The sequence below is a fragment of the Lactuca virosa genome, chromosome 3 (genome assembly GCF_052849685.1).
Source record: "Lactuca virosa cultivar CGN04683 chromosome 3, Lactuca_virosa_CGN04683_v6, whole genome shotgun sequence".
Taxonomy (NCBI): Eukaryota; Viridiplantae; Streptophyta; class Magnoliopsida; order Asterales; family Asteraceae; genus Lactuca; species Lactuca virosa.
The window spans coordinates 104,386,680-104,530,858 of NC_136428.1; positions in this window are offsets into that span (position 1 = coordinate 104,386,680).

Below are 144,179 nucleotides of genomic sequence, written 5' to 3' on the forward strand. Positions count from 1 at the left end.
TTTATCCTAAGAGGGTAAGAGCGATATCTTGGGCCCCTCGATGATTTTGTGTTGACTTATGTGTCGGGCCCGGTCAAGACTGAATTGATGTGTTCAATTAAGTTCTATGTCAAACAAATCGGAAGTCGTGAAACAAACTACTGGACATATAGAATGATTATGTTACATGTCTTTGTCCACACAATATCTTGCAGAACAGAGGATTATATGATCCCTTATCTAAAGGATGCGTCATTGACTATGTCAGAGTTCGACAACAGCTTTTGAGAGCTACGATTGCTAATCGGATCTTGAAATCATACTTGAAGTTATAGTTATTAGACTTATCCAAGTGGGATACTGTTGGATTAGGTGTCTAAGCCAATAACTATAATTGGTATATACTTGACCCGATAGTAGCATGGTCCTTTTGGGTTGCCTTCACTATAACAAATTGACAGGATGAATTATGAGAAAGAGGTTAAAAAATGATTTATTAATATCTTATAAGAATAATATATTAATTGAGAAATCATATTATTTAATTAGTATTGATCAGAAATTAATTTGGTGATCAAAAGAGACTGATTAAAAGAACGGGGACTGATTATGTAAATCAGTAAAAGTTGTAGTTTAGGCTAATGGATCCTATTGGTATAGGATGGACGAAAATCTATGGGAATCCCATAGAGTTTTCGTCCAAGGCTTTCCATAAGGAAGTCCATATGTTGCTTAGGGCCTAAGCAAGGGAATTAGGGTTTCTAGTAGAAACCATAGTAGCAGCTCAACTATATAAGGACCCCTTGGCTACCAGTTTTCGGCCTATGCTTTCATAGAAGAACCTTATCCGAAATTGATAGCCTCCATCCTCTCTCTCTTGTTCATCTATTTCTTGTGGTGTTTGTGACTCCATTAGAGGTGCAACAATTAAGACACTAAGCTCTTGAAGGTCAAGATCAAGCTATCACCAAGAAAGGTATTCTTCTAACCCTAGTTTATTTGTTAAATCCGAAAATTGTATGCTAGATTAGGGTTCTTGCTTTGGATAATTGAATTGCATGTATAACTTGAGAAAACATAGATCCAAAGCAATTAGGGTTGCATGTGCACCATAGGAATGTTGTAATGCTCAAAACCCAACAATAAACACATTCAAGAATCACTAAGATAAATAGCATACAATACACCCATCAGGCCTCGGCTGGAAGCGGACCCCGCCCGGTATACATATCACATACTACACATCGAAGAGTCTCACAAACAACTTGCATCCTAATCATAATAAATCATTAGCCAACATTGTTGCCTTCGGCCCATCAAGCATAGTGGGGAGACTCACCTCAAACTGCTGAGACAACCTGGTAAATGCTCGGACTGCTGATCCGGGAAATCTCCACACTAAATATTATTAAATAATATTGTAATTAACAATCAGGTCATAAACCTTATCTGGGACCCACTCATTGACACCCATAAGCCTAATATAGCCCAAATTCCTAAATAATTCCCAAAGCCCAATATGAACCCAAACCCAAGAAGTCCGAAGGCCTAACAATGGCCCAAATTCAGAAAGACTAGTGGCCCAACAAGGCCCAAAACCCTAATAGTCCAAAAATGGCCCAAAAATCAAAAGTCAACAAAAGTCAACGACCACTAAGTACGCCCGACGTACTCAGACTTACGCCCAGCGTATGCCATCTTTGGCCAGTACGCACGACGTACGAGCTTGGTACGCCCAACGTACTCTACAGCCAACCCATATCACCATTAACTGCTTGATCAGTTAATCTACTATGTCTAATTCTCAGATCTGATCCTAAATGATGTCTTAACATGTAAAGTTGGCAACTTTACTCCTTTACATGTCTTAATAGGACCAACTACTCAATAAAATCCATAATAAGAACCCTAACTCATGCATGGTCCACTATAAGTCAACAAGATTGCATTTTTATGAACAAGGGACCTCAAAAATGCTAAGATCTATTATCCTTCTGGAGTTGCTCATACTCTGATGCATAACTTAAAGGACCATAAAAACACAAAAACAAGCCCTTGATAGATCTAACAAAATAAACCATCAAGTTAAGAGCTTTATACCTCAAAAGCTTTCCTAGTTGATGTTGATTCTGGATCCACAAGCTCTAGCCACACCAATGAAAATTCAAAGAGTTCCTCTTCCTTCAAAATCACCAAAAACACCATCAAAGTTTACTTCTAAGCTCAAAACACTCAAAGAGCAATCAGGGTTTCGTTCATAGCGTTTGGAGAGGTGGAGGCCGGTCATAAGAGAGTCTAAGAGCAACTTAAGGTGTTTAAATAGGAAACAAACCCTAAAAATTAGGATTTTCCCCAGCCGACCGTACTGTCACGATCAAGATTCTAGACTCTTCCGGAGTACTCGAAAAAATGGGAGAACTTACAAGTATAGCACATTAGACCCTAGAACGTCCTAGATTTCTCTAGGACATCGAAAAATGATTTAGAACATTTCATGAAGACTTATAAATATATGTAACTTGGTAGAATAGTATAGATTAGTCAAGAATATAGGACTAATGTAGTAATATCTAGAAACTTCCCTAGGGGGGGGGGGGGAAGGACAAGTATAAATAGGGAGGAGTTCATTTGCTCCAAACCATCGGAAAGCTTCCTTGTATTCTCTCGAGCTCTTATAATAGAAGTTCTCTTTCGTTTGTAGAAACTTGAAAGCCTTATTCTCTTGCTTACAGAATCGTTTATACCTCTCTATGAAGTGTTGTAGCATGACTTAGTCCAAGTTACACTAAGTGGCACACGGTGAGCGACTCATCCCGTGACACGTGGTATCAGACCGTAAAGTTCGTGCAAGCAAGAGACCGTAGTCATGGAAGGAGGAGGTAGTGAAGTAGCAAATCTACCCCCTGTCGTCGAGGAGAGAGGAAGAAAGTCCAAGAAGAGGGACCAATCGATAGATGCCTTGGCAAGCTTAGAGAACAAGCTTACAAGGACGGAAATTAACGCCAGTGAGATCCTTGAATGGAAGGATACCGTCGATCAGTTCATTGCAGAGATAAGTGAAACGAGCGTTGGATTGAAGGAGACCATCGGTGTCATCAAGTAAGAAGTCCTTGGACTTGTCAACAGCTTGTGCAATGAGTTCCGTGAGAAGATAAGCGCTCGAGAAGATGAGTTGAAGCTATGTAAAGTAGCAATAGTCGGAGGATCTATTACGAAGATGACGCCACACACAGAAGCACCTAAGCCCTTGAAATATGGAGTTAAGCGTGATCCTAAACCACTCGAGGAATTTTTCTGGTCCCTAGAGTGTTATTTCAATGATATCAGAGTAAAGGAGGACAAGTACAAAATAGACACGACCGTTTTGTACTTGAGTGAAAACGCGGCACTATGGTGGAGGCGGAAGCATGGTGACATTGAGAAAGGCTTATATGTCATAAACACTTGGGACGAGTTTAAGAGACAACTCAAGAAAAAAATTTCCCCCATAATGTCGAAGACGTTGCCATGAAGAAACTCCGAGGGTTGAAACATGTCGGGTCTATTAAAGATTACGTGGCATAATTTACCGCCTTGATGCTGGAGTTGCTCGATTTACAAGAGAAAGACAAGTTATTTTACTTCCAAGACGGACTACAATCTTGGGCTTATAACGAGCTCAAGAGGAGGAACGTCCAAGATGTTGACGAAGCTATAGTAGTAGCAGAAGACCTTATGGACTTCCGAAGAGATACCCCGATTAGGAAACCTAGTGGGGGAGACAGACCAACAACAAGGCCGCAACAGAAGGACGAAAAACCCGCTGCAAGACCATCAACTTTCAAGGGGGAGGCGATTGAAGGGGGACCTCGAAGGGAAGTCAGGTGATACTTATGTGATGGCCCTCATCTAATCAAAGATTGTCCCAAGAATAAAAGTTTCAATGCGATGGTCTTCGAAGAAGAAAAAGAAGAGAGAGATGAGGCACAACTAGGCTCTATGCGACGCCTCAATTCGGTGGCAAAAGAAGAGGCCCACACGAAGAAAGAAAAAGGACTCATGTTTGTGAAAGTTAGTATAAACAACAAAGTCACTAAAGCCTTAGTAGACATAGGTGTTGGGTTATGAGCATTCTAAAACTCCTAAGTGTACATGCAACCCTAAATACCTTGGATCTATGTTTTCTCTATTATACATACAATTATGAACATCCAAGGTATTATCCTAATCTAGCATACAAAATAATAAATATAACAAGATAGAATACATACCTCTTTGCTGTAGAATGTCTTCATGAAGCTTGAGTGCCTAGTGCCCCAAGTGTGACACCTCAAATGGTTCACACAACACCAATTACACTTGGAATAACTTGAGAGAAACTTGAACACTCCTTGAAATCGTCTAGCCCTCACACTCACACATTAGTCCACGATTTCTTGAGCCATGGGATTCTTTTATATGGTGGCTATTAGGGTTACACCATGTAACTCATAACTTTACCCATTCCTTATGCTCCATGGATTTTAACCTCCATGGAGTATCCATGGGTCACCCCATGGACTTAGTCCAACATAAGGAATCTTGGATCACAAGCCCACATATATAAGAATGAATGATTTACACAATCAACCCATATATTTAATTAGTCTCCTTTTGATCACTTAATTAATTCCAAATTAATTATTGATCAATACTAATTAAATAACCTTATTAATATATTAGAACTTATAATATATTAACCAACCTTAAGTGTTATTTCTCTCATTATAGTCTATCCAAATGCATGATGCCATGCAACCCAAATGGACCATGCCAGGTCGGGTCAAGTCTTACCAATTATAGTTATGGACTTAGACATTAATCCAACAATAGGTGCGTCCCATAATTTCCTTTCTAAAAATGAAGCTGAAAAGATGAACATTCAATACACTAAAGAAATAGGTTGGTTGAAAGTTTTCAACTCTCCTTCCGAGCCTATTCTTGGAGTCGCTTATGAAGTAATTGTCGAGATCGGAGGATGGAAGGGTACTATCGATCTAACCGTAGTACCCATGGATGATTATTGCATGGTCTTGGGGATGGAGTTCTTCGACCAGGTACGCCCTTTCTCGTTCGAAGATCAAACCATGCGTTTCACCAAGGATTCAACGATACACATCGTACCCTTGGAAAGAAGCAAAACAGGGTCTCGGATCTTATCGGCCATGCAACTCAACAAGGGACTAAATAAGGGAGAAATGTCATACTTAGCAACGTTAAAAGAAGAAACCACCCTGCCCAACGAAGAAATGCCAAATACAGTGAAAAAAATACTAGAAGAATTCAAGGACGTGATGCCACCAGAGTTGCCAAAGAAGTTACCACCGAGAAGGGAAGTCGATAACGAGATAGAACTCGAGCTCGGAGCTAAGCCACCATCAATGTGTCCTTATAGAATGGCTCCACCTGAGTTGGAAGAGCTAAGAAGACAATTGAAACAACTACTAGATTCCGGATTTATCCGCCCCTCAAAGGCCCCATTTGGTGCCCCTGTCTTGTTCCAGAAGAAGCATGATGGAAGTCTAAGAATGTGCATAGACTACCGGGCACTGAACAAAGTAACGATAAAGAACAAGTACCCGATCCCACTGGTAGCTGATCTATTCCACCGACTCGGGAGTGCACGATGGTTCACAAAGCTGGACTTAAGGTCGGGTTATTGGCAAGTACGCATAGCAGTGGGGAAGAACCGAAGACGACGTGTGTGACAAGGTATGGCTCTTACGAATTCTTAGTCATGCCTTTTGGATTGACGAATGCCCTTGCCACATTCTTCACTTTAATGAATAAGATATTCCACCATTCTTGGACAAATTCGTGGTGGTGTACTTAGACAACATAGTAGTTTACTCAGAGTCGTAAGAAGAGCACGTTGAACACTTGCGATTAGTCTTCCAAGTACTCAGGGAAAACCAACTATACATAAAGATAGAAAAGTGCTCCTTTGCCTAACCAGAAGTAACGTTCCTAGGTCATAAGATCGTTGATGGGAAGATCCATATGGATAGCAACAAGATACGAGCAATCCAAGAATGGGAGCCACCAAAGAACGTTTCTGAACTACGATCGTTCTTAGGCCTTATAAACTACTATCAAAGATTTATATCCGGATACTCAGCTAAAGCCACTCCCCTCACCGACCTTCTAAGAAAGAAATTTTGTGGGAATGGACTGAGAAGTGTCAAATGACATTCGATCTTCTAAAGAAAGCTGTCACGGAGGAACCAATCTTGAAGCCACCAAACTACACGAAACCATTCCAGGTGCAAACGGATGCGTCAGACTTAGCGATTGGAGGAGTGTTATTACAAGATGACCATCCAGTGGCCTACGAAAGCCGGAAACTAAATGATATGGAACGGAGATACCCGGTACACGACAAGGAAATGACAGCAATCATACATTGCCTTCGAGTATGGAGACACTATTTGCTTGGGAGTTGGTTCGTTATCCAAACCGACAATGTGGCGACTAGTTACTTCCAAAATCAGAAGAAACTAAGCCCTAAGCAAGCTCGTTGGCAAGATTTCTTAGCAGAATTCGATTATGTCATGAAGTATAAGCCGGGAAAAACCAATGTAATTGTCGACGCTCTGAGTCGAAAGGACGAACTAGCAACCCTCACTCGAGTAACATGCGATCTTGCTGACCGAATCAAGGAAGGGCTAAACCACGATCCATTAACGAAGAACTTGATGGAAATGGCGAGAGAAGGCAAGACAAGAAAATTTTGGGCCGAAGACGAATTATTATTCACAGTCGGCAATCGAATGTATGTCCCAAGATGGAACAACTTGAGAAGATAAGTCTTAAAGGAATGTCATGATTCCAAATGGACTGGACATCCAGGTACTCATTGTACGAAAGCAATCATAGAACGATCCTATTATTGGCCCAATATGCAAAGTGACATAGACGCCTATGTGAGGACTTGCCTTATTTGTCAACAAGACAAGGTCGAACAGGCCAAACCGACAGGATTGTTGGAACCACTACCGATCTTCGAAAGACCATGGGAGAGCATATCGATGGATTTTATTTCAGCATTACCCACGTCCGAAGGGTGCGGATCTATAATGGTGATTGTAGATCGATTCTCCAAATATGGAACGTTTATTCCAACCCCTCGGGATTGCACAACTGAAGAAGTAGGACGAATATTCTTCAAGCATGTCATGAAATATTGGGGACTTCCCCGAAGCATTATAAGTCATAGAGATCCCTGCTTTACAGGGAAGTTTTGGAGGGAGCTATTTAAGCTAATGGGATCAGAACTCCACTTCTCGACTAGTTTCCACCCTCAAACCGATGGCCAAACTGAGAGGGTGAATCACTTGCTCAAGATTTATTTGAGGCACTTTGTCAGTGCAAACCAACGGGATTGGGACAAGCTAATTGATGTGGCCTAATTTCCATATAACTTACAATATAGTGAGGCTACAGGGAAGAGTCCTTTCGAGATTGTAACGGGCCAACAACCATTGACGCCCCAAGAGCTAACAAACGACTACAAAGGATCAAGCCCACCTGCGTACAAGTTTGTCAAAGGATGGAAATAAAGAACTCGACATAGCAAAGTCTTACTTGCACAAGGCAACCAAGCGAATGAAGAAATGGGCGGACGAGAAGAGGCAGCCAAGAGAGTTCATAGTAGGGGATGAGGTGATGGTAAAGCTCCCATAAAGGATGTTCAAATCTACCAGAAAGGTACGCGAAGGCTTAACACGAAGATACGAGGGGCCATACAAAGTTCTCGAAAAGGTTGTGACCCGATCATACAAGCTAGAATTACCATCCTACTTAAAAATTCATCCAGTATTCCATGTAAGTCTCCTTAAAGCTTACAACCGCGATGAAGAAGATCCATCGAGGAGCAAATCAAATCGAGCCCTAGTAGCAAACCTAGTCTCGTATGACAAGGAGGTGGACAAAATCTTAGCAGATAGTACAGTTCGTAAACGAGGCTTACCCAATTGGACGGAATATGATGTTGATGGAAGGAACTACCCGATAGTGAGTCTAGTTGGGAACGACAACAAGATCTGCGGCAGTTCCGAAGCAAGATCTAGGAGTACATATCTAATACTTGACGAGGTCGTCAAGAACTCAGGTGGGGGAGGGTGTCACGATCGAGATTCTAGACTCTTCCGGAGTACTCGAAAAAATGGGAGAACTTACAAGTATAGCACATTAGACCCTGGAATGTCCTAGATTTCTCTAGGACATCGAAGAATGATTTAGAACATTTCATGAAGACTTGTAAATATATGTAACTTGGTAGAATAGTCTAGATTAGTCAAGAATATAGGACTAATGTAGTAATATCTAGAAACTTCCCTAGGGAGGGAAGGACAAGTATAAATAGGAGGAGCTTATTTGCTCCAAACCATCGTAAAGCTTCCTTGTATTCTCTCGATCTCTTATAATAGAAGTTCTCCTTCGTTTGTAGAAACTTGAAAGCCTTATTCTCTTGCTTACTTAATCGCTTATACCTCTCTAGGAACTGTTGTAGCCTGACTTAGTCAAAGTTACACTAAGTGGCACATGGTGAGTTAGTCATCCCATGACAGTACACCCCACATACATGGGCACTTCAGCGACCCAACCAACGAGCCAGTACGCCCAACGTACTCGGTTAGGGACCAACCCCCTCCCAATCATCTGAAGGCCATAACTACTTCGTTCTAAGTCCAATTTCGACGTTATTTATATCCATGGAAAGGTAGTGAGAAGCTCTATAATTATATCAATTCTCATTTGCCTGAAAACTTCTTGAGCTTAAATCCAAAATTCATAAAAGGCCCGAACTATCACTTTATGGTTATACCCTTGGGCTCTAAAACAGAAACTGAACACGCGGATCACCTAATCTACGTTATCCACATCCAATGGGTCTAAATTTCTCCTTTCCCATCGCCCTTATCCTTATGATAACTGATCTTCAGGTCATGTCCCCAAATTAAGAAACAATTCGAAACAGGGCGTTACACATGTAGGTAAAATGAGAAAAATTGATTTTTAGGGCAACAGATCTCACCAATTTTTGAACAGTTTCCTGTTTGATGATGATTGTCAACTTTTTGAGCATTTTGAGGTATCCCGAAGGCACTTATGAGTAACATGATCTCATTTGTACTTAAAATCACGAAGGTTCTATGTCGTAGGTCCTACTACAATGTGGTTCGCGGTAAATTGATTGTCTACAGACTTAGAACTAAATTTTAGGATGCCACATTGGAGTTCTAGGAGCACAACGAAAAGAGGTGTCCAGGCTAGAGTTCTGCTCACGTATCCCAATTTTGACAAAAAATATCAATAAGTTAAACTACACTTATTTTATTTCGACTGTAACTTATATATATATATATATATATATATATATATATATATATATATATATATATATATATATATATATATATATAGTCATTAGTGTGAATTTATAAATAATATTTATCAGTGATTCCAACTCATATTACTGATTGATCAACTTACAGGGGTGATGTCTAGGCAAAATTCAGTGAGGTGTTTAAAGTGCGATTTCTAAACAGTATACTCTGTATACTAAACGGACCCTACCTCCGATATGATCTTACCTGGTTGCTCTTTACTTGATAGATCTAGATGTAGAAATTAGCATTGTTGAGGAACCTAGAATATCACTAGTCACAAGGAATATTATACTAAGACTTAGTGATAATTAAACATATGTCATATCAAGGGAAAAGTCAGGGTTCTAGGCGAAGCGCTGCCAATTTTCTGATTCATCCACTTTTAACAAATGAGTGCATAATTCCTTTTAACTTACACATAAATACAAGTTTTATAATTGCTTAAATGTTATGTGTGTTGTTGAGCTGTGTTTAATATATCTATGCAACAAGATATATATATATATATATATATATATATATATATATATATATATATATATAAGATTTGGTAGTGAAGGGTTGTGTGAGATAAATAAATAAGAGACTATGATAGGGTAGTGAAGGGTTGTGTGAGACAAATAAATAAGAGGTTTTGATAGGGTAGTGAAGGGTTGTGTAACACAAATAAATAAGAGGTTGTGATAGGGTAGTGAAGGGTTGTGTGAGAAAACTAAATAAGAAGTTGTGATAGGTTAGTGAAGGGTTATGTGAAATAATAAATGAGAGACTATGATAGGTTCGTGAAAGGTTGTGCGAACTAATAAGTTGTGACCTGTTGTGCTTTGACCAAAGTACTATTTTATTGTTGTGCTTATCCAAAGTACTTTTATACTGCTGAGCTCATTCGAAGTACTATCGTACTGATGTGCTCACCCAAAGTACTATTGTACTACTGTTCCTAGTAATGTAGTAAAGTACTAGTTAGAAAAAGGTTGTGTGAAATGATAAGTTGTGACCTGTTGTGGTTTGGCCAAAGTACTATCGTAATGTTGTCCTCAACCAAAGTATTATTGTATTGATGTGCCTAGTTATTTAAGGAATTAAGGATGATGACCACTGTTGATAAAGATCCTTCTGGAGAGATCCCTCGAGATCATCATCTTAGGATTTGGAAGTGAGGACAATGGGAATGGGGAACTAGGTTAATTGTTTGTTGTAAAATATATAATTACATATTATAATATTGTGGGTTGACAGGTATCGATACAAAGTTACATGGATAGTGATCTAATGAGAGATTCAAGGAGATAAAGGCCATTAGTAGAATAAGATATTATAAGGCCTGTAATGACCATGTTTATGCTTATGTTTATTGTATCAATTATGACATCCCAAGTTTTTAATAATCAATGAAAAACATTTCTCTGGAAATACTTTTATGGGACAAATTACACATTTACAAAGAATACTCTGTATTCAAATAAGCATAAAGAAAAGGTATTTTCGGGCCATAAAAATAGGTATGTCACATTCTATCTGGTGGTTCGTTTGTTGTCATGTAGCAATAATTGGGCTCAACATCTTCATCTTCTTCTTCTGAACCAGATGATGAGTACCTTTTATCACATTCAACAGTTTTCCTTTCCATGAGACACATATTTTTTCCAGTGTTACTTTCCCTATCATCTCCAGATGACCAGTAACCATCCATACTCCGAGAAACAATTGAAACAAAATCCTTCTCACTTTCTGCTAACTCTTGTGCATGACACGCATAGTAAGTAGAATCCTTCACTTTTAGTTTCTGAGGTTCTTCATCCTGACAGTCTCTTGCATAGTGGTTTCCGAGACCATAGTTATGACAGGTGATTCTGGTTTAACCGAAGAGGAATTGACTTGTGGTTCCAAAGTTGCATTTGGAAGGTTTGGTCAGTAAGATGGTGGGTTTTCAGTTGGTTTAGGATAATGTTGATGGTTTTTTGGTGAGAAGCTTGGTGTGAAGTTTGAAATGTGTGTTGAGGTGGTTTTTGATTGTTGTTCCACGGTCTCCTGTATTTCATAGACATCAAGGAGAACTCTTGTTGGAAACGAGGTATGGCATATGTAGCTTCAGGATCAAAGTTTTCTTCAAACAAAGAAGATGGAACAGGTGGAGTATTTGGAACAACTCTGAAAGGGTCCGAAATAACATGGTTCGTAGGAGGTGGGTACACTAAACTGACAAGAGAAAGAGGACTACTAGAGAGTTCTCATAAGGTTTGAGCAACATTGGACTCATGACTTTGTAGTTCATCAAAGAGTTGATAAAGCTTTAATTTCTTCAAAGATCCATTACTCTGAAGACAATACTTGATGTTAGACCATCCCTTTCCAAGGCTATTGATGAACTTTAACTTGTACTCAATAGGAGTTCAGACAACACCACGTGCGTTCATGTTGTTCACCATGATTATGTACTGATTTGAAGCTAAGGCTACAGATTCTCCAGGAGTTGTCGTGAATGTACTAAAATCATTCACCACTGAACCTAGATGCTTATCCTTCCTGTTTTATGAACCTTTAAATAGATCTTGAAGAGTTCCCCATATATCCTTAGCTGATTTGCACAACTTGATGTGCTTAAAGAGAGATGGTGGAACACCAAACACCATTTTATAAAATGCGATTGGATAAGCATGGAGCTTCTCGATGCCGTTGGTTGTCAGAGGCGTCAGTCGTAGCTCTTCTTGACCCATAAGTGTAGCTGCAACGTCTCTAACCATCTGCCTAACCGGGAAATTGGGGCCTTCAGTCACAGATATCCATATTTCCTAATCCTTTTCTTTTCCAACCAAGAATCTCTCCATTCTAACTTTCTAATGATCATACACATTCATAACTAGCAATGGGGCTCTAGAGGGGCAACCAACGATATTTGTGATTTTCATTGAATACATTTGTTGTTGACATTAATTACGAGCAGCCATTGTCGTTTAATATTTTGAGTAAAAGTGGTATATAGAAGAGCTTTTATCCCAAAACATAAATGATTGAGATACCAAGGTAACCTCAACTAACTATAATCTAATCATGTAAACTTGAAGGACAATCACTTTGGATCAGATACCAATTATGAGAACAAAGGATATCAAAAGATATCCAGGACAAGTTTTGAGAACTCAAACCTCGAGATAAACACAACAATGGAGGTAAATAATCTATTCCAGTCAATTCTGGGTAAACCAGTCAAGCCTTGAAGATATAAAGCAACAAAGTATTCAAGATAATATTAAAGAGTATTAAAAGTATGAACAGAAGTAAGAACAAAGAGAATGAGAAAAATGATTGACTGAATGATTCTTGATTGATACTTCAAAAGTGTGAAAAGGGGTAAGGAATTACATGGCGTGATGGTCATATTTATACTAACATTGGACCAATCACAAAAGGAGACACTTGTACTAAAATTTAACTGCAGATCAACCACCTGACATATCAGTGTGATTGACCTTGTCTCCTACATGCGCTAAAGTAAATAAGACAATGAAAAAACAAAAAAACAATACTCGACTTTAAATCATCCAGTCAGTTCTATCTTAGAAATCTTCACTCCCTCGGAAACTTCATACTTCGCACATGCATACTTCTCGGAATTCAGATTGCCTCAGATTGTCTAAGGATCACTTTTCATGTCCTATCATTTATGTTCTCTGTGGGAGAAAGTGTATAGCGATGAGGTGTGAGTTTCCTTTGGATCGTGCGGTTGAGGGATCCAGGTAATTTGTGGCTATATTTTGTGGAGGTAGTCAAGGAGTTTTGAAGGTAGACCATCGAATGGTGAAACTGAAAGAATCTCCTTGGACAAGAATTATTTATTTTGACAGTCGAGGTAAGTTAAGAGTTGAGTGTCTTGCTGATAGACAAGTTGTGAGTCGACTAACCGATCCACGAGATGAGAGAGTTGATAGTTATCTTGTTTAGAGAGCAACCAAGCAACGAGGGATAAAACCAGTCAAGATCATTAGGTTCCGATGAGAGGGAGGGTACAGTCAGAAGTAACCTAGGTGGTTGAAGAATACATGAAGGTTCGTCACCCAAAGTTTTCCATATCGGTATCTACTTTCGAGGACGGAAACATTTTAAGGGGGGGAGAATTGTAACGACCTAAAAATCCTTCCATAAACGACGTTAGCTTTCTATTGCTCGAGAATTAATTCTTCTAAAGCTATTTTGATTTTAAGTGTATTAAAATGGAAAATATTAAATAAAAAAGGTGTTATTTAATATCTAAATAAATTAATTGATATTTAAATGGTGTATAATTTAATTATGTCGTTTTGTGGAAAAATTAGGTTAAATTTAAGGAATTAAAAGGTGTACATATAAAGGAGAAGCTAGAATGTCACTGAAGAAACTTGTAATGTCAAGATATCTACGGTTAGGGTTGAAAGAGTCTAAGATTGAGAGTAAAGGGACTAAAGGGGTAAAAATCACATTAAATTACAAGTGAGTTACGTCAGTCAGGATCACCCAATTTTGAAGAGGATTCTGACGTTTTTATTTGGCTTATACATACGATCGAAGGCAGCCTTGTTCCAATGGATTTGAGTGCTGCGTCGATTGATAGGAGAGAAACAAAAACAATCTTTGTGTTGAAAGTGTGTGTAAGTTTGTGTGTGGTGCGGCCGAGGAGAAGAAATGAAGAGGGAGGGAGGATGATCGATCGAAAAAAAGGGGTTCAAGGAGAAGGATTTCATGGAATTTTGTGGAGGCTACGAAGGTGTGTGATTTTCTTCTCCGAGGTATGCTCAAATCCTTTTCTTCTTCTTTCTTTGGTCCGATTTCACCCTATAAACACCACCACCAAGGTGGTGGTTGCCGCTGCTGACCACCACTGCCACGATGGCAGTAGCTGGTGATGGTGTTATGATCAAAACCTTGTCTTTTGTCTTGGTTGGGTGTTGATTATTTGCAAGCTTAGACCCTAACTTAGTGACATTACCATTAAAGCATTGTACTTTAAAATTCTCCTTTAGACATCATACCTTGAGTGGTGGTTTGCAATTCAAATGTCATTTTTGACTCATCACTTCTTAGTCTCTGTTATGAAACTATTTTCCAGCTTTTGGGGGTCATTTTATGATGACTTAATGGGTTAAGAAGCCAAATTAACCCAAAAAGACAAAGCCATGAATTTATGTATTTCACCTTTTTATATCCTGTTTTGTAAAAAAGATAGGAAAATCATCAGGAGTAGGAGTTAGGATCCATAAACTCTCATAGTTTCAATTTTGAGTTTAGTTTGTCTGTTATTTTTCCCAGTACATGATGTTGTCTCTAACCAAGGTGAAAATCATCAATTTCACTGACTGGTCATAAATTAGTTGCATTGATAACCATTTTGTAAAATCCATAGAAAGTTGTAGAAAAATCGTATGGACTTGTGCAAGTAGTCCTTGAAAAGATAAAAATCAAAAATACTGGTATATGGAAAATATTTTATCTTGTGTGGGACTTGGTGGTGATAAAATGGCCTTGAACAGGTTGTTGTTTTGGGTCAAAATCTTGAATTTTGGTCTACAAGTTTTTGTATGTGTTTAGGGCATCCTACTTTCAACATTGTTATGTTACCTCTTTGTATATTTCCACTAATCACTCAATTATGTCTTATTACCTTAATTCTAGAATAAATTTGTACAATACTTATTGGATTTAAGTCATTCTCTTAAGTCTTGAACTATAAGGGGATTTTTGGCTAAAATTGCAAATCTGGACAGATTCGTTGACCTATCTTGTAAGGGATGTAGAGACCATTATGGTCCGAATTAGACAAAATGACCACAATAAAAACGTTGTAGGAAATCGAGTCTAGATTTCAAAAAATCTTGTATAAGTTCATCTGGGGTTGTACATTATGTTTTATGATAAAAACACTGAACATGGGTCGGGTTGGGAAATTGTAAAAAAATATATAAAAGTTAGTATAAAATTGTATTTATGGAAACGTGTAGTTTATTTTTGAATTGATTTTTATGTGTAGTTTTTAGGTGAGGCCTTGAGAGCTTCAACTAAGTTCAGGACTTGGAGTAGAAGGAGAGTTTCATCAAGGCTAAAGGTGAGTTTGTAGCTTTGCTCATTAAGGTGCAAAATTGAAACATGTAATCCGTAAATGGTGATTTGACTCACATCAGGATGACCTTGTCATTGATTGTTCTTAATTATTATATGATGTTTGTGATGCTACTATATGCTTTTCTCTATTTCCATCTTATGAGTTAATTTTTATGTTGCTTATACTTTGATGAACTTGATGTATATGACATGCTAACTTAAGTTGCTTGAAAGAATGATGTATGAATGTGCTTCGATGTGTTGGTTATGAATATAATGCATGTTTTAATACATATTTAGATGGTTTGAATTGCATGCTTTACTTAATGTATAAATGACATATGCAGGGTTATGTGTAGAGGGTTTAGGTAGTTGCTGATCTTTGCCTAAAACTTATCCAGATCATTGAGGATGCCTAGTAGGTTGAAAGAGTAACTATAGGAAGAGCTATAGCCATAGAGTTTGTTAGTTTCGAATCTTTCTAGATGGTCATGTGATACATGGTTTGTAGGCACTTTGTTGTTCGTAGGTTGGGGTGATGTTGTTCCCTTCTTCATGGCAAGTATAGGCATCATGTGGGAGTCGGGATGTGTTGTGATAGAATTGGCACCGCTTGTACCGATTCCTGAACGACGCCGCAAAGTACTTGTACTTTGAAAAGTCAGAGTATCACATGTGGAGTCTCAGGGTTGGTGTTTCGGGTGGAAGTCATGATCCACTTAGAGGATTCGAATGGTCATGCACACAAGTAGTGAGCAAGGTGTTTCTCTTGGGTTAGGTAGCACTAAGGGACACTTGTCTATCAATCGGTTGGATATATATAATAAAAGGTTGAATAAATAACAAAATGTTGGTTGTATATTAAAAGGTTGAATATATAATAAAAGGTTGATTATTAATAAAAGGTTGAATAAAGAAAGGTTGCTTATATATGAAATACCACGATTTATATGCCATGTAGTTGTCTATATGGTATTCAGTTGATCATATATGTATGTGGTACAATTTAGGTTGAACATATAATGAATGTATGGAGTTGAACGTGTGATTGAATATTAATGATATGCGGTTGTTTGCTAAGTGGTTTGTATATTTTATGTGTAAACTTTATAAACTCACTCAACAGGCGCTCACACTTGTTTCTTTTATTTTGTTCCATATGAATGGTGCAGGAAGCTTACGGGTTTGGGCTTGGTGAAAGGGGTTACTTATGGTGTAGTTAGGCTAACCAGATGATACTATTTTTGAAGTAATGTGGTGATTTGGAAATTTTTTGAAATAAATAACGAAGTCTTCCACTAATGTATTCTATTAAAAGGTGTTTAAAATTTTAAAAAAATTATGGTAAAAATCATGATATTACAGTGGGTCCCTAAGAGCATAACTTTGTATGTAACCTTTCTAGATCTAGGCTTTTAAGCACTTTTCTCCATGTTTAAGGCACTTTGAGTGGTAGGATTCTATAAAGTTGGACACTTTATGGATCCTTGAGGTCCCTTTGTGGTTATATGTTCCATATTTAATGTTCTATGGGGTCCTTGGTCTCATGCATGAGTTTTCAGCACATTTATTTCATTTTTGACCTAGCTTGGAAAAGACATGCATTGGACATGCATGTACATAAAGAAAAGATTTTTATGATGCATTTGGGTGTAAGAAAGCCTCCTGGAAAGTATGGATAAGTGGCTTAAGGTATTAAGAGATTAATCCATTTAGTTGGCCAGAACTGAAGCCATGTTGTGGTGGTTTGATCACCACGACGTGGTTATAGGCATTCTTGCAACTGTTTTGTCGTGAGGCTACCACGACGTGGTATATTCTTGGCCACGATGTGGTCGTTTTTGGGGTTGAGTTTGACCATTGACTTTTTGACCAAGTTGACTTTTGGTCAACCTAAGGGTTTTTAGGTTATAGATTGAGGATATGCCTCTGATTGTTGTATAGGTGGCTCGTAGCACCAGTCTTTGATTCATGTGAGTTATGTAGATTGTCTGCTAGCCTACGAGGTGAGTTTTCTCACTATACTTTGTATTGTAGTATGTATCCTTGTGTGTAGGATGTTGATATCCTGTAGTGATTTGTTAAATTGGTAGATCGGTTATGATTACATGTGTTGCTGGTTATTGTTTGTTTGTTTGCATATGTCGACATATTGTGGTTGGGATGAGGCGGTGCTACTATTTGTTGTAGGGCGGGATACTCAGGTGGTCCAGTTGTTACTATTGACCCAAAGAGAGCGGTGTAGCTATATGTTGTAGGCTCAGGAGAGCGATCCAGTTGATACCGTAAGCTCAAGTGAACGGTCCGACCATTGGTTGTAGGCTCATGTGGCGGTCCAGCCTTGTGTTGTAGGCCTTGTGCGCATGCAATATTTGTGTATTCTTGTGTGGGGGTGTTTGTGGGAACTCACAAAGCATTGGCTTATAGTTGTGGATTTAAATGTTTTAGTTACTTCGGAGGATCGGGGCAAGGCAAATGCTTGACTGTACACCTCATCCAGTGATTGATACGTTTTTTAGAGATACTAGGTTTTGATACCCCGACTTTATGATATGGTTGTGAAACAATATTTTGATGAATTCTGTTTTATGGAAAAAATAGTTTATTCCCTTTATAAAAAACAAAAAAATTACTATGTTTTTGGGACATGTCATCTAGAGTTTTTGTTTCAAGCTCCACCTTCCGGTCAACAACACAACTATTTCCCCTCAAAACTATAACTATCATATATCTGGTCATACAGACCACGTTCATTAAATGTAACATTTATGCTAATATTTGATTTTGGAGTTTTTTCTTCTTATGTACACCATATTTAATAACGTTTAACTCAAGGAGAACATCTTACAAAAATGCATTTCATAGCCATTGACTCTAGTTTACCATCATTAACATGAGCATAAGCAAGGAAAACAAGTATATGAAGACCAAATTATTTGATGTTTTATCAGACCAAACCTCTTGAGGAATCTTGAAATCAGTTGAAGTTGATTGAGATCTATTCACCAGATAGAAAACATAATTGACTATTTCGCCTAGACGTTTAATGGTGATACATTGACAGTTAATGGTTGACATATGCATCTTCTTTGTCCTATGTTCATGCTTTGCCCCTAATCTTTATACATTACTAGTACCCAAGGAACATTACAATAATTATCTATTAAACATTTATGTAAAGGTCATTTTTGTAAATTTAAAATTAAATAGTTATCGATTTTGTAATTTTTATTCCATGCTTTTACATAGGGGCATTTACATAATTTTAGTTTTATAAATGGTCCATTAATGTAATTCTATAAATTATAAAATAAACACTTTTTTAATGGTGCCCCTTATGAGCAATAGTTTTGTCGTAACTCCATGTACTTGGTCCAATCTTTATTGATACTCAACAACTTATTATTGACTTACTATTCCACTACAAACACCCTTTCAATATAGATTCTCACAAGGTTTTCAACGTGGCAATTGTCTACCTTTTAGTCATATAAAATTATTTTTTTCATAATCAAAAGCTTATTATTGACACATAATTTTGTTTTACCATGATTGAAGTTTACCATTAATCATAAATAATAATTTAAACCATCCTCATAGACTAATTATAGACACGCTTGTCTTCAATGTGACTAATTATTATCTTGTTGACATATGTAATCAATTAAATTATGGATATATAGCTACTTTAAATATTTCATGAGGTGCATATACTTTAACTTTTACACAATTATGTATCAATGAAAATAAATAACGTACGGTCACATTTTTTTTTCTTTTACCAAACGATTATTTTCTTTTAGTCACACATAACAATCTAAAATGTGACCATAAAATACATATATTCCCAACTTTTAATTTCTTTTATGATGAATATTCTTCAATTTTAGACACATATAAGAACTTAAATTATTATCATAAACTACTAATAGTTATATTTTTTGTTTAAGTATGGCCATTGTTTACTTTTAGACACATATAAGAACTTAAATTATTATCATAAACTACTAACTACTTCAAGTATTATCACAAATACCTAAATTGAAAAATCCCAAAAATACGGTCCAAAAATTTCGCTTTTTAATTATTAATAAAACCATAATTATCCAAAATACATGTCATAATATCTCAAACATCATATCAATGTATATCAAAATATCAGAGTATAAACATCCCAAGCTGAACAAAAGGTGTGTGCACTGCAATCATCCCGAGCTCTTCCCTTTGCTACCGGAAGTACCTGAAACCAAAATTGAAAATTGTAAGCACAAAGCTTAGTGAGTCTCCCCAAGCTACCACATACCATTCACCTAACATGCAACTAGGAGATACGGGCCCCAACCACACTCTGCTGTCTAGGAGATTCGGAACCCGCCTACACTCCACTGTTTAGGAGATTCGGGCCCCGTCCACACTCAGCTATCTAACATGCATACAAGTGTCACCCAGTGTCACACCCCCAAACCGGAACGGCGGAAACGTTTGGGGGCGGAGGACGTCATGTACAGTATCACACCAAATTTATAATAGTAATCAAAGAAAACACAACAATTACATTGATAAAATATAGTATTTACATATGTTCATAACATAGTTTGTATGACATCAAAAGGGTATAACGAAAGTATAAAACACGCGACTCTAAAAGCTCCGTCTTCTCAAAATCCTACGGGTGTACCTGTCTTATCGGTTCCATGAGAATACAAGTGATTTTGAAAGTGTATCAACATTTAAGTTGGTGAGTTCATAAGCATGTTTGTAATTGAAAACCATCAATTTGTTTCTTGAAAATGTAAGTGTGTTTTCCCAGAAAATCCTATATTTTCTGTCGTATATTGTTGAACTTGAAATGAGTAAGTGACATAATGCTCTTTAATAGTAAAAAGGTAGTTTTTAATTCACATAAAAACTATGAATATATGTTTTATCTGTGCTGGAATTGTCTTCTGTATTCGTACCTTGTTAAAAACCCTCTGGATTCACCAGTGGTACTCATAAAATAATGTTTTATAGTCTTATTATTTAAATAAAACAATGTGAAGTGATTACTTATTCATACACTAATCGTGTTGTTCGATACCAAATTGTGAGTTCTCATAACCATATATAATACGACGGATGGCCTGACTCAACGTTCTTCAGGCGTCGAAATATCTCTCATGTCATTTGTCACCCCAGAACTTCCGTTCCAACTGTAGCTAACAGTCGGGGTGTGGGGTTGTCAATCCCGTATAGATCTATAGAGAAATTCACGCTCTCCCTCCAGGAAACTCTGGTTATTAAGGTCAGGACTTTTGTTGGCACTTAAATAAATACTTGAAGACGTTATCTCACAAAGCTATATCGACGGTTAAGTGTAGAATATCTGAAAATCCTTTTAAATGAATAACTGTTAAATGTTCCATAAACTATACCAAATATAGTTCATATGTTCATTACGCTGATAAAACCTGTATTTAGTAAGATAGTACTAATGTTCCATAAACTATACCAATTATAGTTTATATGTTCGTTTGTTTTGTATCTCGGTATTTTGTAAATAGGTTATCGGGTTCCATAAACTATACCAATTATAATTTATAAATATGTTCCATTTGAGAAGTGGTTAAGTCATTTGAAATTGTTTTGTAATCCTTTGAAGTCGTTAAAATCGTTTGAATGTTTACACAAATTTAATTGCGTTGTACTTGTATTCTCCCCCTAAAAACATGGAAAAATATTGAAAACATAGGGGTATGAACTCAACTCGAATGGGCGTTAACTTGAATTAGCGAGTTGTAGAGACGATCCCCGGGTAAGAGTACGTATGATTGACGTTACCCTAAAATAATTATATCCGACGTCATATTTAAATTAATAGGATATTAATTTAAATAATAGGCTAAATAATAATTTAATTTTATAAGAAGTACTTACAATTAAATTGGAATTAATTGGAAATGTTGAAAATGAGTTTTCGGTTTGAAAATGGGGTTTACTGTTGAACAAAGGAGTTCACGGTTGGATCTTGAGGGCTTATGAAGATTTGAAGATGTTATGAATGTTCTTGGGGAAATGGTTGAAGATTTGAAGATTCTGGATGTAAACTCTTAAAGATTGAGAGAAAATGGGGTTGTTCACGGATGAATGTTGAGAGGATTTTGGAGTGGTTTACGGTTGAGAAATGGGGAAATGAATTGATTCAGGGCGAGAACACATATATAAGGGTTGTTTACGGCCTTAGAGCTTCTAGAAGGGGTTGTTTACGGATTTGAGTCAAAAAGGTGAAGGATTTTCGGAATTTGGTCAAAGGGAAAAGTGTTTTCGGATTAAAAGCAAGCGAAAACACCAAATTGGAACAATTTTAAACCGTAAACCCTCCATGCATTTATTACATTGGGCGTAGACTCCATTTCCTTTAATTACTATGGGTGAAAACTCATTTAATGGTTATATTTATGTTTTAAACCCTTAGTCTTTCAATCTATGTTCATTTATACTACTCTAAATTAGCTTAGGTTTCAATTCATACTTCAACGTGATTTTCCACATAAACTTGTATATAAGTTAAATTAATCATTCACTCAGGGCATTTAAAGTTCTTATACCCACAAGTTAGGTTGTGAATTTACCTATACAAGGTTGTAGTTTAGACTTTTAATGACTTGAAATAACGGGTTGTCACATCATCCCTCCGTTATAGGGAATTTCATCCCAAAATTATTGCTATAATGAATACATGATGGATTAGGGAAAAAGGTGTGGGTACTTTTGTTGGATCTGGTCTTCCCGCTCCCAAGTGAATTCAGGTCCCCGCTTGCCGTTCCAGCGAACCTTCACTATTGGTATGCGACTTTGTTGCGTTCGTTTGACTTTCCTATCCATGATTTCTACTGGTTCTTCCATGAAGTTAAGACTCTCATTTATGTCGATTTCATCGAGTGGAATCACAAGAGTCTCGTCAGATAGACACTTCTTTAGATTTGACACGTGGAAGACTAGGTGTACATTGTTAAGTTCTTGTGGTAAACGGAGTTTGTAAGCTACGGGGCCGATTCTAGCGAGGATCTCGAATGGCCCAATGTACCTTGGGTTTAGCTTCCCACGTTTTCTGAAGCGTATCATGCCCTTCCAGGGTGAGACCTTCAACAGAACGCTGTCACCAACCTGGAACTCCAAAGGGTTTTCGTCTCTTGTCTGCGTAGCTCTTTTGTCTATCTCTTGAGGCTCTCAACCGTTCTCGGATTTGTACGATCTTTTCCGTGGTTTCTCGGATGATCTACGGGCCAGTGAGAGTGCTATCAGGAACTTTCCCTTTAGCTAGCTGCGTGTCACCAACCTCAGCCCAGCACAGAGGGGACCTGCACTTACGGCCGTAGAGGGATTCGAATGGAGCAGCCTTGATGCTAGTGTGATAGCAGTTGTTATATGAAAACTCGACCAGTGGCAAATGGGTGTCCCATGTTTTACCAAGGTCAAATACACATTCTCTCAGCATGTCCTCTAGGGTTTGAATGGTTCTCTCACTCTGCCTATCAATTTGAGGATGGTAAGTTGTGATCATGTCCAACTTAGTTCCAAGAGCCTTCTGAAGTGACTGCCAAAATCTCAAGGTGAATCTACTATCTCTATTCGAGATAATAGATATGGGCACACTGTGCAGTCGTACTATCTCTCGGATGTAAGTTCTGGTCAGCTTCTCCATCTTGTTTGTTTCCTTGATTGGCAGGAAGTGGGCAGATTTGGTTAATCTATTGACGATTACCCAAATGGTGTCATGACCACCCGTATTCTTGGGTAGCTTGGTTATGAAGTCCATTGTAATCCGCTCTTACTTCCACTCAAGTATTTCTGGCTGTTGAAGTAAACCTAAGGGCTTTTGGTATTCTACCTTAACCTTGGCACAAGTTAGGCACTTGCCCACGTAGGTTGCAATCTCTGCTTTCATGTTTGGCCACCAATAGAGTTTCTTGAGATCCAGATACATCTTATCTAAGCCTGGATGGATGGAATATCGAGTCTTATGGGCTTCATTCATAACAACGTCTCTATATCCACCAAACTTCGGTGTCCTGATCCGATTCATGAAGTAACGAACTCCGTCACCCTTGATTTCTATGTTTTTCTCCATCCCTCTTAAGGCTTTATCTGCCACATTATCCAGCTTCAAGGCTTCTAGCTAACCCTCCTTGATTTGTGTGGACAGGTGTGAATGGATAGTCATGGTTAGTGCCTTCACCCTACGACCTGAGTACTCCTTTCGACTAAGGGCATCAGATACTACATTGGCTTTACTGGGATGGTAGCGAATTTTGCATTCATAATCATTGAGTAACTCTACCCATCATCGATGTCTCATGTTAAGTTCTTTTTGATCAAAGATGTGTTGAAGGCTTTTGTGGTCGGTGAAGATAGTCCAGTTGGTACCATAAAGGTAATGTCTCCAGATTTTCAATGCAAAGACCACTACTCCCAACTCAAGATCATGAGTAGTGTAGTTGACTTCGTGTGTCTTTAGCTGTCTAGAGGCATAGGCAATAACCTTTCATCGCTGCATAAGTACATAGCCTAACCCCTGATTAGATGCATCACAGTAAACTACGAAGTCTTCTGTCCCCTATGGAATACACAAGATAGGTGCGCTGCACAGGGCTTGCTTCAGAGTCTGGAACGCAATGTCTTGTTTTTCTCCCCAACTAAAAATTACACCCTTCTGAGTTAGGGTAGTAAGCGGCTTAGCAATTCTAGAGAAGTTTTGTATGAATCTGCGGTAATAGTCAGCAAGTCCTAAAAATTGATGAATCTCTGTTGGCGTACTGGGTGCTGACCAGTTCTCGATTGGCTTTATTTTGGAAGGGTCCACGTGTATTCCTTCTTCGCTGACTACGTGACCCAGGAAGTTTACCTTCCTAATCCAAAACTCGCACTTTGAGAATTTAGCGTATAGCTTCTCTGTCCGTAAAGTTTCTAGAACTTGTCTCAAGTGCTGATTATGGTCTTCCTCGCTTCGTGAATAGATGAGTATATCATCTATGAATACTATCACTAATTTGTGTATGAAGGGTCGGCACACCCGATTCATTAGATCCATGAATACCACGTGTGCATTGGTTAGACCAAAGGGCATTACTACAAACTCGTAGTGACCATAACGAGTTCGGAATGCTATTTTTGGAACATCATTCTCATGGACTCGTAACTGGTGATACCCTGATCTCAGGTCTATCTTTGAGAAGTAGCTGGCTCCTTGAAGTTGATCGAAGAGGTCATCTATTTGCGGGAGAGGGTATCGGTTTTTAATAGTAAGCTTGTTCAGTTCGCGATAGTCTATGCACATTCGGAAAGATCCATCCTTCTTCTTAACAAACAGGATCGGTGCTCCACAGGGTGAGAAGCTTGGTCGAATGAATCCCTTACTAAGCAGTTTGTTTAGCTGGCTGGATAATTCTTGCATCTCTGTTGGAGCTAGACGATACTGGCATTTGGCTACAGGGGTAGCTCCAGGGATTAAGTCGATTCGGAACTCGACTTGGCGTTCAGGAGGAACTCCTGGAAGATCTTCAGGGAAGATATCAGGAAAGTTGTAGACTTCGTGGATGCTCTCGAGGTCTTTAACTTCTTGTTTTTCATTGACAACATGGGCTAAGAATGCGTGACACTATTTTCGCAGGTATTTTTGGGCTTTTGTACAAGATATGATGCGAAGGTTTGAACTGAGTTTGTCGCCATAAATAACGAGGGCTTCACCATTTGGCAGATTGAGGCGAATGGCTTTTTCGTAACAAAGGATATCAGCACGATTCGGGCTCAACCAATCGATGCCGACGATGACATCGAAGCTTTTTATGGAGACCGGCATAAGGTCGATAGGAAAGGAATAGTCGTTTAGAGTTAGGGTAGATCCTATGAATACGTTGTTAGTACTATCTTTCTTCCCGTTAGCCATCTCAACAGTGAATGTTTCGGTTAGTGGTTGGGATTCGTGTTTGAGTAAGTGTTTGAATTTGTGGCTAACAAAACTCCTCTCTGCACCACTACAAAGAGAATGCATGCATAAGAGTTTTCGAGGAGGAACGTACCCGTGACTACGGTAGGATCTGCGACTGCCTCCTCCTGGCCCATGGCTAGCACTCTCCCTGTGTTTCCAGCATTTGTTGCCTTAGGGTAGTCCCTTTTGTAGTGCCCTGTTTCGCCACATCCATAGCAAGCTTGGCTTACTCCTCCACTAGTGGCCTGGTTGGTCGGTTGCACAGGCGTCCTACAGAAACGGGCGGTGTGCCCCTTTTTGTTGCAGTTCTTGCAAAGCATTTCTCTGCAAGCTCCCGTATGGTGGTAGTTACATTTGTTACATAACGGGAGGTTTCCAGCTTATCCTCTGGGAGGTGTTGGAGTAGTGGGAACAGCAGCAGGAAGGGTAGCAGGATGGACTGCCACCGTTTATTGTTTCTTTGGGGGCTCCTGCAAAGATTGGCCCTTTCGCTTGTTCCAGAATTTATTTTTGTTGCCGCTCTCCTTGAGCTGTTCTGGAATCACTGTCACAGTGCCTTGGCTATTTCCATGATCTATCAGTGTCTGCGCCAGATGCTTGGCGCTGTCGAAGGTAAGTGGTTTGCCAGGTAGGACATTTCCTTGAGTTGGGGGTTTCAAGCCCCAGATGTATCTCTCTACCTTCTTACTCTCCGAGGTGACCATCCCGGGACAGAGTAGAGCCAAGTCACTGAACCTTGCAGTGTAAGAAGCGATGTTGGAACCCTTCATCTTCAGGTTCCAAAGCTGCTGCTCTAGTTTTTGCATTTCGCCCCGCGGGCAGTACTAAGCCAGCATCAGTTCTTTCAATTCATCCCAACTCACAGCATTAGCTATCGGGAGAGTTAGGGATTTAACTTGTCTGTTCCACCAAGTTAGTGCTCTATCAGTGAAAGTGCATGCTGCAACTTTTACTTTGCTCGTCTCCGGGCGCGCACGGATCTCAAAAATTGATTCGGTCTTCTCGAACCAACGAGTTAGGGAAATGCCACCTCCAGTGCCATCGAAGTACTTGGGTTTTGCATTCGTGAAATCCTTGTAGGAACACTCTCTCGGGTGTCCCTAGCTACCACCGAGGTTAAGAGGATTGGTACCACTACCGTATCCGCTAGTATCGCTGTTATTGATCTGCGATATGGCTGCAGCCACAGCGGCGGTTACTGCTGCTTGGAAGACAGCAGGGTCAAATTGGGGTGGTGGTGGCGGTGATGGATTTGTTGAAGTGCTGTTTTTATTCCTATTGGACTTCTTTGGAGGCATATTTCTCTAAAATGATTAAAGAGAAAGTAACGATAAGTCCACTATAGTGGTCAGGAGTCAGGTGATAATGAACGTGATATATCTTATCCTGACAGTTATAGTGTTCTATTAAGCGATTTACAAAGGAAGTCTACTAATACAAGTAAACAATCGCCATGAAATTAATAGCAACACTTGGAATGAATTTGTATAATGTGATTCGTGCCTGATCCCCCTATAATCACATAGTGTACACAAATTATATATAACTAAAATCAAATAGACCTTCGACTAAGTGATCCTACTCTAAGTCCACAACCAAACAAGGAACAGGAAGTAAGGTCAAATCACCGATTCTGAGTCTATAAAATCTTACTTATATATAACTCATGAGTATACACTTAGCAATTATAGATCTATTAGTAAGAGTTCTTTGTCTTCATGTATTTGGCTCTAGTGTTATAGTGCTACAAAATACTCCTATAGTATTTTAACTGTATGTTTTGTTCTATTGTTTCCTTTGTATAGAGTTTGGTAAGTTTTAGACTTGTTGCAACACCACTATCACTCCCAAACACATGTTGGTCGTATCTCAAATAAATATAGCTGATCAGACTATATTTATCCCATATATGATTACATAACTACTCAAGTTTAACCGTAGTGTCCAACATCTAAATACTTTTGTTTTGTTCATCTTGTGATATTGTTTCTGGTATGTATGTATACTTGTATACTTTTTATAAAATACTTAGATTTTAAAAGTATACTTTTAGTTTAGAGCGCTTCGGCCCCATAGTGTTTATATTTGTATATCTTGTAAGGTTTGATATACTTAGTTCACTATAAACAATGCTCTGATACCAATCTGTCACACCCCCAAACCGGAATGGCGGAAACGTTCGGGGGCGGAGGACATCATGTACAATATCACAACAAATGTATAATAGTAATCAAAGCAAACACAACCATTACATTGATAAAATATAGTATTTACATCTGTTCATAACATAGTTTGTATGACATCAAAAGGGTATAACGAAAGTATAAAAGACGCGACTCTAAAAGCTTTGTCTTCTCAAAATCCTGCGGGTGTACCTGTCTTATTGGATCCCTGAGAATACAAGTGATTTTGAAAGTGTATCAACATTTAAGTTGGTGAGTTCATAAGCATGTTTGTAATTGAAAACCATCAATTTGTTTCTTGAAAATGTAAGTGTGTTTTCCCAGAAAATCCTATATTTTCTACCGTATATTGTTGAACTCGAAATATGTAAGTGATATAATGCTCTGTAATAGTAAAAAGGTAGTTTTTAATTCACATAAAAACTATGATATATGTTTTATCTGTGCTGGAATAGTCTTCTGTATTCGTACTTTGTTAAAAACCCTCTAGATTCACCAGTGATACTCGTAAAATAATGTTTTATAGTCTTATTATTTAAATAAAACTATGTGAAGTGGTTACTTATTCATACACTAATCTTGTTGTTCGATACCAAATTGTGAGTTCTCATAACCATACATAATACGACGGATGGCCTGACTCGACGTTCTTCAGGTGTCGAAAAATCGCTCATGACATTTGTCACCACAGAACTTCCGTTCCAACTGTAGCTAACAGTCGGGGTGTCGGGTTATCAATCTCGTATAGATATATACACAAATTCACGCTCTCCCTCCAGGAGACTCTGGTTATTAAGGTCAGGACTTTTGTTGGCACTTAAATAAGTACTTGAAGAGGTTATCTCACAAAGCTATATCGACGGTTAAGTGTAGAATATCTGAAAATCCTTTGAAATGAATAACTGTTTATATGTTCCATAAACTATACCTAATATAGTTCATATGTTCGTTACGGTGATAAAACCTGTATTTAGTAAGATAGTACTTATGTTGCATAAACTATACCAATTATAGTTTATATGTTCGTTTGTTTTGTATCTCGGTATTTTGTAAATAGGTTATCGGGTTCCATAAACTATACCAATTATAATTTATAAATATGTTCCATTTGAGAAGTTGTTATTCTGAAAAATGTTCCTTTGCTCAGCATGTTACAAAGGATTTAAGAATTGTACTCGTGTTTATATTTAACATATATATATATATATATATATATATATATATATATATATATATATATATATATATATATATATATATATAATGTGTTACCGTAAGAACAATGGTTGCAACTGATTAAGACAGTTTAAAGTCATTTGAAATTGTTTTGTAATCGTTTGAAGTCGTTAAAATCGTTTGAAATCGTTTGACTGTTTACACAAATTTAATTGCGTTGTACTTGTATTCTCCCCCTAAAAACATGGAAAAATATTGAAAACGTAGGGGTATTGAACTACCTCGAATGGGCGTTAACTTGAATTAGCGAGTTGTAGAGACGATCCCCGGGTAAGACTACACGCGATTGACATTAACCTAAAATAATTATATTCGACGTCGTATTTAAATTAATAGGATATGAATTTAAATAATAGGCTAAATAATAATTTAATTGTATAAGGACTTACAATTAAATTGGAATTAATTGGAAATGTTGAAAATGAGTTTTCGGGTGGAAAATGGGGTTTACGGTTGAACAAAGGAGTTCACGGTTGGATCTTATGGGCTTATGAAGATTTGAAGATGTTATAAATGTTCTTGGGGAAATGGTTGAAGATTTGAAGATTCTAGACGTAAACTCTTGAAGATTGAGAGAAAATGGAGTTGTTCACGGATGAATATTGAGAGGATTTTGGTGTGGTTCACGGTTGAGAAATGGGGAAATGAATTGATTCAGGGCGAGAACACATATGTAGGGGGTGTTTACGGCCTTAGAGCTTCTAGAAGGGGGTGTTTACGGATTTGAGTAAAAAAGGTGAAGGGTTTTCGGAATTTGGTCAAAGGGAAAAGTGTTTTCGGATTAAAAGCTAGCGAAAACACCAAATTGGAACAATTCTAAACCGTAAACCCTCCATGCATTTATTACATTGGGCGTAAACTCCATTTCCTTTAATTACTTTGGGTGAAAACTCATTTAATGGTTATATTTATGTTTTAAACCCTTAGTATTTCAATCTATGTTCATTTATACTACTCTAAATTAGCTTAGGTTTCAATTCATAGTTCAACATGATTTTCCACATAAACTTGTATATAAGTTAAATCAATCATGAACTCAAGGCATTTAAATTTCTTATAACCACAAGTTAGGTTGTGAATTTACCTGTACAAGGTTGTAGTTTAGACTTTCATTGACTTGAAATAACGGGTTGTCACACACAGACAACAAGTATATCTATTCCTATCAAGCAGTCACATATCTATACTCAAATAAGACTACGAGATTCTGGCCCGGCCCACACTCGGCTACTATGAGACTTGGTCCTCGCCCATATTCAGCTACTAACGTATCACACATACGGGCCGGCCTTGGTGCCGTAGACCTGTTCCTACTGAAGGAAACTCACATCGTATGCTAGCTGAGAAATCTCATGTGAAGAATCTCTGACTGCTGCTCCGACGACTCCCCGGCTATCAATTTCATAATAACACTTAATCAAAATCTGATAATCCTTCTTAGGGTGAAATGACCATTTTACCCCTGGTCAAAGACAAAGTCAAGGTCAACTCCCAGCCACCTCAACTCGTCCAGTTACCTCCTAACTCGACGAGTTCCTATACTATTCAGACTCGTGGTCAACCGAGTCAAATCATCGAGTCCCTTCATAGACACGTTGAGTTCCATCTGGCATAGAATCGGGACAACCCAACCTCAACTCGTCGAGTCCCTTTCTGGACTCGCCGAGTTCCCCTGTCTGTTTGGGATATCTTAATGGATTAAGCCCCTACACTCCAGATCCAAGCTTCATACTTCACATAAACCCTAAAAATGTCCATTTAAGGGTAAAGTTTCTGACTTTACCCATTAATACCTCTTCTTAAAGGGTTTAGCTCAAACCCTAATTCCTTGGGACCTAGAACTTGGTCCTTAAGCCATCCATACACCAAACTAAAGCTTACAACCTCAGATCTAAACCCCTAACACTACTTGGACACGTAAAGTTCCCACCTTTCCCCACATGCATGGCCTTTTGGGGCTAAAAAGGCCAATATGACACTCTATGGCTTGCATGGGGGCTCCAATGGCATAAATTTTGCACCTTTATGTCATAACAGCCCCTCTAGGTCCTAGATCTGGAAGAATACCTACTTGGGTCGATCATTCTCCAAAAGCTATCATTCTTGGACCCAAAAACCCATATAAAGAGGACATAAAGAGATCTAATGAACTACTAGTCACGATGGAAACTTGATTACCAGAAAATGTAGCAAATGGAGTGTAGTTTCTGGATCTACTCTTTCCCTCTTGAGCCCTCTATCTTCTTCTTCTTCCACAAGCTTCAAAAGCGCACAAAGATCACTCAAGATGGCTCACAGTCTCAAAGAAAGTTCTAGGGTTTCGTGGATTAGGGTTTGGGGCATGGAGGTTGGAAATGAATCCAAGGGGTGGGGGTTAAGGAGCTTAAATAGGGTACAAAACTCCGAAATTAGGGTTTCATTCTGGCCAATCTACTCGCCGAGTCGAGGGCTCTTGACTCGTCGAGTAGATAGCTCAAACCTCGCGCATAATCCGCCCTCTACTCGACGAGTTAGGGCCACCAACTCGTCGAGTTACCCTTCCAAAATAAATAAATAAATAAGTTAAATGCATACGAGGAACCAGGCGGTGCTGCTATTGTACCTTCACTAACTGAACAACCTTGTTCCTCAAGGTTTTCGTCTTGCGATCCAGAATTGCCTCCGGCCTCTCAATGTAGTTCAGGCTATCATCAACCTGAATATCCTCCAGGAGCACAATCGCTGAATCATCCACTAAGCACATCTGCAACTGGGAAACATGGAAAGTGATGTGGATCTGACTGAGCTCTACTGGTAGATCCAACCGATATGCCACCTTGCCCACCCGGGCTATAACCCTAAAAGGACCAATGTACATGGGGCCCAGCTCGCCCCGCTTCGGAAACCGGATAACACCTTTCCAAGGTGACACCTTTAGGAGCACCATATCGTCCACCTGAAACTCCAAGTCTGAACGCCGCTTGTCAACATAGCTTTCCTGCCGACTCTGAGCAGTCTGGAGCCTGCTCTGGACCTGCTTGATCCGCTCTGTACTCTTGAGTACTACCTCAGTACTCCCCATGACTCTCTGATCGACCTCGCCCCAACATATTAGGTTCCTACACTTCCTCCCGTAGAGAATCTCAAAGGGAGGTCGGTCTATGCTGGCGTGGTAACTGTTGTTATACGAAAATTCCGCTAACGGAAGATATGTATCCCAACTGCCACCAAAATCCAAAACACATGCACATAGCATGTCCTCGAGAGTCTGTATCGTCCTCTCGCTCTGTCCGTCCGTCTGAGGGTGGAAAGCGGTGCTGTAATGGAGACGAGTACCCATCTCCTCGTGAAACCGCTTCCAAAATCTGGAAGTGAAACGGACATCTCTGTCTGACACCACCGAGACAGGCACCCCATGTCGTGCCACTATCTCACGCACATATATCTCGGCCGATATGCTCTCCTAGATCGGGATAAAATGAGCACTCTTGGTCAACCGATCCATGATGACCCATATCGAATCTACTCCGCGTGTGGTCCTGGGAAGCTTGGTGATGAATTCCATGGTGATATCTTCCAATTTCCACATGGGAATGTCCAACGGCTGCATCTTGCCATGGGGTTGCTGATGCTCAGCCTTGACCTTCATGCAGGTCAAGCACCTCCCTACATACCATGCTACGTCCCACTTCATGCAAGGCCAGGGCGAAGATCACGATATATATTCATCGCCCCAGGATGGATAGAGAACCTCGACTTATGGGCCTCATCCATCAGAACTTGTCGTACTCCGCCACAGTACGGAACCCAGACCCTCCCATGCAGGGTCAACAACCCCCGACTGTCATAATCAAATGAGGCCACTCGGCCTACGATCCGCTCGCACTTCTGACGCTCCTCTTTCAGGCCCTCTATCTGCGCCACCCAGATCTGCTCCGGAAATGGCGTAATCATTGTCATCCTCAGACAGATGTCTCGAATCGGGGCGCTACTGCCTTGCGGCTCAGGGCATCGGCCACCACATTGGCCTTCCTCGGGTGGTAAAGGATCTCACAGTCGTAGTCCTTCACCACATCTAACCACCGATGCTACCTCATTTTCAGATTCGGCTAATCTATGAGGTACCTCAAACTCTTGTGGTCCGTGTAAATGGTACAACGGACTCCATAGAGGTAATGCCGCCAAATCTTGAGGTCGAAAACCACAGCCCCCAGCTCTAAATCATGTGTCGGGTAGTTAGCCTCGTGGGCTTCAGCTGCCTCGAAGCATAAGCTATCACATGACCCCGCTACATCAAAATTGCACTTATGCCTGTAATCGACGCATCACAGTAAACCACAAAGTCATCAACTCCCTCGGGCAGACTCAAAATCGGTGCCTCGCATAACCGTTGTCTAAGAGTCTCGAAGGCTGCCTGCTGCTCAGGCCCCCAGCGGAATGTCACCGACTTCTTGGTCAATTGGGTCAAAGGAACAACAATCTTGGAGAAATCCTGGATAAATCTCCGGTAATAACCCGCTAGACCACGGAAACTTCGAATCTCAGTTGAAGACCTCGGAATCTCCCACTGCATCACGACCTCTATCTTGACGGATTGACCAGAATACCCTTCTGGTTGACAAGGTGCCCAAGAAACTGCACCTCGCGCAACCAGAACTCATACTTGGAGAACTTTGCAAAAAGTATCTCCCTCCTCAGTGTCTCCAGCACCTCCCTCAGGTGCTCCTCATGCTGCTCCTGAGTCTGGGAATAGACCAAGATATCATCAATGAAAACGATCACAGACCGATTTAGCATCGGTCTGCATACTCGGTTCATGATATCCATGAACGCGGCTGGAGCATTGGTGAGCCCAAACGGCATCACCACAAACTTATAGTGTCAATAGCGAGTCCTAAAAGTTTTCTTCTGGACGTCCTCATCTCTGACTCGCATCTGGTGATAACCTGATCGCAGATCAATCTTCGAGAACCAAGATGCACCCTGTAGCTGGTTAAACAAATCATCAATCCTCGGGAGGGGATAACGGTTCTTCACCGTTACCTTATTCAGCTCCCGGTAGTCTATGCACATCCGATGCGACCCATCCACCTTCTTCACAAACAGGATCGGGGCTCCTCATGACGAACTACTCGACCTGATAAATCCCTTATCTAGCAGCTCTTGCTGCTGCATTGACAACTCCTGCATCTCGCGAGGAGCCAACCGATATGGTGACTAGAACAATCCTGAACTCAACCTACCTCTCCGGAGGTATCCCAGGTAAATCCTCAAGGAATACGTTCGGGTACTCTTGCACTACTGGTACATCATCGACCGTCTCCTTACCCTTATCTCGGGTATCCACGACATAGACGACATAACCTGTGAAGGGTTTTGATCATTCTAACACTCCTATGGTATACATGCAACCCTAGATGCTTTGGATCTATGTTTTCTCAAATATACATGAAAACTTTCAATATTCCAAAGCATCATCCTAACTAGCATACAATGGAGTATCTATACTACAAGATTCTAGTTAGATGACATAGCTCTTGTTGTAGCTTGCTATCCTTGATGTATTTGGCCTTTAAGAACTTAGCACCAATAGTGTGAATGCCTCAAATGGAATCACAACACACCTAGGACAAAGAATAACTTGAGAGAAAATGGATTGCTCTAGAAATCGGCTCTATGACTCTTCCAAAGATCACTAGTGCCCATTTCACCAACCAAGGGGCTTCCTATATAGTGTGGCACAACTAGGGTTACACCATGAAAACCCTAATGTGCATGACTTTCCACATTCCTTAGGCTCCATGGGTTTTAACCTCCATGGAGTATCCATGGGTCACCACATGGGTTTAGCCCAACATGAAGAACTATGGATCATAAGCCCACTTTATAAGAATGAATGATTTACACAATCAATCCCCATATATTTAATTAGTCTCTTTTGATCACTAAATTCATTCCAAATTAATTCTTGATCAATACTAATTAAATAATATGATTTCATATTAATATATTAGAACTTATAATATATTAATAAATCATAAATAACCTCTTCTCAAAAGTCCATCCTATCAAATTCCCATGGTGATATGCAACCCAAATGGACCATACTACTCCCGGGTCACGTACATACCAATTATAGTTATGGGCTTAGACATTAATCCAACAATCTCCCACTTGGATAAGTCTAATAACTGTTATTGCAAGTATGACTCCACAACCCGACTAGCAATCGTAGCTATTAAAATCTGCTGTCGAACTCTGACCTAGTCATTGACGCGTCCATTAGATAAGGGATCATATATTCCTCCATTCTAGATAACATATGGACTGAGACGTGGATTGTAATCATTCTCTTTGTCCATCTGTTGTTTCCCGATTTCCGATTTATGACGACCGTCTAATTGAACAAATCAAATCAGTCCAGACTCGGCCGAGTGCTTAGGAGTGTCATCACTAAATCATCAGGGGCCCACAGATATCGCTTTTATCCCTCTAAGGGTAAAAGGAATGGATAAACTTCGACTCAAATGCTTGCTTGTATTTACTTATCAAATCACACACAACAATATGTTTTATAACACCAAGTTACTGGTGCGTTTACATATGTCAATGTGCAACCGACTTGTAAATTACAACTCACATGTCTTGGTTTCAAGAATATAAGATATTATTGTCTCACTAATCACTCGTGATAAAATCCATGAAGTGATTCAAATGAGCGTGGGTTGAATCCAATACTCGAATCTTATTCCAGGAGTACTCATGAACACTGCAACCACCTTGTCCTAGACAAACTACAGACCCATTCATGACAGTCTTGCCTCAATACCTACTTCCAAAGTATGATCGACTGTGGATGGTTTGAATAACCTAGTTATTCGGGAAGTCAAAACATGCAAAGTGAAACACAATAATAATACGAATCCTATATGGCCCAAAAACTTTTGAGTCATATTGATTACTCATTATTCATTGTATCATGTTTCCAATAATCAACTTAATACTTGAATTAAAACAATAGCTATGCCATGCTCCAAGCATGCACACTATGTTTGTCTATGGTCCTTACTTTGTGAAATAGATCAATTTAACACGTCTTCAATAAAACTTATTTCACAATTCCAAATCTTTATTACCAGTGTAAGAATTCCAAATTCTTGTCACTGCCAGAATGTGTTATATTCTAAACTATCATGTAATAATTCCTTTGTAATGTCTAGGTACCAAAAGTCACGGAGACTTGACAACTGACATTTACAAAGTATTCCAATGGAGAGCAATTCCATGGAAACGAAGTCTCAAATTCAAAGTACATTCCTTTGAACATCCTTCTTGCATTAAGTTTTCTAATGTTACACAAATTTACAAAAATAACTTCCACTTATGGAAACATTTCCATATTCCCATTTTGATCATCACTTCTGAACAAGAGTTACCTCTTCTCAGAGTATGTCAATATGGTCCTTTCCAAAATTTAAAATATACTTCCAACTGTCCATGAGCAACCAATCTTTGGTAAACCTCAGATTGTCCTCAACAATTGCTTAACCATTTTAGTCATATCCGGTTCTAGACCTTTTTCCCTCTTAATGCCCTAGGCATTTGGAAAATTAGAATGGATGAATATTATAGCACATGTAATCGATCCTATACCGAAGCATATAGGACACGATTCATGATGTCTTACATAAAGACATGATACTTGACCAGTCTTTTGCTATAATATTTCTATTTGCCATGTTCTCATCATTCGAATTATGAAACGGGATGTCGTAATCATAATCGAATTTTGAGAACGCAATTAACACATCCATATATAGAATTTCCGTATGTTGAAACATTCCAACATAACATTCATATATATATATATATATATATATATATATATATATATATATATATATATATATATATATATATATATATATATATATATATATATATATATATGACTAAATCTGATTAAAATCTCAATCTAAGCTTTTAGATTTGAAATGAAGTATGAATTCCTCTCCATTAATTATAGTAAAACAACTTTTCAAACCCTGCAACTTGCGAATTGAAACTTTTGTTTTCTATAATTAACATTGCTAACTTGCAACATTCATCATAATTGATTATGCTCCCACTAGCATAATAATCATTACTTTTACTAGCATAACATTTATGCTCCCACTAGCTTTGACATGTACCCAGAAATCAGCTGGACTTCTAGAAATCAATACTTATTGACTTTGATTATCAAAGTTCAGATTTCTGATATGAGATGCTTTGATAATACTTTATCTAGGCTTCTCAAACTCATGCACCTTTCCTTAGATAGCTCACATGTGTGTCTAAACAATTTAAGAACTTACAACAATAAGTCTAAACTATTTATACTTTTTGCCATTCCTCACAATTCGAATTATGAAAAGGTATGCCGTAATCATAATCAAATTTGAGAATGCAAGTATCATAACTACTATCTCCGTAAAATCTACTTAGTGAAAGCGTTTCCTCACCATCATTTCCATGAATTGGAGAGAAACTTTATGACACTTATATTTTATGGTGTATGTGTTCCTATCCATGTGAATTTGTCACAACCATATTCACAAGACATGGTTAGTGACAAATCCAAACCCATATGGACTGAACTTGTTCATCTTAATTTCTTGCCACTTGGCAGCACAAGGGCCTACCATCGCTTCCAAGTTGTTATGCAAACAGCTAAGAACACATAAAACTCACATGCATAGTCAACTTTAACTGGAATGGGCACATAAACAATAATATTTCAACACGATAGGTTACAAACCTCAAGTCGTGTGTTGGTGTCTAACAATAGGTTTACTCTTGATTAGTTCTTGAAACTTTCAAGATCTTTAAGACTCCCACTGAACTCTTAAAATATAAGATTCTCTGTCAAGAACCATTCCTTGACAAAACAAATATTCAAGAGTTAGTGCGGATTCTTATCAAGATAAATACTGCACGCAATTGGTCTTAGTTGGTCTTTTTCTTACCAAGACATCACAACTTACCAATTTCAAATGTACAAGAGTAAAAACATTTAACTCTACATTTGATGAGTGTTATAAACCTTTCCTAAGATTATGTCACTCAAGGCACAATCTAGGAGTATGACTCTAAGACTTGTTTTGGAACGAAGTATGACTCATCTTCTTGATTTAACCATTTCAACAATTCGCGATTCCTCTTCTTAGCCATACCAATGCACTAAGATATCCTTAGAGGATCAATTGTGACATGGTTTTCATAATTATTAAGATGATCATAAAACACGATACTCAAGTACTCTCCCATCTTTTCAGATTGGAGAAACTTTTATCTTTCTGCCCAATTTGATTCTTCTCATTCGTTCTGCCATACATTGAACCTTTTCCAATGTTTCAGAATTATACTTGAACTTGTAAGAATAACCATATTTACTAAACTTTAGTAAATCATGACGAATAGTTTTATCGTTCTCTGTGGTGGAACTGACCAACACACACCCAGTGTACCTGATCCCTTAGTCCTTCACTTGACTCACATATACATGTGAACAAAGAATTAGTCTTAATTTCCCAAAGATAAAGGTTCTCATTCATCACACAATAGAAGTTGCATGATTCCAAGTTTCTATCCAACTGAAACGTGGGTGATGAGAATCTTTCCTTATTTGGTAAATTCTCGACACTACCACAAACGAAAGAATCAAATCCATTTTCCTAATATTGCTATCAATGGAATTATATAAACAACAAATTTTCACAAAATCCATTGTAAGGAAATTTTTAAAAAATAAGATAAATTTCAAAATTTTCTTTATTTATAAAAATTGCGGAAAACTTATCCTTACAACGCAAATACAAGTGAAAATATGTTGTTATCTATTCCTAAGCAATCTATCATAACTCTTAAGCAACAGCTCACAAATCTGATCATCGAACCATGCGATCGAAATCCATCTCTTCGCGATCAGACTCAACATACTATTCCTTTAAGCTTCCTTTCATTTCTTTGATTCTTGAAAACATCAAAATGTAATTACATTACATCATGTATTCAGAATCTCCAAATAGGAACTTAATAGAGTTAGACAATGGATTTACCTGAAGCAGAGTCATACACTCTGACTTTACCATCCTTGTGGTCCTTCAGGTAGATACGGCAGCTTCGCAACCAATGCCCCTTCTCTTTCCAATAGAAACATATGGACTGTTGGAATGGTACACGTGACTATCTCAGACTTAGCCTTTCTCTTTGCCATTTGGTCAAATGACTTGACCATGGCTGATCCCTTTCCATTGGGAAGAGAAAGCTTTTTTGGACTTCCAATGTTACCATTGTCAATTTCCATGGAAGTTTTGGGGAGTAGACCTTCCAATCAAATTTGCTTTACCAGTGCACCAAATCATTGTTGATTCAGCAGCAACAAGCAAATAGGTAAGATCGATAAGGTTCATGTCATGGTTTGTCACATAGTAGTCCTTTAAAGAACCCGCTATATGACTTAGGAAGTGATTGAAGAACCCAGTCAACAGCCAACTTCCTTGAGACTTCGACACCCAACTATCCCATCTTGTCAATATGTAACTTCATCTCCACGACATGAGCACATACAGACTTTCCTTCCTGCCAATAGCGCTTTGAGTGACCTATAACTTGTGGGTTAGGTAGAATAATTGGAGGTGGTGAAGGAAGTGAAGTTCCACTAAAGCACAAAGAAGGGATTAATCTTTCAGGTTGATTGCCTTGTGGAAAATCATCTTTATAAAGAAAGTTTTTCTTCAAAAAATTCAGGAAGACCATAGTTGTCTGAACTTAGACATTTATGAGGGAGAAATTCAAGTTTATTTGATTTTAGTCCTTAATATAACACCCAAATGAAATATTAAGGTTGGGACCCAACACAATATTTTACAATTCGGAAGAGGGATGTCGTAATCCTATTGCAAAATATTTGAAGGTAGGTAAATCACGATTTACCAATTTCCACCATGAAAAACGAAATCTATCATTAGATTTTAAATGGATTGAAATTCCTAGATCCTTTGAGATTCATTGAACAATTCAATGGCATGTTTAAATCTCGATTGTGCCCTTCAAGTTTGTGACTGGGATGTCGAGGATCACAAACAAGGTGTGAATAACCATGCAAATTAGCTTGGTACACTCAATGTTACAACCACCTAATCAATGTGTCGGTTAACCACACACGCTCCATTGATTCATGATTAACATCAAGCTATCCTTTGCCACACACTGTCAGTCCCAGGTTAGTGTGTCGGTTAACCACACACGCTCCACTAACGACTTAACAAGGTGCAAAGTGCAATTTCATGTTGGATTAATGTCTAAGTCCATAACTATATTTGGTATGTACTTGACCCGACCCGGCATGGTCCATTTGGGTTGCACTTCACCGGCACAATTTATATGGATAGTCTTTTGAGAATAGTATATTTATGATTTATATTAATATATTATAAGTTCTAATATATTAATATGGAATCATATTATTTAATTAGTATTGATCAAGAATTAATTTAGAATTAATTAAGTGATCAAAAAGAACTAATTAAATATGGACTCTTATATATATGGAATGGGCCAAGTTCATTTAGGTTGGGCTAAGCTTTCATGGATGGTCCATGGAGCTTTTAACCCATGGATCCTATATAAATGAAAGGTCATGGGTATTAGGGTTTACATGGATGTAACCCTAATCCTCCATAATATATAAAGGGTTCCTTGGCTCACAAAATTGGCACAAGTGTGTGAAAATAAGAGTGGGCCGATTTTAGTGTGCATACATATTCTCTCAAGTTCTTCCAAGGTGTTTTGGTGATTTGTGATTCCATTTGAGGCTTCCACACTATTGGGGCTAAGCTCTTAAAGCTTGAAGACATCAAGCTACATCAAAAGGTATGTCATCTAACTAGAACTTTGTAGTATAGGTGCTTCATAATATGCTAGTTAGGATGAAACCTTGGAATAGTTAATATTTGCATGTATAATAGAGAAAACATAGATCCAAGGTTTATAGGGTTGCATGTACACCATAGGAGTGTTAGAATGCTCAAAACCCAACAGTGGTATCAGAGCCATGGGTTGTTTTCTGTTATATTGATGCAAATGTTTTATTTTCAAGTTGAAAAAAAAGGAAAAAAAAACATGACGTTTGTCAAATTTTAAGATAATAACTTGTTTTGTGAAAAACGAATTATTTGTAAAATTTGAATCATTTGTTATATGAGTTGAATTAGGTCAAATTTAGTAAAAGATAAAATGATATGATTATTTTATTAGTTTTAAAAGTTTGATCTAAATGTTTTAAGGAGTTATATATTTTGTCATAAAATTTTGGAGCTCAAAAGTTTTTTTTTTAAAGTTGTGATCTTAAGGGTTTTTGAAACTTCCATAAGTTATGGATATGAAAGTTTTTTTTTTTTAAAAAAATTGATTCAAAGTTTTTATGGAGTTACAAAATTTTGTGTTAATGTTTTAATGAATTCCATAACTTGTTCTTAAGTTATGGAACATGGAAAGTTTCATCATAAAACACCATTAATTCCATAAGTTATGGAATCCAAAGGTTTTCAAGAATTACAAAACTTGCCCTCAAGTTTTGGAATTTGAGAAAAGTTTTTTATGGAAAAAAGAATTGAATTCTAAAACTCTTGGGTTCATAACTTAAACAATTAATTAAATGGTTTTAATTTTGAGTTTAATAATTGGAATTATGATGTTTTGTTGAATAGTTCAAATTAACTCTTATGGTCTTTATTAATAGTTAATTAAAGCGTTTAATTAAAAGAGTATTATTAATCCATAAATATATGGTTTGAGTTTAATTAAATTAAAAGTCTAGTTTAATTAATAGATTAAACCACCAAGTATTTTAAATGTCTAAAATACACCCTTATACTATTATAATATTAAAAGTTTAATATATTATATGTATAAGAGCAAGTCGTCTTACCATTAGTAGGCCTCATTCACGAAGCCGGTCTATAAGGGGGGTATAAGGTTACTGTCTATAAAATGGCAGTTTAATGGGTGTCCACTCTCACTCACCGCTTCCTTGACCGGTGGAGGGTCGTTAGCCGAACAGGTAGGACAAGGACTATAATTCTCCCTTCATTATAAGTATAATGATAAATACTAAGTAACTAAACACTTATAAATTCCCAATCTTAGCTATTTAGGAAAATGTGAATAAGGTGCTAATCCATGAAATTACACTTTGCACTTTCTTTAAGCTGTTAGTGGAGCGTGTGTGGTTAACCGGCACACTAACCTGGACTTAACAAGGTAGGCAAAGGGTAACTTAATGTTTATCATAGTATCGTTGGAGCGTGTGTGGTTAACCGGCACATCGATTGAGGGGTAAATATTAAGGGTACCAAGTATATTTACATGGTTACTTCACACCTTGTTTTGTGATCCTCGGCATCCCAGTCACAAAACCTGAAGGGCACACTCGAGATTTAAACATGCCATTGAAAAGTTCAATGAATCTCAAAAGAATCTAGGAGTTTCAAAACCAATTAAAACCTAATAATACATTTCGTTTATCTTGGTGGAAATTGGTGAATCATCATTCACCTACCTTCAAATATTTTATAGCTTGGATTACGGCATCCCTCTTCCAAGTTATAAAATAGTTTGTTGGGTCCTAGCCTTAATATATCATATTGGGTGTTATATTAAGGACTTAAATCAACTTTACGTGAATTTCTCTCATTGTTGATGTCTGGTTTAGACAACAATGATCTTCCCAAACCAAGCTTTCCTAATGAATATGACTTCCTGAGTTTGGCTCATGGAAGTCATACTTCTCTTCCTCCACCTCCTCCAATTATTCTCCCTAACCCACAAGTTCAAGGTCACTCAAGCCCTAATGGCAAGCAAGGTCTATGTGTGATCACATCTTAGAGATGAAGTCACATATTGACAAGCCGGCAGAGTTGTGTGTCAAAGTCTTGAGAAAGTTGGATGTTCAATCACTTTCTAAGTCACATAGTGAGTTCCTTTGGGACTACTATGAAACAGACTATGACATGAACCTTAATGATCATATCTATTTGCTTGGTGCTGCTGAATCAGCAATGATTTGGAACGATAGTAAAGCAAATTTGATTAGAAGATCAACTTCCCAAAAACTTTATGGACAGTGACAATGGTGACACTGGAAATCCAGAAAAAGCATTCTCTTCCCAATGGAAAGGGATTGGCCATAGTCAACCCGGTTGACCAAATGGTAAAGAGAAAGGCTAAGTCTGAGATAGTCCCATTACCAAAAGGGTCCATATGTTTATTTTGCCAAAGGAAGGGGCGTTGATTGCAAAGCTGCCAAATTTACCTAAGGATGTTAAAGTCAATAACTTTGACTCTACATCAGGTAGAGCCCATTATCTAACTCTGTTAAGTTCTATTCTGAGATCCTCATTACATGATGTGACTGGGTCATATGTTGATGTTTTAAGAATCAAAGAATAGAGAGAAATCTTAAAGGAAGTATATGATGATTCTGATCGCGAAGGTGGATTTCCATCGCATCAGAATTTTGAGCAGTTGCTTAATAACTTATGATATATTGCTAAGGAATAGATAACAACAATTTTTCATGTGGATTGTAAGGATAAGTTTTCCCGCAAAGTTTTAAAATAAAAGAAAATTGTTTAATTTTATTTATTTGAAGTATCCTTACAATGACATTTGTGGAAAAATTGTTGCTTATATGCTTCCACTGACAGCAATATTGGAAAATGGATTTGATTCTTTCATTTGTGGTAGTGTCTAAATTTACCAAATCAGGAAAGTTCCTCATCACCCAAGTTTCAATTGGACCGAAACTTGGAATCATGCAAGTTGAATAGTATGATGAATGAGAACTTTCAAGCATTGGAAAATCAAGACTAATTACTTGTTCACATGGATGTGTGAGTCAAGTGAAGGACTAAAGGGATCGAGTACACATTCTTGTGCACTGGTCATGTCCACCACAAAGCTCGTTAAGACTATTTGATTTACTAAAGTTTAGTAAATATGGTTATACTTACAAGTTTAAGTATAATTCTGAAACATTGGAAAAGTCTCAATGTATGACAGAACGAATGGGAAGAATCAAATTAGGCAGAAAGATAAACGTTTCTCAAATCTGAAAAGATGGGATATTACTTTAGTATCATGTTTGTGATCATCTTATTGATTTAGAAATCATATCACAATTAGTCCTCTAAAGGTCATCTTAGTGCATTCTTATGACTAAGAAGAGGATTCATGAATTGTTGAAATGGTTAGATCAGGAAGATGAGTCATACTTCGTTCCAAAACAATTCTTAGAGTCATACTCCAAGATTGTAACTTGAGTGACATATCTTAAAGAAAGGTTTAAAACACTTGTCAAATGTAAGAGTAAAAGTGTCCTACTCTTGTACATTTGAAATTGGTAAGTTGTGATGTTTTGGATAAAACAAAGACCAACTAAGGCCAATTGTGTGAAGTGTTTGTCGTGATAAAGAATCCGCACTATCTCTTGAATATTTGGCAAGATAGTCTTATATGTCAAGAGGATAGTGGGAGTCTTAAAGATCCTAAAAAGAATTTCAAGAACTAATCAAGAATAAAACCTGCGGTTCTTCACTAGCACACGACTTGAGGTTTATAACCTATTGTGTTGACATATATTATGTGCCCATTCCAGTTAAAGTTGGCTTTGCATAGGAGTTCTGAAAGTTCTCAATTGGTTGCATAACAACTTGGAAGCAATGGCAGACCCTGTACTGCCAGGTGGCAAGAAGTTAAGATTGCATAAGTTCAGTCCATATGAGTTTGGATTTGTCATTATCCTTGTCTTGTGACTATGGTTTTGACGATTCACATGGATAAGAACACATACACCATAAAATCTAAGGGTCATAAGGTTTCTCTCCGATTGATGAAAATGATGGTGAGGAAACACTTCCACCAAGTAGATTTGAAGCAGATGGCAAAAGGTCTAAACAATTGAGACTATGATTACTGTTGAGAGAAAAACTTGGAGACACACTTGAACAAAAGTTAGAACAAGTATAATGCGGAATAGTTAATCTCAAATGATCTAAAAGCTCAACAATAATATAGTTAGATAGTTAGAGAGTTAGTTGCGGAAAGGTAAAGGAATAGAAATAACAGCAATTGTTATATCAAGAAGACACTTAAGCTGATTCATAACAAGGAATGCATTCACTCCAAGTTGATAAGGAAGATCAAGCTTAGTGATTAAGTCTTACAGACTTGCTCCGAGGAGGGATTATGATCAGCAGAGTTATGATATGATTTAAGTAAGAAGAGATGAGTGAAGAAAGATAGAGATATAACTTCAGAATGTGTATTCAGATAGAATGCATAAGTTATCGGTGTTTGGTACAAAGAGAGTAAGTCTCTATTTATAGAGACTTAGAAACTACACTAGATTACAACTCTATAAGCAACCGTGCAAGGCATACTGGATAATAGAGTGTATTACATAAAAGACAAATAAAGTAATCTAGCTAAGTTGACTGCGGTAGCTGACTCCGGTTGCTGATGCGGCTGCTGATGAACAAGATTGACTCTGGGTGCTGAACCGTTGCGGTAGAGAGATGGTTGCGGTAGCTGAGTTCAAGAGGGTCACTTTTATGATTCAATAATTTCCCCCTAAGTGACCTCTTTAACTCCGGTTCAGCTATCAAGTTTGAGGAACTTGATCAAAATCCACCAGAACTTCCTGACGTTTTCCAACCATGTGATTCTTCTTGTGATCTCGAACTTGACTTCTGCGGTAGTATGCTTCGATCTTTCAATTGCGGTCCGGCAGATGTCAAGTTGTTTCTTGGTCAGGCGGTGCATGGCAGTCATAGGAATGAAATATTTGACGTTGTGAGTCTTCCTTTTGAATATGACTCCAAGTTCAGGGTAGTTTGTTGCGCCTAGAGATCTTTCTTGGAAGCCTTCGGTAGGCATTGGCACAGGTTCAAGCGGTGGGAGATCAAACTTCTTGAGGATGGTGGGGTAGATATCCGCATCTATTTTGGCAGAGTCACAGACCGTATCCCTCAGAAAAGAGTTGGCTTTTTCAAGCGCTATCTGCATTTTAGGGTGCTTTTCTGACTTGTTTTGGAACACCCTGGCAATAAGGAAGATTTCTTCCAGATTCATACAAGGAAAGTCTGCCTGGGTGCGGATGTAGTCGTGCTCCCTTCTGGTGAGGGTATACTGGATGTAGTCAGCCTTCATGAACTTCCGGACTTTGTAGTTCTTGACTGCGGATGGTCTATCGTTAGACCATATGTTTTCGATGGAGGAGGCATGTTTAGCGTGAAAAAGACTAAGTCTCTCAAACTCCATTGGCAGTCTCTTGTGATCTGGAAGGCTTTCGTCAAACTGCTCAAATACAGTGAAGTACTTGGCATTTGGAGAAATTGGTATATCCCAGTATCCATCAGCAGGGGGTTCAACATAAGTGAGGTGCGGTCTGTAATCTTCGTCTAGGAGCCTGCGGTGTGGATTGATCCAAGAATTGATCAAGGACTCATCCATCATGGTGTCAAACCCGCATTCTCTCCAAATTAATTCTGCCAGCTTGGCTGCTGTCCAATCATGCTTCCTTTGAGCGGTGGCAGGGGAGTCTGTGGTGCTTGGAGAAGACATGTTTTCAGCCAAGTTCTTGAAGTGTGGAGGAGTCTCTGGCTTTTTGGGAGTATCCTTTGGAGGTGAAGTGTGAGGAGATGGAGTATGTTGAGATGGTTGCGGTGAAGGCTGCGGGGTGGGAATTTTTTCAGTGATGATGGGGGGACTCTGATGGATGGAAGTATCAGAGTGACGGACTTCTTCTTCTTCTTCACTTCCCCCTCTTGAGGGATGCAACCCCGGTGCTTCCTCAAGCCATCGCTTAACTCCATCCACCTTGTTGAAGACTTCTTGGAACTGAGCTTTGAGAGCTTCTGCTAATTGTTGGTTGTTTGGAGTGGAGAAGCTGAAAAGCAACTTGTGGATTTCTTTGGTGAGCTGGAGGATCTCAGGGCCATGGAAGTTGGAGGAAAGGGATTTCTGCAGTCTGTTGATGGTTGCTTGAAGAACAGAGATAGTGGACTCATAAGCAGTATAAGTCTCATCTATCAATTTCTGAGAGTGAGAGGCTTGATCCGCGATGGCCGCTTGAAGATCCGTTTTGATTGCGGTCACTTCAGTAATGAGGCGTTCCGCTGCAGCCATGAAGTTCTTGTGGTCAGCCTTGCGGTTATTGTCAAGGGACCGGATCCCCATCTCTACTTTGAGAGAGATTCGTTCAGCAGCCATGCGTTCCCTTGTTTCCAGACGCTCTATTCTTTCAATCAGTGACTGCGGTCCTGGAGTGTCTTCAGGTTGCGGTTGAGTAGGCTTGACCGCAGCCAAGATCTGATCGATTTTGGCTTGAAGGCTCATGAACTCCTTCCGGGTGACAACATTCTTCTTCTTTTTCTTCTTCTCTTTAGGCTTGGAAGTCTAATGTTGAGAACCGATGGACTCCTCTTCTTCTTCAAACATCATGAGGTCATCATCAGAAGGGCTTGGCTTGTTTACCTCTTGGATGTCTTCATCATCAAGACCGAAGGTGGGAGCTAAACTGAGTTCGATTGCAGGTTCTTCGTCTTGTGATGGATTGACATTAGGAGTGGGAGATGGAATGGGAGTTGGAGTAGGAGGAACTTTGGAGGTACCTACGGCTGCACCTGAAGCTTGAGCTTTTAAAATTGTTTCAGCCATCTGATCCATCCAGTTCTGAACTTTTTGAATGGTGGCTACGGTACTGGCATTGCTGATGGCATTTGCCCAATACCTAGCCACGGACTGGATCTCCTGTTCTTTCTGTTGTTGCTGCTTGATTTGTTGTTCCTTGTGGGCTTGGAAAGCCCTTTTGAACGCAACATACTTCTTCTTGTCTGACTCAGTTACCGGATTGTACTGTAACCAAGAGTCATTGGATGCATCACCGTCAAATCCTTCAAAGCGCACCGAAGTGTCCTTCGGGTCCACGGATCCTTGCACATTTGTGCTCACCGTGCCTAAACCACCTGTAAAAGATGAAAGCAGAGTAGGATTTCCTGAGCTTCCTCGGTCTCCTTGACCCGTGGTCAAGTGTGGCCTCGGATCAGTTCTGGCATGGGCGAAAGAAGTGCCCTGCGGGTGGGAAGGTGTTTGTAGTGTTTGGGTGACAGAAAGAAGGATGGAGCGCAACTCCCCTGGAGACCTTAGGGCGTGAACCAGTGTCATCCTCTTGGGAGTGTACTGGGGGGGAGTCTCCACGTAGTTGAGAATCAGACTCACTTTCTGAGTCTGACTGGAAAATGATGGTGGTGTTGAATGGGTGTGCGGGCACCCCAAGGACTACTGGAGCCTGTTGAGAGGCTTCAGCATCGGTTCGGTCACGCATATGGATAGTGGTCTGGGAATTCAACATTTTCAAAGCCTGGAGGTTGTTGAAGATAAACCTCTTCTTGTAGTTCCCCATTGAGAAAGGCACTCTTAACGTCCATTTGGTGTACCTTGACGTTTTTGTGGGCTGCGTATGCTAGAAAGATCCGGATAGCTTCCATGCGTGCTACCGGAGCATACGTTTCATCGTAGTCAATGCCTTCAAGTTGACTATAGCCCTTTGCAACTAGTCTTGCTTTGTTTCTGACTACCGCACCAGATTCATCCAACTTATTTTTGAACACCCATCTAGTGCCAACAAAGGAGTGACCACGTGGCTTCGGAACGAGCTGCCAAACTTTGTTTCTTTGAAATTCTTCAAGCTCTTCTTGCATTGCAGCTATCCAGTCAGGTTCAAGCAATGCTTCTTTGATCGTTCTGGGTTCTACCGAGGACATAAATGCTGCATAGTGGCAGTGATCAGGTAGGTCCTTGGAAGATTGAGTCTGGATGCCTGCGGATGGGTTGCCGATGATTTGACCTGGTGGGTGGTCTTTCGTCCATACATGAAGACGTGGGAGCAGATGATCAACAGCTACGGTAGAGGGAATATCTTTAATGTCCGAGGAATCTGCGGTTGGAGATGGCAGTTCCCCCTGGACTTGAGAACATCCCGCTGAGTCATCTTGATCTAATGGAACGGAATTTTCTTGAGCAGTTGGGAGAGGTTCCCCCTGGGTTGCAGATGGGAGTTCCTCTGGATCCTGAGAAGGTTCCCCCTGGACTGCGGATGGGAGAGTGACAATCCTTGGATCAGTTCTAGTGTCGATGTTTTCTATGAGTTCATCATCCGAATCCGAAGATACGTTTGATGGTAATGCTTCTCTGCGGGCAGGAATTTAAACAACATCAAGTACTGGAACCTCGACGGTTGCGGCTAGATCCGGAGTAGAGCTTTCCCCCTCAACCGGAGAGGTGGAAGTATTGAGAGATGCTACTTTAGATAGAGATGGTCCAGAAACATCAGAATGTTGTTGTTGAGCTGCGGGTGACACAAGAACTTCGGATAGTTTCGCCGTTTCAACAGGGTCGAAAAGATCGTCATAATTGACTTCAACTGGATTTAAAAGACCTGAAGATGCAGGAATATCACTTTCCATGATTGCGGTGGTTTCAGTGGATGGAGGGGCGTCGCGGATGTGAGAATCATCAAATTTCACATCAAAGCTTTCAATGATTAGCCTTGTACGCCTGATGAGCACTCGATAAGCAACCTTGTTAGTGGAATAACCAAGGAATATGCCTTCGTCAGACTTCGGTGCAAATTTGTTAAGCTGGTCGCGGTTGTTGATCACAAAACATCTACACCCAAAGATATGAAAGAAGCGAACATTGGGCTTGCGGTTGTTAAGACCTTCATATGGAGTTTTGTTGAGACGTTTGCACACAATGCTTCGATTTTGTACAAAGCATGCGGTTGCTACAGCTTTAGCCCAAAAGTAGAGAGGAAGGTGGGCGAAGTTAAGCATGGATCTTGCTGCTTCTACGAGTGTGCGGTTCCTTCTTTCTACTACACCATTTTGTTGCGGTGTGTAGGGTGCTGAGAAGTTGTGAGAGATGCCTTTGGACACCAAGAAATTGTTGAGAAGATGATTAGTGAATTCGGTGCCATTATCACTGCGGATGCGTCTTACTGGAAGCTTGATCTGAAGTTCGATTTCTTTGATGAAGTTGATGAAAATCTGCGGTGTCTCTGATTTCAGTCTGAGGAAGAAGACCCATGTGAGGCGTGTATAGTCATCAACAATAACCAGTATATCCTTCTTGTGGTGGAGACTAGCTACGGTTGATGGACCGCAGAGATCAATGTGCAATAGCTCCAGTGGTTCAGAAATAGAAGAGTCCATTATCAGAGGGTGACTTGCTTTGGATTGTTTACCACATTCACAAGCCGGACAAAGAGTATCGTTGCTGAATTTGAGAATAGGGAGACCGCGGACTAGTTCTCCAGTGACTAAGTTGTTGATGTACCGGAAGTTGAGATGAGCTAGCTTGCGGTGCCATAGCCAGCTGACTTCAGATACGGCTTTCGATAGGAAGCACAACTGCGGTCTACCAATGATCAGAGAGACATCCAAAGGATACATCGTACCTTCGGATCGAGATTTGATCAGACAGGTGTTTCTGTCACTAGTCATTACATAACAGCACTGATCATCAAATTCAACCCTATGTCCTGCCTTACATAGTTGGCCAACACTGATGAGATTGTGTTTGAGGCTTTCTACATAAGCAACCTTCTGAATGGAGAAGTTCCCCGTAGTGAGAACACCATAACCGCGGATGACACCATTTGCATTATTGCCAAACGTGACAGTTCCACCATTGCATATAGGCCTGAAATCCCAAAGGTACTCTAACCTTCCGGTCATGTGCAAGGAGCAGGCACTGTCAATTAACCACTCTTCTTCTTGTTCCTCCTTGCACAAAGCCTGAGAATTACACGGGTAGTTTAGGCATCCAAAAAAGTTTGGAGCCAGGGACAATTGATGTGTTTCTGAATGATGCATGGTCCGAGGTTGCAGGGACAGGTCTCTTGTCAACTTTTAGGCCTGGTCCTGGGTGTTTGAGCAGATTTGGATTGTTGTGTTTTTTTGAAAAAATACGAGGTTTCATGTTGTGTTTTTGAGAAAAGATACGAGGTTTCTGACTTTGACTCGATTTGATGTAAGATGAGTCCTTCTGACAATTCCACTGACATTCACAGAAAGAAATTTTGTCTTTTGATCTGACACTGTGATTGGTCAGCGGTTTGAAGGATGTTTTGGATCTGACATGAGTGTTTTTGGGTTTTGAAAAAGTCTGTTTTTGAAAGGTTTTAGCACGTGCAGATCTTTGAGTTCTTTTTGATGGATTTGGTAAGATACCCTTCCATTTGAAATTTTGACGTGACTTTAAAAGTGTTGGAGTGGGTAAAATACCTTTCCATTTAGGATCATTTGAGGAATAGACCTGAAAAACATAGTTTCGAAAAGACTGAACACCCTTTTGGGTTGTGTCAGAAGAAGTAGGAATGACTTTTGAAACTGGAGTTTCCTTTTTGTTTGTTTTCTTGAAAGAAGAGTTTTTTGAAATGTAGTGTGAGAAAACAAATTTTCAGGACTTTTGGATTTAGGAAATCTGACTTGCTTCTTGTTTTTTGAAAAGGTTTGTCTATTAGTACCACGAGATCTGATTTCTTCTTTAAAAGCCTTTTTTGCCAAAGATTTTGGTGAACCGCAGTCATTGTTGTTCAACTGCGGTTTCCTGGAATTCTTAGAATGATTTTGAAAACGCGGACTTGAGTCATCAGAACTTGAAGATTCAGGAATTTGGGAACATTGACCTACTTCAAAATTTTCTATAGGTAGTTCATGAAATATTGGCTGAAGAGTTACAGTTCCTTGAACTGATGACTGCGGTAGGGATGACTTGACTACCGCTGAGTAAGTCTTAGATGGGACTTCGGTGGGACATTTGTGGGACATTTGACTACAGTGAGAGACATTGTGGTCTGAGGACATAGATGGAAAGTCTTTTGAGACTTCGGGGCCCTCAACAACAATCTCTTCATCAACTACGGATGAAGTTTAAGAATTTGGATAGACGGTGCCACAGATAGGAATTTGATCACATGTGTGACCCGAAACCTCCGGCACAATTTCCTCAATGACACAATTATTGCTTAAATTGTGCAGTCTACCGAAGTGAGTTTTAATATCTTCGGGAAAAGTCTTGTCATTGACAGGGAAATGAAATTCTCGGTCTGGAGGGACATACAGTCTGTCTTTGTTGAACCAGGGTGAGGAATCCATTGCGGTAGGATATCCATTTGACCAACCCCCAATTGTATGTATTGTCCACGGTTCCATTGTTTACCAAATTTTCAATAGCTTCACTTTCATTAAACAATTTTTCAATTAAGAGATTTAAGCGTACAATTTCTCTCTGAGCTAAATCTCTCTGGTTCAAAGCTATATCTAATTGGGTTTCACTTAACATTCTTGCATCCTTTTCTAACTCTAGGTCCTTCTCTAACATAGCCATCTTAAGTCTTTTGTTATCCAGTCGTCCTCTCACGTGAAACATCTCTTGGGACGCAATGTTCTTCTCATCTAAGGCTTTATTATAGTCTGTAAGGACGGCAACACAAGTGTCATTAAGATCATCTATGTAAGGCTGACAGTCATGCATGTTATAGTTTAGAGTTTGGATCATGAGTTTTACCTATTCGAAGATGCTTAGTGTTCCATCCTTTGCCATGTAGCAGTAGTTCTTGTTCAACATTGTAGACCCATCATCATCCGCAGTGGCCAACATGCAGATTTTCCCTTTTCCTTTGACACTGCTGATGGCCTCATCTTCGTCTCCGGATGACCAGACTTGATGGTCTCTTTTGACATGGGTCACGTATGCCCTTGCCTTTTCAGCTTTTTCTTTGTCTTCCAGTTCTTGAGCCATTCTAAGGTAGAATGCTTTGTCTTTCACTACATTGGCCTTACAATCTCATGCAAAGTGATTCTCTTTGTTGTATTTGTGACAAATTACAACATCAGTCTTGTCTTCTGAAGGAGTACCGGAGTCAGTGATTTGAGGAGACTACGGTACCTCCTTTGGTTGAATATTCTGAGATTGCGGTGGAGGATGAGAACTTTTGGGATATCGAGAGTGGTTATTACGGTTGAATGGAGGTTTGTTGAACTGTTGATTCTTGCGGAAGGAAGGAGGTGGTAGGCGGTTGAACTGTTGGCTAACCAGAGAAATAGCCTTCTGAAAATCTTCTTCATCATCATACTCAAAATCCGCTTTGTATGACTGCGGTGGAGTGTCATACGATGAAGAGTAAGGTGACTGCGGTGGAGTTTGTGCTATGAGAGCAAGTGGTCCTCCAAAGTCAGCACAATCCTTGAGTACGGTGGATTCTTGTGCTTGCAGCTCTCCATAGAGCTTGTAGAGTGACAAAGAGTGAATCTTTCTATCGCCTTGGACTATCATCTTAGCCGTAGTCCAATGTCTTCCCAAACCATTAAGAAACTGAAGATTGGTTTCATGGTTACTGCGGATGGTGCCCGCATTGGATAACTTGGTGACTATCAGGTTGAACCTTTTGAAGGAATCTTCCAAACTTTCGCCAATATGGGCTTTGAAGTTGTTGAACTCGTTGAGTGTGGTAGTAAGCTTCTTGTCTTGTGCTTGTTCTGAGCCTTCGTACAAGTTCTTGAGAACATCCCAGATCTCTTTTGCTGATTTGCAATTTATGATAATATCGAAGTTGTCATGAGCAACTCCACAGGAGATTTCATAAAAGGCAACAGCATCGTTTTCCATTTTATCGAGATCATCCTTGGTGGGACGGCTCATGGCTGGTTGAACTCCTCCTAGCCTGGTTGCAGCGTCGTCAGTTTGGACTGGTGTAAGGACTGGAACATGTGGTCCTTCTTCTACGGATCGTCATACATCTCTACCCAGTCTTCTCAAGTACCTTTCCATTCTTTGTAACCAGTGATGATATTCATTTGCAACTAGTATTGGGGCTCGGTTAGAACCACCAACACTGTTGGAAACATTCAGAGATAATGATTGTGCCATTTGAAATTGTTTTTTTTTGTGTTTGAAGAAATGAGCTTTAGTGGTATAGAAGGCTCTTTGAAAAATCAGAGTTCCGTTTTCAAAAAGCAACCACTTTGGCTCTGATACCAATTGTTGAGAGAAAAACTTAGAGACACACTTGAACAAAAGTTAGAACAAGTATAATGCGGAATAGTTAATCTCAAAGGATCTAAAAGCTCAACAATAATATAGTTAGATAGTTAGAGAGTTAGTTGCGGAAATGTAAAGGAATTGAAATGACAGCAATTGTTATATCAAGAAGACACTTAAGCTGATTCATAACAAGGAATGCATTCACTCCAAGTTAATAAGGAAGATCAAGCTTAGTGATTAAGTCTTACAGACTTGCTCCGAGGAGGGATTATGATCAGCAGAGTTATGATATGATTTAAGTAAGAAGAGATGAGTGAAGAAAGATAGAGAGATAACTTCAGAATGTGTATTCAGATAGAATGCATAAGTTATCGGTGTTTGATACAAAGAGAGTAAGTCACTATTTATAGAGACTTAGAAACTACACTAGATTACAACTCTATAAGCAGCCGTGCAAGGCATACTGGATAATAGAGTGTATTACATAAAAGACAAATAAATTAATCTAGCTAAGTTGACTGCGGTAGCTGACTCCGGTTGCTGATGCGGTTGCTGATGAACAAGATTGACTCCGGGTGCTGAACCGTTGCGGTAGAGAGATGGTTGCGGTAGCTGATTTCAAGAGGGTCACTTTTATGATTCAACAATTACGGCATCCCTTTTCATAGTTCTGAAATTGTTTAGACACACATGCATGCTATCTAAGGAAAGGTGTATGATTTTGATAAAGTTTTATCAAAGCATCTCGTATCAGAAATCTGAACTTTGGTAAGAAAGTCAATAAAGTATTGATTTCTAGAAGTCCAGCTGATTTCTGAGTACATGTCAAAGCTAGTGGGAGCATAAGTGTTATGCTAATAATCATCATGTTAGTGGGAGCATGATAATTATTGTTAGTGTTGCAAGTTAGCAATGTTAATTATATAAAACAAAAGTTTCAATTCATGAGGCTGCAGGGATTGAAAAAGATGTTTTGCTATAATTAAGGGAGAGGATATACTTCATTTTAATTCTAAAGGCTTAGATTGAGACCTTAATCATCTTTAGTCAAGAATATATATATGAATTTCATGTTGGATTGGTTCAACTTAAGGAAATTCTATATATTGCGTTCTCAAAATTCGATTATGATTACGACATCCCTCTTCATAGTCAAATTTTGAAAACATGGCAAATAAAAATATTATAGCAAAAGACTGGTCTAGAATCATGTCTTTATGTGAGACATCATGAATCGTGTACCATTTGCTTTGGGTACAGGATCGATTGCATGTGCTATACATTTGTCATTTCTAAATTTTTCCAAATTCCCAGAGGCATTAAGAAGGGAAAAGGTCTAGAATTGGATATGACTAAAATGATTAAGCAATTGTCGAGGACAATCTGAGGTTTACCAAAGATTGGTTGCTCAGGGACAGTTGGAAGTATAGTGCTAATTTTGGAAGGACCATATTGACATATTTTGAAAAGAGGCATCTCTTATTCAGAAGTGATAGTCAAAATGAGAATATGGAGTTGTCTCCATAGGTGGAAGTTATCTGTGTAAGATTAGCAAAACTTAATGCAAGAAGCATGTCCAAAGCAATGTAATTTGAATATGAGACTTAGTTTCCATGGAGTTGATCTCCATTGGAATACCTTATAATGACTGTTGACAAGTCTTTGTGACTTTGTACATATTCATTACAGGAGGGTCAGTGCATATAAGTTTAAAATCTAAACAGATTTCGATAAATGATAGGAATTTGAAATTCTCACATTTTTTATAAGGATTTGGGAGTGTGAAATTAGAATCATTGAAATTATGTTCAATTGGTTTATTTCACAAAGTAAGGATCATAGACAAACATAGAGTGCATACTTGGTGTATGGCAAAGCTATTGTTTAAGAAAAACATAGTGTACATGCTTGGAGCATGGGACAACTAGTGTTTTTAATTCAAGTATAAAGTTGATAAAACCGAAACAATGAATAATGAGTAATCAGTATGGTGATAAATAAAAGTGTTTATTTATATTCATAGGGTTTGATACCATATTTGATTCATTTATTCTTGTGTTTCACTTTGCATGTTTTGACTTCCAGAATAACTAAGTCGCTCTTCCTGAATGATTAAGTTATTCAAACCATCCACAGTCGGTCATATGTTGGAAGTAGATATGAATCAAGACTATCATGGGTTGGTTTGTAGAGGTCCAAGTTGGTGGACAAAGTGGTGCTACAACACTCATGAGTGCTCATAAGTTCTGAGTATTGGATTCAACCCGCGCTCATTTGAATCACTTCATGGATTTTATCACGAGTGATCATGAGACGATAATATCTTATATTCTTCAAACCTAGAGATATGAGTTGTTACTATGAGTTGGTTATACATTGATTGCACGAAAACGCATTTGGTAACTCGATGTTATAAAACGTGCCTTTGTGTATGATTCAACAAGTAGTAGAACAAGCCATATGAGTCGAAGTTTATCCATTCCTTTTACCTTCGGGATAAAAGCGATATATGTGGCCCCCTCGATGATTTAGCGATGACACATGTGAGTGCTTTGCCAAGCCAGGACTGATTTGATTTGTTCAATCAGTCAGTCATCATAAATCGAAAATCGGGAAACAACAAATGGACAGAGGGAATGATTATTATCCATGTCTCAGTCCATATGATATCTAGAATGGAGGAATATATGATCCCTTATCTAATGGACAAGTCATTGACAAGGTCAGAGTTCGACAGCGGCTTTAAGAGCTACGATTGCGGTTTTGAAGTCATACTCAATAATAGTTTTAGACTTATCCAAGTGGGAGACTGTTGAATTAATGTCTAAGTCCATAACTATATTTGGTATGTACTTGACCCGACCCGGCATGGTCCATTTGGGTTGCACTTCACCGGCACAATTTATATGGATAGTCTTTTGAGAATAGTATATTTATGATTTATATTAATATATTATAAGTTCTAATATATTAATATGGAATCATATTATTTAATTAGTATTGATCAAGAATTAATTTAGAATTAATTAAGTGATCAAAAAGAACTAATTAAATATGGACTCTTATATATATGGAATGGGCCAAGTTCATTTAGGTTGGGCTAAGCTTTCATGGTTGGTCCATGGAGCTTTTAACCCATGGATCCTATGTAAATGAAAGGTCATGGGTATTAGGGTTTACATGGATGTAACCCTAATCCTCCATAATATATAAAGGGGTCCTTGGCTCACAAAATTGGCACAAGTGTGTGAAAATAAGAGTGGGCCGATTTTAGTGTGCATACATATTCTCTCAAGTTCTTTCAAGGTGTTTTGGTGATTTGTGATTCCATTTGAGGCTTCCACACTATTGGGGCTAAACTCTTAAAGCTTGAAGACATCAAGCTACATCAAAAGGTATGTCATCTAACTAGAACTTTGTAGTATAGGTGCTTCATAATATGCTAGTTAGGATGAAACCTTGGAATAGTTAATATTTGCATGTATAATAGATAAAACATAGATCCAAGGTTTATAGGGTTGCATGTACACCATAGGAGTGTTAGAATGCTTAAAACCCAACATTTCATGGGTTAGCACCATATTCACATTTTTCCTAAGTAACTAAGATTGGGAATTCATAAGTGTTTAGTTACTTAGTATTTCATTATACTTTTAATGAGGATTTAAATGTCCTGTCAAACCCGTTCGGCTAACGACCCTCTACCAGTCAAGGAAGCGGTGGGTGAGAGTGGACACCCATTAAACTGCCATTTTATAGGCATTAACCTTATACCCCCTTATTGACCGGCTTCGTGAATGAGGCCTACTAACAGTAAGACTGACTTTTACTCTTATACCAATATATATAAATATTAAACCTATAATATTATAATAGTGTAAGGGTAGAATTTTAAACTATAAAATTCTAGGGTTTGGAATTAAATGTTTCAAAAGTAAAACTTTTATATTTACAAACTCCAAAACATGAGGGAAAGTTTTGAACTATTCAAAAACTTTTGGAATCCGTAACTTATGAGTTTAATATAGGTTTTAATGAAAGACTCTTGAAAATCCATAACTTGTGGACAAGTTATGGAGTTCATAAAAACATTTATGGAAAAAGACTCTTCAAGTTCATAACCTATGATTTTAATGATCTCTTTAAAAGAAAAACTTTTCATTTTCCATAACTTGAGGACAAGTTATGGAATTCATCAAAACATTTAGATCAACTATTGTAACTTACAAAAAACAAACAATTTTGTCTATGATCTAAATTAAACTCATAAGAACAAGACAATTCATATCAAACAAATTTCATGTAATTAGCCTAACCATATAAACTAATACAAAACATGAAACTTTGACAATTATCTTATAAATTGGATAAGCATGATCATTACCACATCAAAAACAGGTTTGTAGGTTCAAAAACAGTTTAGGGTAATGATCCTAGTCCAATTCCAGCTTAAAAACTTCGAAAATCTGCATTCTGGAGCACCAACTCGTCGAGTTCATGAACTGACTCGGCGAGTTAGTTACATTTGTGAGGTGACTCGGCGAGTCCCCCAGTGGACTCGGCGAGTCCACTGTCCAGACAGCAAAAAGTCGATTTTTAAAGCATTTTAAAACAAATAGCATCAAGTATATTGGAAAAAAAAACCCTAGGCTCTGATACCACTGTTGGGTTGTGAGCATTGTAACACTCCTATGGTGTACATGCAACCCTAGATACTTTGGATCTATGTTTTCTCTAATATACATGCAAACTTTCAATATTCCAAAGCATCATCCTAACTAGCATACAATTGAGTATCTATACTACAAGATTCTAGTTAGATGACATACCTCTTGTTGTAGCTTGATATCCTTGATGTATTTGGCCTTTAAGAACTTAGCACCAATAGTGTGAATGCCTCAAATGGAATCACAACACACCTAGGACAAAGGATAACTTGAGAGAAAATGGCTTGCTCTAGAAATCGGCTCTATGACTCTTCCAAAGATCAGTAGTGCCCATTTCCCCAACCAAGGGGATTCTTATATAATGTGGCACAACTAGGGTTACACCATGCAAACTCTAATGTGCATGACTTTCCACATTCCTTAGGTTCCATGGGTTTTAACCTCCATTGAGTATCCATGGGTCACCACATAGGTTTATCCCAACATGAAGAACTATGGATCATAAGCCCACTTTATAAGAATGAATGATTTACACAATCAATCCCCATATATTTAATTAGTCTCTTTTGATCACTAAATTCATTCCAAATTAATTCTTGATCAATACTAATTAAATAATATGATTTCATATTCATATATTAGAACTTATAATATATTAATAAATCATGAATAACCTCTTCTCAAAAGTCCATCCTATCAAATTGCCCTGGTGATATGTAACCCAAATGGACCATGCTACTCTCGGGTCAAGTACATACCAATTATAGTTATGGGCTTAGACACTAATCCAACAACCTGCCCAACCCTGATGAAGGTAGCGCCTTGCTCTCGCTGCTGAGCATAGAGTCAATCCACCCTACGTCCTCTCGCCCAGAATCAATATCCCTCCCCCACTAGTAGTCTGAATCCTCACTAGCTGCTGCTCGCAGTCAATCACTGGCCCATTGGGGCTCAACCAATCCATACCCACCATTACCTTGTTGCCTCGCAGGGGAGTAGGAACCAGATCTACTGAAAACTGCTCATCGAATATTTGTAGTGTACAACCTCTGTGAACCCTCGCAAGCCTAACGGTCTTGTCATATGCTATCTCCACATCAAGTGGGCAATCCAGCTCCCCCGGAGCTCCTACGAATCACTTGCTGAGCGCGAGCGACACAAAAGATCGGGTGGCACCCGAATCAAACACTACCAAGGCTGATATACCATTCACTAAGAACGAACCTATAATAACCACATAAACATAAGCAGTAATCAATACAAATAAAGAGATAAGGAGAAGATACATACCCGTAATGACATCAGGGGTTGTACGTGCCTCCTCTGCTGTCAACTGGAAGGCTATGCTCTTCGCCAGTGGCTCCTCTGCCCGGCCCTGACGGTCGTCTGTAATCCTCAATGTAGCAGGGGCGGGTGCCGCCACCTTCCCTGCTGCTGCTAACCTCGGACACTGGGACCTCTTGTCGCCCCTCAGATTGCACTGAAAGCAAATCAGATCAGATGATGTGATGGTGGTGGTACCGGTACAATCCTTAATGACATGCCCAGTTCGGCCGCACTTGAAGCAGCCCGAACTACCTGCCCTACACGGCCCATCGTTCCCCCTGCCACACTTGCCGCAGCGGCCTCGGCCCTACTGGCCTTTCCCTCGGGAATCTACCTTGGGGTTTTTGCCCGATCCCTCTCCGCCAGACACCGACTCTAGCTTCCTCTTCCTCTCCATCTCTAAATCAATCTCTCTCCCTCTCTCTCTCCCTCTCTCTCTCTCATGAGCCCTAGCAATCATATCCTCCAGCGTCTTGCAGCTAGAGCGGCTGACAAACTGGCGGATATCACTCTGCAACATCTCACGATATCGGGCTTTCTTCATCTCCTCGTCCGCCACATACTGTGGAACGAGAAGGGCCCTCTCCCTAAACTTGTCGGTGATCTCCGCCACAGTCTCTGTCGTTTACTCAAGATCCTGGAACTCCCTAGCTAGCTGTTGCACCTCAATCACAGGTGCAACCACGGCCCTGAACCTGGTCGAAAAATCACTCCAGGTCATCGCATCCAAAACTGCATCATCTCCAATGGCTCTCCCAACCTCCTCCCACCAGTCACGTGCCCTGTCCTTCAGAAGATAGGACGCAAGTCTAAACTTGTCCCCCACGGGACATCTGCTGGTGCAGAAATCGTTGGCGACATCCTCCAACCATCTGGTACTCGCAATGGGGTCCCGAGCCCCATGGTAGTCGGGAGCTCCATAAGCCTTGAACTCCCTGAATGTCAGTGAGCGTGCCCCTAGCACGACCTCCATCTCTGTGCGAAATGCACCCAACCTCTCATCAAGTATCTCTAGGATGCCCTCCTTGACTGATCCAAAGATCACAGGAGTCTGGTCTAGAATGTTGCATGTGATCTCAGACGAGATGAACTCCCTCGTCTGCTCATCCAGATGCCCGACTCCAGAGCCCGAGCCTGATCCCTCACTAGTGCCTGAGGGGCCAACCGGTCTAGTGTGTAGCGTCACCATACTGAAAATACACCATAACAAACATCAGTATACTCATCATAACCAGAAGGGTCTCACATTCAAGAAGTTTCATGGGTTCATCTCAGCCTTCCCTGATTCGAGTACGAATCCTCTGCTTTTAGTAGTACGGGCCCATACTACCTTCCACATCTATCCATACTTTCATCAAGAACTTCCTCGACTCCCCCAATTCCCTTCTACTACTACTGTTGATCTCATGCTAAGCTCATCCTAGGCTTGCCCTAGAGTAATCACCAACCCACTCTCCGCTATTAGCTGCATAAGAAGTCCCTGCTATCTCCCCCTAACTAGCTCGTGAATATTATTACATATTACTAAGACTAGATAAGTCTTCGAATGAGAAATCCTACCCTACAACGGTTGGACTCAAACAAGAGTTGCGCAATAGAGCTAGACCTAACCTTCTGAAATTATTTAGTCCTCGCAATATGTAACTTAACATATTCATTTACTAGTTAGTAAAAGATAACTAGAACTCCTAAAAGCACAAAGCAAGCAGCATTCGTGCATCGAGTAAACATAATCAAACATATCTCATTCAGGCCATCACTGACTAATATGTACTAGCATGCGGTTCATAAAGCTGAGATACATATAACAGGCACATAAGGCATCCTTCATAGATCCTTAGTCCTAATCTACCATGCAATTCTCATAAAGTTGATACACATATAATAGGCACATAAGGCATCCTTCCTATATCCTTATTCCTAATCTAGCATGCAGTTCTCATAAACATATAATAACATAAACTTGTATGGGTAATTTGGGAGTACTTACTTGAGCTCGGTTGATTGCATGTACCACACCCTTTTTCTCTTTTCAAAGTTCTTTTCTCTTTTCAAAATTGTTTTTGTAAAAACGATTTTCTTTTGAGAATTTTCATACCAAGTCCTTAGTTTGAGTTCAAACACACCCGAGAGTGTGCCCGAATCCCTCAAACCAAGGCTCTGATACCAACTTGAAACATCCAAAAATACGGTCCAAAAATTTCGTTTTTAATTATGAATAAAACATAGTTATCCAAAATACATGTCATAATATCTCAAACATCATATCAATGTATATCAAAATATCAGAGTATAAACATCCCAGGCTGAACAAACGGTGTGTGCACTGCAATCATCCCGAGCTATTCCCTTTGCTACCAGAAGTACCTGTCACCAAAACTGAAAACTGTAAGCACAAAGCTTAGTGAGTCTCCCCAAGCTACCACATACCATTCACATAACATGCAACTAGGAGATACGGGCCCCACCCACTCTCATGGAGATTCGGGCCCCACCCACACTCCGCTATCTAGGAGATTCGGGCCCCACCCACACTTTGCTGTCTAGGAGATTCGGGCCCCGCCAACACTCCACTTTCTAGGAGATTCAGGCCCCGCCTACACTTTATTGTCTAGGAGATTAGGGCCCCGCCCACACTCCGCTGTCTAACATGCATACAAGTATCACACAGACAACGATACTATCTATTCCTATCAAGCAGTCACATATCTATACTCAAATAATACTACGAGACTCAGGTCCCGTCCACACTTGGCTACTATGAGATTTAGGCCCTGCCCACATTCAGCTACTAACGTATCACACATACGGGCCGGCCTTGGTGCCATAGACCCGTTCCTACTGAAGGAAACTCACATCGTATGCTAGCTGAGAAATCTCATGTGAGGAATCTCTGACTGCTGCTCCGATGACTCCCCGGCTATCAATTTCATAATAACACTTAATCAAAATCTGATAATCCTTCTTAGGGTGAAATGACCAATTTACCCCTAGTCAAAGTCAAAGTCAAGGTCAACTCCCAGCCGCCTCAGCTCGTCGAGTTACCTCCTAACTCGACGAGTTCCTATACTATTCAGACTCGTGGTCAACCGAGTCAACTCGTCGAGTCCCTCCACAGACTCGTCTAGTTCCATCTGGTATAGAATCGGGACAACTCGACCTCAACTCGTCGAGTCCCTTTCTGGACTCGCCATTTCCCCAGTCTGTTTGGGCTATCTTAATGGATTAAGCCCCTACACTTCAGATCCAAGTTTCATACTTCACATAAACCCTAATAAAATGTCCATTTAAGGGTAAAGTTTCTGACTGTACCCATTAATACCTCTTCTTAAAGGGTTTAGCTCACACCCTAATTCCTTGGGACCTAGAACTTGATCCTTAAGCCATCCATACACCAAACTAAAGCTTACAACCTCATATCTAAACCCCTAACATTACTTGGACACGTAAAGTTCCCACCTTTCCCCGCATGCATGGCCTTTTGGGGCTAAAAAGGCCAATATGACACTCTATGGCTTGCATAGGGGCTCCAATGGCATAAAGTTTGCACCTTTATGTCATAACAGCCCCTCTAGGTCCTAGATCTGGAAGAATACCCACTTGGGTCGATCATTCTCCAAAAGCTATCATTCTTGGACCAAAAAACCCACATAAATAGGACATAAAGAGAACTAATGAACTGCTAGTCAAGATGGAAACTTGATTACCAGAAAATGTAGCAAACGGAGTGTAGTTTCTGGATCTACTCTTTCCCTCTTGAGCCCTCTATCTTCTTCTTCTTCCACAAGCTTCAAAAGCGCACAAAGATCACTCAATATGGCTCACAGTCTCAAAGAAAGCTCTAGGGTTTCGTGGATTAGGGTTTGGGGCATGGAGACTGGAAATGAGGCCAAGGGGTGGGGGTTAAGGAGCTTAAATAGGGTGCAAAACCCCGAAATTAGGGTTTCATTCTGGCCGATCTACTCGCCGAGTCGAGGGCTCTTGACTTGTCGAGTAGATAGCTCAAACCCCGCGCATAATCTGCCCTCTACTCGACGAGTTAGGGCCACCAACTCGTCGAGTTACCCTTCCAAAATAAATAAATAAATGATTTAAATGCATATCAGGAACCAGGCGTTACATAAATGCTCATATATTGTTTTATTAAATGTTAGGGTTGGGGAAGAGAGGAATGTTTCTGAAATCGATGAACAACTTGTATTTTCTTGAAGGATCGTGTGATCACTTTTCGAATATGATAAGTCGACCATATGTATGGGTTAGACGAAATCCAGATTATGGGGATAGTCCTTCAAGGAACAATCTCAAATCAAGACACTAGAATGAGACTACAAAGTAGGGTTTTTATATAACTCGAATTATTCTAATTACTAAAGATAAGCACCAATCAACATTAAATGTAGACTTTAGGCCATAAATAAGAGATGACGGTTTCAAGACAATTATTAGGAAATATTATTCGAAAATAATATTTTCTATACTTCCCTTTAACAAAATAAGATTTTTGGTGAACCTGCTGACCGGGCGTTGCCCCTAGAACCCCTCAAGGGGGCGTAGCCCCCTTAGACCCTACCATTTTTTTGAACCAAGATCAAACTCGTTTTTGTACAAGCGTGCACTTTGCACCACTTAACTTGTTTGAAATCAAGGATTGAACTCAATTGGTAATATGTAAATTCAATTATATTAAAGTGACTTGGTGACACTAAAATGACCAACATAAAACCATGATCATGAATTACTTATAGTCACATTTTGTTTTTCAATTTATCATTAGTAGTGTTTTTTTTTTGACGCAAATAACCGGTTAAAGTGTGACCATCAACTACTAACGTCATATGTTTTTTTTTGTTTTACAATGACCATTTTTTACATTCAGACACAATCAAAACTTAAACCGTCACCATAAAATACTTACAGTCCAACGTTTTTTTCTTTTAAACCATGACCATAAAATACTTTTAGACAAACACATTTTTTTAATCTTAAACTGTGACATAAATTACTCATTGTCACATGTTTTTCTTTTTATCATTAATTTTGTTTATTTTTTGCACACAAACAATTAAGTTGTGACCATAAGCTACTGATAGCCATATGGTTTTTGTTTTAAAATAATCATTGTTTACTTTTAGACACATACAAACTTAATTTGTGCGCATAAAATACTTATAGTTAATAGATTTTTTTTACTAAGTGACTAATAAACATTACCCTTTGGACACATTAAATAATTTATGTAACCATATGTATTAGATTTTAGTCACAATAGATTCATATAACTAATTCAACTCTATGATTTAGACATATAAACATATACTTCAAGTGACATTATATGTATCGATGGTCTCATATAAAAACACTCACAATATTTTGAAAATCAAACAAATCTCATGACAGTTGTTCACATTTGACCATATTTTTCGACCGTGACTAGTAAATGTCATATTCTTTTATCTTAAAACATAACTAAAGGTTTCAGAATACTATACAATGGCCAGTGAATCAATATAAAGTATAGTTAAATCAAGTTAAATTTTGTTAATAACCTTTAGCCACTGAAATAATGGAAATCTCCAATAAAGTTTTCATATTTTGGGTCAGTTTACGATTTAATCCAAATTTTTATTTTTTGAACAGAAAATCTTGATTATTTATATTTTGTCCAAATTAATGAAACAGTCTTTATTGTTTTTTCATCAAAAAAATGACAAATTATCATATAAAATTAGATAATCAAAACTTTTATTTTCAAAAAATAAATTGGTGGGATTTTATAGGAGAATTCCCCTAAAATAACAAAAAAAAAATGTAAAGAGCTACTTTGGAAAATGATGACTATGAGTCATTTTTATACCAGGGAATAAAAAAAACCTACTTGAAAGAGAGACATAAAGTGTTTTGAAATTACTTATTGATTTTATATATAAGTGCTTCTAATTTGTTAATAACTATCGTAATAAATTAATAATAAATTCATAAGTTATTTTAGAAATATATTCAATGATTAACGTACAAGCTAAAGAATCTTAGATAGTGTTTTACTGTCCCAATGTAAATGAGTACCAGAAATCAATATGAGGCTGTAACACAAAACTAGAAACTTGATGTCTATCCGTGCCTTTTGTGAATTTGACCTTTTTCCTTTTGTAACTTTCTTCACTTGTGGAACATGTGAAATACATAATAATTGTTTTCACATATTTCAGATATTTGAATTAGAGAAGTAAACTATATATATATTTTTACACTATATATGTTTATTTTATTAAAGGTAATCGTTCATGTTGTTTAATTAATAGCTTGACAAAAACAATGTAACAAATATTTTTGCAATTTAAACATTCTATAGTTTGTATCAATACTGGAAATAAAACAAGTGATCTTATATGAATTCCATAAACGATGTAAAATACGGAGAATTCATTCGAAGGTACATAGGTTGCTTATATAAATAACTTCTGGTATGAAGAAAGTCTACCAACAACGGTGAGAAAAGATGGCCAGATGGGGATAAAAAAATGTCGGAGGTATAGAAAATGAGTTTATACTAGCCATTAAGGTGCCAGTAAAAAAAACAAATAAGTGGATAAATTATGGAATTAGAAGCTCGAACAAATAAACTAATTACCTACGAGATATATAACTTCACCACTTCAATTATAAATCTATATATCTTTCTATACGATATCATGTTCTTAAAAAAAGAGTCAACTCGTTCATGTTTCACTTCATGCTATCTTCGCACTTTTATCATGAGAATTGAGATGCCCTTTCCGACTACCACATCAACTGTGAAAATCACCACCCAAGGTACCGTGATAGTCTCATTTCTCTTACTTTTCCGTTGATCGATATCACTCTCAATATATTTATGATTGCAATGTTCGATATCATATTAGTATTCTACCACATGTCCATCACAATATATTCATGTATGCAACTTTCCATCATCTAATTGTGTGTTTTTATCCATCAACATGTTGATCCATACATAGTAGTCTTTTCTAATTGTCATCTTGTAAAAAAAAAAAATTTCTTAGTTTTAACGAGACTTAATTTGTTGTGGTACATAATTGTTGTGGTTTTCATCTAATTTTTAACCAGCCCGTCTTTATGTGATGAGTAACATCATCTTCAACATCTTCTTTCTTATTGATATACACCCAAAGTAGTGAAACCCTCCATTGAGTGTAGTATTTGTCCCCATTAAATATTTGCTCACACCTCGTTACTTTTCCTGGTGAGAATGCACCAATGATATTTCGTCCTAGTATCGTGTCATCGGCAAAAATCATACACGATAACCACCCTTTCTAAATGTCACTAGACCCCTCGTCCAAAAGTATTGCAAAAATATATAGCCTAAGTGTCTTAATGTTGGAAATAAATGAATCAATTAAATATATTAAATGACCAGGATAATCTTATAAAGTTTATAAATATTTTGTAATCTTAGAAAATTCTTCAAATTCTAATTTAATTTTAATTTTAAAAAATATATAGTAATATTTAAATGCCAAACTCGATCAAGATATGACCAACAACCATCACTCATCTACAACTCAAGTATTTTTAAAGCAATGGAAACCGATATTATAAAACATGGTTGTTGATGTTTGGTTATGATTGTCATGGTGTCTTGTTGATAGGGTTTGACATTTAAATATGGGAACTTGAGTAATCTAACTCAAATAAATTAGTTATCTGAAAACAATAACCAACTTTTTATAAAAATTATAAAATGACCACTTTCTTTGAAATAGGGTATTCCAGACCAATTATGTTCATTCCGAAGTTGGTGGTGATTGGTGGGTATCAGGTCCGAAATCTGACACGCGTACGTTCCGGACTGAAAAGCGTATTCTGGACTGTAGACCAGAATGTATGGCCATTCAAATTGGTAACATTAGGGTATTTTTGTGTTCTTTGTTCTTCAACAAGCACCATATATCTTTGTCTTTGTTCCTCCATTGCAGAAACCCCAATTTGATAGTTTTCAGATACTAAAAAACTGAGTTTGTATAAGGATTTTTTTTTCTAGAGTGCAAGTTTCTAGTGTAGGGAAATGGCAGCGTATCGAGAAATCTATGCAGTATATTGCTCCAAACTACACAAACTTTGGTGTAGGTATAAGCAAGGATATCAACTTCATTGGGTTATCAGGTTGGTTGCTTCCAAGTTCAGGTTACACACTAATTAAATACGTTTATCATTCCAATGGCCTGGATCAAATATAGTTATGCAAATTCTTGACGATAGCGATGTCAGATATTTCTTAGTTTTGTTAGTAGTATGCCTCCTAAAAAGTATAATTTTTTTGTTGTTAATAATCTTATGGAAAGTGGTATTCATCTATTTTCCGAGGAAAATCGCCTGGGTGGCAATGGGTTGTGACAATCCGAAATTTCTAACTTATGTAAACATTCAAATTTATCAGAGTTAGACTCATTTTGCTTCCAGTTATCACTGTTTGGAACTTGTTTTGGGTATTCTAACACTAGTGAATCAAAGGAATTAGTACTTGGAAGTGTCAGTTTAAGTTCTAAACTACCTAGCAACCGTAAACCTCCTCAAAAAGGAGTTTACGGTCGAGACCTTGAGTTTACGGTCAGGGTAACCGTAAACTCGTGTAGACCGTAAACCTGTTTACGGTCAGGTGAACCCCCCCTTTGACCGAGAACTCTACCCTATATATAGGGTATTTAGCCTTCATTTCACACCTTAAACACTCCAAAGACTTTCTCTCTCTACTCTCTCTCTACAATTTCGAGTTTCCTGAAGGAGATCCTCAAGAACACGGTTGTATTTTGGACCGAAAACACCTTCTTTGCCTTCAAAAACCGTAAGTATCATCTTCCCCTTCATGAATCGAGTTAAAATCCTTCATTTTGGACTTAAGATCATCACTCTTTGCTTGAACAAAAGAGTTTACGGTCCTATGAATCTTCATAGACCGTGAACCCTTATAAAAGGGTGTTCTTATAGCCTTTACCCTTCCTAAGGCTAAGCATGGTCCCTAGAATCCGATGCCTTTGAATGAAGCCCTTGAAAACCATCATTTGTGCAAGATTGATGAGTTTACGGTTGAATCTCCTTAGACCGTACACCCTTCAATGAACGTAAACTCATGGACCGTACACCCTTCAATGACCGTAAACCCATGGACCGTAAGGTCATTAGACCGTGAACCCATACAACCGTAAACCCATGACCGTAAGGTCATTGGACCGTAAACACTAAGACCGTAAACATCTAAGACCATGAACACTTGGACCGTAAACTCTGATGGTCATACCTCTTTGACTGTAAACTCTATAGGGTGGCCATATACCCTAGTTATGCAATCATATGTGATTGTATCCCATAAATCTTAGAGTTTCCTAGTCAATAAGGGTGTTACCCTTCTTATTTAGTCGTCTATACACTAAATTCATACACATACATGTCTATATGTGTCTATTAAGATCATTGTGTTCTCAAGGTTACACCTGACACTCTGCGCTCCTCTTCCAACCACACGTCAGAACCACTCACTACAGGTGAGTTCATACCCTACGCTTTTTCTGAGTTTTCCATATTTTTAGGGGGGGAATACAAGCAAAAGTACAAGTAAACTTGTGCTCAAAGTATAGTATTTTATGTTCAAAATGCTTTTAATACAGAAAACAGTTTTACCAAACGATTAAGAAATCAACTCGTAGAAACAATTTTCAAAACTAAAGCAACGAATTCGTGAATCATATCGTAAAATGTGTTATTTTATAAAGGATTCATACAAATCGTAAACAGGGTTTTCAGTATTATTACATACAAATTGTTAGTCTAAAGTTGGAGACACGTCCTTGGTAACACCCCCACAGAAACTGGGTGTAGGACTAGCACTTGTAACCAGAATCTCTTGTAGGGAGAACGTGACTATTGTGTATAGATCTATACGGGACTGACTATCCCGCACCTGAACTGCAAGCTACAGTTAGGCAGTCATGCATGGGGTGACAAAGTCATAAAAGGATACTGGCCCCGTTACGTGCCATATCAAGTCTAAGTACGGTTATGACACTTGTAACCTAGATAACAGTAACTTACATTTGTAATAATGAAACAGGTGAACTAACCTCAAAGTAACAATCGATTCGACTACTAGAGGGTATTAATAACACCCTTAGGATTTAGTTCACCACTTTTTATTAGTTTTATTTATGTAATAAGGCTAATATACATCACAGGGAGCAAACATGGTTTTTCAAGAAAACTACGTCTAACGATACAAGTATGGTAGATACTTGTACACCTCAGACAAGAACAGATAACCAACTATCAACATTTAAGGAAAATATAGGATTTTCCCGGGATAACTCAACCTTTCATAAACAGACTGTTTAACAAATAACTGATGGATAATCAATCATTTTTCATAAGAAAATATAGGATTTTCTTGGGAAACACTTTTCAAAGGATCAAAGAAACATTTTTCACCAGAACCAGATACTTATGAACTCACCAGCTTTATGCTGATATTTTAAAACTGCTTGTATTCTCAGGAAATCAGTAGACAGGTACTTGCTGGATTTTGAGAAGCTGGAGCAATAAGAGTCTTATGTTTATATTTTACAAACTATTTGATGTAATTCAAACAAGTTTCCAACTGATGTAAACATTTTCATATATGTATTCACTGTGATGGTCGTGTTGCTATGATTGCTATTATACATTGGTTGTGATGCTATACATGACGTCCTCCACCCCAGAACGTTTCTGCCATTCTGGTTTTGGGGTGTGACAGATTGGTATCAGAGCCCTTGTTTATAACGAACTAGTATACCGAACCTTACGTGGTATACAACTATAAACACTAAGGGGCCTAAGTGCTCTACACTAAAAGTATACTTTCAAAAATATAATTATTTTTATAAAAAGTATACGAGCATGCATACATAACAGAATTCGTGTCATTAGTAGAACAAAACAAAAAGTATTTGGATGTTAGGGCACTGCGGTTAAACCTGGGCAGTTATGTAATCATGTCTAGGGTCAATATAGCTTGATCAACTATATTCATTCGAGACATGACCAACATGTGCTTGGGAGTGACTGTGGTGTTACAGCAGGCCTAAAACTTACCAAAATCATCCCACATAAAATATTATAGGAGTATTTTAGCTAGAGCCAAATTCGGTATACAGATTCATTCCAAGTGTTGCTACCTCTTCTTTCTTAAGCGATAACTTACTTGCATGAGTAACCTTTCTGTGCTTATCGCTTGGTAGAACACTTTTGTTATCAGGATGAGATATATATTGTTTCATATATCTTGAGGACTTACCATCCTCTCCTTCCTGATTGTTTCTAGAGAAAGATGCCTCCCCGACCAAGACCCACCAGAAGGAGCAACACTCCGCCACCACCACCACCTCCTCAATTCGACCCCGTCATGTTTCAGGCAGCAGTTACAGCCGCCGTGACTCCAGCAATGGAACAAGTGAATGCTGGTGGGGCTGGAGGTGGAACCGACCCACAAAGACAAAACGGAAGTCAGGGACATTAAAAGGAGTGTTCCTACAAGGACTTCATTACTGCAAAACCCAAGTCCTTCGACGGAAATGGGGGTGTCATCGCTCTGACTCGATGGTTCGAGAAGATCGAATCCATCTTCGAAATTTGCGTCTGTTCCGAAGCAAACAAGGTGAAGTTCGCCGCCTGCACTTTCACCGACAGATCTTTGACCTGGTGGAATGGTCGAGTCAAAACCCTAACCCTGCCAGTGGCTAATGCCATGGGTTGGGAAAGATTGAAGGAACTTATGCTTGCGGAATACTGCCCGAGGGGCGAAGTGTAAAAGTTGGAGCACGAACTATGGAATTTGAAGATGAAGGGTTTTGACATCGCTGCCTACACCGCTAGATTCTGTGATCTGGCTCTCCTCTGTCCGGGAATGGTCACCCTGGAAAGCAAGAAAATCGAGAGGTACATTTGGGGACTGACCCAACCAACCAAAGTAAATGTCTTGGCTGCGAGGCCGACTACATTTGAAAGCGCCAAGGATCTGACACAAACTATGATCGATCATGGAATCGATCTGGATGAGGTGGCAGCTGTCTCCGAGCCAAAAAAGGAAAGTGGTGGGAAGAAGAATAAATCATGGAACAAGCGGAAGGGCCAGTCTTCGCAGGAGCCCTCCAAGAAACAACAAACTGTGGTAGTCCACGCTGCTACTACTCCTGCTACAGACCCCATTACTCCAACAAACCCCAGTCGCTATGCTGGGAAACTACCTCTGTGCAACAAGTGCAACTACCACCATCAGGGACAGTGCCGGGAAATGTCATGCACTAGCTGTGGCAAAAAGGGGCACACAGCTCGAGTTTGCAAGGCACCAGTCCAATCAACCAATCAGGTATCTGGAGCAGGCGTCGGTCAAGCTTGCTATGGATATGGAGAGGTTGGACACTTCAGGAGAAACTGCCCCAAGGCGACGACTGGTGGCAATACAGGAAGAGTTCTGGCGATGGGTCAGGAGGAAGTGGTCGCTGATCCTACCGTTGTTACGGTTACGTTCCTCCTTGACAACTCTTATGCATGCATTCTTTTCGATTCTGGTGCGGAGAGAAATTTTGTCAGTCATGCATTCAAACATCTAATCAAGTGTAAACCCCAACCGCTAACCGAAACATTTACCGTCGAGATGGCCAACGGCGAGAAAGAGAGCACTAACGACATATTCGTAGGATGTACCCTTACCCTAAACGATCATTCTTTTCCGATCGATCTTATGCCAGTTTCCATAAAAAGCTTCGATGTCATCATTGGCATGGATTGGGTGAGCCCCAATCGTGCTGATATCCTTTGTTTCGAAAAAGCCATTCGCCTCAGTCTTCCCTCTGGCGAAGCCCTCATGATCGATGGTGATAAACTCAGTTCAAACCTCCGCATCATTTCGTGCATCAAAGCCCAGAAATTTCTGCGAAAGGAGTGTCATGCATTCCTAGCCCACGTCATAAATGAGAAGCAGGAAGTTAAAAACCTCGAGAGAATCCCCGAAGTCTGCAACTTTCCTGATGTCTTTCCCGAAGAGCTTCCGGGAATTCCTCCAGAACGCCAAGTCGAGTTTCGCATCGATCTAATCCCTGGAGCTACCCCCGTAGCTAAATCCCCATATCGCCTAGCGCCAGCAGAAATGCAGGAGTTATCCAGTCAGCTCAATGAACTACTCGGCAAAGGATTCATCAGACCGAGTTCCTCACCCTGGGGAGCCCCGATCTTGTTCGTGAAAAAGAAGGATGGATCCTTTCGGATGTGCATTGATTATCGAGAACTGAACAAGCTCACTGTCAAAAACCGTTACCCTCTTCCTCGAATCGATGATCTCTTCGACCAACTTCAAGGAGCCAGCTATTTCTCCAAAATAGACCTAAGATCAGGGTACCATCAGCTGCGAGTCCATGAGAGTGATGTTCCTAAGACAGCATTTCGGACTCGGTATGGTCACTACGAATTTGTAGTAATGCCCTTCGGTCTAACCAACGCACCGGCGGTATTCATGGACCTGATGAATCGGGTGTGTCGTTCTTTCCTGGACAAGTTCGTAATCGTGTTCATCGACGATATACTTGTCTATTCAAGAAGTGAGGAAGAACACCGACAACACTTGAGAATGGTGCTTGAAACTCTAAGGGCGGAGAAACTGTACGCGAAATTCTCCAAGTGCGAATTCTGGATTCGAAAAGTAAGCTTCCTAGGTTACGTGGTAAGTGAGGAAGGTATACACGTGGACCCCTCAAAAATCAAAGCGATAGAGAACTGGTCAGCACCAAAGACGCCCACAGAAATCCATCAATTCTTGGGTCTCGCTGGCTATTATCGCAAATTTATCCAGAATTTCTCTAGAATCGCCAAACCCTTAACCACTCTGACTCAGAAAGGTGTACCTTTCTGTTGGAGTGAAAAACAAGACACTGCGTTCCAAACGTTGAAGCGGACCCTATGCAGCGCACCTATCTTGTCTCTGCCCGAAGGCACGGAGGACTTCGTTGTTTATTGTGATGCATCCAATCAGGGCCTAGGCTGTGTGCTCATGCAGCGGGGAAAAGTCATTGCTTATGCCTCAAGACAGCTGAAAGCACACGAAGTCAACTACACAACGCACGACCTGGAATTGGGAGCAGTGGTCTTCACATTGAAGATATGAAGACATTATCTCTACGGAACCAAGTGCACTATCTTCACTGACCATAAAATCCTGCAGCATATTTTCGACCAGAAGGAGTTGAACATGAGACAACGGCGATGGGTTGAGCTACTCAGCGATTACGAGTGCGAAATACGCTACCATCCCGGCAAGGCCAATGTGGTGGCAGATGCCCTCAGCCGGAAGGAGTGCTCAGGTCGTAGAGTGAAGGCACTGACCATGACTATCCATTCCCAACTATCTGTGCAAATCAAGGAGGCTCAGCTGGAAGCCTTAAAACTAGAGAACATGTCGGGTGAAGCCTTGAGAGGAATGGAAAAGAACCTAGAGATCAAGGGAGACGGAGTCTACTATTTCATGGACTGGATCTAGACCCCAAAGTTCGGTGGTTACAGAGAGGTTGTTATGAACGAAGCTCACAAGACCAGATACTCCACTCACCCAGGATCGGACAAGATGTACCTTGATCTCAAGAAACTATATTGGTGGCCGAACATGAAATCGGAGATCGCTACATTTTTGGGAAAGTGCCTGACTTGCGCCAATGTGAAGGTCGAATATCAGAAGCCCTCAGGTCTACTCCACCAGCCGGATATACCTGAGTGGAAGTGGGAAAGGATTACAATGGATTTCATCACAAAGTTGCCCAAGTCTCCGAGTGGGCATGACGCCATCTGGGTAATTTTCGACCGACTGACTAAATCTGCCCACTTCCTGCCAATCAAGGAAAACTTCAAAATGGAGAGACTCACACGAATCTACATCCAAGAGATAGTTAGACTGCATGGTGTGCCTGTGTCCATTATCTCCGATCGAGATAGCAGGTTCACTTCGAGGTTCTGGCAGTCGCTACAGAAAGCTCTTGGAACTAAGCTGGACATGAGTACAACTTACCATCCTCAGACAGACAGGCAGAGTGAGAGAACCATCCAAACATTGGAAGACATGTTGAGAGCATGTGCCATTGACTTCGGTAAATCATGGGACACTCATTTGCCCTTGGTCGAGTTTTCCTACAACAACAGTTACCATACCAGCATCAAGGCTGCACCTTTCGAAACCCTTTATGGCCGCAAGTGCATATCCCCTCTGTGCTGGGATGAGGTGGGCGACACGCAGCTAGCCAAGAGGCAAGTCCCTGATAGCACTCTCACTGGTCCAAAATCATCCGCGAAACCACAGAAAATATCATACAAATCTGAGAACGACTGAAGGCCTCACGAGATAGTCAAAAGAGCTATGCCGATAAACGGTGAAAACCCTTGGAGTTCCAGGTTGGTGACCGTGTTCTCTTGAAGGTCTCGCCCTGGAAAGGCATGATACGCTTCGGAAAGCATGGAAAGCTGAATCCAAGATACATTAGGCCGTTCGAGATTCTCGCTCGGATCGGTCCCGTATCCTACAAACTTCGTTTACCTCAAGAACTTAGTAACATTCATCATGTCTTCCACGTTTCGAATCTTAAGAAATGCTTATCCGACGAAACCCTTGAGGTCCCTCTCGATGAGATTGAAATCAACGAGAACCTGAACTTTGTGGAAGAACCGGTCGAAATCATGGATAGAGAAATCAAACGAACGAAACAAAGTCGCATCCCGATAGTGAAGGTTTGCTGGAATGCCAAGCGGGGACCTGAATTCACTTGGGAGCACGAAGATCAGATGAAGCAGAAGTATCCGCATCTCTTTCCTAATTCATGAGTTGTATTCTATGTTCGAATTTCGGGACGAAATTCCCTCTAACGGGGGGATGATGTGACAATCCGAAATTTCTAACTTGTGTAAACATTCAAATTTATCAGAGTTAGACTCATTTTGCTTCCAGTTATCACTGTTTGGAACCTGTTTTGGGTATTCTAACTCTAGTGAATCAAAGGAATTAGTACTTGGAAGTGTCAGTTTAAGTTCTTAACTACCTAGCAACCATAAACCTCCTCAAAAAGGAGTTTACGGTCGAGACCTTGAGTTTACGGTCAGGGTAACCGTAAACTCGTGTAGACCGTAAACCCGTTTACGGTCAGGTGGACCCCCCCTTTGACCGAGAACTCTACCCTATATATAGGGTATTTAGCCTTCATTTCACACCATAAACACTCCAAAGACTTTCTCTCTTTACTCTCTCTCTACAATTTCGAGTTTGCTCAAGGAGATCCTCAAGAACACGATTGTATTTTGGACCGAAAACACCTTCTTTGCCTTCAAAAACCGTAAGTATCATCTTCCCCTTCATGAATCGAGTTAAAATCCTTCATTTTGGACTTAAGATCATCACTCTTTGCTTGAACAAAATAGTTTACGATCCTATGAATCTTCATAGACCGTAAACCCTTATAAAAGGGTGTTCTTATAGCCTTTACCCTTCCTAAGGCTAAGCATGGTCCCTAGAATCCAATGCCTTTGAATGAAGCCCTTGAAAACCATCATTTGTTCAATATTGATGAGTTTACGGTTGAATCTCCTTAGACCGTACACCCTTCAATGACCATAAACACATGGACCGTACACCCTTCAATGACCGTAAACCCATGGACCGTAAGGTCATTAGACCATGAACCCATGGAACCGTAAACCCATGACCGTAAGGTCATTGGACCGTAAACACTAAGACCGTAAACACCTAAGACCGTGAACACTTGGACCGTAAACTCCAATGGTCATACCTATTTGACCGTAAACTCTATAAGGTGGCCATATACCCTAGTTATGTAATCATATGTGATTGTATCCCATAAATCTTAGAGTTTCCTAGTCAATAAGGGTGTTACCCTTCTTATTTAGTTGTCTATACACTAAATTCATACATATACATGTCTATATGTTACTATTAGGATCATTGTGTTCTCAAGGTTACACCTAACACTCTGCGCTCCTCTTCCAACCACACGTCAGAACCACTCACTAGAGGTGAGTTCATACCCCTACGCTTTTTCTGAGTTTTCCATGTTTTCAAGGGGGGAATATAAGCAAAAGTACAAGTACACTTGTGCTCAAAGTATATTATTTTATGTTCAGAATGCTTTAATACAGAAAACAGTTTTACCAAACGATTATGAAATCAACTCGTAGAAACAATTTTCAAAACTAAAGCAACGAATTCGTGAATCATATCGTAAAATGTGTTATTTTATAAAGGATTCATACAAATCGTAAACAGGGTTTTCAGTATTATTACATACAAATTGTTAGTCTAAAGTTGGAGACACGTCCTTGGTAACACCCCACAGAAACTGGGTGTAAGACTAGCATTTATAACCAGAATCTCTTGTAGGGAGAACGTGACTACTGTGTATAGATCTATACGGGACTGACTATCCCGCACCTGAACTGCTAGCTACAGTTAGGCAGTCATGCCTGGGGTGACAAAGTCATAAAAGGATACTGGCCCCGTTACGTGCCATATCAAGTCTAAGTACGGTTATGACACTCGCAACCTAGATAACAGTAACTTACATTTGTAATAATGAAACAGGTGAACTAACCTCAAAGTAATAACCGATTCGATTACTAGAGGGTATTAATAACACCCTTAGGATTTAGTTCACCACTTTTTATTAGTTTTATTTATGTAATAAGGCTAATATACATCATAGGGAGCAAACAGGGTTTTTCAAGAAAACTACGTCTAACGATACAAGTATGGTAGATACTTGTACACCTCAGACAAGAACAGATAACCAACTATCAACATTTAAGGAAAATATAGGATTTTCCTGGGATAACTCAACCTTTCATAAACAGACTGTTTAACAAATAACTGATGGATAATCAATCATTTTTCATAAGAAAATATAGGATTTTCTTGGGAAACACTTTTCAAAGGATCAAAGAAACATTTTTCACCAGAACCAGATACTTATGAACTCACCAGCTTTATGCTGATATTTTAAAACTGCTTGTATTCTCAGGAAATCAGTAGACAGGTACTTGGTGGATTTTGAGAAGCTGGAGCAATAAGAGTCTTATGTTTATATTTTACAAACTATTTGATGTAATTCAAACAAGTTTCCAACTGATGTAAACATTTTCATATATGTATTCACTGTGATGGTCGTGTTGCTATGATTGCTATTATACATTGGTTGTGATGCTATACATGACGTCCTCCACCCCAGAACGTTTCTGCCATTCTGGTTTTGGGGTGTGACAGATTGGTATCAGAGCCCTTGTTTATAACGAACTAGTATACCGAACCTTACGTGGTATACAACTATAAACACTAAGGGGCCTAAGTGCTTTACACTAAAAGTATACTTTCAAAAATATAATTATTTTTATAAAAAGTATACGAGCATGCATACATAACAGAATTCGTGTCATTAGTAGAACAAAACAAAAAGTATTTGGATGTTGGGGCACTGCGGTTAAACCTGGGCAGTTATGTAATCATGTCTAGGGTCAATATAGCTTGATCAACTATATTCATTCGAGACATGACCAACATGTGCTTGGGAGTGACTGTGGTGTTACAGCAGGCCTAAAACTTACCAAAATCATCCCACATAAAATATTATAGGAGTATTTTAGCTAGAGCCAAATTCGGTATACAGATTCATTCCAAGTATTGCTACCTCTTCTTTCTTAAGCGATAACTTACTTGCATGGGTAACCTTTCTGTGCTTATCGCTTGGTAGAACACTTTTGTTATCAGGATGAGATATATATTGTTTCATATATCTTGAGGACTTACCATCCTCTCCTTCCTGATTGTTTCTAGAGAAAGATGCCTCCCCGACCAAGACCCACCAGAAGGAGCAACACTCCGCCACCACCACCACCTCCTCAATTCGACCCCGTCATGTTTCAGGCAGCAGTTACAGCCGCCGTGACTCCAGCAATGGAACAAGTGAATGCTGGTGGGGCTGGAGGTGGAACCGACCCACAAAGACAAAACGGAAGTCAGGGACATCAAAAGGAGTGTTCCTACAAGGACTTCATTACTGCAAAACCCAAGTCCTTCGACGGAAATGGGGGTGTCATCGCTCTGACTCGATGGTTCGAGAAGATCGAATCCATCTTCAAAATTTGCGTCTGTTCCGAAGCAAACAAGGTGAAGTTCGCCGCCTGCACTTTCACCGACAGATCTTTGACCTGGTGGAATGGTCGAGTCAAAACTCTAACCCTGCCAGTGGCTAATGTCATGGGTTGGGAAAGATTGAAGGAACTTATGCTTGCGGAATACTGCCCGAGGGGCGAAGTGCAAAAGTTGGAGCACGAACTCTGGAATTTGAAGATGAAGGGTTCTGACATCGCTGCCTACACCGCTAGATTCTGTGATCTGGCTCTCCTCTGTCCGGGAATGGTCACCCTGGAAAGCAAGAAAATCGAGAGGTACATTTGGGGACTGACCCAACCAACCAAAGTAAATGTCTTGGCTGCGAGGCCGACTACATTTGAAAGCGCCAAGGATCTGGCACAGACTCTGATCGATCATGGAATCGATCTGGATGAGGTGGCAGCTGTCTCCGAGCCAAAAAAGGAAAGTGGTGGGAAGAAGAATAAATCATGGAACAAGCGGAACGGCCAGTCTTCGCAGGAGCCCTCCAAGAAACAACAAACTGTGGTAGTCCACGCTGCTACTACTCCTGCTACAGACCCCATTACTCCAACAAACCCCAGTCGCTATGCTGGGAAACTACCTCTGTGCAACAAGTGCAACTACCACCATCAGGGACAGTGCCGGGAAATGTCATGCACTAGCTGTGGCAAAAAGGGGCACACAGCTCGAGTTTGCAAGGCACCAGTCCAATTTTCAAAACTAAAGCAACGAATTTGTGAATCATATCGTAAAATGTGTTATTTTATAAAGGATTCATACAAATCGTAAACAGGGTTTTCAGTATTATTACATACAAATTGTTAGTCTAAAGTTGGAGACACGTCCTTGGTAACACCCCCACAGAAACTGGGTGTAGGACTAGCACTTGTAACCAGAATCTCTTGTAGGGAGAACGTGACTATTGTGTATAGATCTATACGGGACTGACTATCCTGCACCTGAACTGCAAGCTACAGTTAGGCAGTCATGCATGGGGTGACAAAGTCATAAAAGGATACTGGCCCCGTTACGTGCCATATCAAGTCTAAGTACGGTTATGACACTCGCAACCTAGATAACAGTAACTTACATTTGTAATAATGAAACAGGTGAACTAACCTCAAAGTAATAACCGATTCGACTACTAGAGGGTATTAATAACACCCTTAGGATTTAGTTCACTTTTTATTAGTTTTATTTATGTAATAAGGCTAATATACATCACAGGGAGCAAACATGGTTTTTCAAGAAAACTACGTCTAACGATACAAGTATGGTAGATACTTGTACACCTCAGACAAGAACAGATAACCAACTATCAACATTTAAGGAAAATATAGGATTTTCCCGGGATAACTCAACCTTTCATAAACAGACTGTTTAACAAATAACTGATGGATAATCAAACATTTTTCATAAGAAAATATAGGATTTTCTTGGGAAACACTTTTCAAAGGATCGAAGAAACATTTTTCACCAGAACCAGATACTTATGAACTCACCAGCTTTATGCTGATATTTTAAAACTGCTTGTATTCTCAAGAAATCAGTAGACAGGTACTTGCTGGATTTTGAGAAGCTGGAGCAATAAGAGTCTTATTTTTATATTTTACAAACTATTTGATGTAATTCAAACAAGTTTCCAACTGATGTAAACATTTTCATATATGTATTCACTGTGATGGTCGTGTTGCTATGATTGCTATTATACATTGGTTGTGATGCTATACATGACGTCCTCCACCCCAGAACGTTTCCGCCATTCTGGTTTTGGGGTGTGACATGGGTCTTCTGGTGCTTAAGGTAAACAAATTTGTAATTTATTACCTATGATATTCAATCATGTCCCCGTCTTAAAATGGGCATGTAGATGGGGTGATTTTAGGTATAAAGGTACGATTATTGATGATGCTTCTCCATCATTTGATGTTGATAAATTTGCAAATGACGAAACTAATGTTGTTGGTTGATGATGGTAATATAATTTCGCATGGAAAGCCAGTTGAACAATTTTAGAGTTTCACTGAATTTGATGGGGATGATACTGAACCTGAAGAGGAGAGACTCAGCCCCTAAAACCCTGAAAACCCCAAGATGAAAAGTTTACTTATAATTTTTTTTTATTCTGAAGAAACAAAAACCACTCATTGGGGGATGGTTGAACCTTTACCATTTCTCCAATTAGCTCAACAAAAACGTAAAGGTGCCACAACCCACAATTATACTTCTTATGTGAAGCTCTATCGACTCTTCAAAAGCAAAGAAAAACATAAGCTTAACTTCGGATTCAAATGTGTTACCGACTTCTTATGTGAACAACAAATTAGAATACTTTTCATGGCTGTCGGTTGCGCGGTAATATTTCTTATATAATGACTTATTTGAATTCTTGTTACATGTGTATTCGATTTAATGACTAATATTTTTAAATTAGTGTGTAGGTTCAAGCATTTCAAACATGTTTGCATCCTATTATTATCTTTGACGGAGCACATCTTAATGAGAAATACTTTGGCACGATGTTCCTAGCAAAATGTGACAACTGGGACTGTCACTGAAAACCGTTAGAAATTGGCACAGATAGATAAATGTAATAGAGGATCAATGTAATATTTCATTTTATAAATAAATATGATTGAGTATACTCTTACATATAAGGATAAACCGACTCATAGGCTCAAAAATGAGTATCCAAAAAGTGATATCGTCTTCTGAGTTGATTAAGATATTCAGAAAATACACGACGACGTGATTCCAGGGATATAAGCTTCGTAAAAATCTAACTTCGATTGGAGAAGTTATGATTTTTGTAAAAGTAAAAATCAACCGTGTAACTAAAATTATTAACGTCAAAACAGGATTAAGAAATCGGTCGAGTTTTGGCTAGTGTCACCAAAAGGAAAGTCGTAGTACTTCTCGAGGTGAGAACGTTAAGATAAACCGCACCAAAAACGGAGCCCACATGCGGAAGATATGATTTTTATAAAATCATTTAATTTTATCCCCATTAGGCCAAAAGATGTAATTCAAAACTAGCTAAAACAACCTAAAGGAAAGTTGTAGTATTCATCGAGATCATTACATACGTATAAAGAGGGTAAAGATTAGAGCTCGTACACAGGAGATATGATTTTTCCTAAATCATTTATGTGTGTGCGAGGTGCACGCCATGTCTGGCGTGCATTTTGACCCCAGATTTGAGAAGATTGCAGGTGACATGGCCGAGCGAGAGAGTGACACATGGCAACACCCGGATGGAGCCACGATGCATAAGCGCGACACGCACAGACCTTTGCACCGCGCACACTCAAAATTTCTGCTATACATTAAAGTGTCCACAACATCCATCTACACACCTTCAAATCAGTCCTTCCTCTCTCACTCTAATCGAACCATTCCATCCCGTGGCAATCTCCGAAGTCCCGAGCCCCGATTCTACGCTACATCAACGAATCACTCTACTAGGGTGAGTTCATGGCCCTACTTTTACTATTTTCAAATGTTTTATGGGAGGAATATATGTTATCAACCTATATCAAATTATTTTTACAAAAATATATTTATTTTTAATATATGAGTAGTTTATATTTGAAATGTTAGGCTAATATTAGGTCCGATATTACCTTGTCTAAGTTATAATAATGATATTTTACCTTGTCTAAGTTATACGAATGAGATTATGCCTAAAATTATACTATAGGATTATACCTAGTTGTTATGCTGACTAATTCTCTAGAATAATCAACTATCTAGTTGTTATGCTGGCGAAGCTTAAGGATAAGCATTGTACCTAGTTGTTACTCTGCCCTAATATCCTACCAATATCAAAATCATAATAATTGTTATATATATATATATATATATATATATATATATATATATATATATATATATATATATATATGTATGTATGTGTGTGTATCAGAGAATAAAACTACTTTAAAGGAAAACTTAAGTATATGCAATGTACTTAGTTGTACTCTATCCTAATATCTTATCAAAGAATATATATATATATATATATATATATATATATATATATATATATATATATATATATATATATATATATATATATATATATAATTATGTAAGGAAATTATATTAAGGGAAAAACTAAAGGAAGCAATAATAAGGATAAATAATCATACTTTTTAGGTTTATCAAAGCAAGTTGTTAAATGAGTCTTATTATTCATCCTTTAGCCGATTAATAATCGTTACTCTTAAGTGAGCATTAAATGTATGTATAGATCTATATAGGATTGACACTCGCACTTGAGGTTGTTCGATACAACCTTGGAAGGCATAACTTTATAGTCTTGTGACGTCTGATGAAGCAGGGGTGAGCATGGGCCGGGTTGGGTCGGTTTTGACCTAAAACCGAACCCAAATCAACAAGGTTCGGTTTCTGAAAACTAAACCCAAACCCAAACCGAAACCAATGGGTTCAGTTTCTCAGGTTTTCAGTTTTCCCCGGTTCGGTTTTGGGTTTAAACCCAACTAACCGGTTTATGGGTTTTAGAGAGACAAAGAGCCAAAGACTTCATTATATAGAGGTAAGTAGCGTATTTTTTAGTCTCATGGGCAATGTGGGATGCAATGAAGTGAAGATATAAAGAAATAAGGACGCAGCTACCTTTCAAAATAAAATTGAGATATATGCAAAGGACGAGATTCGAACACGGGACATGAAGGTTGTAGGTCCATATACACATAACCACTGGACCAAGCTCCTTTTTATGTTAATATCTCACAGAAATCATATATATATATATATATATATATATATACATATATTCGGTTCGGTTTGGGTTTTTTGGTTTCTCATATTTACAAAACCGAACCCATACCCTTTTTTCGGTTTTAAGAAATATCAACCCAAAACCGTCAATTAGGGTTTGGCTTCGGTTTTTCGGTTTTTGGTTTCAGTTTTGCTCACCCCTATGATGAAGCGTCGTTGCGGGAAAATTTCAAGTCATATATCTCGATTATAGGAACTTATTGTAACATTGTTCGCCAACCTTAATTAACTTACTACCTAGAGGAAAATGCCTTCAAAGTAGTCAAATTATGAAAAGATAAGAAAAAAGAATATAAATCTATAAAAGGAGAAGTTATAGGATAAGTACTAAAAGAGTAGTTTATCCTAGGAAATAAAATACGAATAATATAAACCTTTTAAAAAGATGATAAAACTACTTTGAAAAGTATAAAACCATAAAAACTTGTGTGCTCACCAAAATTACATTGACATTTTTCAAAACCCATGTATTCTCATGGAAATAAGTATCAACAGTAGTGAAGTGTTGAAGAAAGTCAACGAGTGGATGAAGGAAGCCTTATTTGTTTAGCATAAGTATAAAAATTGTGCTTGTCTATCGAACCATGTAACCCTTTATTATTAATTAATAAATGAAGTGTCTGTGTTATATTTATGTGTACTTTTCAATATACTTGCCTCCAGACCCAACATCCCTATGTTGGTCGGGGGTGTGACACAGTAGGCGTGAACGGTAATAACCAAAGCATCCGAATAACATTTGGTGTTGGAAAAAAAAGTGGGGATTCATGGATATGGTATTTATCAAGACTAAAAGAATGTGTTAGGAACATGACCTCTTTGGCTAACATATCTGATGGAGCTAATTCCATTGAAACAGCCATTCAGAATGTGTTCTCGAATGCATATCGCGGACTCTATTGTCAAAATTGTTGATAAATATACGGACAAAGATCGGGAAACAAGAAAGAATCGATTTTTTTGCGAGACTGCCAAAGCTTACCGAAAGTCTGATTTTAAAGAAAGTTTGGCTAGGTTATGACGTGCGCCATCCGATGATTGTCGTACATGGATAGACAAAATCGGTAACAAGAAAAGGGAAAGGTCGTGTTTTCCAGTGGTTCGTTATCAATATTACAATAAATGGGTGTCATCATACTTCACAATGGAAACATATCGAGCAAAATATATAGAGGTTGTGTTTCCTTTGCCAATTCCAATTGAATACAAACAACCGGATGAAGTCATAGTTGTATTGCCATCATTTATGGACAAACATAAATCCGGACGTCCATGAAACCATAAACGTATCACATCCCAAGGTGAAGGTCTAATTAAAAAAATTACAGTCGTTGTCTAAGGATTGGTTACACAAGCAGAAATTGACACCTAGGTTCCCGCATACTCAACAAAAATTGAATCTTCAAGTAGGACTAAGTCAAGTGACAAAAGTATGGATAAGTTTAAGAGTAGATCTAATGTCAAAACTACTCAAAAAAACTAGTCAAGAGTATGATATTGTGGATATAAATTACCCGTAGTCATGTTTGTACCGAATTATAAAATTCAAGAAATTCTTGTTCGGTCAGATAAACTTGTTTTTGCTACATCATAATAAGGAAATTGTTTAAAACATACACAAATCAAACACCGTAACTCAAAATTCAGGTAAATCTGTAGTCTCTATCCATGGCCAACTCTCAGTTAAGCACAAAGCAATACGCTCTTGCGGAGTAGGTTGCAACATCTCGTCAGGGGGAAGCAGCATAAAACAATATATAAAGTTTAATGTTGTGTTATTTTCTCATAGAAAGTTATCGACTATAAATTAAATAAGATACATTCATTTTTAACATCAATACGTGCACAATCAACAAGTTGTAAACGCCTCATCCTAGGGTACGCAACTTCCCGAGGATCACACCTGGTGTAGGGGTACCAAAATCCTATTACTGGGAAATTTCTTCATGATACAAATCTATAAAATTAAGATGTTAAACAACTAACTAACATAATAATGTTACAATGGTTTTAGCATAAAAAGTATTACGAAACATAATGGGTATGCCTTAAATGCATAGACAAGTCCCTATACAGTATATGCAGGTATACTGTTGACTCTTGGCTGGTTGGGGTTCAAATGCTCTTCAATCTTATCCAAGACAACATACAACTATTTATAAGTCAAATCCCATATTACTCAACCCCAGGGTGCATGTGTCAAAATTTGAATTTAATAACTAAAAATTAAAAGTATATTTGATAGAATATAAATAACTTTATACATATTAAACTTGTCCAAATAAGAAACAAGTGCAATATATTACTCTACCTGAGGGTGCAATTAAATCCTTGCTCTAACATATACAACAAAGAGGTTGTGATGTCAAAAATTAGATCACGCTTAACAAACATACATTGAATAGTATAAGATTTGAATAATATTACATGTCTTCGTAGATTTGAATACAAGCATTGCAATGATTTAAACTTTGGAAATGCGATTTTATAAAACAAGTTCAGCAAGGTGTAATTTAACAAAAACAAAAAGGGCAGAACAGGTTGGCCAACAATAAAAGACAGGTTATTCCATAACTCACGAGGCTTGAAATACAGCTTCAATACTCTCCTTTGAAAATACGTCAACAAAAATTGTTGGTGAGTTCTACAGGTTTTGACTCTGTTTGTCTAGTTAAAAGAGGATTTTTTTTTTATAAAAGTGCACCGTTATCAGATTATATAAAAATGTTACTTTTATAATTCAGAGTGGTAAAATAACAATGATAAGTCTCATCCTGACCTAAGTGTAAATGCACTTCTAATCCCATACAAGTATGGATGTGTGACAACCCGAAATTTCTATTCTGTACAACCATTCACTTCAATAGAAGTCAGAACTGTTTCTGCTAATTTTCAAGCTTTTTGGGATAAGTTTAAGTGTTTTAAAGCTTAGCACTTCAAAGAACAACAGGAGAGAGGATGCCCTAGGTTCATTGTGCATCATTTTCGCAAAAACTCCAAGAGTTAAGAGTTTTCGGCCCAAATGGTGTTTGGACCGAAAACCCCCATGAGTATATATATGACACTTGGCCATATTTTTCACTTTTTCACTCTTTCAAGAACAATAACCGAAATCCTCTCAAGTACCATCCGATTTTTCCTTCTAGATCTTTAAAATGTAAGTGTTTCTTACCCTATTTAGTTGATCTCTTCCATTATCTAGTGATCTTACATGATTTCATCCGTGAAATCATTCCATTTTCTTAGATCTTCAAGTGTTCTTCATTTCACCAAGAACACCAAGAACACACACTAGTGTTTTGGGCCGAAAACACCCTTCTTTGCTTCCATATTGTAAGTATCTATCTCTTATACTTGTTATCTAGTAAGGATACTCGATTTAGGGCTTTGAAAACATCCTTTTCTCAAGAACAAAAGTGTTTTCGGTCTAAGTGCATCTCCTTAGACCGAAAACCCTTATTAAGGGTGCAAAATGACTTTAAGCCTTTCCTAATACTTAGTATTGAGTCTAGAACACTTCATTGATTGTTGAAAGCCCTTGAAAATCACCTTATGCACCAAAAATCATGAGTTTTCGGTCTTAAACTCAGGGACCGAAAACCCTAAAAACCGAATACCATATGGACCGAAAACCATATGGACCGAAAATCTCTTTGGACCGAAAACTCCTTTAAGTGGCTATACAACCCTTAGATGCAACCCGTGGTACTTCTAGCACTTGAATAAAAGTGTTTTCCATGTCCTAGGGTGTCTTAACTTGGTTAATTAGTTGTTAAATGACTAATTGGATACATATATGTGTTATTATATGTTAAATAGGATCTCTGTGTGTGCTCAAGTCTTCACTTGACACTTAGCATCCTATCCCATTCCCTTCATCCAAACCACTCACTACAGGTGAGTTCATACCCCTTAATTAACCTTTTAAATGTTTTTAAATGCTTTTATGGGGGGGAATACAAGTTGAACAATTATAGTTATTATATCAATCACATGTGATTAATAACGACCAAACAAGTGGATTTCTTACTTTTCAAACTGTGTTACGAAACTGTTTTACTTCAAACTGTCTTACAAACTCTTTTACATACCAAATGCTTTTATCAAACTCTTTTACATGATAAAGACCTCTACTTAAATTCTTTTAACTTATATTTTGTGTATCTATATAGATATAGTTATATAAGTAGGATTGAAAGGACTTAGGACTGATAGCTCACCTTACTTCCTATTCCTTGTTTGGTTGTGGACTTAGGGCATTCAGGTTATTTGTCCGAAGGTCGTTTGAATCCTAGTTATATATCATGTATATGTGTGTAGATATAAAAGGTTACTTCTTTCATTCAGTTCAATGCCTTTGGGTAGCAAAGGTATACAAACATGTTCATATACACAAACAACATTACTAGTAAACTATAATAGGTATAGTTTAGGAAGATACTATTACTAGAACAATGAAACATACAATGAGTTAGTTCATTCATGAGTAATACATAGTGATGAGAAACAAACATAATACATAGTGATGAGAAACAAACATAATACATAGTGATGAGAAACAAACGTAATACATAGTGATGAGAAACAAACATAATACATAGTGATGAGAAACAAACATAATACATAGTGATGAGAAACAAACATAATACACAGTGATGAGAAACAAAACATACAAGCTAGACAGAGAAAGAACACACAATACAGCCAGCATATACATATACATATACATTACATACAGTTATGTGAGCCACTTAACGGGGGACATGGCACTACCTGTCATGACCAGTTTTGTATCCAGAATCTCCTTAATTAGGGAGCGTATGAGTTTGTGTATAGATCTATACTGGATTGACTATCCTACACCTTGCTGCTCGCTACAGTGGGACTTACAAGTCTACGGGTGCCAAACGTCATTTTATACGACGTCTTACATCGTCGTTTTACTATAGAGTCGGTAGCAGGATACAGGCCGATCACATGGTACTTTAAATAACAAATAGTTTAAAGTAATTAGTACAGCAGTAGTTACTTAAATACAACACTACAGTACTAATTCATTTTCCCTTTACATTTACCTTGTGATATTCACACAATGAACAATAATGTAAGAACTATATTTTTGGTTAATAATAGTCAGATTTGGGAAAATACACACTCTTACAAGAGACACACACACAGATACTAGATGCCTTGGTAGAAGGCTACTTTTAGTAGGAAACATAGGGTTTTCTAGGAGAGTTCAAACAATTACAATCTCTTACAAAACTGATACATTACAAGACTTACAAACACTTTCATACAAATACAGAAACTAATATACTTATGATCTCACCAGCTTTAAAGCTGATAAACTCTTTCAAAATAGCTTGTATTCTCAGGTCACCAGTAGACAGGTACCGGTGCCAGGTTCTGAGAAGATGGAGCTCGTTCAAGACTCATCTTTTATTTTTGATGTATATTTTTGGTGTCTATATAACTTGACAGAACACACTTGTATGAAATTATATTATTAATGCAATGGATGATGTTGTTGCTTGTTTACTACTTTGCATTGTTGTGATACTGAACATGACGTCCTCCACCCCCGAACGTTTCCGCCGTTCCGGTTTTGGGGTGTGACAGATTGGTATCAGAGCATTGTTTATAGTGAATCGAGTGTATCAACCCATAAAAGATATACGAACTATAAACACAGCGGGATTAAAATACTCTGATAAAGAGTTTATACTTTTAAATAATAAAATATTTAACTAAGTATACATACTTGCATTCATACTAAAATCAGTGTCACTAGGACAGAACAAAAGTATTACGATTGTTGGACAGCACAAGTAGACTTAGAGACATATGGTCAGCCCTGGGAAGATGTAGCCTGATCAACTACATTATCCGAGGAGTGATTAGCATGTGCCTAAGTATGGTTGTGAGGTTGCAACAAGTCTAAAAACTTACCAACACTTCTACAACAAGAACAGTAAAACAGAACGTAAACTTAAAATACTATAGGAGTATTTTGTGTTACTATTAATTACTTATCTAAGAACTAAAGGTCTTTATTAAGTATGTCAATAGTTGCGGAATGGATACGCTAAGGTTATATGTGTCTAGGATATCATAGACTTAGAATCTGTGATCTTTGCTTTACTTCCTGTTCCTTGTTTGGTTGTGGGCTTAGAGTTAGGGTCTCTTATTCGAAGGTCTATCCTGTCTAGGTTACATATGACTGGTATGCACTATGCAAATGTTGGAGTAACTGATAAAGATCATCTTATAATTATCTAGTTAGTTCGTCTATTCATTATTTCCTTATCCCTTTTCTCGCGTAGATATAATCGCTGGATTCCATTTTCCCGGAGACCCGTACTATCCCAACAACGGCAATGCAGGATGGCTGGGAGAAGAGCCAGAAGATGATCACCCAATCCCTTTGGATGATCACGAAGCCGAAGGCTTTTCTAATGGTTCTAACTCAGAGCCTGAAGTCAACAACCTACCCCCAGCTGCTCAAGACCCAAACCATCGTACAACATTTCAAGGACCCACTCCTCTGTGGGCCACAAACTTGAATAGATGGAGTCAGGAACAGGGTCAACCCATACCCTACAATGGAGACAGAAGTTTCTACAACCTCACTGAGGGAGGTTCAGCTGACAGGGTCCTACCCATAATGGTCCGTAGGATTGCTCGGAACACTGAGCAAGGTCGAGCAGCTATTGACCGAGTAGTGGAGATTGACGCCAAATCTGGCTTTAACACTGTCCGCATTCGCCAAATAGAGTCTGCTCATGAAAGGACTCAGGTCCGCAATGCAGTTCTACAGAGGGAACTTGCTGAAACCCAAGCTGAAGTCAGGGAACTTCGAGCTCAGCAGGCAAGGTCTGAAAGGCGTATGAGGGACATAGAACGCCTTCTGTCAGATTCAAGAACTCACTCTAGTAGTTCTCGTCGCCGATAGAGTCTCATCGACTTCTCTTTTGGATGTAACTTAGTTTATGTAAAAACTCTAGTCTAATTTCCTATCTTTGTAAATCTTAGACCCGTTAGGTCTTGATTAGGTAGTAGTCTGTCAAGATTTTCCCATCTTGGTTGATGTAAGGCCTACTTCTAGGTCATTTTTCCCGAACTCATTACATCTGTAATTCCAGTATTATTGACAGATATCTAATCTCATGGAAATTATATCCAAATACTTTCGTTTACAATCAATCGTGTTATTCATTTGTGTTGTTGGACTATGGAGAGTTAGTCCATGAGTCATTCTTATCTACTTCGTATTAAATTCTTATCAATATCTTCATCTTTCTAAACTTATAGTTAAAAGATGCCTCCACGTAAATCGACAAGACGCGATCCTCCCGCACCAACACCACCTGCTCCACAATTCGACACGGTAGCCCTGAATGCTGCTGTAGCTGCGGTTGTGGCTACGGCCATGGCATAATATCATTCTTCTGGTTCCACTAGAGGAGGAACCCCTGTCCTATCTACTCATGGTGAAATCCCTGTGCGCTCCAGAGAGTGCTCCTACAAGGACTTCACAAACTGCAAGCCATTGTCCGTTAAGGGGACTGACGGAGTCATTTCCCTTTCGCAATGGTTCGAAAAGACAGAGTCGGTCTTTGAGATCTGCTCATGCCCGGAGGGAAGCAAGGTCAAGTTTGCTGCTTGCACCTTCGAGTCAAAAGCCCTGACATGGTGGAATAGCCATGTCAAGTCACTATCCCTTATAGTGGCAAATGTTATGGGCTAGGAAGCTCTGAGAGAGCTAATGGTTGAGGAGTACTGCCCGAGGGGCGAAATCCAAAAGCTAGAGGAAGAACTGTGGAGCCTAACCATGAAGGGCTCCAACATAGTCTCCTACACCGCCAGGTTCTATGAACTGGTAGCCCTTTGTCCCAACATGGTTCATACGGAGGGGAAGAAGATTGAAAGATACATATGGGGGCTGGTGCCTCCATTCCAGGGAAATGTTTTGGCTTCAAACCCCACTACATTCGATAGTGCCAAGCGATTAGCACAGCGGCTTATAGACCATGGGGTTCGTACCCCGGCCGCAACAACAACCCTGGCCATCTCAGAACCCGCCAGAACCGCTGATTCCAAGCGGAAGTTTTGGGATGACAAGAGAAAGACAAAGGCTGCCAAAAAGCAGCAGGTCGTGGCAGTTCATGCTGCGATAGCACCTGCCACTACTGCTCCGGTAAAGCAGTACGCTGGAAGTTTGCCTAAGTGCAACAAATGCAACTTCCACCATGTAGGAGCCTGTCGGGAAATGCAGTGTTTGAACTGCAACAGGAAGGGGCACACTACCCATTTCTACAAAGCTCCGGCGAGGCCAATCACCCAAGTCCCCGACGCTGGTGTGAGCCAAACTTGCTACGGTTGTGGCGAGGTGGGCCACTACAAAAGGAACTGCCCGAAGGCAGGGAATGCCGGTGGAGTGGCAAGAGTTCTGGCCATAGGCCACGAGGAAGCGGTCTCCGACCCCACAGTGGTCACTGGTACGTTTCTCCTCGATAACTCTTATGCATGCATACTGTTTGATAGTGGAGCGGAGAGGAGTTTCGTGAACCAAAAATTTGCTCATTTACTTAAGCAAAAATCACGAGCACTTAAAGAACCGTTCACTGTAGAAACGGCTAATGGAAAGACAGAGAGCACTAGCAATATATTCATAGGGTGTACCCTAACTATAGATAGCCATTCATTTTCAATCGATCTCCTGCCGGTCTCAATTAAAAGTTTCGACGTCATTATCGGCATGGATTGGTTGAGTCTTCATCGTGCCGACATCATGTGTTACGAAAAGGCTGTACGCCTTAATCTGCCGTCTGGCGAAACTCTAATAGTATATGGTCACAAACCCGGCACGAACCTTCGTATCATCTCGAGCATTAAAGCTCAGAAATTCTTACGAAAGGAATGTCGTGCATTCCTTGCTCATGTGGTCGATGTGAGTCAAGAAACGAAAGACATTCAGAACATTCCAGTAGTACGTGACTTTCCCGACATCTTTCCAGAAGAACTCCCTGGATTACCTCCGCAACGTCAAGTCGAGTTCTGAATCGACTTAGTTCCAGGGGCTACCCCCGTAGCCAAATCGCCCTATCGTCTAGCACCTGCAGAGATGCAAGAACTGTCCTATCAACTTAACGTACTGCTCAGCAAGGGCTTTATAAAACCAAGCTTCTCACCCTGGGGAGCTCCAGTCGTGTTCGTCAAGAAGAAAGACGGATCGTTTCGTATGTGCATCGACTACAGGGAGCTCAACAAACTGACCGTCAACAATCGTTATCCTTTGCCTCAGATTGACGATTTGTTCGATCAACTTCAAGGGGTGAACTTCTTTTCAAAAATCGACTTAAGGTCCGGATATCACCAACTACGAGTGCAAGGGGAGGATTTTCTGAAAATAGCCTTCCGAACTCGTTATGGGCACTACGAATTCGTAGTGATGCCGTTCAGATTAACAAACGCACCTGCTGTATTCATGGACTTAATGAATAGGGTGTGTCGTCCTTACTTGGATCAGTTCGTCATCATCTTCATCGATGACATACTTATCTACTCTCGTAGTAAGGATGAGCATAGTCAACATCTGCGACTAGTCTTAGAAACCCTTCGTTCAGAGAAGCTCTATGCGAAGTTCTCGAAATGCGAATTTTGGATCCGACGAGTCGAATTCTTAGGGCACGTGGTTAGCGAAGAGGGAATACACGTGGACCCTTCCACAATTAAAGCCATTGAGAACTGGTCAGCACCGAAGAGGCCTACAGAAATTCGTCAATTTCTAGGTCTCGCTGGCTACTATCGCAGGTTCATTCAGAACTTCTCCCGCATTGCGAAACCTCTTACAACACTGACCCAGAAAGGCGTGGCCTTTGACTGGGAAGAGAAGCAGGAGAGAGCGTTCCAAACGCTCAAAAGAGTCTTGTGCACCGCACCAATACTATCCCTCCCCGAAGGGATAGAAGACTTCGTTGTCTATTGCGATGCGTCAAATCAAGGGCTCGGATGTGTTCTGATGCAGCGAGGTAAGGTCATCGCCTATGCCTCGAGACAGCTGAAGACACATGAGGTCAACTACACTACCCACGATCTTGAACTAGGAGCAGTTGTGTTTGCTCTGAAGATCTGGAGACACTACCTGTATGGTACAAAGAGCACGATCTTTACAGATCACAAAAGCCTACAACACATATTCGACCAGAAAGAGCTCAACATGAGACAACGACGGTGGGTCGAGCTACTCAGTGATTACGAATGCGAAATTCGTTATCATCCGGGTAAAGCCAACGCAGTAGCTGACGCCCTAAGTCGGAAAGAATATTCTTGTCGTAGAGCAAATCATTGACTATGACTATCCATTCGCACTTGTCCACACAAATTAAGGAGGCTCAGCTCGACGCTTTAAAACCTGAAAATGTGACGGGTGAATCCCTGAGAGGGATGGATAAGAACTTGGAGGTTAAGGGTGGCGGAGCTTATTTTCTCATGGATCGGATCTGGACCCCGCAACTTGGTGGTTTTAGAGACTTGGTCATGAACGAGGCGCACAACACTCGTTATTCTGTCCACCCGGGTTCAGATAAGATGTACCTGGATCTTAAAAAGTTATACTGGTGGCCTAACATGAAAGCAGAGATTGCTACCTTCGTAAGTAAATGCCTTACTTGCGCCAAGGTCAAGGTCGAATACCAGAAACCCTCAGGTCTACTACAACAGCCAGAGATACAGGAATGGAAGTGGGAGCGGATCACTATGGCTTTCATAACCAAGTTGCCCAAGACAACGGGTGGACTTGATACCACATGGGTCATCGTCGACAGATTGACCAAGTCCGCACACTTCCTGCCTATCAAGGAAACAGACAAGATGGAGAAGCTTACAAGAACCTACATACGGGAGATTGTACGACTGCACGGTGTTCCCATATCCATTATCTCGGACAGAGATAGTAGATTCACTTCGAGGTTCTGGCAGTCGCTGCAAAGTTCCCTAGGAACTAGGCTGGACATGAGTACAGCCTACCATCCACATACAGACGGGCAAAGTGAGAGAACGATCCAAACCTTGGAAGATATGTTGCGAGCCTGTGTGATCGACTTTGGGAAAGCATGGGATACTCATTTACCCCTTGTAGAATTTTCCTACAACAACAGTTATCACACGAGCATAAAGGCTGCTCCATTCGAGGCCCTCTATGGCCAAAAGTGCAGATCCCCTCTGTGTTGGGGTGAGGTGGGTGATACCCAGTTAGCTAAAGGACGAGTTCCTGACAGCACTCTCACGGGCCCGGATATCATTCGGGAAACGATAGAGAAGATCGTTCAGATATGTGAACGATTGAAAGCCTCTAGAGACCGACAGAAAAGCTATGCAGATAAACGAAGGAAACCGTTGGAATTCCAGGTGGGCGACCATGTTCTATTGAAGGTCTCACCCTGGAAGGGCTTGATACGCTTCGGAAAGCGTGGAAAGCTAAATCCAAGATACATAGGGCCTTTCGAGATTCTTGCTAGAATCAGCCCTGTAGCTTACAAACTTAACTTACCACGCGAACTCAGTAACGTACATTCTACTTTCCACGTCTCGAACTTGAAAAAGTGTCTGTCCGACGAGACTCTTGTAATCCCACTCGACGAGATCGAGATCAACGAGGGTCTCAACTTCGTGGAAGAACCAGTAGAGATCATGGACCGTGAGGCTAAGCAAATGAAACAAAGCTGCATCCCGATAGTGAAGGTTCACTGGAACGCCAAGCGAGGACCTGAATTCACTTGGGAGCGAGAGGATAAGATGAAACTGAAATATCCTCGTCTTTTTACTTAGTTATTTGTAACTACTTATTTGCTTAAACTCTAATTTCGGGACGGGTTCTGTACAACCATTCACTTCAATAGAAGTCAGAATTGTTTCTGCTAATTTTCAAGCTTTTTGGGATAAGTTTAAGTGTTTTAAAGCTTAGCACTTCAAAGAACAACAGGAGATAGGATGCCCTAGGTTCATTATGCATCATTTTCGCAAAAACTCCAAGAGTTAAAAGTTTTCGGCCCAAATGGTGTTTGGACCGAAAACCCCCATGAGTATATATATGACACTTGGCCATATTTTTCACTTTTTCACTCTTTCAAGAACAAGAACCGAAATCCTCTCAAGTACCATCCGATTTTTCCTTCTAGATCTTTAAAATGTAAGTGTTTCTTACCCTATTTAGTTGATCTCTTCCATTATCTAGTGATCTTACATGATTTCATCCGTGAAATCATTCCATTTTCTTAGATCTTCAAGTGTTCTTCATTTCACCAAGAACACACACTAGTGTTTTGGGCCGAAAATACCCTTCTTTGCTTCCATATTGTAAGTATCTATCTCTTATACTTGTTATCTAGTAAGGATACTCGATTTAGGGCTTTGAAAACATCCTTTTCTCAAGAACAAAAGTGTTTTCGGTCTAAGTGCATCTCCTTAGACCGAAAACCCTTATTAAGGGTGCAAAATGACTTTAAGCCTTTCCTAATACTTAGTATTGAGTCTAGAACACTTCATTGATTGTTGAAAGCCCTTGAAAATCACCTTATGCACCAAAAATCATGAGTTTTCGGTCTTAAACTCAGGGACCGAAAACCCTAAAAACCGAATACCACATGGACCGAAAACCATGTGGACCGAAAACCATATGGACCGAAAACCTCTTTGGACCGAAAACTCCTTTAAGTGGCTATACAACCCTTAGGTGCAACCCGTGGTACTTCTAGCACTTGAATAAAAGTGTTTTCCATGTCCTAGGGTGTCTTAACTTGGTTAATTAGTTGTTAAATGACTAATTGGATACATATATGTGTTATTATATGTTAAATAGGATCCGTGTGTGTGCTCAAGTCTTCACTTGACACTTAGCATCCTATCCCATTCCATTCATCCAAACCACTCACTACAGGTGAGTTCATACCCCTTAATTAACCTTTTAAATGTTTTTAAATGCTTTTATGGGGGGAATACAAGTTGAACAATTATAGTTATTATATCAATCACATGTGATTAATAACTACCAAACAAGTGGATTTTTTACTTTTCAAACTGTGTTACCAAACTGTTTTACTTCAAACTGTCTTACAAACTCTTTTACATACCAAATGCTTTTATCAAACTCTTTTACATGATAAAGACTTTTACTTAAATTCTTAACTTATATTATGTGTATCTATATAGATATAGTTATATAAGTAGGATTGAAAGGACTTAGGACTGATAGCTGACTTTACTTCCTGTTCCTTGTTTGGTTGTGGAGTTAGGGCATTCAGGTTATTTGTCCAAAGGTCGTTTGAATCCTAGTTATATATCATGTATATGTGTGTAGATATAAAAGGTTACTTCTTTCATTCAGTTCAATGCCTTTGGGTAGCAAAGGTATACAAACATGTTCATATACACAAACAACATTACTAGTAAACTATAATAGGTATAGTTTAGGAAGATATTATTACTAGAGCAATGAAACATACAATGAGTCAGTTCATTCATGAGTAATACATAGTGATGAGAAACAAATATAATACATAGTGATGAGAAACAAACATAATACATAGTGATGAGAAACAAACATAATACATAGTGATGAGAAAAAAACATTATACATAGTGATGAGAAACAAACATAATACATAGTGATGAGAAACAAACATAATACACAGTGATGAGAAACAAAACATACAAGCTAGACAGAGAAAGAACACACAATACAGCTAGCACATACATATACATATACATTACATACAGTTATGTGAGCCACTTAACGGGGGACATGGCACTACCTGTCATGACCCGTTTTGTATCCAGAATCTCCTTAATTAGGGAGTGTATGAGTTTGTGTATAGATCTATACTTGATTAACTATCCTACACCTTGCTGCTCGCTACAGTGGGACTTGCAAGTCTACGGATGCCAAACGTCATTTCTTACGACGTCTTACATCGTCGTTTTACTATAGAGTCGGTAGCAGGATACAGGCCGATCACATGGTACTTTAAATAAAAAATAGTTTAAAGTAATTAGTACAGTAGTAGTTACTTAAATACAACACTACAGTACTAATTCATTTTCCCTTTACATTTACCTTGTGATATTCACACAATGAACAAAATGTAAGAACTATATTTTTGGTTAATAATAGTCAGATTTGGGAAAATACACACTCTTACAAGAGACACACACAGATACTAGATGCCTTGGTAGAAGGCTACTTTTAGTAGGAAACATAGGCTTTTCTAGGAGAGTTCAAACAATTACAATCTCTTACAAAACTTATACATTACAAGACTTACAAACACTTTCATACAAATACAGACACTAATATACTTATGATCTCACCAGCTTTAAAGCTGATAAACTCTTTCAAAATAACTTGTATTCTCAGGTCACCAGTAGACAGGTACCGGTGCCAGGTTCTGAGAAGATGGAGCTCGTTCAAGACTCATCTTTTATTTTTGATGTATATTTTTGGTGTCTATATAACTTGATAGAACACACTTGTATGAAATTATATTATTAATGCAATGGATGATGTTGTTGCTTGTTTACTACTTTGCATTGTTGTGATACTGAACATGACGTCCTCCACCCCCGAACGTTTCCGCCGTTCTGGTTTTGGGGTGTGACAGGATGTTAATTCACTTATGAAATATAAGTTGAAGTCAACATGATTTTGTGTTGTATACTCTAAAGTTTTTATTTTATTTAAATAAAACACTACACTTGATCTTGATCAAAAAGTAAATCCTTATGTTACATACAGTTCTATTCTAACTTGTATTAGTATTTTTGAAGTGAATTTCAGGCAATGTGGAATTATAACCCAGCTATAGTGATTTTTATAAAAAGTAACTTTTATAAAACATAAAACGGTAGCAAAGAAAATTTTGTGCAAGTATATAACCAAAAATGTTATCGGTATGATTTATGTGAGGCTCATACTTGTAATCCAATATAATTATTCATGTTTATTTACTTATAATGAATAAGTAAAAATCAACATATTTTCGTGAAGTGGAATATTAAGTGTTTACTCTATGTAAATAAACATTAAAAATTTGTTTAACATTCTACATGTGAATCTCTATACTACATACAACCTTATCTTAGTCTCTATTAGTATTTTCGTACCCAGGATTTTGTGGAATAATAATCGAGTTATATGACTTGAACCAATTTCTGTGAAGCACAATGAAAATCAGATTGGAGCTTGTTATCCTAAAGACGCTTCATCGACGCCATGATAAAAAGAGTATGATAAAAAACAAGAAGTTCTCGTATGTTTTGTCTCATCAATCGATGGTTGTGACTAGCAACCATAGACGGCGGTGTCAACCCGTATAGATCTATACACACATTCTTCGCTCACAATGATTAACGGTTATTACAGAGGACTTCACTAAGTTCATGTTCTTAACTTGATGAATGAGAAACTTCCACAAAAATCCCTAGTTATAGTTACAATTCTTAATTGTTTATGTTCGGAAACTTTTGGTTGTAAAGCTTAATGATATTTAAGTGTAAAACTACAAAACTTTCCCTATCCAAGTTTTATTTACAATTCCCAATTGTTTATGTTCAGAAACTTTTGGTTGTAAAGCTTACTGAACCCTAAATGTAAAGCTAAAAACGTTTTCCTATCCATGTTTTAGTTACAATTCCCAATTTTTTATGTTACGAAATTTTTGGTTGTAAGGCTTAATGAAACCTAAATGTAAAGCTACAAACATTTTCCAATCCAAATCGGGCAGCATAACGAATGCGTTTCAACTAAAACTAGATTTCAACCTAAGTTAGACCAACCAGTACCTTAACAATCTACACATGTACAACTATAGTATTAAAATGCGTGCGAAAAATAATGTTATTTAAACGTGTAGATACACAAAGCAAACGTTTTAACGAACACATATAACATTTCCTTTTACGTTCTTTTGATATATATATATATATATATATATATATATATATATATATATATATATATATATATATATATATATATATATATATATATATATACTATGTAAAATGACATATACTTTTATAGATTTAATTTTGTATCTTTCCATTCATACATAGGTTCATTTTATGTATCAAACATGTCTAGATATATACTATAATCACTTTATTTAACGAAGTGTCATAAAACGATATAAGTATGTATATGTATAACTTGATTAAATGTGATAACTGTTAAGAATGTATGTAAAGTAGTTGCTAATCTTAATGAATAATGTAAGGAACGTAACATAAACGTAAACTTAAGGTTGTGTGTACTCTCCTCCGATAGATTTAAAAAATAAAAGAGGTCATAAAACTCACCCTAGTCGCGTGAATTCTGTTTGCTTCGGTTTTCAGGATTTAACTTGATTTCTTTTCTTTTCTCAACTGGTGGACTTTTTGAATGAAATAACACCCAAGCTTGATCTAAAAAAATAGATTCTAAGACTCAAAGAAAGCTAGTGGTGTTCGTCGGAGGGTACACACGTTACCGGTTACGGTGGTACATGTTTGCTGATTTTGGACCCGTTTTTGGTTGATTTGTGACAAAAGAAGAAGGAATATAAGAGTAGCTTACCTAGGACTTTTGTGACATGTTAGAAGATCAAAATAGGGTTGAACACAAGTAGTTTTGAAGAGAAAAATATGGCAGCCTCTTGATATTATCAATACTCAAAAACAACAACTTTTTGGGGCTAATTTGTACCCTCGAAGATAACAGCAGATAGGAGGTTTATAAGGGGTAAAGGAGTAGTGTTTCATATGTTTATTTTCACTTGAAAATAGCTTTTTATGGGGCTGTTTAGATCTTGAAATTATGCAGCCAAAACAGGACCTTTTGGGTCTTTTGCGGGTTCTTTTGGCTACTCAAAACAACCATTGTTTTGGGTGATATGTAGAACGAAAACTCAGCAAAAGAGCAAGAAAATAATGGGTTTAGGTTCTGTTTTGATGACCCATTTTGGAGAAGGGAATCAACACATTTTGTGGGGTGTTTTGGGGTTGGAATATCGAGAAAAAGAAGAAAGAAAGGGGCTGAAATGAGGGCAGAAAAATCGATGACAACAACACCTTTCTTTGCCTTCGGTTTTAGTGGATCTCAAAGGGAGGAAGAGAGTTGGAAATGACTCTTTTTGAGAGTGATCTTTGTGTGATTTCTTGAGAGCATTTGACAGAAATATCAAGGGAGAAATGAGGAGGAAAGAGTCGATATTTATAGGGTGAAAGAGGGAGAAAGATAAGCTCAAATCTTAAGCAAGATTTGAAGTGATCTATAAGGATTTGATTTGATCTCCCACTTGCAACTTGTAGTTCTAGTTTCTTAGAAACATGTTTTAGTAACTAACTAGTTAGGAATTAGTTATTTGTTTGTTTAATTATTTAAGAGAGGGAAAGAGATAGTCAAGAAAATTAGAGGAAGGAGGGAGGAAGAAAATTGTTTGATATCTTACAAGATATGAAAAGATCTTCTTGGATTTGATTTCATTTCACCACTTGCATCATTAGGATTTAGTCACATGTAAGTTATTTATGAACTAACTTAGTTAGGGACATGAGTTTTAAAATGATTTCAAGTCCATGGAGGGAAATCAAAATTTTCCATTATACAAAGTCGTGTTAGAATAGTAATTAGAGTTTCGTGTTCAAATGACTTTATTTGTAAGATTTCACGAACCTGTTATAAAATTTGGATTAAACATTAAAAACAAGTCTTATTTCCAAATGAGTTTTCCACTTTTCAAATAGACATGATTAATTCTTTAATAAATTTTAGATATTAAATCTTTTATTTCTTAAATTTAATATATGGCATCCTAAAAATATTCCTATTTTTACCAATTATTACATTCTCCCATCGTTAAAAGAATTTCATCCCGAAATTCAACTTGTAGACAGGACATTGCTAAACAACTGAGGGTATTTCTATTTCATTTGATTTTTTTATGTGATTATTCTATAGTCACCTTGCGTATGATAGTCGTTCATTACTCTAAGCCCATACCCAAACAAAGAACAAGGCAATAAGGTTTGAATTACTTATTTTTAGGTCATCGGCTCCTATATATAACTCTCTCGCATGCACTTAACAAGTATGCGACACTAGCAAGGTTTCTTTATTCACCTTAATGAGCAATAGCAAGAATGTCATAGACACGTCTTTATGATCTGGCGCATAAAAACGTCATTCTTATCGTTCAGTTTGTGAGGTAGTTTGAGTAGGTACGTGACAATACGAATTCTGTCACAACTCGAAATTTTAAGACCCAGCAAAGCTTAAACCATAACCAAACACAAGTGAACTACATTGCAATCTTTGTTGCATTGTACCCTCTATAGCCTTAGGGCTTATTTATCGAACTAACTAAGAAGTATGGAATGAAACCTAAGCAAATTTAGGGTAGTATAAATGAACATAAGTTGAAAGACTAAGAGTTTAAAACATAAATACAACCATTAAATGAGTTTTCACCAAAGTAATTAATGGAGCAAAGGGGTTTACGGCCAAGAATGATTCATAAATGTAGTTTACGGTTTGGAAATGATGATCAAAGGAGTTCACGACCAAGTTATGATCGTGAACATCACCCAAGGCCCATTTAGGGGCAAAAAGCCCATGGAGTGAACCGAAAACACATAAAGCCCAAGCCTTTTAAGGCCATAAACACCTCCCTATATATATATTTGCAGTCGTGAACCAATTCATTTCTCACATTTTCCTTCCGTGAACCCTCCCATTTTTCTCTCAACTATCATCCGAGAACACCCCCTTTTTCTCTCAATCTTCAAGTGTTTTTGTCCAGATCTTCAAGTTTTCACCTAGAACACCAAGAACATTTATTCAAATCTTCAAACATCCACCAAGAACACACCATAAACTCATCAAGTCAACCGAAAACTCCATTTTCCAACCGTGAACCCATTTCAACATTTCCAATTAACTCCAAATAATTATTGTAAGTCTTTCTTACATAGTTTGAGTGTTGTCTAACACTTTAATTATTATTTACAACATTATTTAATTTATTATTTAAATTAATATCTTATTAATTTAAATACGACAATTGGGTATAATTATTTTTAGGATACGACTACTGTCACGTATTCTAATCCGGGGATTACCGTTAGCACTTCGCAACTCAACCGAGCACACACATTCAATGTTTTTAGGAGGGGGGGGGAATACAAGTAAAACACAAGTAATCGTGTGTTTAAAAATAGAATTTTGCTTATTATATTTTCTTATCATTAACATGCATTTGAACATGAAACTTATTAAATACGGAAAACCTTGTGATTACTAGACTTACAAACAATTTACAAAACATGTTAAGACACAACTATTTTACAAGCACAGATTTTAACACGGAAAAACAAAATTATAAACTATAATAAGTATAGTTTATGGAACGAATAAACTACTCTTACAAAGATATATGCTATTTAGAAAAAGCCTTTTCATGGTATTATTCGTGAATTGTTGAGGGAACAAATTTGTGAGACACGTCTTCGAGTACATACCTAAGTACCAAGAGAAGTCTAGCCTTATGAACCAGAGTCTCCTGGAGGGAGAGCGTGAGTTTGTGTATAGATCTATACGGGACTGACAATCTCGCGCCCTGACTATTCGCTACAGTCATTCTGGGTGACAAACGTCATTAACGATAGCGACGTCCGAAGAACGTTGTATCAGGTTATCCGTCAATCAGTATGGTTATAAGAACTCACATGGATACAACAACGATTCATTCACGTAATAATATACTTATCAAACAGTCTTCAGGGTTGGTAACTATGTGATTACTTAGTATATATATCAGGGTAATATGAGATTAATATCCGATAGGCAGTGGAATGTGTGGTTTCCAGCTCATTTCCTGTTCCTTGTTATGTTGTGGGCTTAGGGCAGAATCACCCAATCGACTGTCTGTTCGATCTAGATTTCTATAACTCATATGTACTAAGTGATCATAGGAGGGTATTAACATCACTTCCAGTTTACAGGGTAAACACGGCTTTGGCTAGTTTTATTTAATAATAAAGCTACACCTTATCAACTTAAGTATGGATAAATACTTGTACTTTTTAGTTTTGGAACATTAGAGACAACAATTCACTTTTATGGAAAATATAGGATTTTCCATGATAAACATCATTATTTTACAAGCAAACTGTTTACCATTTAACTTACGAACTATCATTGTTAATTCTATGATTCCTTAGTTTATACATCAAGGTTATATATGAAGAATATTCAATAGGCAGTGGAATGTGTGGTTTCCGCCTCATTTCCTGTTCCTTATTTGGTTGTGGGCTTAGGGCAGATCTGTTGGATTTAGTGTCTCAACCAATAACTATAATTGGTATGTACCTGACCCGAGAGTAGCATGATCCATTTAGGTTGCATATAACCAGGACAATTTAATTGGATGGACTTTTGAGAAGAGTTTATTTATGATTTGTTAATATATTATAAGTTCTAATATATTAATATGAAATCATACTATTTAATTAGTATTGATCAAGAAATAGTTTGGAATTAATTTTGTGATAAAAAGAGACTAATTAAATATAAGGGGTTGATTTCGTAATCATTCATTCTTATGGTGTGGGCCAATGATCCATGATTCCTTAGGTTGGGCTAAACCCATGTGACAACCCATGGATGATCCATGGAGGTTTAAACCCATGGAGCCTAAGGAATATGGAAAGTCATGCCCATTAGGGTTTACATGGTGTAACCCTAATCATACCACACTATATAAGAAGTCCCTTAGTATCCAAAATTGAACCCTAGTGTTCTTGGAGATGATGAGCCGATTTTGGCGCAAGAAATACTCTCTCAAAAGTCTCCTTTGTTCTAGGTGTGTTGTGATTCCATTTGAGGTGCAACACTTGGGGCACTAAGTTCTTAAAGGCAAAACTCAAGAAGTTATCCAAGCTACAACAAAGAGGTAACTCTATAACTCCCTTTTATGTTGATTATATTATTTTGTATGCTAGTTGTAGGCTTAATGCTTTGGAAACAATATTGCATGTATAATAAGCATTTAGGGTTGTATGTGCACCATAGGATGTTGTAATATACAAAATCCATCAGTGGTATCAGAGCCTAGGATTGTTTTCCATTAAACTTGATGCTTATTGGTTTTTAAAGTTGAAAAAATCGAATTTTTTTATCATCTGACTGATGGACTCGCCGAGTCCACTGGCTGACTCGCCGAGTCCACTCAGAAACTGCCCAACTCGACGAGTCCAGTTCATGTACTCGACGAGTTGGTGCTCCAGTGGGCAGATTTTCGAGTTTTTTGGCCTGTTTTGGATTAGAATCATTACCACAAAATGTTTTAGTTCATAAAATTTGATTTTGTTGTTATGGTAATGATGATTCTCATCCAATTAATATATAATTGTCAAAGTTTCAACACTTGTATTAGTTTATATGATTAGGCTAATTTCTTGAAATTTGTTTGATATGAATTATCTTGACTTATGAGTTTAAACTAGATCATACACAAATTGTTTGATTTTGTTAGTTAGAATATTTGATCTAAATGTTTTGATGAAATTCATAACTTGTCCTCAAGTTATGGAAAGTGAAAAGTCTCCTTTTTAAATGTCATCTTATATGGTTTTAAGTCTTCCATAACTTGTCCTCAAGTTATGGAACTTGAAGAATCTTTTACATAAAGGTTTTTATGAACTCCATAACTTGTCCTCAAGTTATGAAATGTCAAGAGTCTTTTCATAAAACCTATATTAAACTCATAAGTTATGGATACCAAAAGTTTTTGAATAGTTCAAAACTTTCCCTCAAGTTTTGGAATTTGTAAATGCAAAGTCTCACTTTGAAACATTTAGTTACAAACCCTAGAGTTTTAAAAGTATAAAATTCAATACTTATATTATTATAATATTATAGGTTTAATATATATATGTATAAGAACAAAGTCAGTCTTACCGTTAGTAGGCCTCATTCACGAAGCCGGTCTATAAGGGGGGTATAAGGTTACTGTCTATAAAAAGTCAGTCTTACCGTTAGTAGGCCTCACCCACCGCTTCCTTGACTGGTGGAGGGTCGTTAGCCGAACGGGTTTGACATGACATTTAAATTTTCATTAAAAGTATAATGAAATACTAAGTAACTAAACATTTATAAATTCTCAATCTTAGTTACTTAGGAAAAATGTGAATTTGTTGCTAACCCATGAAATTGCACTTTGCACCTCGTTAAGTCGTTAGTGGAGCGTGTGTGGTTAACCGGCACACTAACCTGGGACTGACAGTGTATGGGAAAGGGTCGTTTGATGTTAATCATAGATCAATGGAGCGTGTGTGGTTAACCGACACATTGATTAGGTGGTTGTAACATTGGGTGTACCAAGATAATTTGCATGGTTATTCACACCTTGTTTGTGATCCTCGGCATCCCAGTCACAAACATGAAGGGCATAATCGAGATTTAAACATGCCATTGAAAAATTCAATGAATCTCAAAGGATCTAGGAGTTTCAATACATTTAAAACTTAATAATCAATTTCGTTTTTCATGGTGGAAATTGGTAAATCGTAATTTACCTACCTTCAAATATTTTACAATTGGATTACGGCATCCCTCTTCCGAATTGTAAAGTATTGTGTTGGGTCCTAGCCTTAATATTTCATGTTGGGTGTTATATTAAGGACTAAAATCAACTAAACTTGAATTTCTCCCTCATAAATGTCTAAGTTCAGACAACTGTGGTCTTCCCAAATCTTTTGGAATAAGCTTTCCTCTTGAAGATGATGTTCCACGGTTGGATCGTGGAAGTGGAAATCCTGCTTCATTTCCTCCACCTCCTCCAATAATTCTTCCTAACCCACAAGTTCAAGGTCACTCAAAGCCCTATTGGCAGGAAGGAAAGTCTGTATGTGCTAACGTCTTGGAGATGAAGTTACATATTGACAGGCTGGGAGAGTTGGGTATCGAAGTCTCGAGGAAGTTTGTTGTTGACTGGGTTCTTCAATCGCTTTTAAGTCATATAGTGAGTTCATTATGGACTACTATGTGACAGACCACGACATGACCCTTATTGATCTTACATATTTGCTTGTTGCTGCTGAATCAGGACTATTTGGCGCATCGGTAATGCAAATTTGATTGGAAGATCTATTTCCCAAACTTCCATGGACCTTGACAATGGTAACATTCAAAGTCCAGAAAAGCTTTCTCTTCCCAATGGACAGGGATTAGCCATGGTCAAGTCATTTGACCGAATGGTAAAGAGAAATGCTAAGTCTGAGATAGTCCCGTGTACCATTCCCAAAGAGTACATATGTTTCTATTGCCAAGAGAAGGGGCATTGATTGCGAAGCTTCCACATTTACCTGAAAGATCCAAAGAAGGTAGAATCAAAAAGTTTGACTCTGCTTCAGGTAAATCTACTTTCTAACTATATTAAGTTCCTAATTGTTGATTCTTAATACATGATGTGACAAGGTTGCATTTTGATGTTTTGTAGGATCAATCAAAAGGAAGGAAGCTTAAAGGAAGAGTATGTTGAATCTGGTCGCAAAGATGGATTTCAATCGCATGGTTCGATGATCGGATTTTTGAGCTGTTGCTTAGAGAGTTATGATAGATTGCTTAGAAATATGTAGTAACATAGTTTTAATTTGTAATTGCATTGTAAGGAAAAGTTTTTCCGCTTTTTATATATAAATAAAATTTGTGTTTTATTTTATTATATCTCCTTGCAATGACATTTGTGAAAATTGATGTTTGTATGTTTCTATGTTAGCAATATGAATTTGATTCATTCGTTTGTGGTAGTGTCGAGAATTTACCAAATAAGGAAAGATTCTCATCACCCAAGTTTTAATTGGACAGAAACTTGGAATCATGCAACTTGTAGTGTGTGATGAATGAGAACCTTTGTCTTTGGGAAATTAAGGCTAATTCCTTTTTCACATGAATATGCGAGTCAAGTGAAGACTAGGGGATCGGGTACACTGGGTGTGCGCTGGTCAGGTCCACCACAAAGAATGATAAGACTATTCATCATGATTTACTGAAGTTTAGTATATATGGTTATGCTTACAAGTTTAAGTATAATTCTGAACATTGTAAAAGTTTCAATGTATGGCAGGAAAAATAAGAAGAATCAAATTAGGCAGAAAGATAAAAGTTTCTCCAATCTGAAAGGATGGGAGAGTACTTGAGTATCATGTTTTATGAACATCTTAATGATTATCAAAAACCATGTGACAGTTGATCCTCTAAGAATATCTTAGTCCATTCGTACGGCTAAGAAGAGGAATCGTGAATTGTTGAAATGGTTAAATCAAGCAGATGAGTCATACTTCGTTCCAAAACAAGTCTTAGAGTCATACTCCAAGATTGTGCCTTGAGTGACATAATCTTAAGAAAGGTTTATAACACTCACCAAATGTGGAGTAACATGTTTATTACTCTTGTACCTTTGAAATTGGTAAGTTGTGATGTTTTGGATAAAACAAAGACCAACTAAGGCCAATTGTGTGAAGTGTCATTCTTGATGAGAATCCACACTAACTCTTGAATATTTGTTTGTCAAGGAATGGTTCTTAACCAGTGAGTCTTATATGTCAAGAGGTCAGTGGGAGTCTTAAAGATCTTGAAAGTTTCAAGAACTAATCAAGAGTAAACCTATTGTTAAACACTAGCTCACGACTTGAGGTTTGTAACCTATCGTGTTGACATATTCTTGTTTCTGTGCCCATTCTAGTTGAAGTTGACTATGCATGTGAGTTCTATAAGTTCACAGTTGTTTTCATAACAACCCTGGTGGCAATGGTAGGCCCTTGTGCCACTGGTGAAAAGGTCTCATCATAATCAACTCCCGGAGTTTAAGAATAACCCTTTGCAACCAGTCGTGCCTTATAAGTGTGTACATTACCATCCATGTCGGTCTTCTTCTTGAAGATCCATTTGCACCCAACTATCTTACGATCAGGTACATTGTCAACCAAGTTCCAAACTTGATTGTCATACAGGGACTGTATCTCGCTATCCATAGCCTCTTTCCATTTAGCAGCCTCAGGGCCTGCCATGGCTTCCGTGTAGCTGTTAGGCTCATCCAGATTTACCAGTGTGTTATCACTGATAAGTGTCTCACCTTCTACAGTAATATGAAAACCATAATAATGCTCAGGTGCATTCCTAACTCTGGTGGAACGCCTCAGAGGTATAGATTCTTCAGTCGGCTCAACAGGAGTTTCCTCCTCAGGTTGAGGGCTAGGGTTTGAGGTTCCTTCACCACTTGACTCTTGAATTTCATCAAGGTCAATTTGCCTCCCACTGTCTCCTTGGCTCATGAATTCTCTCTCTCGAAAGAATCCTCTTCTTGCTACAAAGACCACATTATCACTGGGTCTGTAGAAGATGTAACCAAAGGATTTCTGTGGGTAGCCGATGAAAATACACCTTTCGCTTCGGGGTTCGAGCTTATCGTGAGTGTCGCGTCTCACGAAAGCCTCGCAACCCCAAATCTTGATGTGGTCTAGATTGGGAACTTTTCCAGTCCACACCTCGTGAGGTGTTTTGGCAACCTTCTTTGTAGGGACTAGATTAAGGATATGGGCGGCAGTCTCTAAGGCATACCCCCAAAATGATATTGGTAGCGAAGCTCGACTCATCATGGAACGAACCATGTCCAACAAGGTCCGATTGCGCCTCTCAGCTACACCATTCAACTGTGGTGTCCTAGGAGGTGTCAATTGTGAGACAATCCCACATTCCTTAAGATAGTCAAGGAACTCAGTACTAAGATACTCACCACCACGATCGGATCGAAGCATCTTAATGTTCCTGCCCAACTGATTCTCCACTTCTTGCTTAAACTCTTTGAATTTCTCAAAGGTTTATGACTTATGCTTGATTAGGTAGACATATCCGTGTGTATGAGGTCCAACAAACCTTCACCCCTAGCACAAGTGCCAGTAAAAGGTGACTTTGTCATTTTACCAAGCAAACAAGATTCACAACTATCATCTGACTTTAGGTCAAATGACTCCATGATTCCATCCTTTTGGAGTTGGCCTATGCGTTTCTTGCTTACATGTCCAAGACGACAATGCCATAAGGATGCTTTATCTAAGCTAGTGGAAGAGTTAATACACAATACATTATTTCCTAGAATATCTACAACAGATACAGTTTCATACATGCCATCATAAGGTAATGCTTTAAAATAAAGAACATTATTAAAGAAAGCATCAATACTACCATTATTATTATCAAAATAAAAGGTAAAACCTTGTCTATACAATGCATGAAAGGAAATAACATTTCTTACCATTTCTGGCGAATAATAACATTTATTCAAATATAATGTAAACCCATTATTTAGCACTAAGGAATAAACTCCTATCTTGGTGACAGGTGAAGCTTTCCTGTTTCCCATGATCAAGTTTATCTTTCCCTGCTCCACATTCTCACTTCTTTTTAGTCCCTGCAAATCACAACATATGTGAATACCACAACCTGTATCAAGGACCCAAGACTTAGAATGAGGTGAGTTATTAGACAATATAGTGTATATACCTGCATGGTTGGGTTTTACTTTCCCATCCTTCAAATCTTGCTGGTACTTTGGGCAGTTTCGCTTCCAGTGCGACTTTTCATGGCAATAGAAGCATTCAGCCTCATTAGGGTTAGCAGAAGGAGTGACAAAACCTTTCTTGGTTTTGCTTGAAGAGGAGCCTTCAAGGGTCTTACCCTTGGTACCCTTAGAAGGGTTCTTTCTCTTCTTCCCTTTGCCATGCCCGATTGCCAAGACATTGGCCGCAATTAGAGTAGGAGTAGGAGTAGTAACAACCGACTTACCCTTTAGACCACTTTCGACGGTCTTCAAGAGTCCTTGAAGTTTGCTGAGGGTGACTTCTTCCTTGTTCATGTGATATGTCATGCAGAATTGATCATAACACGATGGCAAGGAGTGTAAAATGATGTCTATTGCTAACTCCTCAGGGAAGTTCACATTCAGCTTCAGTAAACGGTCCCCATACCTTTGCATTTTTTGCATGTGGCCCGTGATGGGTTCACCATCCTTCATTCGGGTTGTTATCATGGAGGAGATTATTTCATATAGCTCTTGACGAGCACTTTGATGGTAGCGGTCCATCAAGTCCTGGTGCATCTCAAAAGGATAATAGTCCTCATATGACTTTTGGAGCTCGGCTGTCATGGTGGCCATCATGATGCATGCCACTTTTGTAGCATCTCTTTCATGTACCTCATATTCAGCAAGCTCTTCAGGAGTATCAGTTGGCTCGGGTACCTTCAGCTCCTTATCGAGAACATATTCTTTGTTCTCATACCGAGTGACCATCCTGATGTTTCTGATCCAATCTGTAAAGTTGGACCCATCAAAGATGACTCTCCCACAAAGATTCATGAGAGAGAAGGAGCTAGTAGGGTTTGAGCCAGAAGCATTGTTATTGGAAGACATCTGAAAAGAAGAGGGAATAGATTAGATTAGATATAGAGATAGTCCTTAACAAAACACCCAAATGTAATATTAAGGCTAGGACCCAACACAATATTTTATAACTTAGAAGAGGGATGCCGTAATCTAAGCTATAAGATATTTGAAGGTAGGTGAATGACGATTCACCAATTTCCACCATGAAAAACGAAATATTTAATTAGGTTTTAATTGGTTTAGAAACTCCTAGATTCTTTGAGATTCATTGAACTTTCTTCAATGGCATGTTTCAATCTCGAGTGTGCCCTTCAAGTTTTGTGACTGGGATGCCGAGGATCACAAAACAAGGTGTGAAGTAACCATGCAAATTACTTGGTACCCTTAATGTATTACCCCTCAATCGATGTGCCGGTTAACCACACACGCTCCATCGATACTATGATAAACATTAAGTCACCCTTTACCTACCTTGTTAAGTTCAAGTTAGTGTGTCGGTTAACCACACACGCTTCACTAACGACTTAAACAAAGTGTAAAGTGTAATTTCATGGATTAGCACCGTATTCACATTTTCCTAAAATAACTAAGATTGGGAATTCAATAAAGTTTAGTTACTTTATTATTATCATTATACTTTTAATGAGAATTTATAAGTCCTTGTCCTACCCGTTCGGCTAACGACCCTCCACAGATCAAGGAAGCGGTGGGTGAGAGTGGACACCCATTAAGTTGGCATTTTATAGGCAACAACCTTATACCCCCCTTATAGACCGGCTTCGTGAATGAGGCGTACTAGCGGTAAGACTACTTGATCTTATACATATATAAATATTATTCAACTTATAATATTATAAAGTATAAGGGTTGAATTTTAACTTTTAAAATTCTAGGGGTTGGAACTAAAGTTTTTAATATGACTTTACATGTTCCAAAACTTGAGGGCAAGTTTTGTAAACTTTCAAAACTTTTCATTTCTCATAACTTATGAGTTAATGGTTATTAAAAATGAAGACTCTTCATTTTTTTGTAACCTATGTGTTCTTTTAATGGTTATTTATAAATGTGACTTTTGGTTATCCATAACTTAAGAACTAGTTATGGACTCCATTAAAACACATAAAGATCAAGAATTAATCTAATCAATTATTAGCACATAATTTCTATGATCTTCTAAACTCATATGTTTATGAATGTTCATATCAAAAATTTCAAGAATCGTAAGTACATATACAAAACTTGAAATTTTGATACGAGCTTTTGAACAAAACTTCGATTTTCAAGTTTTTTTTTTTTTTTTGCATCAAGTATCAAATAAAACAAACCTGGCTCTGATACCACTGATGGGTTTTCAGCATTCTAACACTCCTATGGTGTACATGCAACCCTAGAAACCTTGGATCTATGTTTGACTAAGATACATGCAAAAAATTATTTTTCCAAGGTTCCTATCCTAACTAGCATGGCATGGGGTACTTGAATCAATAATGTGGATGCCTCAAATGGAAGTCACAAATTACTTACCTTGTAGTAGTAGTTGATTGCTTGGAGTTTGAGAGCCTAGCACCAATAATGTGGATGCCTCAAATGGAAGTCACAAATCACCACAAACTTGGAAACTTGAGAGAATAGTCACAAACTTCTTGAAATCGGCCCTCTTAGTTTACACACATCAACTACTGCAATTTCAAGAACCAAAGCCTCCTTTATATAGTGTGGTGGATTAGGGTTACATCCATGTAAACCCTAATACCCATGTCTTTTCATTTCCATGAGATCCATGGGTTAAAGCTCCATGGAGTATCCATGGACTTTCCATGCAAGCCTAGCCCATTCCAAATAAGCATTAGCCCACACTATATAAATACAAGAGCCCATATTTAATTAGTCATACTTTTGATTCTCTAAATTAATTCTAAATTAATTATAGATCAACACTAATTAAATAATATGATTTTATATTAATATATTAGAACTTATAATATATTAATAAATCATAACTTATACTATTCTCAAAAGATTATCCGTAAATTGTTCGGGTGAAGTGCAACCCAAATGGACCATGTCGGGTCGGGTCAAGTACATACCAAATATAGTTATGGACTTAGACACTATCTCCAACACCACTTTAAGGCTTGAACAATTTCATTTGCCATTAAAATGTTTTCATCATTCTTCTTAATCTCTCTCTCTCTCTCTCTCTCTCTCTCTCTCTCTCTACACCGACCCCTGTCCTCAAAATCTTGGAAGGGAAGCTGAAGCCATGCCTAGCTTCAACTTTTCAGTGGTAAAAACCTTATTACATTCATCTGTTGTGTTCTCCATACTAAGGAATTTCTTCAGCTTAGTAGCCCTTTGTTTCATTGTCTTGAACTCTCTGGTCAACTTGAAACACCCCAAAAATATAGTCCAAAAATTTCTTTTTAAAATCATTTACGGGAAACCATAATCCATCAATATCATAGTAAACTCACAAATCATGTCTCCAAAACATCATATCCAATTACTGTATCAAAACCATATGAAAATATCAGAGTCTAAAAACATCCCAGGCTAAAACTGTGGTATGTGTCATGCAGTCATCCCGAGGTCTTCCCCTTACTAGCGGAAGTACCTGAAACCAAAACTGAAAACTATAAGCATGAAGCTTAGTGAGTCTCCCTAACTACCACATACCATACACATAACACATAATCATATCTTAGGCCCCGCCCCTGCTACATCAAGTCAAGCTCGGCATCGGATTTCCCGGCATCGAACCCTATTCAGCATCGGGCACCGCCCGGCATTGAACCTCGTCTGGCATCGATCACATCTCGGAATACATACAACCGGCCAGACATCGGACCGTAATCCGGTAACATACTAACATTCCTCGGGCCCCGCCTGGCATCGGACCGTAATCCGGTAACATACTAACATTCCTCGGGACTGCCCGGGCATCGGACCGAATTCCAGAAATATACAAGTACAAACACATACAAGAATCACAAAGACATCAGGCATACAAACATTCCTCGGGACCGCCTCGGCATCGGATCGAAATCCGGAAAAACATATAAACCTACATCGGGCCCCGCCCGACATCGGACCGTAGTCTGGAACTACTACTAACTAAACAGGCCGGCCTTGGTTCCTTAGACCCATTCCTACTGGAGGAAACTCACCTCGAATGCTAGCTGTGAAATCTTGTGTGATGAATCTCTGACGGCTGCTCCAACGACTCCACGGCTATCAATTTTACAATAACACTTAATCAAAAATCTGATAACTCTTTTTAGGGTAAAATGACCATTTTACCCCTGGTCAAAGTCAACGTCCTGGTCAAAGTCAAATTCAAGGTCAACTCCCAGTCAACTCAACTCGTCGAGTTACCTCCTAACTCGGTGAGTTCCTGTACTACTCAGACTCGTGGTCAGCCGAGTCAACTCGTCGAGTCCCTTCGCAGACTCGTCGAGTTCTACCTGGCATACAATCGGGACATCCCGACTTCAACTCGTCGAGTCCCTTACTGGACTCACCGAGTTCCCCTGTCAGTGTGGCTATCTTAATGAATTAAGCCCCTACACTTCAAATCCAAGCTTCATACTTCACATAAACCCTGAAAATGTCCTTTTAAGGGTAAAGTTTCTGACTTTGCCTCTTAATACCACTTCTTAAAGGGTTTAGCTCAAACCCTAATTCCTTGGGACCTAGAACTTGGTCCCTAAGCCTTCCATACACCTAACTCAAGCTTACAACCTCAGATCTAGACCCCTAACACTACTTGGACACGTAAAGTTCCCAACTTTCCTTCCAAGCATGGCCTCTTAGGGCTAAAAAGGCCATATTAGCGCTTATAAGCTTTCATGGGGCTTCCATGGTCATAAAGTTTGCACCTTTATGCCATGGAACCCCTCCTAGATCCCAGATCTGAAATATAAGTCACTTGGGACGTCCAAATCCCAAGGACCAAGGATTTTTGCGCCAAAACCTTCATAAAATGGAATTAAATAGATCTAAGAAATGAATGATCAATTTAGAGACTTGATTACCAGAAAAGGTAGGAACTGGAGTGTAGTTTCTGGATCTAATCTTCCCTTCTGAAGCCCTCTATCTCCTTCTTCTTCCACAAGCTTCAAAAGCACACAAAGATCACTCAAAATGGCTCACACTCTCAAAGAAAGCTCTAGGGTTTCGTGGATTAGGGGTTGGGACAAGGAGGCTGGAAATGAGGCCAAATTTTGGGGATTAAGATGCTTAAATAGAGTGCAAAACCCCGAAATTAGGGTTTCACTCTAGCCGATCTACTCGTCGAGTCGAGGGCTCATGACTCGTCGAGTAGGTAGCTTAAACCTCGCGCATATTATGCCCTCTACTCGACGAGTTATGGCTACCAACTCATCGAGTTACTCTTCTAAAATAAATAAATAAATGAGTTAAAAGCATACCAGGAACCAGGTGTTACACAGGTGCATCTTAAGCTCATTGATCCTCTATGTGTTGGAACCAGCAAATTAACACAGAATCAACATTCAATATGAGGATTATGTACGAGGAGCTTAACTTCTTCAAGTAACAATCGTGATCAACGTCACGTCTTCTAAACCCACTCCTCTTCATGAAGTTATCAAACTTTAAGTACCATTGCTTAGAATTTTGCTTCATGCCATACTGGTTTTTTCTTCTTCTTGAACACCAGCTTTTTCTTATCGGCTGTAAGAGCACTTCCTGGTTGTGCCTTCCAGATATCTCCTTCAATGTTATCATCAATGAGATCAGTTATATTCATATCTAGATGCTCTAGATGAAGATTTTCAGAGGTCACTGCATTCAAAATAGAAGTGATTGTAGTCATCTTTGCAACTAGAGAATCACCCTCTCTCTTTTATTGGATTCCCTTGACCACCACTCTTCCCTTATAAGTTTTGTCGCCATCTATCGCATCCTTAACCTGAAACATCTTACTATTTTGCAATCAGCTCAACTTGTCATCCATAGCCTTCTCCCACTGTATGGAGGGTTTTGACCCATTCTTACACATCAACAAGTCATTGGTTGATGGAGAAGTCCTTATTGAAGTACTTTGCTTAGTCGTACTCTTGATAATAGGTGGTTTGAACTTTGTAACACCTACAACTCCACCCTCGTAATTATAATCACCAGATCTCCCACTATTTCTAGGTTTATCAAAGCTCCCACTACTTCCTTAACATTTTCCTATCCTTTGACCAACAATAGGTCTTGCATGATTTTGGGATCATCCCACTAAAGAAACTGAAGTGGGACAATAAACACCAGAATGAACTGAAACTGACTTCCTAAATGTAGGCAGAATGCCTATTTCTCAAAACTGGCTTTCTTTTGTCTGCCAATAGAACATGGATTAGAAGCATCTATCATAATCTTTAGATCTGGCATTCTCCCTTTGGATACATGTTTCCTCATTCTCTCCTCACTCATATGAACAAAACATTTGTTGCATAGAGTGGATGTCCTAACTCCTTCAGCAGTATGTGCTTCATCTTTAGAAACCTCCACCATATATAGTGTACCATGTTTCTGACCCTTAGCAACGATCAAGTTTCCCTTCTTCACTTTCCACTTGTGATCACCAAATGTAACATGATGACCTTCATTATCAAGTTGCCCAACTGATATAAACATCCTCTTTAGATTTTGAATGAACTTAACATTCTTTAAAATCCAATCCGTACCCAGATTCATCTTGAGAACCACATCTCTGACACCCATGATATCCAGACACTTGTTATCTGCCAGTCTGACCTTCCCTTGGTAATTCCTGAAGTTCTGCATCACTTCTTTGGAATGACTAGCATGAAACGACGCACCATAATGCAAGATCCAGGATTCTATTGAGTTTTCAACTGAACAAATAAGTGTGTTGCCTTCAAAATCTTCTGCTATATTCATCTCCTTTTTGGATTTTACCTTCCATGAGCATTGGGCACTAACTTTTGACATGACCACTCTCTTTGCAGTTCCAACAGGTTACGTCCCTCTTGTTGTTTTGTCCACCTCTCATTCTTGACATCGATCTTATACTACCCCCACACCCTCTGTTGGACTCCTTTCCACTGTCTTCAGTACTCAGAAGACTATTAGAAGCTTCTCCAACGCTCCTTCTGCGTACATCCTCACCAAGGATTAAATCGTAAATGCCTTCGAATGTTAGCTTAGCACCTCCAACTGAGCTGCAAACCGTTGTCACTGTACCGGACCAACTATCAGAAAGATGATAATAGTAGTAATGCCATGACTTCATCTTCAAATTTAATCTCATTCTACATCATCCTTGATAAGATTGAATTAAATTCGTTAACATGATTAGTCACTGATCCACCATCATTCGTCTTCAATTTTACCAATTATCGAATCGAACGAACCTAATTTGCTGCTGAAGGTTTTTCATACATGTTAGATAGCATCTTGATCAACTCATGAGTAGTTTTCACATTGACAATGTTGTAAGCTATGTTCTTTGCCAAGGATAATCTCACCACACCAAGTGCCGTTTGATCTAACAATTCCCCATCACCCTTCTTCATTTCTTCAGTTTTACTTTCAGACAATGGTTCATGTAAATTATTCTAGTAGAGGTAGTCTTTGATTTGTATTTTCTAGAAACCGAAACCGTGCCCATTGAAATTGTCAATCTTAACTCTCCCATATTCAGCCACAGCTCTGATACCAGATTGTTGGGTTGCAACAAAACAATTAACCACTTCAGACAATTATCAAAAAAAACTTCGGTGAACTTGCAGAAATAAAACTTCTGAAAATGTAAATCAAGTGAACACAATATTTAACGTGGTTCGGTCAAGGTGACCTACATCCATGGGCGAACGAGAGAGAGAGAGAGAGAGAGAGAGGATTTTATTAATTTCCAAGAACAGTTATAATCAAACACAAATTTTACGCCTCACTTGAGCTCTCAAAACAAAAGAATCTCTCTTCCTTACTAACTGCTCCAAATGAGTGCTCTCAACCTCACAATGATTGCTCTATTGAAATTTTTACGCACTTACAATGATGGACATATGAAACTATTTATAGGCAATCATGGGAAATCCTAATTCTGATGGGCCAGGCCCATCCATAATTATCCCATTAATGGAATTCCCTAATTTCCAACCAATCATGGGGTTCCATGCAAACGCTTCTAGAACCTCAACCTCATGAGCATCACCAACTTCTGAGCAACCTTGAACAATCTTGAGCATCATAGAGGACTTCATATCATAAGTGGCTCATTAGGGTTACCATGGTTCATCAATGCAGCAATATGGCGCGACATGATGCTTCATGGCGCAACATGTTGCTAGTTGACGATCACCAAAACCAAATGGTGCAACATGTTGCCAGTTGACCATCACCAATTGACCATCACCAATTGAACATCATCAGTTGAACCTCATCAGTTAACCATCACCAATTAATTGTCATCAGTTGACCATCACCAATTGACCATCATCAGTTAACCATCACCAATTGACTATCAACAGTTGACCATCACCAATTTACCATCATCAGTTGACCATCACCAATTTACCATCACTAGTTGACCATCAGCAATTGACTATCATCAGAAAAAAAAACGGCGCAACTTGTGCACAAGTTGCTCCATTTCACTTCCAAGTGGTCTAAACCCTCTTCCAGACTATCCGTTTCTTTGTTAGATTATCCATTACCTTCTCAGATGATCTGTTCCTTTGTTACATGTTCCATGAACCTCAAGTTCTCCATTGAGTTCCAAGTGGCTCTAAGTGGCTCCAAGTTGCTACAAGTTGCTCCAAGTTGCTCTATTGCAACTCTAAGTTCTCAACTTGATTCTAAGTGCTCTATGTTGGACAACACTTCATACTCCAACAATAATCTGGGAAACAAACATCCATATAGGACGAATTTGTTTTAAAAAAATTGTGTTTACCACATTCCTCAGCCAATATTCTTTCTGTTTGTTCTTTTGTGCAGTTTTGGGTGACACTTTCCTCACATTCTTATTATTTTGTTCATTTGAATTCACTCCAAGAGTTTGGCTCCAAAACACTAAAATCGTTCCTAGGAAGCTATGGAGCTCGAGTGGGCATTGGAAGAATGAGGCCAAATGACCGTTTTCAACCTAATACAGATCTTATTTTGTCATCAATTATGTGTCACGTAACCCACACGTATGTGTCGTGTTTTATTAAGTTACTTTGCATAGACTATCATGCATGTGTTGTGTTCTAACAAAACTCGGTTCACCATCTTACTCTCACACATGTCAAATAATAACCATATATGTGTCATGTTCACCAAGGTACAACACCCTTTTCTGAAATAACAACATACTTCATCATTTACATAAAAAGGGCCTTTACACATCACGTAACACCAACATTATGTTGGATTAGGTATCTAAGCCCATAGCTATTTTAGGTATGTACTTGATTTGATTATGAGCATGGTCCTTTTGGGTTGCCTTCACTCATGCAACTTGATAGGATGACAATAGGAGAGAGAGAGTAGAATTTATTATAAGAATAATAAATTCGTACTGAAAATAGTTTTATTAATAGATTACAAGATTAATATATTATTTGGAAATCATATTATTTAATTAGTATTAACCAGCAATTAATTTGGAATTAGTTTCGTGGTTAAAAGAGACTGATTAAATAAAGGATACTGATAATGTAATTATCTGATAGTTGCAAGTTGGGCTATGGATTCCTAATAGAAAGGAGTGGACGAATTCTATATGGGAGCCCATATAGAAATCGTCCAAGGGGCCTTCTAGAAAGGTTCCATGGGTTGCTTAAGGCCTAAGCAGAGAATTAGGGTTTCCATATGAAACCCTAGCAGCCCACACAACTATAAATAGACCCCATTACAAGGGAAATTTCGTCCAAGGCTTAAGAAACCCTAAAGTGGTCGAAATTCTCCTCTCTCCTGCTTCATCCTTTGCATAGAGTGTTTGTGACTCCATTAGAGGTGCAACACTTGGGGCACTAAGCTTTCAGAAGTCAAGATCAAGAAGGATTATGATTGTTATTTCTATATAACAATCAAGGTAAAGTTTCCAACTTGTTTATTATGTTAATTTCGAAATAAGGATGATAGATTAGGGTTTATTGCTTTGGTATTCATTGTTGTATGTTCAAATTAGAAAAATCTAGATCAAAGCAATTAGGGTTGCATGAACACCATAGAATTGATGTTATGCTCATAACCCTTCAGTGGTATCAGAGCCAATGTCGTTTTTCTAGTTGAATAGATGCAAAAGTGAACTGCCAAATAATCAAAAATCGAATTTTTTTGCTGTCTGTGAAGCCGACTCGGCGAGTCCATCAGTGGACTCGGCGAGTTGCTTGAACTCGGCGAGTCCAGTGTGCTGTTGCCGGGATTTTCGATTTTTTGAGCAGATTTTGTTAAGGATAATTACCAAAACTCGTTTTTATTGCCTAAAATCGATTTTTTATGTTTGGAATGATTATCCTTATCCAAATTAATGAATTTGGTTTAATATGGATAATATAGGATTATTATCAGTCAAATATTTGACCTAGTAAGTTTGAAAAGTTTCAAATTACACCCTTTAGGTTTTATAGTTTAAATTTGAACTTAAAAGTTTTAGTTTTTGAAATTTAAATAGTTAAACCCTAACGTTTTGAAAGGTTTCAAAACTTTTCCTCAAGTTTTGGAATTTAAAATTTAATTAAAAGGTATTAATTTTGAAATATTGAATTCTAAAACCCTAGTATTTTGAAAAGTTCAAATTACACCCTTATGGTTTTATTAAGCTAATTAAGTGTTTAATTAAAAGAGATAATTGATAAATCCATAAGTATATGGTTTAAGTTTAATCAAATTAAAAGACTAATTTATTAATAGATTAAACCACTTAGTATTTTAAAAGTATAAAATACACCCTTATACTATAGAGAATTAAAAGTGTAATACTATATATGTATAAGTAAATGTCAGTCTTACCGTTAGTAGGCCTCATTCACGAAGCTGGTCTATAAGGGGTGTTTAAGAAAATTGCCTATAAAATGGCGATTGAATGGGTATCCACTCTTACCCACTGCACCCTTGACTAGTGGAGGGTCGTTAGCTGAACGGGTAGGATAAGACACAACCTTCCATTATAGGTATAATGAAATACAAAGTATGTAACGCCCCGATTCCCGAGTATCAATTTATGGTTATAAATTCTCATTATTTCAAGGTCTACTCGACGAGTAGCAGCGGGTTGGTCCGCGAGTTTAAGTGACCTACTCGCCGAGTCCAAGAAGGGACTCGACGAGTAGGAGCTGGAAGGTAAAAACCTAATTTCAGGGGTTTGGCACCCTATTTAAAGAATCATAAGCCACCTTCCGCCTCTTTACAGTCCCTTGAGAGCTTAGCAAACCCTAATACGTGTGTGTGTGCCCCATTGTGTGTTTTTAAGCTTTGGAAGAGGATTCTTGGTGAAAAGAGCTTGGGAGAAAAAAGTGGATTGAAGCAAGGAATTCGTGGGGATCAAGATCTACTTCAGTTGGCATCTTTTGGGAAGGTATTAAGCTGTTATCCCAACTCCATTTCATTCTAGATCTCTTTGGATGAAATTAGGGCTTCTTGGTTTGGTTATGAAGCTATTTTTTTGGGTATGAGCTCAGATCTGAAGTTGTAACTTCAGATCTGAACTCTCTTTGATTTGTAAGTCCATAAAGCTATCAGCTTTGGCAAGTATGAACCCCTCCTTAAGTGTAAAACCCCATTTCAAGCTTGGATTTGGCAATATGAGTCATTAGAGCCTTGCATGCACGTAAGGTTTGCAACTTTACATGATAAGCATGCCTTGGGAAGTTGGATCTGCAGTATGGAGTCTTAGCATGGCTTAAAAAGCATATGTATGGATGAAGGACTGAAGGGACTCGACGAGTCGTATAGTCGACTAGGCGAGTCATATGAAGATAGGCATTGAACTCGAAGAGTTGGATGAACAACTCGGCGAGTCCGATGAAGATCGTCGTAGACTCGACGAGTTGGATGAACAACTCGACGAGTCGGTTAAGGTTTCCCCAAATTGATAGATGGGTGTGAACCTGTCGAGTCGCTAGAAGGAAAACTCGACGAGGGGCCTTAGGGCTTCGATCGCAGACCTTAGGAACTCGACGAGTCACTCCGAGGGCTCGGCGAGTGGACAAGTATATCGAGGAACTCGGCGAGTAGCCGAGGGTACTCGACGAGTAAGGGTCAACATGGACTGTTGACCTTGACTGTTGACTTTGACTTTGACCAGGGGTTGACTTATGGGGTACCTTGAAAGGTTGAAGAACTTACGTGTATGGTTCTAATATGATAATAGGTGGTGGAGTTTGTGGCCGTGATCTGAGAGTCTGAGTTTAGTTACCGAGCCGACATCTGCAAGGTGAGTTATCCTCACTATATCAACAGGGTCTAAGGCACCAATGCCGGCCCTTTATGGTTTGTATTTGGATTATTGCATGATATGCTTACTGATTTACATCCTTGTAGTTAGGATGGTGATATGCTATGTTAGTGACCGGTTAGGTCGATATCCTGGTTATAGGATTGTTGATATGTTTATCGATATGTTAGATCGGCGTCCTGGTAATTAGGACGATATTATGTTTAGTGACCTGGTTAGGGTCGGCATCCTGGTATATAGGATGATGATATGTTAGTGACCGGTTAGGTCTGTATCCTGGTTAGGATGTTGCTATACTATATGATCTGCTAGATCGGTTTGTCTGTTTATGGACTGTTATGTGATTACTTGTTATATGTCCACATGGTTATTTACTTGAGGTTTGGGTTGAGGCGGTCCTGCTTCGTGCTGAAGGCCAACATACCCTACGAGCGGTCCGGATAGACTGTAGGCCCGCATGGCGGTCTAGTCATACCGAAGGCTCAGGATAGATCCAGATAGACTGTAGGCCCGGTGCGGGAAGTCCAATCATATTGTAGACTCAGAGAGTGGATCGGGTGGACTGAAGGCCCTGTGCGGGCGGACCAGTCACACTGTATACTCGAGATGCATGGTTGTTCTGTATTTGTTGGTATGATACGATTACGGATATATGAGGTTGCTATTTTGGGGGTAACTCACTAAGCTTTCGGGCTTACAGTTTCAGTTTATTGTTTCAGGTTCAGCGGATGACCGCGGGTAGGCGAAGGCGTGACCGTACATTTCCTCGATTTACGATTATGATTTCTGGGAACTCTGATGTATAAACTATTTTGGAAACAAATTGTAAAAATTGAATGATTTCAAATGAATCAAAAAGTTTTAGATTGGCTTGAATTTTTGGGATGTTATAAGTTGGTATCATAGACTTGGTTTGAGTGAATTGGAGGAACATTCGTGTGAATCCAGTCTCAAATCAAGGGAAGGTTTTCAAAATGATTTGTAAAATAGTTTTCAAAATTAGTAACGGAGGATGCAGAGTGTACGATCGGCCGGAGCCAGTAAGTAGACCCCAAAATACCATACTGTTATTTGATATTGTGATATGTTTGAACAGCATGCTAGTACTAGGCTAGGGATCTTCAGGAATTGCATGATAGAATTACCTGATTTCATGATGCCTGTTAGCCTAGGGTTTTCCTTATATGAGATTGACATCATTACTGTAATTACTTGTGTATGCATCACAGTTGTATATAACTAAGATCTTATAGCCTGAGAATGTTTGATCTGGCCTTATGTTCTGTTCTTATTGATTAGGGCTTAGGGTAAGATTGGATATTCGAAAGTCTATAGGGTCCATCGTTATGTATGGCTAGCATACACTAGTGCTGCAGGGGTTGATGGAAGTTTCATGGATAGGTGGGTAGTGAGAGCCCGGGAGGCTAGTGATCAGATATATAGCATTCGTCTAGAGTGAGGATTTATCGCTCGCTATGTATATGTATATTGTAGGGTGTTGTGGTGATACTTGAGACAAATATGGGTAGGTGTGGAAGGTAGTATGGGCCCGTACTACTGAAAGCACAGGACCCATACGTGTATCAAGGAAGTCACAATCCCCAGGGTTAGGTTGGAGTCGGTTCCCATGATTATGGTATGGATTATTCGAGACGTTTCGAGACCGGATCCAGATCAGGATCGAGAGCTGGCAGCCAGGGTAGGCCAGTATTGTCAGAGGATCGTGTCAGGAGGGGATCATCCGGGAGTAGGTGATCAAGATAGTTTGGGGACAGATTCCGGAAATGATTGGGTCTTTTAAGAGCGTCATGGTTGAGTATTTCGACGAGCGCTATGCAGCCATTACCGAGACGGTTGTCGCGGCAGCTTTAACAGCTGTAACGACGGCAAAGGGAGGAGCTGGTCGAGCTTCCTAGTTCTGGGACATATTCTGATGAGCATAGGGCTGCAGTTATTTGGGGTCGGGAAGATGATCTGTACTCGTTATATTTCTGCGGGTTGAGCGGGAGAGGTTAGCACGTAGGTTTCTAGATTAGAGGCTCGGGGGTTTGCTCGAGGCCGGAATGTGAGTCGTGGGAACTCCGGAAGGGAGTGATGATTATGTTCAGTTGGGGTTTTGCAGTTGGAAGTGGAATGGTTAATTGATGGATTGGACTGTCGTTTTATAGGGCAAGGATTGTGCCCTTTCAGTTTTCCAAGCTCGAAGGAGTGAGCAGGCTTGTGACCCCAGGATCAGGTTGTATTCTTGCTCGGGGTCAGTTGGTTGAAGGGATTGGCGATATTATGTCAGCATCGTTGAGCACAGGCGGGTCGATGTGGCATAAGTATTTTGTGATGTTCGGTTTGCCTTAGATCTCTTGTATCGGACGGTAAGGGTTTATTGTGCAATTTATTGCACTTTTGCAATTGTAGACTATGTCTTGGGATGTAGTTCGTAGCCCAGGTTAGGGCGGAGGTTGCTTCAGTTGTTGCAGTTCAGCTGTGGACGTTTGAGAGGATAAGTGAGTTAGAGTGCGAACCCAGAATAGAATGATTCTAGAGCCCGAGAGTTGGAAACTTGTTTGGAGCACCTTTAGGAAAAGGGGCATTAGGTGTGAAGTCTGTGGATAGGGTCCCACAGAAGGGTTATCCATCATCGTCAAGATTCAGTGGTTTCAGCAACCGTTAGTGATTTACGAATGAAAGTGCCAAGGGAAGTGGTTCGTTGCTGAGGTATTATTTGTAACATTTATCTTTTGGTCTCCAGGACATGAGGGTGGGGCCATTCAAGCATTAGTGACTGTCGGTTGCACTGGGATACAGAAAGTGCTCATCTGGTTATTAGAGGTGTATGATCAATTGGGAAAGAGTTGGTTGTCATCGGATCAATTGTGGGAAAGTGAGAAGGGTTGGGAATTTCCCCAATGTCCATGTTTTGTCAAGACTTAGTCGAATCTAAGTGGGGAAGAATCGTCCCAGGATACAGAAGAAGGAGCGGTGTTGAAAATGGGATAAGTCTCGCATCGTTGGCAGGAAGGAAGACAAACCAAGTGGCTGCTTGGTTAGAGGATTGTGTGAGTTGGGAGTTTGGTAAAACTCCCCAGCATATGTATCACGTCTTCTCGGTGGTTGATAACAGAATTCGTGGAAATTGGGTTGGATTTTTTATCATGGTTTGAGTTCAGTTCGAGTATTCGGTCGAGGGTGTGCTCGACTCTGGGGGTTTTTGGATTGATAGATTGAGGGTTTTGTTAGCTTCCAGGGCTCGGCAATACACTCAGAATGGGAGTGCGGGTTATTTAGCGTATGTAGTAGACACGCGGGTCAGGGAACAGACCACGGATATCTGAGAGGGTGGACAATCGACATGAGGCCTAGGGTTAGGCTAGGGATATAGCCCTCAGAGTAGATAAGGAGTTCGAAGCCCCAAGTGGGTGAGAACAGAATGCATGGGAGAGAGCATCAAGAGGGGTGGTCCAGGGAGATGCTCAACAGTTTGGAGCGGTCCGGATAGACTGAAGGCCAGTGGGGCGTACCAGTCAGACCGAAGGCTCGGAGAACGGTCCAGACAGGCTGAAGGCCTAGAGAGGCGGTCCAGACATGATGAAGGTTCTGAGAGTGGTCCAGATAGACTGAAGGCCTGGTAGGGCGGTCCAGTCAGGCTGAAGACTCTGTATATATGTTGTATATCTATGTTCGGGTATTGAGTAGGCTGTTATGCTATAGCAATCAATAGGTCTGTTCCAAGTGTTGAACATGCTGCTGGAGTAGGCTGAAGACTCCAGTGTATTTTGGTTGAGCGGAAGTTGTTATTAGTGGACGGACGGAGTTCAAAGGATCTTGGTGATCTCATCAGTTCGGAGTGTCTCCGAGGTTTCATCTTCTTGGATCGGGTAATACCCCAGTTGGGCACTGAGAGTGGATCTAAATGGGTATTCGTCGGTTTTGGGAAGGTTTGGGATTAGAATATCCTGTCATTCAGGTTCTGAGAACCGAGTTAGATCTTTCTCATGATCGTCTATGGCATTTGGATAGGGTTGAGGCGGTCCTGCTTTATGCGTTAGGCCAAGATACCCGGTGCGGGCTGACTGTAAGTCGTAGGCACGGAGGCTCGAAGGTAGCGGTAGGGTTGAGGCGGTAGGCTAACAAGCCCTGAGAATTTCAACTCAATAGTTGAATTGATTAGAAATGTTGGTATTCTAACCCGAAGGGGTGATATGGGTTAGATATGAGTGTCATACTGGTTGGCCGGTAGTGGTAGGTATGTTGATGATGGTTTGAGTCATTGTGATGTGTCATGGGATTTATGCGTGGTGGTAGTTGTTGTATCGTTATGTTGTTCATTGATGAGAGGAGCGTCGATTAGGCCCTTTGAGTGGCGGAGGAAAGTGGATATCTGCAGGGTTGGAGTGTTGGGCAACTGAAGTGACGACAGTAGTGTGGATCGGTCATCGGGAGCATTCCAGTCATGAGCTGAGGGCCGGGGATAGCATACCAGACTCATGTTGTGGGCTCAGAGGCAATCCATACCTATGTTGAGGACCACATAAGGGTATTCCAGTCATAGGCTGTGAGCATAAAGATTGTGTTGGTTATGTATGTTGTAGGAGCGCGTTCAGATTGGATGTATTGTTGAAGATTCGGGGGAGTGGCACTCGGTTGTGACGAATCTGAGGATGGTGGATGAGACGCAAGGATAGATCCTTGGATCTCAAGTTATGAGTAGGCCCGAGTTATGTTCATGGAGGTATTCCAATCTAGGGTATTCCATCTTGAGGATGATCAGACCCTATGATTGACTGGACTTGATATGTTTGGTATTCCAACCCGAGTGTTGATTGGGCCAAACATGTGAGGAATACGAGGTTATTCCATCCTAGGGATGATTGGAGCCGTCGTAGGCTCGCCTGGTATTCCAGCCCGAGGCTGATTGGGCCAGGCATGAATGTTCGTGTTTCAGTGGATTGATTTTGTATGATGAGGAGGGACAATTGTCCTGTCAGCCCAAAGGGTTCGCCTCAGGAAGATGGAAAGTTGGGTTTCCGATACGTTGAATCATCAGGAGTTTGTCAGTTGGAAAAGTGGCTTGTAGGTTAGACCTTTCTAAAAAGGTTTGGTTGGGTTTTGCATCATCTTTCATGTTTCGCAGTTGCGAAAGTGTGTCATGGATCAGGAGGTGGTAGTATCGTTGGATGACATTCAGGTCGGTGAGCGCCTGGATTATGTGGAGAGGCATGTGGCCATACTGGGAAAAAGGGTGAAGGTTCTGCGGAACAAGGAGGTACCCTTGGTAACGGTACAGTGGGAGCACCAAAGAGAGTCTGAGTGGACGTGGGAGCCGGAGGCAGAGATGCGGGAGCACTATCCGAGGTTGATCACCGCAGCAGACTTCGAGGACGAAGTCTAGTTTAAGTGGGGGAGAATTATAACGCCCCGATTCCCGAGTATCAATTTATGGTTATAAATTCTCATGATTTCAGGGTCTACTCGACGAGTTGGTGGCCTGACTCGCCGAGTAGCAGCGGGTTGGTCCGCGAGTTTAAGTGACCTACTCGCCGAGTCCAAGAAGGGACTCGACGAGTAGGAGCTGGAAGGTAAAACCCTAATTTTCGGGGTTTGGCACCCTATATAAAGAATCATAAGCCACCTTCAGCCTCTTTACAGTCCCTTAAGAGCTTAGCAAACCCTAATACGTGTGTGTGTGCCCCATTGTGTGTTTTTAAGCTTTGGAAGAGGATTCTTGGTGAGAAGAGCTTGGGAGAAACAAGTGGATTGAAGCAAGGAATTCGTGGGGATCAAGATCTACTTCAGTTGGCATCTTTTGGGAAGGTATTAAGCTGTTATCCCAACTCCATTTCATTCTAGATCTCTTTGGATGAAATTAGGGCTTCTTGGTTTGGTTATGAAGCTATTTTTTTGGGTATGAGCTCAGATCTAAAGTTGTAACTTCAGATCTGAACTCTCTTTGATTTGTAAGTCCATAAAGCTATCAGCTTTGGCAAGTATGAACCCCTCCTTAAGTGTAAAACCCCATTTCAAGCTTGGATTTGGCATTATGAGTCATTAGAGCCTTGCATGCACGTAAAGTTTGCAACTTTACATGATAAGCATGCCTTGGGAAGTTGGATCTGCAGTATGGAGTCTTAGCATGGCTTAAAAAGCATCTGTATGGATGAAGGACTGAAGGGACTCGGCGAGAAGCATAGTCGACTCGACGAGTCATATGAAGATATGCATTGAACTCGACGAGTTGGATGAACAACTCGGCGAGTCTGATGAAGATCGTCGTAGACTCGACGAGTTGGATGAACAACTCGGCGAGTCGGTTAAGGTTTCCCCAAATTGATGGATGCATGTGAACCTGTCGAGTCGCTAGAAGGAAAACTCGACGAGGGGCCTTAGGGCTTCGATCGCGTACCTTAGGAACTCGGCGAGTCACTCTGAGGGCTCGGCGAGTGGACAAGTATATCGAGGAACTCGGCGAGTAGCCGAGGGTACTCGACGAGTAAGGGTCAACATGGACTGTTGACCTTGACTGTTGACTTTGACTTTGACCAGGGGTTGACTTATGCGGTACCTTGAAAGGTTGAAGAACTTACATGTATGGTTCTAATATGATAATAGGTGGTGGAGTTTGTGGCCGTGATCTGAGAGTTGGAGTTTAGTTACCGAGCCGACATCTGCAAGGTGAGTTATCCTCACTATATCAACAGGGTCTAAGGCACCAATGCCGGCCCTTTATGGTTTGTATTTGGATTATTGCATGATATGCTTACTGATTTACATCCTTGTAGTTAGGATGGTGATATGCTATGTTAGTGACCGGTTAGGTCGATATCCTGGTTATAGGATTGTTGATATGTTTATCGATCTGTTAGATCGGCGTCCTGGTAATTAGGACGATATTATGTTTAGTGACCTGGTTAGGGTCGGTATCTTGGTATATAGGATGATGCTATGTTAGTGACCGGTTAGGTCGGTATCCTGGTTAGGATGTTGCTATACTATATGATCTGCTAGATCGGTTTGTCTGTCTATGGACTGTTATGTGATTACTTGTTATATGTGCATATGGTTATTTGCTTGATGTTTGGGTTGAGGCGGTCCTGCTTCGTACTGAAGGCCAACATACCCTACGAGCGGTCCGGATAGACTGTAGGCCCATATGGCGGTCCAGTCATACCGAAGGCTCAGGATAGATCCAGATAGACTGTACGCTCGGTGCGGGCGGTTCAGTCATACTGTAGACTCAGAGAGTGGACCGCGTGGACTGAAGGCTCGGTGCGGGCGAACCAGTCACACTGTATACTCGAGATGCATGGTTGTTCTGTATTTGTTGGTATGATATGATTACGGTTATATGAGGTTGGTATTTTGGGGGTAACTCACTAAGCTTTCGGGCTTACAGTTTCAGTTTATTGTTTCAGGTTCAGCGGATGACCGCGGGTAGGCGAAGGCGTGACTGTACACTTCCTCGATTTACGATTATGCTTTCTGGGAACTCTGATGTATAAACTATTTTGGAAACAAATTGTAAAAATTGAATGATTTCAAATGAATCAAAAAGTTTTAGATTGGCTTGAATATTTGGGATGTTATAAAGTAACTAAACACTTTTATAAATTCCCAAATCTTAGTTACTTTAGGAAAAATGTGGAGTTTGTGCTAATCCATGAAATTGCACATTGCACCTTGTTGGTCGTTAGTGGAGCGTGTGTGGTTAACCGGCACACTAATATGGGACCAATGAAGGATGGAAATGGGTAGCTCGTAGATTATCATAGATCAATGGAGCGTGTGTGGTTAACCGGCACATTGATTAGGTGATAGTCATCTTTGAGAGTACCAAGCTAATTTTCATAGTTATCCACACCTTGTTTGTGATCCTCGGCATGCCAGTCACAAACTTGAAGGGCATAATCGAGATTAAACATGCCATTGAAAGGTTCAATGAATCTCAAAATATCTAGGAGTTTCAATTCATTTAAAACCTAATTTTCATTTTCGTTTTTCATGGTGGAAATTGGTAAATCGTCATTTACCTACCTTCAAATATTCTGCAGCTGGATTACGGCATCCCTCTTCCGAGTTGTAGAATATTGTGTTGCATCCTAGCCTTGATATTTCATTTGGGTGCTATATCAAGGATTCTTATCAACTAACTTGAATTTTCTCCCGTTTTGTAGATGTCAAAATCTAACATCTATGGTCTTCCCAAATCCCTTGGAAAAAGTTTTCCACATGAAGATGATGTTCCACGATTGGATTGTGGAAATGGAAATCTTGTTTCACTTCCTCCACCTCCCCGACCCACGTGTTCGAAGACTTGAAAAGTTCAAGGTCACTCAAGCCCTATTGGCATGTAAACACGAAGATGGAAAGTCGATATGTGCTCACATCTTAGGGATGAAGTTGCATATTGACAAGTTGGGAATGTTGGGTGTCGTTGTCTCTAGGAAGTTGCCTGTTGACTTGGTTCATCAATCACTTCCTGAATCATATAGTGAGTTCGTTAGAGAGTACCATATGATGGACCACGACGTAACCCTCATTGATCTCACCTATTTGCTTATTGCTGCTGAATCAGCAATGATTTGGCGCACTGGTAAAGCAAATTTGTCTGGTAGATCAACCTCCCATACTTCCATGGACATTCATTATGGCAACATTGGAAGTCCAGAAAAGTTTTCTCTGCGCAAGAGAAAGGCTAAGTCTGAGATTGTCCCGTGTACCATTCCAAAGGAGTCCATCTGCTTCTATTGCCAAGAGAAGGGGCATTAGTTACGAAGCTGCCAAATCTACCCGAAGGATCGCGAAGATGGGAGAGTCAAGATGTATGACTCGGCTTCGGTTAAAATCCACTATCTAACTCTAGTAAGTTTCTTTTTGTAGATTTTTAATACATGATGTGATAAGATTGCATTTTGATGTTTTGTAGGATCAAAGAAAGGAAAGGAAACTTAAAGGAATAAGTGAGTTGAGTCTGATCACGAAGAAATGGATTTCGATCGCATGGTTCGAATATCGGATTTTTGAGCTACTACTTTAGAGTTAGGATAGATTGCTTAAGAATGTGTAATAGCATAGTTTTCATTTGAATTTTCATTGTAAGGATAATTTTTTCCGCGCCTTTTAGCAATAAAATAAAATTTGGTTTTGTCTTATTTATATCTCCTTGCAATGTCATTTATGAAAATTGATGTTTGTATGTTTCTATTATAAGCAATAATAGTGGATGTGATTCTTAGTTATGTTATTTGTGGTAGTGTCGTAATTTTCTAAGTAAAGAAAGATTCCCATCGCCCAAGTTTCAATTGGACAGAAGCTTGGAATCATATGATTTGAGTCATATGATGTATGGAAATCTTGGTACTATGGAAACTAAGATAAATTCCTTGACAAAGAGTCAAGTGAAGGAATATGAGATCTAGTACATAATGTTGTGTACTAGTCAAGTCCACCACAAAGAACGATGAGACTATTCGTCATGATTTGCTAAAAAGTTTAGTAAATGTGGTTATACTTACAAGATTAAGTGTAATTCTGAATCATTGAAAAGTTTCAATGTATGGCAGAACGAATAAGAAGAATCAATGAGGCAGAAAGATAAAAGGTTCCTCCAATCTGAGAAGAAGGGAGAGCACCTTTGTATCGTGTTTTATGATCATCCTAATGATTATGAAACCATATCACAATTAATCCTCTATGTAAATCTTAGTGCACTTGTATGGCTAAGAAGAGGAATTGGAAATTGTTCAAATGGTTAAATCAAAAGGTCAATCATACTTCGTTCCAATATCGAGTCTTAGAGTCATACTCCAAGATTGTGACATTGAGTGATACGTCTTCAAGTAAGTTTATAACACTCATCAAATGTGTAATAGAAAAAGGTCTTCTTATTTGTGCAGATTTGAAATTGGTAAGTTGTGATGTTTTGGGTAAGACAAAGACCAACTATGACCAATTGGGTGAAGTGTTTGTCTTGATAAGAACCCATACTAACCCTTGAATATTTGTTTTGTCAAGCAATATTTCTTGACAAGAGAATCATATATGTCTAGAGGTCAGTGGGAGTCTTAAAGATCTTGAAAAAGTTTCAAGAACTAATCAAGAGTAAACCTATAGTGTATCACTAGCACACGACTTGAGGTTTATAACCTATCGTGTTGATATATTTTGATTTCTGTGCCAAATTCCAGTTGAAGTTGACCATGCATGTGAGTTCTATGAGTTCTCAATATGTAGGGGTGAGATGCTCAATAACTTGGAAGAAATGGTAGGACCCTTGATGGCAGGATATTAAGAATTAACAAGTTCAGTCCATATGAGTTTGGATTTGTCACAAATATTGTCTTATGATTATGGTTATGACAAATTCACATGGATAGGAACAAATAAGCCATAAAATCTAAGTGTCATAAGGTTTCTCTCCATTTCATGAAAAAGATTGTGAGGAAACGCTTTCACTAAGAGCGATTTTAAGAGATAACGATTATGTAAACTGCGTTTTCAAATTCGATTATGATTACGGTATCCCTCTTCATAGTTCGAATTGTGAAAAATGGCAATAAGTCTGAACATTCGGGGTTTACTGTTGTAGGTTCTGAAATCGTTTAGACACACATATGATCTATCTAAGGAAAGGTGTATGAGTTTGAAAAACTTAGATAAAGTCTTATCGAAGCATCTCACATCAGAAATATGAACTTTGGTTAAGAAAGTCAATAAGTATTGTTTTCTAGAAGTTCAGTTGATTTCTGAATACGTGTCAAAGCTAGTGTGAGCATAAATGTTATGCTGGTAAAAGATATAATCATCATGTTAGTGGGAGCATGATTATTATTTTAAATGTTGCAAGTTAGCAATATTAATTATAGAAAACAAAAGTTTCACTTTGCAAAGTTGCAGGGATTGAAAGGTTGTTTTGCTATAATTAAGGGAGAGAATATTATATTTCATTTCAAATCTAAAAGCTTAGATCGAGAAATTTTAATCAAATTTAGTCAAAAGACATATATGAATGTTATGTTGAAAAGATTCAACATAAGAGAATTCTATATATGGAAATATTAGTTGCGTTCTCAAATTCGATTATGATTACGGCATCCCTCTGCATAGTTCGAATTATGAGAATGTGGCAAATAGAAATAGAAATGCTATGGTAAAAGACTGGTAAAGTATCATGTCTTTATGTAAGACATTATGAGTCGTGTCCCATATGCTTCGGGTATAGGATCGATTGCATATGCTGTAATATTCGATCGTTCTAAATTTTCCAAATGCCTAGGGCATTAAGAGGGAAAAGGATCAGAACCGGATATGACTAAAATAATTAAACAACTGTCAACGACAATCTAAGGTTCGCCAAGGATTGGTCACTTGTGGGCAGTTGGAAGTATAGTAACGGATTATGATTAGATATGATTCTATTAATAATGACATTATTATGATTAGATATGATTCTATTAATAATGAGTTGTCGTATGGCAGATATGGAAATGTTTCCATATTGGGAGTTGGATATCAAGAATCTATGTCTAGATTAGAAATTTTTATGCAAGAAGGATGTTCAAAGGAATGTACTTTGAATGTAAGACTTCACATCTATGGAATTTCCTTGTAACAATCTTCAATAGAGCACTTTGTAATATCATTGGCAAAGTCTTGGTGGCTTTGGTGTTGTGACATTACGAAAAGATCGTTGCATAAAATGTTAGAATCTAACATATTCTAATAGTTGCAAGAATTTGGTATTCTTACATTCATGACAAGGATTAGGAGTTGTGAAATGAGTATCGGTGGAAATGTGTTCAATAGATCTACTTCACAAAGTAAGGACCATAGGTAAACATAGTGTGCATGCTTGAAGCATGGGACAACTGTTGTTATAATTCAAGTAATAAGTTGATTATCCGAAACATTATACAATGAATAATGAGTAATCAATATGGTGATTAAATAAAGGTGTTTTTTTATACTCAAAAGTTTGGGGGCCATATAGGATTAGTATTATTCTTGTGTTTCACTTTGCATGTTTTGACTTCCCGAATAATAAGATTATTCAAACCATCCACAGTCGATAAATACTTTGGAAGTAGATATTGAAGCTAGATTGTCATGAATCCGACTGTAGATAGTCTAAAGCATTTAGACATAGCAAAAGTCTGTTGCGGTGTTCATAAGTACTCCTGAAATAGGATTTGAGTATTGGATTAAACTCGCGTTCACTTGGATCGCTTCATGGATTATCACGAGTGATTGGTGAGACGATAATATCTTATATTCTTGAAACGAAGACATGTGAGTTGTAGTTTGCAATTCGGTTGCACATTGACATATGTAAACGCACCAGTAACTTGGTGTTATAAAACATATTGTTGTGTGTAATTTGATGAGTAAGTACAAGCGAGCATTTGACTCGAAGTTTATCCGTTCCTTTTACCCTAAGAGGGATAAAAGCGATATCTGTGGGCCCCTCGATGATTTAGTGATGACACCCTAAGCGCTTGGCCAAGCCTGGACTAAGTTGATGTGTTCAATTATAGTCTGTTGTCAGTCGTCATCAATCGGAAATCGGGAAACAACACATAGACGGAGAGAATGATTATAATCCATATCTCATTTCTATACGATATCTAGAATGGAGGAATATATGATCCCTTATCTAAAGGACACGTTTCTGATAACAACATACTTCACCATTTACATCAAAATGGCCTTTACGCATCACGTAACACCAACATTATGTTGGATTAGGTTTCTAAGTCCATAACTATTTTAGGTATGTGCTTGATTTGATTATGAGCATGGTCCTTTTGGGTTGCCTTCACTCATGCAACTTGATAGGATGACAGGAGGAGACAGAGTAGAATTTATTGTAAGAATAATAAATTCGTACTGAAAATGGTTTTATTAATATATTACAAGATTAATATATTATTTGGAAATCATATTATTTAATTAGTATTAACCAGAAATTAATTTGGAATTAGTTTCGTGGTTAAAAGAGACTGATTAAATAAAGGAGACTGATAATGTAATTATCTGATAGTTGCAAGTTGGGCTATGGATTCCTAATAGAAGGGAGTGGACGAATTCTATATGGGAGCCCATATAGAAATCGTCCAAGGGGCCTTCTAGAAAGGTTTCATGGGTTGCTTAAATCCTAAGCAGAGAATTAGGGTTTCCGTATGAAACCCTAGCAGCCCACACAACTATAAATAGACCCCATTACAAGGGAATTTTCGTCCAAGACTTAAGAAACCCTAAAGTGGTCGAAATTCTCCTCTCTCCTACTTCATCCTTTGCATAGAGTGTTTGTGACTCCATTAGAGCTGCAACACTTGGGGCACTAAGCTTTCAGAAGTCAAGATCAAGAAGGATTGTGATTGTTATTTTTATATAACAATCAAGGTAAAGTTTCTAACTTGTTTATTATGTTAATTTCGAAATAAGCATGCTAGATTAGGGTTTATTGCTTTGGTATTCAATGTTGTATGTTCAAATTAGAAAAACCTAGATCAAAGCAATTACGGTTTATTTCTTTGGTATTCAATGTTGTATGTTCAAATTAGAAAAACCCACACGTATGTGTCGCGTTTTATTAAGTTACATTGCATAGACTATCATGCATGCGTTGTGTTCTAACAAAACTCGGTTCACAATCTTACTCTCACACGTGTCAAATAATAACCATATATGTGTCATCTTCACCTAGGTACAATACCATTTTTCCGAAATAACAACATACTTCACCATTTACATCAAAATGGCCTTTACGCATCACGTAACACCAACATTATGCATCTCGTTCTCGTTCTAATCGAGCATCGTACTCTCAAGCATGTCGTATAATACCTATTCTATGCATCATGTTCCTATTGTAAATTGCTCATTTCTAGAATAGCATATCACCGTGTTACATCAAAAAGAACCTCTATGTGGCACATAATTCCATTTTACATGTCAGGTACCTTGGGCTGTAGCTTTGTGTTTAACCAATCTCTATCCTTGCCCCTTCAAAAGTTCATATTACACAACCAAATGACTCAATCCAATTCAAATAATCATAATAACAATTTGTGACAGAAAGGTATTAATCAACTTGGTGCTCAAACATTTCAATATTTTTATCATTTTTCACCAAATTGTGAGTTTACATAAATTTTACTAATAGAAAATTATAACCTTTTTGTATTTTAAGATAATTTTGTGCTAAAATTAAATAATAATCATTATTACAGTCAAATAAAATAACGTGCACGCCTTTTTTAATTTTTATTACATTTGATGGTTATACGAATAGTATATGTTATATTATTTATTTGGTTGTGCTATAAGTACCCTCTTAACCACATTTATCCCCCTAAAGTCAATCAAATCAAAAATTTTGACATTTAATTTTACATCATTTTTTCTTTTTTATACAAATTATTATTATTATTATTATTATTATTATTATTATTATTATTATTATTATTATTATTATTATTATATATATATATATATATATATATATATATATATATATATATTGTTGGGTCTAATAGTGTTGCGTCTTTGGGCTTGGTCCTTAGTCCAGTTTTGTTATCCGGTTTGGGTCTGTCCAACCGTGATTGTTTTGTTAGGGTTTAGTATTTAAGGTGCATGCATGCATCCTTAGTAGTTATCGCTTTCATTATTATTCTGATCATTGTACTACAAACCCTAGCTCGCCTCTACAGTGGAAGTTCTTGATCGAGCTCTGCTGAGGCGTGACTACTTTGAATCATTAAGCATTACTTGATTCTATATCGTGTTTATTGTGCCTTTTTTCTTTTGCTGTTTAACCTGTTGAAGATCTAATCGATCTAAGAGTTTTTCAACTCTACAATTGGTATCAGAGTAGGAGACTGTGTAATTCATACACATCTCTTCTGTTGAAGAAGATCTTAGGGTTTTCCGCTTTGATTGATATTGTTAGAGCCGTCATTTACTATTGACGTAGTTCTTTAAATATTCGATCTTGCCCTAACGTTATTTACAAGTCTGATCTTAAGCAGGTTTTTGAACAAACATCGTCATGTCTATGGATGATTCCCAGTCAAACCCAATCAATATCTCCAACAGCATAGGATCGACGACAAGGATCCCTATATTGTACACTCAAGATTATGAGGTCTGGACGCATCACTTTGAAGACTACGTGATTGGCTCAGAAGACAATGGATACTTGATCTGGGAGGCGATTACTGTAGGTCCATTCGCTCACTCAAAGACTTCAAGAATTGTTAAAACTCAAAAGGAGTACAATCAACTCGTCAATGATGTGAAAGACATTCCCCAAGATGAGAAGGAAAAGTTTCAGTGCAATATCAAAGCTTTAAGAATGATCCGGTTTGCTTTACAATCGGACACGTTTCGGTTAGTAAGCTCATGCACAACGGCAAATGAAATATGGAACAGATTGAAGGAATTGTATTCTACGGATGAAGATCTTGAGCACTCAATCCAAACATTGTTGCTCTCAGAATTTGGTGATTTCAAGCAGAAGCCCGAAGAGAAGCTTATTCAAGCCTTCGATCGCTTTAATCATCTCCTTAGTAAGATGATTAAGCATGGAATTGAAAGGAAAGTCATTGAACAGAAGGTGACATTCATGAATGGTCTTAGACCTGAATGGATGGCTGTAGTGTCTACTGTGAAGTCACATGAACAATTTAAGACTTATTCTCTAGCAAAACTGGTGGGAATATTAAAGTCACATGAGAGTGTCGTGACCAAAGAAACGAACGTGGTTTCTATCATGGGTTCCTTGGCCCTAATCTCCAAAGGAAAGAATGCAACTGACGAATAAGAAGATTTGGATATTTCTGAATATGATCTAACAAGTGAAGAGTATGCCTTGATGGTGTCAAATCCCAAGAAGTTCATCAAAAGAAGGTTCCCAACAAATAAGAACCGAAACTGGCAAGGTAGCTACAGTGCCGAGAAAGCAAAGGAGGAACCGAAGAGTATTTCTCAGACCGAAGAACCAAAGAAGGAAGTAAAACTTGGAGGTGACTCGGGCTTTAATTGTCACTACTGCGGAGGCAAAAATCACTTCGCCAAAGATTGTATGCTGAGAAAAATGTCAGAAAAGAATGAAGATGAGGACCAGGAAGCGAACCTCACACGACGATTGGAAGAAATCAAGAAGAAGAAAGTTGGATCTAATAACATTATGAATCATCTTGTTGTGCAGGGAAATACTGTTGATGATGAATTCGGAGGTGTCGAAGTTTGGTCCACTGATTCTGAAGATGAAGAAGTGAGGAAGCCTACACATGGTAGGGCTTTGTTGGTGAAAGAAGAGGATATTGCAGGAAAGTGTCTAATGGTGACTTCTGGGGTGTCACAAATGAGAGGCTATAACACTGATGGGGGATTGGATGAAGCAAAGGAGCGAGAGGACAGGTGTTTTGCAGCAAAACCTGTCAGTGAGCAGATCAACGAATGTGATGAGTTGATCAAGAAGGTACAATATATTCTTGTTTCCTTACATATTCCCATCACAAACTATGAAAAAGAACTAAATGGATTAAAATCCAAATTTTCTAGTATAAGTGGTAGTTTATCTCAAACTCGCGTCACAAACTCTAACCTAACTGATCAAATCAGCAGGGTATCATCGAAGAGTGAAGAGAGGCGTATGTGGATTGAGCAGAAGGAGAAGGAGTTAATTAGGTCTAGGGATGAAACAATTTATTTGCAAAGAGATAATTTAAAGCTTTTAAAACAAAGAAATGTTTTCTGTTTAATTGCTAAACGATTATATTCCAACATTACTCAATTGCATCTTGATTGTGAAATAGGGAAGAAGATATATCGTATGATTTTACCCTTCCTTCAGTTAAACGAGGATGAAATCGATGCCGATGCATATAACTGCGAAAACGTTGTTTCTTCTGATGATATTTCTCCCGCCTACAAAATTGGTCTTGAATAAATTGAGTCCTTCATTAAGTCAAAAGACCATAAGGACATGCTCAAAAATTTGTTGGATGAAAATGACAAATTAAAGATCAAAACCGAAACTGTACAGAAATTTAACTCTTTGAATGCCAATTTGAGTTCAGAAAATAAAATTGATATTGAAAACACTTCTGAATTCAATGAGGATGATGATATGAGTGTAATATCTGTAGAAGATGAGGTGGACTGTTCTGAGTTTGTCAAGAGCGAACCCGAAACCAACAAGAATCTTATTTCTGAAAATTCTGTTGAGTTCGCTCGTTTATCCAAAGACAAAACCAAAGTCCTTAAGGAAAAGGTTGTTGTATATCAAAAGGTCCAGACGACTCCAAATCAAGTTTATGCAGTTCATGGAGTTACTCAGCAACAGACAGCCGAACTGACAGCATTAGTAGCAGAAGATAATGCTGATGGTTGTGATGAGTATTTCTGGTCAGCACCGATTAATAACGCTGATGAAACAGTCGGTCTATCCACGAAAACATCATGGAGAGTAAAAGGAAGGTACGTGGCTGAACCACTTAATGATCCTACAACCTTTGACGTGCCCAGCACAAGTGGTACCAAAATTCCTTTAGGTGAACCGGTCAGGGTGTCTAGTGAGTCCTCTTCGCTAAAGAGCGAGCCTCATGCTCAAAGACAAAAGAAAATGGCCAACATCCACAAAAATCCAAAACAGATGTTAGAACGAAAACATCAACGAAATTTGAGGTACAAGAAGAATCTCACTAAAAGGAAACAGTTCTGGCGATCTCAAAACCCTAGTTATGTTCGCTATGAAAACCCTTCTAAGTCAAATGAGAAAGAAAAAGTAAACTTCGCCTCTCGTGCTCAACATGATGAAAACAACCAAAAGAAGAGTTTCGGTCCTCCGAATCAAAATAACCGAAAACAGAGTTTCGGTCCACAACGGCACAGCAACCAAACGAGGAGTTTCGGTCCTCAAGAAGAGAAGAAGCAAAAGGGTGGTTTCGGTTCTAGACCAACCGGTGAGAAGAACCGAAGGGAAAGTAGTTTCGGCTCTCAACCATGTAAGAGCACTGACCGAAAATCTAACACTAATCCCAAATCTCATCCCTCCAGTTCTAACTATCACTCACAGAATGATCGAAAGGGAAAAGGAAATCTCTTTCCAGAAAACGCAGATAAGACGTCGCTTAAACCTGATGTTAAGAATCGAAAGTCTGCCAACGTCACATCCTCAAATTCAAAAACTCCACCTAAAGTACTCAACTCAAATAACATCAAAGTTTTCACCATAAAAAGAAAAGATGAAACAACCCTAATAAAAAGAACCTTTTTAGTTGATGTTTCTCTTACAATTCCCTGTTCTGTAAAAGGCTCACAAGGACCCAAGAAACTTTGGGTTCCTAAATCTGCTTAATTTTTGCAGGTTATACGTGACGAGCAGTTTGACGATGAATGGTACATAGACAGTGGCTGCTCGCGTCACGTGACAGGAAGAAGGGAAGAGCTGAGGGAGTTTCGGTCCCTTACAAATGGTGGAAGTTTCAAGTACGGTAATAATTCTTTTGGCACGATTAAAGGTTATGGTATGATCACCAATGGCGACTTCTCGATACGAAAAGTGGCGTATGTTGAAGGTTTACAACACAATCTTATCAGCGTTTCTCAGCTGGTGGTTGGTACCGGATTAAAAGTTTCATTCGATGACGATGGCTCAGAGATTATTGAAAAGAAGTCGAACAACATTCTGCTGAAATCGAAGTGAAAGGGTGAGATGTATCCTCTGAATCTCAATCCCACACGAGGGAAACCAGCCATCTGCTTACTAACGAAGGCTCATTCAAAAGAAAGTTGGCTCTGGCACCGAAGACTCTCCCATCTCAATTTTAAAGACATCAACAAACTGGTGCTTGGGGATCATGTTCGAGGTCTTCCTGTCCTGAAGTTCGATAAAGAACACATGTGTGCTGCATGTGAAATGGGAAAGCAAAGTCGACAGAGTCATCCTTCTCGTGTCAATACGAAAATTATTGAACCACTTGAATTACTTCACATTGATTTATGTGGCCCATCTTCAATCGAAAGTATTGGAGGTAACAAGTATATACTTGTCATAGTGGATGACTTCTCTCGGATTACTTGGGTGTTCTTTTTGAAGCAGAAATCAGAGGCTACTCCAAAGCTTAAACTCTTCATCAAGCAGATAGAAGTTCAACTACGGAAGATAGTTCGAAATATAAGGAGCGACAACGGGTTGGAGTTCAAGAACAAAGACTTTGAACATTTTCTTGCAGAGAAGGGAACAACTCACAACTTCTCGGCTCCATATACTCCACAATAGAATGGAATTGTCGAAAGGCGAAACCGATCTTTGTGTGAAGCAGCCCGAACCATGCTAAGCTTCGCTTCTCTACCTCTATACTTCTGGGCTGATGCCATTGCTACTGCATGTTTTACACAGAACAGATCTTATCTCAACAAACGTTTCTCCATCACTCCCTATGAGATCTTGAACAACTGGAAGCCCAATGTAAAGTTTTTCCACGTGTTCGGTTCAAGATGCTTCATCTTCAATTCAAAGGAGCACCGAAACAAGTTTGATGTCAAAACAGACGAAGGGATATTTCTGGGTTATTCCTTAACCTCCAAAGCATATAGATTTCTCAACAAGCGTTCAAAGAAAATAGAGGAGACCTATTATGTTACCTTCGATGATAACTACGTCAAGAAACTGAAGACAACCGAAGGATTTGTGGAGGAAATATTTCCCATTTCTGGTCAAGTTATGGTACCTATTTCAAACCTCTTTGAGCAGTACATGATGTTATTTGATGAACCAGAAAAGGCTATTCTCTCTGAATCTGAAGCTGCAGACAACAAGGTAGATAACTTGAAGCAGATCATCAATGATGTTGCGAAGAAAATGGCAGAAGAACAAGTTGTAACAACCGAACAGCCAGACACAAGCGAACCTCCAAAAGATAGTTATCATATTCAGGGGGAGGGTTCTTCTTCTTACCCCAACCAAAAGTCATCATTCCAGGGGGAGAGTTCATCATCATCCATTCCAAACGAAAGTCAAGTACAGGGGGAGGATTCTGAGCCTAATGCTGAGGTAGTATCATCATTCAAGGGGAAGAATGCAAATACAAATAATGATGATATTCAGTCAGAATTTGAAGAAGAAGTGAATTCTGAATTAGATCCCTCATATGATCCTAATTACCCTCCTCTCACAAAATGGGCCAAAGATCATCCACAAACACAAATTATTGGTGATTCGACAGAAAAGGTTCTCACACGATCACAACTGAAAGCGAAACAAACTGCACTCTTCTCCAAAGTGGAATTTTGCATGTTAAACTCGTTCGTCTCCAAAGTCGAACCAAAGACGATCAAGACTGCACTCGATCATTCTGATTGGGTACAGGCAATGCAGGACGAACTTCATGAGTTCGAGCGAAATAAAGTATGGAGACTGATTCCAACACCAAAGGATGCTTCCGTGGTTAGATTAAAGTGGGTTTTTAGGAACAAGATGGATAAGGAAGGAAATGTGATTCGCAACAAGGCCAGATTAGTTGTGAAAGGATACTGTCACGAAGAAGGCATAGATTACGAAGACACCTTCGCTCCAGTAGCAAGGCTAGAATCGGTTCGTATCTTTCTCACCTATGCTGCACACAAGAACTTTGAAGTATTCCAAATGGATGTGAAGTGTGCCTTCCTAAATGGCGAACTGGAAGAAACGGTGTACGTGGAGCAACCACCGGGTTTCGTGAACGAAAAGTATCCAGATCACTGCTACATTCTGGACAAGGCAGTCTACGGTCTCAAGCAAGCACCAAGGGCATGGTATGAAACTTTAACTAGATTTCTTAAAATGTCTAAGTTTAAACAAGGTTCGGTTGACCCAACCTTCTTTTGTAAGAAAGTAGGTGACCACCTTATGATCGTTCAGATTTACGTTGATGATATCATCTTCGGTTCCACAAATCCTAGCTTAACAGCTGAATTTAGGAAGTTGATGGAGAATAAATATGAAATGAGCTCAATGGGTCCTATTAAATATTTCCTTGGCTTGAATATAAGACAGGGACCCGAAGGCATTTTCACTAATCAAGAAGCTTACACGAAGACCTTGCTTGCCAAGTTTGGAATGATGGGAGATTCGAAAGTAAAAGTTCCTATGGCGTTTGGCACAAAGCTAACACCTTCTTTAGAAAAACTGGCTGCTCACATGACCCTTTATCGTCAGATGATAGGGTCTCTAATGTATCTAACAGCTAGTCGACCAGACATAATGTTCTCTGTTTGTTATTGTGCCAGGTTTCAAGCTAATCCACGTGAA